General features: G+C 43.2%; 1 protein-coding gene, 1 long non-coding RNA gene and 1 pseudogene across 2 annotated transcripts in view; all 3 read right to left on the reverse strand.

Moving 5' to 3' along the window:
* LOC128094918 (uncharacterized) overlaps positions 1-2,598 on the reverse strand; it is a 13,724-nt gene extending 11,126 nt beyond the window's left edge. Inside the window, exon 1 of the long non-coding RNA XR_008213109.1 lies at positions 1-2,598. This exon is cut by the window's left edge and continues 8,740 nt beyond it. This is a non-coding gene — a long non-coding RNA (uncharacterized LOC128094918).
* Positions 2,599-8,374: 5,776 nt separating this feature from the next.
* Positions 8,375-59,743, reverse strand: Wdr11 (WD repeat domain 11). The gene is made up of 29 exons (XM_052762350.1): positions 59,549-59,743; positions 58,454-58,565; positions 56,534-56,687; positions 53,663-53,836; positions 50,164-50,350; positions 47,676-47,841; positions 46,925-47,039; positions 45,961-46,156; positions 45,586-45,689; positions 41,883-42,059; positions 40,864-40,948; positions 33,924-34,030; positions 31,098-31,173; positions 28,095-28,203; positions 26,683-26,807; positions 26,092-26,239; positions 21,606-21,712; positions 21,158-21,272; positions 20,623-20,794; positions 17,063-17,171; positions 16,110-16,172; positions 15,216-15,281; positions 14,143-14,320; positions 13,550-13,645; positions 12,887-13,052; positions 12,303-12,400; positions 11,357-11,502; positions 10,403-10,483; positions 8,375-9,262 (listed from the first exon to the last, which is right to left on the reverse strand). The coding sequence occupies exons 1-29, from the start codon at positions 59,632-59,634 to the stop codon at positions 9,106-9,108; spliced, it is 3,675 nt and encodes a 1,224-aa protein (XP_052618310.1). The 5' UTR covers positions 59,635-59,743; the 3' UTR covers positions 8,375-9,105.
* A 62,120-nt stretch (positions 59,744-121,863) lies between these two features.
* On the reverse strand, positions 121,864-123,359 carry LOC128094991 (non-POU domain-containing octamer-binding protein-like; annotated as a pseudogene).
* Positions 123,360-144,179: the final 20,820 nt, after the last annotated feature.

Consider the following 144,179-nt stretch of genomic DNA (forward strand, 5'->3'; position numbering starts at 1 on the left):
GCTCCTGTATTGGCTCCCGTAGCAGGAAGTGGTCAGGTGGGCTTTATCGGGTTTAAAGTGATGATGAGAGGTTGAGCACTGAAGCGGACTCTTCAAGAGGTGACGGAGAGCTAGCAGAGCTCAAAAGCTGCCTTGGGAATATTTGCGTGCATCGGTTACTTTCTGTTGTGGTAACACACCATGGCTGAGGAGAGGATGCATGTGCCAGAGGGAGAGGAGTCCACCATGGCAGGGGGCACAGCAGGGGCAGGAAACTGCAAGTTCCTATCTTCAGGCACGAGCAGGGAATGAACTGCAAGAGGCACAAGTCCTTCAAATCTCAAAGCCAGGGGATGGACTCGGGCACTGACTGACACGGGTGAGTCACTGGCAGCATGGCAGATGTCCTTACGGAGGCCGAGAAGGGACAAACGTGAAAACAAACTAAAAGAGGGATGAATGGGAGCAGGATTCTCTAAGGGCCTTTGTGCTCTCTGGATGATGGCCAAAGCACTAATTTACCCGAGAGTGTGACAAGTCAAGGACAAACGGTGTCAACTTACAGATAATAGGTACATAAGGAGGAAAGGATACTACAGACAACATAATAAGCAGGGAATTGGGATAATAAAAATGCCAATCAAAAGGGACTGGAAAGGAGGGTGAAACAGAATGCAGAGAACAAGTTAGATTCACGCTGAAGCACGTATGGCAGCAAAGCTTATAAAAGGTCTGAAGAGGAAAACAGGGGGACCTAGCTAGGTGCTAAGTAGAAGACACGTAACCTCCTTGAAGAAAAGGAAGGGGAAGCATAAACGATATACACACAGGGGAAATACTTTCCTCATGCTAACTAAGCAGAGCAGGAGCAACAAGTGTGGCAGTCAGTGGTGCCTAGGCCCAGGAGTCTTGTCTCTGGATCAGCTTCAGGCTCTAGTTCAGCATGGTCTGGGCATGTCCTACACTCTAGCCCATGGAGTCAAGATCAGGTGCCTAGGGGGAAGTGCCAGAGATGCCACAGGGCTTGGAGCCCATTGACTGGTTCATTACTGCTATGAGAAGATCCTCCTGTATGCTTGAAATGTGTGTTGCTCTCATTGGTTGATAATAAAGTTGTTTTAGCCTATGGCAAGACAGGATAAGGTTAGGTTGAAGAATCAAACTAAGAGAGAGGGATGGAGTCGGGACAGACACTCAAGCCACCCAAGAAGCAGGATGCTGAAGGACCGGTAAGCCACAGGCCACATGGCAATACATAGATTAATAGAAATGGGTTAATTTAAAATAAGAGCTAATTAATACAAGTCTGAGCTATTGGCCAAACATTTATAATTAATATAAGTTTCTGTGTGGTAATTTAGAAAGTGGCTACCGGGTATGTGGGAGTTGCTGGCCGGACAGAAACGTCTGTTAACACATGACTGTGGTGATGGGTCAGCAATGTGCTCCTGGTCTAGAAGCAGGGAGGGGTTGGGGGTGTGAGGAGTTCGGGGCATGGGTGCCAGCTTTCACAACACACAGAGGGAAAGGTGTACCAGGCAGCAAGAGCAGCACATGACTACTGCATACTCAGAAACACAGGTGTTTCTGGCTGACCCCATCACAGGGGGTGAGGGGATTGAGGGTGGAGGGGGGGATGTGACAGCAGCATCCAAGAGAGGAGTGGCCTGGACCTGGATTATAGAAGCCATTTATGCCCCTAAAAAGTGAACTTGTGAGGCAGGGGAGATGGCTCAGTGGTTAAGAGCACTTGCTGTTCTCCCAGGGGACCTAGGTTCGAGTCCCAGCACATACATGGCAGTTCACAACCTTCTACATACTGAGTTTGAGGCCAACCTGGGATACATGAGATCCTGCCTCAAAAACAAAACAACAAAAAACACTGAGCTTGCTGTTGGGGTTGATGCTGGCTGAGGAACTGCATTATTCCATGGAGTATAAGGCAGATAGAAGGAGCAGGTGATTTCCCTAATGCTTAGGAGAAAAGGAAGAAAGAGACATCTTTACTGAAGAAGTTCAGACAATCACAGACAGAAGGCAGCAGAATGGGGGTGGGGGGCAAAAACCAAAAACCTGTTCAATGGACCAAGAGTCCCAGAATATCTAATGTCATGTGTTTTCTTGGGGAGGGGGGCTGAATTATTTGCATGATAAAGGCACTAAGAGGGAAAGAAACTTACTGAATTTTACTTTGGCATTTCCTAAATTTATTTGGCCATGATACTTTTAAAATGTTTGCTAATACCTCACAGGATGTCGTGATCCCAAGGAACACAAACTGGGATATCCACATTGGCAAAAGGCCTTCTTGGATCCAGAAGTTTGGAAAGCTTAAGGCCAGAGACTGGATTTTTCCAGCCACTGTTATGGCTCCAGAGGTTTTGACAAACTGGCCCCTGGGGTGTGAGTCTGGAACAGTTGCTTTCCGTGATTCTCGGGCAGCAGGAGGCACCAGGACAAACGCCGGCAGAGCAGTGTGGCTGTTGTAAATGGCAGTGGGAAAGGAAGGTGGAGCATGGGGCTGAAACCTGGCTCATCCAAAGGCCCACCAGGAAGCCATTCTTTTCTTTTTAAAAAGTGTAGGTTGGAGTTCGGATACAGAGAGAGTTCCAGGCCAGTCAGCAAGGAGACCCTGCCCCAAAAAAAAAAAAAGAAAGAAAGAAAGAAAGGAAGGAAGGAAGGAAGGAAGGGAGGGAGGGAGGGAGGGAGGGAGGGAGGAAGGAAGGAAGGAAGGAAGGAAGGATGAGGCTGGGGCTCCAGCGCAGTGGTAAATGGTTTGTACCCCATGTAAGAAGCCCCGAGTTCAAACCCCAGCACCTCAGAAACAACAAAGATGGCCACTCAGTGGTTTCCTCCATTCTTTCTGCTCTCCCTCCTGTCTATCACACAAGCACAGACTGCCAAAGAGAGGGCCCAGAGGAGGAATAAGCAGGGTGGGTATGTCTACAGAGTGTCTGAAGCAAGCAGTGTCTAAGATTCTCTCCAAGCTTTGGTACAAGCCCATGCCCTCACCATAGGTTCACCGTGGGGTGAAAACCATGCATAGGACCGCCACGTTTATAGGGAGCACACAGGCAGACTATCCACCACAGGCGCTCCCTCAGCATGGCTTCTTTCCTGCAGTCTCTCTGGTGACAGTCAGCTCACTCCTCTGGACATCTCTAGGATGCTAAGCTCTGAATTTCAGCTCTCCAAGCCACCTACCTATCTCATTGCCAAAAGGGTTTCCTCCTGGATAGTCCCAGAGGCACATGGCTGTCATCTCAGCCCTTAGGATGTTGAAGCAGATGGATTGCCCTGAGTAGGGAGCCAGCCAGGGACATGCAGCAAAACGGCCTCAAAAAAGGTCCCACATGAGCTAGAAAGATGGAGTTAAGAGTGTGTACTGCTATTGCAGAGGACCAGAGTTCAATTCACAGCACCTGTATCAGGTGACTCAAAACTACTTGTGACTCCAGCTGATTCAAGGGCTCCAACATCCTCTTCTGGCCACATGCTCGCTCTCTGTCATAGCAAGGCCTCTTCTCACTCATCTCCATGTTCCCTCCTTATAAAGACACCATCCAATGGGATATGGTCCACACAGATCATAGGCCCCATCTCCTTTCCATCTTTGCTGATTACGCTCTGGCTTGTGAGGCTAAGGCTGTCTACAGAGCATATGCCTACCATGATTCCAAAGCAGACCTACCTATGGGAGCTGACCCTGGACCTGAGAATCTCTGTGACCAGGGTTTGAATGACTGGTAGCCACTGTGGCCCGACCCAAGAGGAAAAAGGCCCATGCTCCCCCTTGGCCATCCTTCACTGACTTTGTAATTGAAAACAGAGGCACCCTGCAGTAGCAGAGAAAGAACTAAGGTTCCAAAACCCTTGACCAAGGAACAGAGCTGACCCCGAGGAACAATACTGCGGTTTTTAAACCAACAGGTACCGTTTTCAGCTCTCTCTAAACATCTGGTACTCATCTAAAAGAAAAATAAGGACGAAGACAGAGTGAGGGCATGCAGTGGTTTCTCTACAGAAGAACACCCAAACCACAGTGGTACCGGTTGTTCTGCTGCATAAATAGGTCTTGGAATGCCCAAACTGCCACACAAAGGTTTGAGAAATGCTTTGCAAGCCTTTCTTTGCTGCCAGCAGCACATGCCTGACCAGCAATCCTCCATCCTGGTCCAGCTGGCTTCAGGCTGCCCCCTCTTGTCTTTTCCTCAACTGACTCCCCAAAGGAGGGCACTGATCCAGGTCCCCTAAACCTCTCCTGCTTTAGAGAATTGGAGAGAGTGGAGATGGCTGGGGTAGGTGTTGAATGTACCAGGTCTTGTATTCCCTTTTGTCCCTTACCAGTAGGGTGACCAACCACTCCTGTTTGCCAGAGAATATTTGAATTTTAGGATTGGAAGCCTGGTGTCTCAAGAAACAGCCTGAGGATTTGAGGACAGTGTGTTACCTGGCTCTCCTTACCACTCTACAGTGCTGTGTGAGTCACGTGACTCAGTCAGAGGCCGAGATTAGGGGCCAGGCAGGATGGATTCCCCTATGCTCACCCTCCTTTGCCTGCCCTGATATCCTGTCACGTCCCTGGACCTCACCTAGTCTCTACCTGCTTCGAAAGGGGACCCTGGATCTTGGGCACCTTCCTAACAGGGGGCAGGTGCAGTGCTATCCGAGGAACTGGGCCTGCAGATCAGGACTGGACAGGGTATAGATGCTCCTCTGATGCCCGCATCAGTCTCAGACGAGAGGTACTGAGGATGTTCTGTGGGACTTCCTGGGCAGATTCGAGACTGGCTAGACTCTTGGGAAAAATAAAATTTAGTTGATGTTTGGTTTTGAATATGAAGTGATCCTCATCAGCTTGTGTGTTGGGAGACTTGGTCTCTAGCTATGGCACATGTAGCAGGAGGGTTGTGGAACCTTTAGGAGGTAGAGTCTCCTTGGAGGAAGTGGGTCATTGGGGGAAGCCCTTGAAGTTTAGAACCAGGTCCTGTTTCCTCTATGCTGGGCTTCCTATGACTGCAGTGTGACTTCTTGCCTCATGCCTTTGTGCCCCGAATGGTGAGCTCAAACAAATTCCTTCCCAGAAGTTGTTTTTATCACAGAAATGACACAAGAACATATACAGTGCTTGTTTATGGAGTTCAGGAAAACAAGCTGCAGTTGGTTATGATTTTTGCTCTGTGCTCTTTGCGGGCCTCCCACCCAGCTCCCAAAATAAATACATGGAGACTTACAAATGTCTGGCCTTAGCTTGGCTTATTTCTAGCCAGCTTTTCTTAACTTAAATTATCTTGTTTACCTTTTGCCTCTGGGCTTTTAACTTTCTTTCTGTGTATCTTTTCTTTCCTTCTTATTCTATGTCTGGCTGTGTGGCTATGCAGCTGACCCCGGCATCCTCCTCTCCTCCTTTTCTCGATCCCCCCTCTTCTATCTTCTGATTTATTCTCTCTCCAACCTAGCTATTGGACATTCAGCAGACAATGGCTGAATGCCTGCGCTGTGCATTGTTCTACCTCTGTCCTTCAAGACTGTATATCAGCTGGCTGTGAAATAAACTCAGGTACTGTCCAGCATTGACCGGCAGACCTCTCGACTCTGTTCTGTCTTCTTCATTGTCTCTACAATCCACACGCCTCCACCCGGCTACCCAGCTGACTGTTGGCAGGCTCTGACAAGGGCGCAGTGACCATGAGACACAGAGGTTCCATAGGTACTCTACAATGTGTACTGGCTTCTCCTTCACAAAGCACATGCCAGGCAGGTCAAGCTTCTCACTACTATTTCAACAAACCTAGATGGGAATGTCCCTAGGATACTATGCAAGCTGCCCAATGTGATAAAGTACATGGTCCCTAGTCCCCTGGCAAAGATCAGCAACTTCAGACGAGCCAAGGACTGCCGTTCAATTACATTGGGTTGAGGAACACCCCTAAAGGGCACTGGGAAGGAGAACTCAACAGGACTCAAATTCTGTTGAGCGCTAAGTTCCTTTTCTGTGTGTGTTGAGGGGTAGTTAGGTACGCTTCTTTGAGTAACATACACTAAGTAGCATGTGTGCTGGCTAATCTTGTGCCAACTGGACTTACAAACTCGAGTTATCTGGAAGGAGGGAATCTTAATTGAGAAAATGCCCCCATAAGCTCTGGCTTTAAGACATTTTCTTAATTAGTTATTGATATGTGTGTGTGTGTGTGTGTGTGTGTGTGTGTGTGTGTGTGTGTGTGTGCGCGCGCGCGCGCGCGCGCGCACGCGCCCAGGCCATTGTGGGTGGTGCCACCTCGGGGCTGGTAGTCCCGGGTTTTATAAGGAAGCAGGCTGAACAAGCCACAGGAAACAAGCCAGTAAACAGTACCCTCCATGGCCTCTGCATCAGCTCCTGCCTCCAGGTTCTTGCCTTATTTTGAGTTCCTGTCCTGACTTACTTCAGTGATGAACACTGATGTGGAAGTATAAGCCAAATAGACCCTTTCCTCCCCAACTTGCTTTTTTGGCATGATGTTTCAGCACAGCAACAGAAATCCTAACTAAGACAGAGCACTAATAACACAGTAAGATAACTAAAATGAAGTCACAGAACTGTACCTCTGCCACGGCTGTGTGGACTTGGACTTTTTGGGCTTAGCAAGGTTTTGAAAAACCAAATGCCCACTCCGCAGCTATTCCAATCAAATGTGTTGAGTCAAATTCTGAAGTGGTGGCTCATCAAAGTTCCTTGCAGCTAGCAGATGACAGGCGGGGCGCACTGCTGATAAAGTCGTCACAGCCTAGCTCAGTTACTAGCCATTTCCAGAAAGAAGCAAGAGCACTGGCTTTGCCTTAGTGTTTGGTGGAGCACAGAGGCTGTCAGGGCTGTGAGAAGGACCCTGGTGGGTTGGACATCATGAATCATCATGGTTAGTTTCTAAATACTGGAAGCCAGATGCCCTCTGCTTTTCAATCTTGGGCAAATTAGAGACAGATGAAAGGGCAGTAATCGTCCACTAAGGTTAATGAACGGCCCTTAAACATTAACCCAACACTTCTTGAGAAACACGGTGAGACCTCCTCCCTCCACAAATGCCTGTGCAGTGCCAGTTCCCCTCGTGACCTCGTCCCGCTGATGTTACTGCAGACCCGTGAGTTCTCGTTGTTCTGCTTGCTGGTTCGGCTCTGTGGACTGTATGGGGCTCCGTCATCAAGCGCTTGAGGACTCCTCAGCCTGGGATCTCGCCACAATCGGGACACACGTGCTTCTGCTCCTCACGAAACTATTTTCGACAACAGGCATGCACACTGTTGGTTTCAAACACAACTAATCTGTGTCTCCTGGCCTTAACTACTTTGGCTTAAAAGTGATGGGAGAGTGACACAAGACTGGAATAAAGGCAGGGTCTTGAAGCAGAACGTGCCTGGAACAAAACAGATAACACTTCGAATGCTTCCAAATGCTTTAAAACACTCTTGAAATCGATCCCTTTGTTGTCATTATCCGATGCCTTTTACCTCAGAACTGTCACAAATGACAGAAAAGTCCGTCTGCGCCACACAGAGACATCTCCTGGAGCCTCTCTCGTAGAACCTGGGACTGTAAGGCCCAGATGGGATGAACTTTCTGCCACTCTTCTGAGCAGGGTAGGGGAAGAGAGTACTGCACTCACTGTGAGGGTAACGGGGACTCATGCCAATCCGTCACCAGTGAGACTTCACAAGCCAGCAATGTGGGGCCTGAATGGGAATCATAAAACTGTTCGGTCAGGGGTAGGGCAGGAATGTTTTAGGCCTTCCAAGCCTCGTGCCTTCAGTCACAAGCACCCCCATCAGTCTTCCAACCAGAACAACCGAAGTCAGCAAACACAGGGTCTAATTACACACCAGCACGAGCTGTAGTCACCAGTGGGTGTGGGAGCGGAACTGTGACAGACACTGCCCCCAGCCCCTCCCCCCCACAGCCCCTCCTTAGGCTCATCTCACTACAGACACTGCCCTCCAGCACCTCCCGCCCCCACAACCCCTCTCCAGACTCCATTGCAGCCAGCCGGTGGCTTCATTTCTTCAAATGTTGTAGCTGCAGGAAGAAAGATGGCACCTCCAGGTACACGTGAAGAGCGTTAACTAAGGTGTGTCTTTTCACCTTGCAGCCCTTGTTCAAACCCAGTCTTTTGCCGCAGTGCCACATGGAGTCTGGACAAGCCATCTTCCTCAAGTGCTGCTGATGTCTCTAACTTCAAGAATGGAAGACACAGGGTCTGGAAACCACCCCAAGTTGCTGGGAACCAGTGACTCTAACTTTGACCTCAGGTCGTATTTCCCAGTGTCCCTGAAAAAATAAAGTAGGGTGAAGGTGTTGTTCATTTGACTATTTGGGGCCAAAAGACACCATCTCAAAAAGAAAAAAAAAAAACTCAAAACAACATCATCATGGTTGGGATTTTCCTTTATTTATCACTTTACTAGTCACAGATGTTTAAATTCTGAGTAGTAATTGATGGTAATTATATCTAGAGGAAGAAAACAAAGGCAGAAAGTGTAGAAAAGAGGCTTCAGAAATGAAGCTCCTGGAATGTATCCGAGGAGTTCAAATTCAGATCATCCAAGACCACTAGCACTAAACATAAAGCTCAGATACGTTCCATGAAGACTATGAGCCCCAAGTGCAAAGTTAAGTAAGGAATCCACTGTGGTGGGCTGTCTTCAAATGCTCTGCCCTGCTGTGTCCTAAACGACTGCGCATCAACACAGGCACACACAGCATGCGTCTGAGAACCCACCAGATGCACAATCTCTTGCTATAGATTTCTTAAACATCTTTAACAAATGAGAAAGGAAAGCAATCCAGTCTCTTTGAGTTTTAAAGTTACAAATACTGAAAAGTACTCACACGGCTCTTAAAAGCACTTTCCAAAAGTATAAACACTAGACACTTTCCCACCGTGTGTCCCCACGGTTCTGAGCTCATATGGGACACAGAACTGGCCCCTAGTCTAAATGTGTCCATGCTGCTGAGACCTGCAGTCTTAAGGTGGTGCCACAACCAACAAGGGCCAGGTCTTCACATCAGTCTGGACTGACCCTGACTGTGACCGTGAGCAGTCAGGTCAGTTCCCCTCACACCTTGCTCCCAACATCGGCTTTCCTGCACAGAACATGTCACTCTTCTGTTAGATCTTCCTTGGGGGATCCAAGCTCATTCAGTAAATCTCTGCCAGCCGCTCCAGCTTTTGAAGCAAAATGCACCGCTCCCTGTTTAAAGCCAAGGCTCTTCAGGCTTCGGGCATAGTCTGCATAGATGGCAGTGATGAGCTTCTGTGAACCTCAGTTAAGGAAGTGAAGGGCAGAAGGGCGGGCTCCTCAGATTTCAAAGCAGAAGGGCAGCTCTGCCCAGGTGCTCTAGGGGACCTGGTGGCCATGAGGAGCAGCATGTCATGAATATAGACACCTCTTTATGAGGGGGAAGCGCCACAATCTAACCATGCTGCACTTTGCACCAGCTGAGTCCTGTTTCTTTCAGAAGACTCCAGCCAGCGTCCTCAGATGATCCCACTGCCCGTAGTCACTGAGGACTGGAGAATGGCGGAGGACAGGAGAGAACCTGCACACACCCCACTCCATGTGGAAGCTTCTCAGAGACTGGCAGTCAGAGCAGAACACTTGTTTAGGGAAGAGGTTCGAGACAGCTGGGCACTGGGTTTTTAGATAGCCCTGTTGCGTTGTGTTGTGTTCTGAAAAACTTGATACCAGACCAAGTTCACCAGTGACTAGGTCCAGGCTTTGCCTAACCTTAGGCTTTAGTTACTTCTTCAAAAATTTTGATTTAGTTTAGCTTTAAAAAAATGAGTACATACAGAGCAAAATAACCAACATATAGAAATGAGGTCAAATGTAGACACTCAAGAAAAAGTATAATGAGAAAAGGTAGAGTTATGTAAACATGAGGTATATTCATAAGCCCATTCTCTTCAAAGGGAGAAGTGAGTACTCCAAGTGATGGTTAGTAGAAATACAGTGTCCCTGGGTGTGGGCGGCTCACAGCAGCCTGCCTGTATGGTACATCTCAAGTGCTCTGTCTTATTCCATATCAGAGGCTCACTTGAGTACAGTGGGAGTTTTTCAATTTTTAATCTACATTTTCTAGGTAAGCATATAAAACATATTCCACAGACGGTGTTATTCGAATACTATTTTAAAGCAGCAGGAGCACATGCTTTCCTAATCACTTACTTTCCTGTCTTTAAAGTTCAAACACGTATTACAGAATGCAGGCTCTTCCCTACACAGTCCTGCGCGCCTTTCCTCTACCAGCGGGCAGCGCAGCAAGCATTCGCATTCTCTCCTCCCCTCTCCTTCTCTTCTGGGTTTGGTGACTCATGGATCTTTCTCCATACAGCTCTAAATCTTATACATATTACCTTTTCCCCTCTTAGCACAAATGTCCTTGCAAAGGATATCTGTGTCCTCACTGACTTCAAATGCACCGTACTTGAGACAGGCTTCCACAAACAAGGCAGCTCTATCGAAGTACCTCATGCTGGTCAACGGAACAAAAAGAAGTTAGTTCTCAAGATCTGTCAGGGTGGGCGGAGCCCAAGCACACATTTCTGCCTGAAGATTTGTATACATTTCCCATGGAAATGGAATGTTCTGTAAGTCATGCCAACCCCTCTCGAAGGCCTGGTTAGAAAGAAGAGCGCACACTTCTCCAAGTACAAGCTTCACAGTGGACACTGTAGAACACTGTGCTAAGTACTTTAAACCACTGTAATCTAGGACCACAAGCTTTTCTGAATTATGCACCTGCTGCCCAGATTTAGTTATCTGTCAAATCTGTCTCAATTTACTGTCTCTAGTTGTCAGTAAGTCAATCTCCTATCAGAGTGAGATGTTTCTGGGGGACACCCCACCTTGCCATACTCTACCACCTCTTCCAGCCCTTGGGGTTTCTTCTCAGCTGCTCTCTTAAGCCTGAATCCTCCCCAACTGTCTAAAGACTTCCGTATTCTTAAGCTGTGCCTTTTAGATTTGGCAAACACCTTGTTTTTTTATCCCAGGCTCTAGAACCAATACCTAATGAGCAGAAGTGCCCCCATCCCTCTTAGTTCTTCCTCACCACCGTGACTGGTCCACTCTCCTTCCGCGTCACACCCGAGGACTACTCCACCATTAGAGGTGACTCTCCCTCCATGTCACACCCGAGGACTACTCCACCATTGGAAGTGGCTCACCCTCCACGTCACACCTGAGGACTACCTCCACCATTGGAAGTGGCTCACCCTCCACGTCACACCTGAGGACTACCTCCACCATTGGAAGTGGCTCACCCTCCACGTCACACCTGAGGACTACCTCCACCATTGGAAGTGGCTCACCCAGCACAGTCTGAGTGAGGGCTCACACATCGTACCTGTGAAGTGTCTCTGCCACAGTGACAAAGCAACCCAGAGAAAGGAGGACCAGGAGGGCCTTGGACTTCTGATTGACTTGTGGAGAACAAAGGTGGTCAACCCACCGCTTCAGAACATCTGCACATTCTTCAGAATTTAACCGAACCTGAGAAAAAGGTCCACGTTAGAACAGAAACATCCTACTGCTGTGTTGGAAGGCCTTGCTGGTCAGAGGTTGCAGTCTATCATGGGGTCTATGAAGTTTTCCAAAGCTTGGCAACATGGGGACTCCCTCCCCAGGGAAACTTCCTGCTCTCTACCTGCCCTTATCTGGAGAATGTCCCTGGGCCGGAGGACTGACTTTCTCTGAAAGCTGTCTCTAAGCCTGCATGCCTGATTTATCTTTGGCACGACCGTTGGCACAGTGCCCTGGTAGAAGCCTCCCCTGCTGCACATATGATAACTAAGACATGTACTAGGAGCTCTGCTATAGGACCTTGCTGCCACTAACCCACCCTTATGATAGGAGCCTGCCACTTAATGCAAATCAGGGTTTGTCCCCAGGCTCCCCAATCCTATACATTTCCTATACTCTGGGATACAGCTGAGTTGATTCACAGAAGTCATGTTCCAGGGAAGAAGCAGAACCACAAAGCTACAGAGAAGTGAAGTGTGCTTCTGTGAAACCAATAGCCAAACTGTTCTACCGCCCAGAAGCTGCTGTTTATCACAAACTGCAGGGATCAACACTGGGGCCTGGCTGCATCAGACCCCAGCAGACAGGAGGTGGCTGTTCCACCTGACTGCTACCAATGCAAGCTGTTCTCAATAACAGCAGCAGCAGCTAATACCCATCAGAGGTAGAACAGCAAGTAACCACATGTACAGCAGCTTCTCAGGGAAAGAGCAGAGGCTCAAACGGAGCTTTTCACCTAACTGCTCAGGATACCCACTGGAAATGCCTACCTTTGCAAGCCATGCTGCCCGATTCCACTCGCCATATGTCTGCAGGTAGCGGCAGGCGTCCGCAGCCTTGTCTATCAGGCAGAGTAACTGAACGCCCTCTGGAAGACAGAAGAACAGTCCCCCCATGTGACCCTGTAGCGCTCTCTTTAACAAATCATTAAAAAGTAAAACTCTATTTGACTTTAGTCTTGTACATTTTATACGGGATGAACATTCTTAATTATTTCACAAGAGGAGTATTCAACCTGGCCCTAATGCGAAGCTGTTGAACTGAGTTTTAAAATAAACTGTTAGTACAGAGCTCTACAGTGTTACTCTCAAGGAACCAGGGTAGTGAGCATGAACACGCTCTACAGCATGCATGGGGTGGAGCACCTAGCCAGCCCAGGATTGTGGGACCTTTGCCCACTGTCACTGCAATCATTAATACGCCTCATTTTATGCTTAAAATGAGCTCTGCTTGTGTGCCTGTGGTCGTCCCACACACAGCACTGGCTTTCTGTCGCACACACAGAGATCTGTCTTCACCAGCCCAACCTGGCACTGACAGAGGCGGCCGGGGGGGGGGGGGGATGCCTCCTTACCTGCCAACTTGCCATTGGCGATCATATTGGTTGCCACCAGCTTGATGGTGCTCTGAGAAGGGCCTGAGGAGGTGACGGTGGTGACCAAGCAGGCCTTCAGCGAGTCACAGTAATAGTGCTGGTTGTCTGCACTTGTCTCCAACAGCAGCTGCACAGCTCTGTCTGTCTAGAGAGAGAAACACCCCCTCTAGTTATGGGACCGTTCTCTTCCGACAGAGCCTTCCAAAATTCACCAGGCGGAATGTCAAAGTCTGCGGCCTAAAGGCAGCATTCACGTTCAGACATACTCCCGGATGTCTTACCACCATATACAAAACCAGTCAAAGTCCTGCACTTTAGCTCTAAGGCAGGCATAAAGCCGGCCGGGGGCAGAGGTGCTGGGAGGAATGTCCACTTCAGCTGTGCACCACTAAGTGCAGCAAACCAGACCCAACAGCTGCTCTGTCTGTTTCGGAAACTAAAGCTGCAGCAGGCTAGCCACACGACTGTGCTGCCTCCCGGTGTTTGGTGGTGGTATTGTTAAAGGAAGCCTATGTGTGCAAAGAAGGACATGCATTCAAGTGGCTATATACGGACAGATGCAGAAGTGAGAGTATGCGTGCACAGCGATGCTCTGAAATGCCAACCAAGTAGCAACTCCACGAAGCATCAAAACTGACATACCTGACCCAAGAGAAGTAGCTGGTCTGTGCACTTCCTTGTGTGATCGTAAGTTGACCGTTTTACTTCCTGCAGATTAACTCTTTCTAGTTGAAATTTCTGAAGTAGGAAAGGAGGAGGAGGAAGAAAGAGAGAAAGGGACGGAGGGAGAAAGGAGAAAGAAAGAGGAAAGAAGGAAAGAAAGAGAGGAAGGAAGGAAGGAAAAAGAGGAAGGAAGGAAAGAGAGGAAGGGAGGGAGGAAAGAGAGGAAGGAAGGGAGGGAGGGAGGGAGGGAGGGAGGGAGGGAGGGAGAAAGAAAATTTAGTTTGGACTATCAAACTTTTTAAGTTAAGTAAAAATATTGAGATTTACTGAAAAATGAAGTGAGCAAATTAAAATGAACCTTCCAAGTTAAAAAATTTAAGACAAAAACCAACCTTTCGTGCATGCATTAAAAACTCAGTGTTTATAAGCTTTCAGAAAATCAGGCTTTTCATAAAACATTACATGTGGACTTTAAATTGGCTCAAAAATTTCCCAAGTTTAAGATACTGAGGGAAACTTCAAAATGAAGATGCTGTCTGTGAGTAAGGCTTTGCTCAAGAACGCAGCAGCACCTGGAAGTAGGAGTTTTCACAGAGCACGTCGTAGCAGATATCCAGTGGGTTGTTCAGCCCGTCCCGTGGAGCACTGTCCTTGGTTACCACTGTGTCCTCAGACTTGGCTTGGGACAAGCTGTGCAGGTAGTGGGCCGCCACTGTCCAGAAGTGCAGCTCTGACTCATCACCATAGAGCCTGGGAAGGAGGAAAGCGAGGCTTTCACATTAATTAATTCACACTCCAGGGCCTGACCAGGCTGGCTAGAAAGGCCTCAAGTGCCAGGAACAGTGTTCCACGTCAGAGTCCCGCAGGGAAAGCGCAAGGCAGTGGGCCCTCTAGCCTGGTTCCTGGGTTCCCAACAGCACAGGCCTGACTACACAGTTCTTCACATCCAACAGCTCTACAGGCCTGGTCTCCCAGTATCACTGCGTTTGGGTATCAGCTTCACAGTAAGAGCTTCTGGATAAAGTGTCAAAATAATCTGCCAGTTGTTCTGGACCATGGAGGGAAATGTCTTCATTGTAAGTGACTCTGCTAAACACTAGGAAAGTACAGGTGATTGCTTTTAATGGTAACTCATCAGTGTGTTTATGAATATATCTATTTTATTTATTTATTTATTTATTTATTTATTTATTTATTTATTTATTTATTTATTTAATTTTTGGGTTTTTTTTGAGACAGGGTTTCTCTGTGTAGCTTTGGTGCCTTTCCTGGGACTCACTCTGTAGTCCAGGTTGGCCTCGAACTCAGAGATCTGCCTAGCTCTGCCTCCCGAGTGCTGGGATTAAAGGGAACACCACCACCGCCTGGTTTATGAATATATTTAAATGCATAGTTTGTAGCTGACATCGTTAAAGCTGCCTATAGGTGAAAGGCTTTGCAGTACAGCCAGCCCAGATCTCATGTACGATGTCACCGGATTTCCGGTTTATTTTCCATTTCCTAAATGGATTGTAAGTCAAATCTAAAGGGAGGGGCTTAGATTTTTAAAACATGTCAGAGTTCAGTTGTAACTTTTACAAAGCCTCAATAAAAGAAGCAAGTTAACTTGAAATGATCTCTTATGCAACATGTCAGAGAGCATTACCTGGAAACAAGCAGGCACCTCTGCAAGAGGGTGAATTCGGGATCAAGCAGGAGCTTCTTTATGTCGCTGCAGGCACGAACCCAGAAGGAGGCAGGACAAACATTTCCAACCAAACAAAAAGCAAAGAGATGAATCAATAGATGTTCAGGATTTATAAGAGCAGTCCTTTGTCTTGGCTCCCAACTCACACAGAGGAAGGATGCTGTCAACCAGCCTGAGCACTACGGGGCCAGGACTCGGTTTACAGTCTTGGAACAGTTTACTGGACTGCAGGAACAAGGGTGCCACTGCCGACGTTATTCTTAAAGTCCACAGTTTCCCAATAAAACACAAACGTTAATCTCAGGAATGGTTTTGAAATTGCCATTCACCATGTACTTGTTAAAGATTATTATTACATATGGCAGGCTCTAGACTGCAAAAACATGCTCTATTTTACCAAGAACTTCATGTGGACCCCTATTTTCCTCCTCCCTTTGCAAAGTAATTCTCCATATTTATTTTTAAATGCTCATGGCTCTAAGAAACGTCGGTTTCTTAACCAGCACTGTGCACTCACAGCGCCTGGCAGAGGCTGTCTCAGAGTCGCCTGCCTGCGTTCGCCAACACAGCTCCATGAGGCCTTCATGATGGAGCCTCACCACATAGAACTCCTGGTCCTGATAGAGCACAGCAGTTTGAGAGCTCGGAGCTGGGTGGAGATGGATCCTCCGTCCCAGTAATTACTAAGTTAGTCCTTCTAGCAAACAAAACTACAAAGAGGAACAAACCAAACCTACATCAACAAACTATCTCTCGGTGGGCCAGTAACACTCAGGAAAACAACTGTTTGGGTTTAAAAAAGTCAAACTAAGTCTCTTTCCTGCGTTCTTCTATGAAATACAGAGTGCTTACCTGGATAACGCATTCAATTGTTCTTGAAGGAGAGTCTTTATTTCTTCATTTTCTGGATAATCACTGTGCAGAAAAAAGATTGAATCATTCATTGTCTCTGCATTTACTGCCATGTATTTCTTTACTGAAAGACACTGTGTTAATAGAGAAATAAACCTTCTATAACCTCTGGTTAAAAACTTGGCTAGAGGTCGAAGCAGTAACAAGTGCCTGGGACTCACCGGCCATATTTATGGCTGTCTTTGTCTTACTGAAGGGAAACAAGGAATGTTTGAATAGAGAAAACTGCAGCTGTCCAAACGAGGAGAAGACTGGTTAGCTGGCTCTAAGAACCGTCAGCTTAGATCCTTTCAATAAAGAACCTACAGCGAATGACGACTACTGTGCTTCATCCTTCTGCCCTATCGAATGACCATTTGTTTCTCTAAATAGATAGTTCTTAGGCAACAGACACTTACTGCCTTCAAAACAACAACAAAACCCTCATCTCACACCAACCTGGGCTATCTACATACGATAAGTTCAGTAAATTGTAGTAAATAATCGCTAGGTTGTTTTTATGGAGACTTTTTGCAGTGACGTAGACACTGATTTAGAAACACACTTGGCTTCTGCTTTATGAAGAATCAGGCCTGGCCCCAAACCTCTAGCATCTTTCAGCCCTCTTCACAGTCATCTTTTTCCTCTATCATGACGCACCCCTGTGTGATGATCACCCAGGCCTGAGAGCATCCTATGCACCTGCAGCTGCTCTTCTCACTGACGCCTTCTGCAAAGGCCCCATAGTGGTGGAAATAGGGAGAAGAGGAATCCCTTTACTGTCTGCCTTTTCTTGGATTGCTGTTAAGGCTTCATTCCTTCTAAGCTCTGGACTGTAAACCACAGCTCATTTTTATGGGTGTCCTACAACCCCACATAAACTGTGCACAGAAAACAAAAATGAAGTAACTTACATGTGATAAATGTCCAACGAATATCGCCCATTCCAAGGCTGGTGTAGTAAGAAGGCTTTCAAGGCAAGGGAAGCCCTTGGAACAAGGAGGTATGGGCACCACACAGGCTCTAGACAGCAAAGGAGTGCTTCTCAATAAAATGAACTTTTATACCTCAACAAAGCCTCAGCTACAGACCACTTAGAGGGCAGTCAGAAGAGACCAACGCCTATACCCGGTACAACTGGAACTCTATTCCAGAGCAGAGATTTTCTCCACTCAAGTTTGATGAGTACATTCTCTTTCTCCTTTTAATGTTTAATTATCTGGAATGGTACAAAGCTCCGTACTACTGAATAAAAGACTCAACGTAATGACTCAACACACACCGATAAAGCTTATTTTAAAAAATATTAAAAACATTTACATTTACCTGCATTGTTTGTACCACCAGATCTGTTTTTCTGAGACTATTAAACTAACGTGGTTCACCCATCCATCAGGAGTTTGCTGCTGAAGGGACTGGGTGACCTCTGGTCTCTGGCATTCCCATGAGTCCTTTATGAAGTCTTTTGCACACAGGGATAACCTCCTAAAGCCCCCAACATGCAGCAGTTGCTTATTAGGACACTACAAAACAAATAAGAGCTGGCTGTTTTCAACACATTCCAGTGGAAAGAAACAGGACCAAAGGCTCTGCTACCTAGCAACTACACACAGCATCTCCCTTCACTGGGCTCCCCCCTTTGACCCACTGCCCAGGGGCCCACAGGCTCTCACTACCCAGTCTCCTCCAGCGCCTGTGGAGCCTTTCTTCCCTGGCCTCTTGAACAGACACAAATAGTTAAAATGGCCCAAATATATGACAGCCTGTTGTACCGTCTCATATGTCACATGCATAGCTACAGGGCGCCTGAAAGATGACTAGCATGATGAAGAGGACAGAAATTTAACAAATCCAGTACCTGACTCAGTCATTATGTACCTTCTAAGTAGATCTGGAGTGACTCAAATACATAGCTACTACTTACATGAAATGTTATAAAATCTAAACAGGGTTCAAATATTTCTGCTGAAAACTTGTCCTCGGAGTTATAGCTATCCCAATTTAGTTGGCCATACAGATAAAATAACAATAAGATCTTGAAGACTTAGTGCTTAAAAAAGGTAAAAATATCATTAGCAATTATTAATAAAGATTATACCTGAAATGATAATTTTTATATATTTAAGTTAAATAAAATCATTATTAAAATCAATTATCTCTTTTTAGTTCTTAAGGTGTTATTTCTAGAAAATTTAAAGCAACTCATATGACTCATTGTGCTTCTATGAAGCAATGCTGCTTTAGCAAACATCCCATATGTCAAATAAAAATTTAATTGGCGATAAATACTGTGCACAGGCTTTTTAACTTGAGAGTCAGAAAAGGTGAGAAATGTTTCTACTACTATGTTTTCACACCTGAGATTTACTGTTGATTCTATAAAAGTACCTAAAATACTATCGATATTCAAAGGTTGCTAGTTACTCCCCAAATAGCTTGATAACTATGTTCTTTTTAAAAACCTAGAGTCTGGGAGCTAGGGATTCAATACAGTGTGTGTTTAGCAAGCCTGAGGCTCTGGAGTCAACCCTTAGAACCAGGGGAAAAACAGAAAGACAAATTTGGAGCCCAGTAAAGGCTCCTTCCTCTGTACCTTCCCGGGGAAGCTGGTGCCCAGCAGTGATGGTTCCTCATTACTATGTTAAAATTCCACCTTTCTTGTTGAGGCTATACCACTAGAGATTGAACAAGAGTAATATTTTTCTTTTTAATATTAGTAAAATTTTAAGTATGATGGTGTAAACCCTGGTTTCCAGAGAGATGTTTAAGTACAGTGTACAAGGTTACTATGATGGACTCTAATTCTGTAGTCAGCTCAGTTTAGAAGACATTAAAGTAATGATGGAGCCTCTTAGATTCAAATTTTAAATCAAAAGTAAAAAAGTTTCTAGATACTTAGATTTTATGTAACTACTTCTTAGCTTAGAACTAGCAACGCTTTTTGTTTGTTGTGTTTTTTAAACATCACCCTTGGTATTCCCTAAATTTCCCTGGTAATTCAGGTTTGACGTGTTTGCTTCTGCTTGTCTCCCTGGCGAGGGGGTCCTGCCACCTCTACAGAGCTGACAAATGACTCAAGATCAAGTGGGGGTGACAAGTGGCTTCTACTGTACCTGGTGGCAGTCTCCGCTGCAAAGGAAGAACTAGTGCCCCAGCATAGGGGGCAGAGAGAGACAAGAAGCAGTGCACAGCACACCTAAATTATAAGCACCCCAACTAACACCAAGAGCATTGTGGCAGTGACTCCGGCATGGTCGTAAAGTGAGGACACATCTATAAAGCCTCAGTCTCTCAAGTGCCAAATCATAAGTGACTCTACAAAGCACAAGCAATTCGAGTTGAGTCATTAAACAAATAAACACGACTCTAAGACACTTTCTACAAAGCAGACAGCCAGGAGTGTGCATGGAGGATGTGCCAAGAGGATCCTTGGGGCTGGGAGTTCCTGGCCTACCCCAGTTAGGATCAGAACCATTGCTGCTCTCTGAAAGTGCATTCTAAAGATGATCCCACTCCGAAAGACAAACACTGCCTTTTAAAGAGCTGGATGGACATGCTTGAAATCTTCTTATTTTTTCTTTAGGAAAAATAAGTCATACATGCAGTTTTTGTTTTGTTTAGTTTTTTACTACATATTTAATTTTTGTAAAAGAACAACCTCAAAACTACCACACAAAAAAGGAGCAAGATAGTACGATCACCTAATTTAGCTTTGGTTGATCACATAATAAGTCACAGACAGGACTGAAACATCTTAATACACAGAACCACTCACCGAATGGATCTGTACTAATACACAATGCAGGATACATAAAGCTTTGCTGTGGATGATTGATTGATAAATAAAACACTGATTGGCCAGTAGCCAGGCAGGAAGTATAGGCAGGACTAGCAGAGAGGAGAATTGAGAGAACAGGAAGGCGGAGAGGAAGAGACACCAGCCTGCCGTCCAGGGAGCATCATGTAAAGGCAGCAGGTAAAGCCACGGAACACATGGTGACATACAGATTAACAGAAATGGGTTGAGTTTAAGAGTAAGAGCTAGACAATGGTAGGCCTGAGCTAATGGCCGAGCAGTTTAAATAATATAAGCATCTGAGCCGGGCGGTGGTGGCGCATGCCTTTAATCCCAGCACTCGGGAGGCAGAGCCAGGCGGATCTCTGTGAGTTCGAGGCCAGCCTGGTCTCCAAAGCGAGTTCCAGGAAAGGCGCAAAGCTACACAGAGAAACCCTGTCTCGAAAAACCAAAAAAAAAAAAAAATATATAAGCATCTGTATGTTTAATTTATAAGTGGACTATGGGACTGCTGGGGCTTGGCGGGACCTGGAGAGAAAAACTCTAGCTACAAAGTTTATTATTGAAAAGCCATTAGATTCATGTTTTCCCAAGAGTTCTCTGAAATGAAGCAGCAGTTGCCCTCTGTCTAGCTGGCCAGTCTGTGGCAGCAATTACCCTCTCATGAGTACACCCTACCTGTTAACTCCTGCTCATCCATTCTGAAACATGTAGACTTCATTGACATCTCCAGGACTCTGATACACCCGTCATCAGATGCCAAGATCACCTTATCTGACGTGCACCAGTCCACATCCAAAATTCGAAAGGTCACATTTCTTCCACTTCTTAAACTGCTCACCATCTGAACCTGTACAAATGATTGACAGAAAGGAAAGTTCCTGACTATTCTGGATTAAACAGTCAGAGACTGTGTGGCAGAAGCCCAGAATATGTCTGCAAATGAAAAGCCTCTGGCAGCCCATCTCCCACATGCAGTCCGCACCCCACAGGTCTCCATCACAGCGATGGCACTAAAAAGTCAATCCATCAATCTGTCATGCTGCCTCACAACAGAAATACCATGAGAGCAAAATTCTCTAACAAATAATTTCTTATAAGAAGCTGGACATACTTATTGAAGATTCCGTTTTCAGAAAAAGTGGCAAACAGAACCAGTTTCCCTGCGGACAGCTTCCTTTGCTTCACCGTCAGGCTGCAGGGCTGGGCCTACCTCTTTAGTGTCCCACACTTCAGCGCCATCGTTATACATTGCTATGAGCTTCTGGTTTCCTTTGCCAGGAGCAAAACGAATCTTCCTCACCCAACTTCTGTGTGTGGGTATTCCTCTGAGGACAAAGAAATAAAAACACCAACATGATATGTGTGTGTGTCCACTATTTCTGATCAGGTGTGAGGATGGGAGAACCATTTTACATTCTTGGGAGCCACACTGGACAGGTAGGTCTGCCCACTGATACCTGTTGGAGTGAGGTCCCAGGGCTTCTGCAGGGCTGCCTTCAGATCGGGGTCTAATATTCTGATCAGAGTCTGGCTCATGATCAGTTTTCCTCCAAAGTTTATACAGTATGGGACTCAAAGTTCCAGTTTACACTCAGGTTTCTTGGTCCTATTTACAACTGTAAGTTCCCATTTGAAAAAAGAACTCCCTTGGCTCCTACCTGGATACTCTGCCTTTCAAATCCCAGAAGTTTAAATTTCCATCCATATCTCCAAGCACTAAGGTATCCCCTTTCCAAGCGATGCAGGTAATGCTGCCCATGCTACCCTAGAAGCAAGAGCAACAAAATCACCCATGAACTTCTCGACTGAGTCACCATTAGAACAGAAATATTTCCCTGTAATGATCACAACGAAACAATAAATACATTATTTATAAAGCACTTACTTTAGTATGAATGCCATCAAATCCTAGAACTTTGAACCCTGAAAGAGCCACTGCATATTAACTTCAACTGTGCGGAACAGGACATTAAAATTTGATGGACATTCAAATTGTCTATTCAAATGGACACTGGGTGTGGTTATCCAAACTACATCTATAGAGAAGGTGTGTCTTTTAGGAAGAAATACTTTAGGAAAAAAAAATTTCAGGAAGAAAAAAAATCAACCGCAGTAGAGAGCCCACTCTAATTTATCTCATTACAAAGGTTATATAAGTCCATCCCAAGGGAAACTCAGTCACCCTCTGTGTATGTAGTGGTTTGTCCCCTAGAAAAGAAGCCTCAGCACTTCACTGGCACAGTACTGTGGGAAGGGAGTGTAATGGGAGATGCGACAGAGGCACAGGTTGGATCAGAGGCCCCATGCTCTAATGCTCTGGCATCAGACTGCGCTGCCAGGCCCCAGCTTTACCTCTTCACACCGCATGGTTGGGCATGTTTATCTAACCTTTCTGTGCCTTGGGCCTACTGTTGGTGGAGTCGGGTGGGTGCTGGTAGTAATTCTATAAAGCTAAAGCCCTGAAGGCAATGTCTGCCACACCATAAATACACAGTTTGAGACAGTATTAAATAATGTTGTCACTCTCGCTTCGCATTTACAGAACAATGAAAGTATTCAGAGGGGTCTCTATGGTTAGGTCAGGAACGTGCCAGTGCTTGACAAAATGACCAACTGCCTCCTTAGATATTATATAAATCCTAGTGAAATCCCAGAAACTAAAGAAAAACAGAATTAAAACTCATTATTAAAATGAGCTTAATAACAAAAACAACTTCCATTAAGTACATGAGATTCTGTGTAACATGAAACAAAGTTCTCAGATTTTATTTCCATTTCTCAGAAATCCGAATGGAATGTGAGTTTGCCTTTAAGTTTACTTTGTCTTGAATATATTCACATTTTAAATCTTACTTTCCTTTTCACATTTAAAAATGAGAATATTAGAGGTTAAATTAGCCCACAAATCAGTGTTGCTGTATAAATTCAACTGTGCAGACATGCGGACCCCCTCCTGTGGAGCTGAGGGAGCACACAGGTGCTTCTGGAGGGCCTGCTGTGCATTCCCTGTGACTCTAAATACCCTCTGCAGAGCTCACTGTGCCCTGCTGCTGTGGTGCCCCATGCCAGGCAGATGGACAAACAGCAGACATTCACTGTACCAGTCTTTCCATTTTCAAGATAAAGGAAGCCACTGAGGAGTACACATACGTACATTAAAAATATGCCAAGTTTTCTCTCTCCTTCTACCATTTTCTGTACTTCATAGTTTGAGGGCCAATATCCAGAATGAAAATTTCAACTCAAAATAAATGTTTAGAACTTTACATTTGAAAGAATAATAAGGAAAATACTGGATCGAAATCAACAAAATCCTTTTCCTACATACTACATTATAGCCACTGGGAAAAAAAATTCAGCTTCAGAAAAAGTAATAAACCAAAACCAATTCTCACATATATAGGTAACAATCCCTTCCCTAAACATAATATGTTTTGAAATGCATACCAATTTCACTGGAGGCTGCATGCTTACTAATACAGTCATTCCTCCAAAGACGCACATTCATTTGAAATAAAAGAATTCAGCAGAATAAAGAGTTGTTATACCCAGACTTCAAGACCCCATGAAATAGAGGTGACATCTTCTAAGCTGTGTGGCATGACTACCTTGAAAAAGGCATTTATAGGACCAGAGTTGGCCAGTGCTTAGATGGTAGTCTCCAAGCCTGACAACCAGAGTTTGAGACTTGGGATCTATAAGGCAGACAGAAAAAACTGACTGCTACAAGTTGTCCTGTGACTACCACATGTACACTGCAAATAATAATGTAATACATTGAAAAACAAATACGCATGTCCAAAGTCCAAAGCTTTTCCTTTGGTTTAGTCGGAAGGACTGTTATTTTGAGTTTTTGGCCCCTTGACATTATAATCTCAGTGTGAAGCAACTGCAAAGTGAAGAGACCAAACTATCTGTAGGTAACTCTGTAAGAGACCAGATGACACCGTTCCTGGGCTTCTAAAAGAGGAGCTATGTGGAGGCTGCGGGTGCACAGTAGGGCCTCCCAACGTTTAGCAGCATTAGCTATAACTACTTTTCTTTGCACACATTTAAAATTACTTTCCTATTATAATCACCCAACACCAACTTTCCACATTCATATTACTACATCCATCTTTTCAAAAATCTTAAAAATGCGGGCTGGAGAGATGGCTCAGAGGTTAAGAACACTGGCTGTTCTTCCAGAGGTCCTGAGTTCAATTCCCAGCACCCACATGGTGGCTCATAACCATCCGTAATGAGATCTGGTGCCCTCCTCTGGCCTGCAGGGATACATGCAAACAGAACACTGTATACATAATAAATAATTAAATCTTAAAAAAAAAAAAAAAAGAGCCGGGCGGTGGTGGCGCACGCCTGTAATCCCAGCACTCGGGAGGCAGAGCCAGGCGGATCTCTGTGAGTTCGAGGCCAGCCTGAGCTACAAAGCTAGTCCAGGACAGGCTCCAAAGCTACAGAGAAACCCTGTCTCGGAAAACCAAAAAAAAAAAAAAAAAAAAAAAAAAAAAAAAGAGCCCTGATCTAGAATATCTAGGGAAATTTCTCCTTTAAAAAAAAAAAATCTTAAAAATGGGAGACAAATCAGATGTACTTAAAAACAGGTATTACTAAGTCTTAGATATGACTTATTATTCTATGTAATGGTCAAATGTATGCTATAATATGAAAAGATTCTGATGGTAACTTTGATTTTAGAATAATGTTTTTAGGGGAATGCCTTCAATTCTTTGCTTGCTAATAGGGGAGACTTGGCAGCTAGCCTCTGAAGGACTCCATCCATTCAAGGGCCTCAGTAGTTACTTCCTACAGTAAGTAGGACTGATCCAAGGACCAACAGCAGACTGCAAAAGTGACAGGTGTAACTTCTGCAAGCAGGCCATATGACCTGGGTCTCTTGACTCACTCCCTCGAGGAGAAGCCAGCTGCCCAGAGGGGAGGTGACATAGAAGTCCCAGAGAGCCCCCATGAAGAGGCACTGGGCTCTCTTCACCAGCAGCTTTAACTTTAAAAAACCATGTGACGGCGCCATCTTGGAGTGGACACCCATGATGGCTGGTTTTTATGCCAACTTTACACAGGCAGGGCCATCTGGGAAGAGGAAGCCTTACTGAGAACACAGCTCCAGCAGATTGGCCTCTGGAGCATTTTCTTGATTGATGATTGATGTGGTATGGCCCAACTCACTGTGGGCAGGGCCATCCCTGGGCAGGTGGTCCTGCGTTGTGTAAGAAAGCAGGTAGAGCAAGTCATGGCAAGCAAGCCAATAAGCAGCATTTTTCCACGGCCTCTGCTTCAGTTCCTGCCTTGATTTCCCTCAGTGACAGAGTGTGACCTGAGAGCTGTAGGATGAAATACGCCCTTTCTTCCCACAGATGTAGCCACGGTGTTCACCACAGCAACAGAGACCCTAACTGATACCATCTTTCTGCCCCATTTAACTTGAAATGACAGCAGCTAGTCAAGATCCTTCCTGAGCCACTTTAAATATGGGAGTCAGCTTTCTGCTAGGACATCTATTCTTAGATGAAAATTTTAATTAAATACACATTGTATAAAATCCCTCCTCCTGCCTCTATTTAATTATAATCTGTACTGGTTAACAGTTTATTAATTCATCTATTAAAAGCAATCTGTAAGATGTACCCGATGCCAACTTTTTCCTATAATTAATTCCATAAGGCCAAAAAGATACCTACAAATAAGTAAATATTAATGCCACTAAACTTACAATCTGTTTATAAGTATCCCAAACTAACCAAGTATTTCATGAAAAGCTATGGAACAGAAAGAGGATGGCTGCTGATGTTAGACAGAGCTGAGTTCCAAACATGGCTGTCACGACTTAGCCATGAACCTTGGAAAGTCCCTTCCTGTCATCAGCTTCATAAGCCAACAAAGATAGTTCCTGTGGACCACCATCATGGTAAGAAGGAAGAGCACATGTGATCTAGGATCATGTGACTATGTTACTTTGTAATCTCTGATTGACCAAGTTCAATCAGAGATGACTTTTCAAATAGTAACATTTATTTTATTAGGCTTTTCTCAAGATGTTTTCCTTAACTATGTCTTCACTGGGTATGGACAAACAAGATCCCTGATCACATCCCCCACAGAGATGTATTTGAGGATGACACTTACATCTGGTGGAATCCGAGCACTGTCCTTCACAGAGTTCCCTTCAACAGTGAGATGATAAACTTGGCCATCGTTGTCAGTAAACACAAAATGCTCCCGAGCAGAGATGTTCTGACTGAGTTCAGACTTACTTTCTGCCTCCTGTAACAAGCTTTAACATACAGAAAAGGATCATTTTTTTTCCCCTAGAGTGACACTCACTAATATCCACAGTATAGTTGTATTTACAGGAGGACCAAGACCATTTAAAAACCTCTGAAGTTTACTATAACAATCTAGGGTTCCCAGTACATTTTCTGGGATGGTGAGTCTATCTCCAGCCATATCAGTGATCGTTTGCAGTTTCAAGACTGGCGGGATGGAAAGGTGCTGGCCTGATCACTCATGGCTGCTGACGGGTTAGCAGCACTGTGTGTTACGACAACACTGAGCACAAGGACAACAAAACTCCCTGCAGTCATCTGGGTCTGCACTGAACGAATGCTCACAAGTGAGTCTAACTCGCTACCACAGATGCCCTGCATGGTGTCTGCCAGGTTCTCTGCCAGGGCATGGGCAGTAAAAGGTACACTGACAGGAATCAGAACATAGTACCTGATCACAGACGACTCCACGGCACCCAGCTCAGCGTCCGAGACGACAGTCTGGCGGGCCATGGCCTCCCGGGTGGCAAGCTGTTTCTTTCTCAGGCTCTTCAGGTTGTGAGATGGCGACCACTCCTGTATAGCACAGACGACAGATGTGCCAGGCTCCCTTCTATCAACGTCTGCTTAGAGCAGCTGGGCAGGGCTACTTTCTATCAGCACACAACTAGTTTTCAAGTAAGGACATCGTTTAATGGCAAACTTCTAGAAGTAGGTTTTCATGCTTTCTTTTTCACATGATGAAATGACTTCCACTACAGTCCTGTACATTCCCACCCATCCAGGATTAGACAATTGTGGTCTCCCATCAGGCCCGCTCAGGTGTAGGTGCTCACACAGTTGCTCATTTACATGTTTATTCTTATACCTCCACCTATTCTAATGAGCTTAATCCAATATCATTCGTTGTAAAAGTTTCTTTCTAAAGTTTATTTTAAAGGTGTGTGTTTTGCTTGTATATATGTCTGTGTACCACATGTGTATAGACAGCTGTGAGCTACCCCATGGGTGCTGGAAATTGAATCCCAGTATTCTGACAAAGCAGTGAGCACTCTTAAGCACAGAGCTATGTCTCCAGCCCCATTACAGAAAAGTTCTTAACATGAAGTTATTGGACACATGAATATTTCTAAGACAGTCTTCCTTCCTTCTGCTTCTGGCTCAGCTGTATGAAACGTGCTCCCCCCACCCTGCTGCTCCAGTGCTGGATTTCAGGGTGTGCTCCACGGCCAAGTCTCACATGCATGAAAATCTAATTTACAGAAACAGTGCTGTGTTAGTTAATGCCATCCTGTTTCTTACTCTTTTTTATTGTCCTCCATTAAAGTGGAATAGTTTTTGTCTGGAGGGACACAGGGTACTAGTGAGAGATCTAAGAGTTGAGAAAAGGAAGAGCTGGGGGGTTGCTTAACATACAATGTATACTTGCATGACAACTTAAAAAAAAAAAGGTGACACTGTTTCCTTAACACCGACAACTAAACAGTCCGACTATTCTCTTTGACTTGCATATGACTATACTGTGTACTTAGACCCCAAATCCCCACGGGTTTGTTTCCAAACTCTTTTGATGTTGGTCTATTTCCTCTTCTTATGTCAATAGGGCACTGGTTTTATTTCTACAGTTCTTAAAAAAGTACTAATACCAGATAGCATGGCCAACTTTATATCTTCTTATTTCAAGAAAGACAGCCATTTAAGGCCAATTTTCTTTTATAATGGTATTTATATTCCTCAAGATATCCAAATGTTAACACATTTTAACAAGAAAACACTTGGCAGGAATGATGTTAACTCAAGCTACAAAAGCAGCTACCACATAAGTCTGTACTCAGGCAAATCAGCTGTCAGGCTGTGACTTACCAATGCAGTTATAGCAGGAAAGCTTTTAGACATTTCTCTAAGAAGGGTACAAGTTCTAATATCCCATAATTCCAGGGGCTTATCTTTGAAAACGACTGCCAAATACTGCCTAAAATAAACAACAAATTTATCAAAAAGGTCCCCTTTTACAACAACAACAAAACATCATGAATTAGTTAATAAGCCAAGAAAAAAAAAACAACAACTCAGATGGCATGTCCCATGCATAAGCAATTAAACTAACATTCAGGCCCCACAACAAGTCATGTTCAAAGTTACATTAAATATGAATCACTGAGAAGCTAAGACTGTGAGCGCAAACAGAACTCTGAGGAAGTCTGGAGGCACAAAGTCCCAGGGGGCAGAGGGAAGATGAGCACCGACTGGTCCACACAAGAGGAAACATAACTGAGATCCAGACTTGGATGCAGTTTTAGTGAAAATCATCAGAAATGCAATACAGCACAGGAAACTGCCAACTCCACTGAAATAGTAAAACTACTTTGGGGGAAGGAAAAATTACCAAATGAGGGGCATTTTCAAAGAGTCTGAGGAGGAGATGAAGACAGGAGAGCTAAGTCGTGGAAATGTAAATAGGATGCTAGAGGATCTCAAACATCGTAAGTAGACAAGTACAAGAGTAAGTTCCTAGCACTCACTGTCTAGAAGAAAACCACTCAAGAGCACAAAGACGTGTCAGCGTGTACACAGAAGGATAAACATATATAAATACCAATCAAAACAAAACTGCACTGGCCGTGCCAATATCAGACTATCCAGACTTATTTCCAAATGTACAATACCCAAGAGAAGATCCTTCCTAGTGATAAAAAATAAAAATCATGGCAACACTGATCTTAAAAATGTCCTGATTACAGAGCACAGAATACCCACAAGAACTTGAGTTCTTTGAGAGAAAAGTAAGTGAACGCGTAACGAATGCAGGGACTCGGCACTGACCTCCCAGTCGTTCACAGAAGAACTGCAACAGAGATCTAGCATGAGCACAGCAGCCTTGAGTACCATGTAGGACAGAACTCACAGGATACTGGAACAGCAGCAGCTTTCCAAGGCACAGGGACATTCATTAAGACAGACAGATACTGAGCCATGTGATAAATCACATTAAATCTAAGGAGTCTGAAATAACATCAAATGTGCTCTCTGACTAAAACAGAACTAGAAAAAAAACAGAAAGATGTATCTGGGGAAAAAAAACCCCATATATATAAATATGCCGTGGGAATGTCAAGATAGTATGACGTGAAATAGAATGAAATACACCTTATCAAAAGTACAGGCCACATTAAATTGGTGTCATGTAGTAGGAAGTACTTATGTAAAGGGCCAGGGCTTAAGATCCTGGCACACGCACACGGCAATCGTATGCTCTCGCTGCTTGGGCCCAACATTTACTCACAGCCCTACTCAGTGTACCAACAACAACAACAAACAAAACAAAACAAAAGGCCTAGAGATGAGAAAGATAGATCAGAAACGTCTTTATGAGCAACCAAGACTGTCTACAGAGACTTCTAAGAAATCAACAAAACTATTCCTAGAACTAATAACTCAGCCTAGCATGCTCACAAGGTTCAAGGTAACCATCAAAAACTTAATTGTATTTCGATGTATAATAAACAATTGGAAATTGAGATTAAAACATCCATTTATAACAGCATCATAAAAGATACAAAACAATAAATAACACATACAGACTTACATATTGAATCATGTACACTACTGCATACAATACCATTTCTGGACAAAGAGCTAAACAGGTGGTGGTACATGCCACATTCATGAATTTTACAATTTGTTAAGATGTCCATTCTTCCCCATGCTGATACACAGATCAAAACCCAAAGGTGTTCTGGGTAAACCTGACAAGCTAGTTCTAAAATTCATACAGAAATCCCAAAATACATTGCTATCCCTTTTGTTTTCTAAAATGATACGACTTTGGGGTGAATTTTACATGTCATGAGATTAATAAAGCCAGCTGTCTTAGAGTTTCTATTGCTGCAACAAAACACCACGACCAAAAAGTAAGTTGGCGAGAAAAGGGTTTATTCAGCTTACACTTCTATATGACTTCATCATCAAAGGAAGTCAGACAGGAACTCAAATAGGGCAGGAACCCTGGAGGCAGGAGCTGATGCAGAGGCCATGGAGGGGTGCTGCTTACTGGCTTGCTTCCCATGGTTTGCTCAGCCTGTTTTCTTTTAGGACTTAGGATTACCAGCCCAGGGATGGCACCACCCACCATGGACTGAGCCCTTCCCCATCAATCACTAATTAAAAAAATGCCTTTCAGCTGGATCTTATGGAGAAATTTTCTCAACTGAGGTTCATCCCTCTTTTCAGATGACTCTAGGGTCGTGGTGACATAAGACAGCCAGTTTTATGAATTGACAAAATGTGCTTTTCCTGATAAAGATTGTTGTCTTGTAAGTCTTGTGCCCTTTCGAGCATGGGATTATTGTGAAAGACCTCATTTTCTCTACATACAATTTAGGTTCATTTTATTTCCACAGTCTTTTGAATTTTTGAACCAAGGAAAAATACACATAAAGTAGGATTGCTAAAAACAAAGAAAGGGAGGTGGGGATGGAAGCAGAAGAAACAGAGAATCTCAAGGCTGTCTCCACGTCTGTGGTCAAATATGCTTTTGATATGGCCGCACATAACTCTCTGTTATTACTGACAAATTCTAGGAATATTAACATGTCCCTACTCTCAAAAAAATTATCTATCTATTTATTTATTATGCATACAGTATTCTGCCTACATCCCAGAAGAGGGCACCATATCTCATTACAGATGGTTGTGAGCCACCATATGGCTGCTGGGAATTGAACTCAGGACCTCTGGAAGAACAGCCAGTGCTCTTCACCTCTGAGCCATCTCTCCAGCAGCCCCTCCCCAACTTTCTTCAAAGTTAAAAACCAACTGTGAAAGGGCACTGAGATAAAGCTGTAGATGGTGTGGGTGGACACTTACTTCAAATGAGATACTTTGATCATCTCAATGGGTGATTCATCATTGCCTCGATCACCACGAAAAGCAGTGCTCCTCCCTTTAATTGAAAAACAAAAAGGTGAAAAGCAAGCACCATGCACCACGTGAAAACAAGAAGCCCGACCACCTGATGTGGTTGGCCACGCAGCCACGCCCTCTGCCTCCTGTTCATTCACTCCTTTGCTTCAAAGCCAGTTCTACTAGCTAAATTTAAAAACATTCTTAAAACGTGAAAAGAAAACAAAAAATATTACATCCAAATATTTATTTTATCAAAAGACATTTGAATGTTATATAGTTTCTTAAATTCTGTAATTCAATTTCAGAAACTCTCCCTGTCTGAAACTTTAGGGCATCTGTGGACTGGCAGCAATCACTGTGCACTTAAAGGTACAGAAGACACACTGTGTTTTCAAATGCCCATTAGTTGGGAGGAAAAAACCTCTTGAAATGAGTATTTAAGATTTCTTATCCTATGTGCAAAGTATTAAATGAAGTATCTGAGCACATTCCTACCAAAATGTCTCTCTAAGCGAAATTTAGGAGTTATAACTATATGCTCTATTAGTTAAGTGCCAAAAAAGACATGTTTTCATAAATAAAAACATAAATTCTACCTTTCATCTGAGCAAATATGCTTTACTATCTTCTGAGTTTTATTTACATTGAATTAAAGAACCTAGGGGGTGAAAACAACTGAACACACCTCCATGCCCCGCTCCCGCAGGCAGCAAGCGCAAGCTACACTCCCAAACGGCCTTTCAAGACTCTGCTGGTCTACTAACCTCTTGAGCAGCATTTCTCAACCTGTGGGTCACGACCCTCAAATGGGTCGAATGACTCTTTTAAAGGGGCCACCTAAGACCTTTGGAAAACACAGATATTTACATCATGATTCATAACAGTAGTAAAATAACAGTTATGAATTAACAACAAAAATAATTTTATGGTTGGAGGTCACCACAACATAAGGAACTATATTAAAGGGTCCTAGCTTTAGGAGGGTTGAGAACCACTGCTCAAGAGCATCCGGCTACAAAATCCTACAACCTGAGTGCTCACACTTCCCTCTTCAGGAAATCAGTACAGATAAGAGAAATCTGCAACAACAACAGATTCTAAATTAGCCAACAGTTCTGCTGAAGAAAACAAATGGGGATTTAAAAAAAGTGAATGACAAATAATAGTTTTATTCAAACTCTGGGATATGACATTGCCTGAGAGAAAGTCAGAGCCAGTATGCTAGCAAAGCAGGAACCCAGGACTTTCAGTGCCCAGGCAGGTCACTTCCTGATACTACAGCAACACTGGAATATGGGCGTGGCTGATCCTTTAAGTTAACACCAACTGTATACAGAAAAACAACCAAACACCTGTTACACCTACACATCATTATTATTTAAAAATGTATATATGGATTTTACTACTGTTTCTTTATTTGTTTCTGTTTTGTTTTTTTGAGACAGGGTCTCACCATGTAGCTCTGGCTAGCCTGGAACTCAATGAGATCTGGCCACTATGCCCAGCTACTGTATTATTTTGAAGAAACTCATTGCTTCTTCATGAAGAAACTCATGTGCTGCTGGGCGGTGGTGGCGCACACCTTTAATCCCAGCACTGGGGGTGGGGTGGGGTGGGGCAGAGGCAGGTGGATCTCCATGAGTTCGAGGCCAGCCTGGGCTACAGAGTGAGTTCCAGGAAAGGCTCCAAAGCTACACAGAGAAACCTTGTCTCAAAAAACAAAAAACAAACAAAAAAACTCATGTGCTATTATAGTTTCAAGTTCTTCATTCCTTAAATTCATTGAGTTACACATTGTAAATAATCCTGAACAAGTTCCTTACTGGAATGCTTTCTTTTTTTTTTTTTTTTTTTTTTTTTTATCACAGTTAGTTATTTACTGAGTGTGTGGGTTTGTGAGTGTGCACAGACAGTTGTCAGGAAAACATTTGTGGGTCAGTTCTCTCCCTCTACTGTGTGGGTTACCTGCTGAGTCACCTCCCAGACTAAGAAACACTTTTTAAAATTATGAGACAGGGCTCACATGTTCTAGGCTGGCCTTGAACTCATGTAGCTGAGGATAAAGTGCCTTCTTCCTCCTGACTGCTGGGGTCACTCCTGGTTATGTGGTGCTGGAGCTAGAACTTAGGGCTCCCACCTGCTAGGCAAGCACTGTATGAATGGGGTTACATCCCTAGCCCTGCAATGCATTCTATTGCAAGGACTTCCTATTTCAAGTTTCCCTAATCCAATAATCAGTTGGTAGCTATCAACGTTCTGATCTGAGCATTTAAAAATCATCACTATCCTATAAAAAACTTGAAGGCTTCCTACAGTGGTCCAAACTCTAAGCAGAGGACTTACAGAGACGGCTTAGAAACTCATCTTTTAGAGGGCCAGTGAGAGGGCTCAGGGGCTCAGTGGGTAAAGTCACTTGCCATTGAGGTCAATCTCAGGAGCCAACATGGGCAAAAAGAACTGACTCCCACAGTTGCCCTCTGACCTCTACATGAACGCTGTCACACATCCAGCACTGTGTGCAAAAGAAGACTGGGTCCCCCCTTTTGCTGCACATCTGTGAGTTCAGGTAACGGTCTGCTACTTACCTTGTGCCACACTGATATTACGTACAGAGAAACAGTGCTGTGGCTTTTCTAGGACAATTACTCCGGAACCAGAGACTGGCCACGGGAACAGGATATAAGGACACACACCAAGGTGGGAGAAAATGCCCTGAGCATATTTTATGCAGTGTCTTCCATCAGCATGATCCACCACCCCAGTCTTTCAGTAAGCTGACACACAGACCTGTTGGGAGATCAACCAGCTGAAGCTCATTTCTCACTAAGCCCATGTTGTTCGGGGTTGACGCAGCAAAAGAAAGGAAACTGGTCAAGCTTGTCCATTCAATACCCCTAGAAAGCAAACAAATTTTAGTCTTGTACCTTTTCTTCATTTGAAATGTTTATTTGAAAAATAAGGTTTTCCTAAGATCTTATTTTATTAATAATGTAATTAAAATGTTATTCTTAGCCTTTTAGGCTATGTTACTACAAACTCTAACATATGTGAAATTTGTTCAAATTAAAATTTTATCTCCAAGTGTAATGACCAGATAGTTATCAAAGTCCCTATCATCATTAAAATGGATGCTAATATCAGCTGGGGAGAAAGACTTCAGAGCCGTTTTCAGAACTTAAGTGTTTAAAACAGCAGCACAGAGCACTCAGAGAAGTCCTTAAAGTGACGACTAGGGACGTTATCAAAACCCCCAGCTGTCAACAAGAGCAAAACTTGATGGAGCAAAGACTGTCTTCAGCTTTGAGATGGAGAAGGAGACAGAAGCCCCAAGTGTTCCATCACGCAGAGAAAGCATGGGCTCAGCAAGGGCCATCCCGCCAGGACAGCGGCGGGCTGACAGGCAATGGTGACACACTGTCTTCCATGTAGAAAGGCTGGCAAGACAAAAGTCTAAAACTGGGTCCCATTTACAGTTGCTCATCAGTATTCATAGGACGGCCATTTACTTGCAATGTGAACGTGATGTCTATGGCTGGTTTCAGCACAATGGCAAACTTGAGCCATCTGTGAAAGGCTTCAGGATCTAAACTCTTAAGCCTCCCAACTTTATTACCGATCCTTTGCGAAAAATGTTTATTGACCTCCGATCTACAGCAACCTGAGTGCAATCACTAGATTTGCGTGATAGGTTATTTTTTTTCTGTTTTGCTTTTTCCCCAAGCAGTACAATTATTCCTATGTTGATGTAAGCTCCCATTTTCAGCTTTTAAGACCATCAGACATTTGCCTCATCCAAGTTTACCACTCTATCCTCAGAACCTTACCTGCTGTCATTTATTTTCTTTTTGAGACAGTCTTGCTCTGTACCTTGAACTGACCTCAAGTACACTATGTAGCCCATGGTGATACTCCTGCCTCAGCTTCCCAGCTGTGAGATTACTGGGGTAAGACGCCCCAGTCAACTCTGTATCTGCTATGTTAACTCTAAGCATTTTCCTCACTGGTTCCTGTGTACCATGTATTTGTCTTTTGGTAGAAGGACAGCATAATCCACAGAGAGCTAAAAACAGCAGCTGAAGCAGGAGCAATAGCTGTGCTGACTGGGATGACAATCATTTCACAATAAAGCCGTACTGACACACTCAGACTAATGGCTGCTTGAAATGAGTACAGTCTGGAACCTGCACTCCGAGCACAACCGCTCCCCTTCCTTCTTGAGACACTGGAACAGACTGACTCTAGCACTTGCTCGCTTGGATCTCTGTATCTGTCTCACTAGTTGCACAGAAACACTACTGAAGACACACAGAAGGATTGGCCACTACACACTCATGGTTGACACAGTTATTCAGGAACTAACTAAAGCCGTGTTTTCTTCATCAGGCCTGTTTTAAAGAAATATGCCCACAGTGATTATCCTCTAACTGGGCTAATCACTAGAAAAGTCCTTGTGTCTCTTCTCTTTTCTTCCCCCTTGCAGGGAAGTCTTACATTTTTCTAGAGTAAAAGGAAGGAATCACACATTTGATCTACTCTCTATAAGCCTGGTAGTGTTCAAGCAGATGTTCACCTAGATTCCCTGCTGCTGGCAATATCAATTCACTAGTTCGTTATTACACTTGGTATAGTGGTTTCAGGAGCTCTGGGCACTGGCAACCTGCCCTCCCACTTCTCATACATTGCTTTTAAAATGAATCCATTAAGTATCCAATACATGCCAGTGGCTATGTGGGACACTGAATGAGACAGACAGACCTGCTGCCCATCTGGAGCTTATATCCTAGAAGAAAAGGGACAGTATCCAAGCGTATTTTGTAATACCTACTACAAAATGATGCAGAGCTCAGCAGAAGCTGTGTGAGCCACACAGTCTCACCTCAGGGACCAAGCAAGTCTCCCAAGAGGACCGTGGAACTGTGCCATTTGATCTAAGGCCGACCAACCAAGGCAACAGTGTAAGAGACAATAAGCTAGTCGTGTGTTGCTGGGGATTGAACCCAGGACCTCACATGTGCTAGGTAAGCACCCTCCCACTGACCTGCACTCCCAGCACCCTGGACTGTCTTTGAAGGGAGGCACCATGCATCTCGCCTAGCACACCTGTGAAGCAGTGTGACACAGATTCACGGACGTGTTTCCCTGTTCATGAGCAGTCCCAGCCCAGGAGCTGCAGCAGAACCTGCAGGGGCGTTCATTTGTAATCTGGCAGTGTGACCATGTTGCCTTTGAACAGAATGCAACAGCTGTTTACACCTTCTTAAGTAACATAAAATCAAGCTGGATTTCCAAGTGGATTAGATAAGGAAGGGCTTATCTGTCAGAAGAAAAGAATAAAAACTCCTGTCAGAACAGCTGAGCTTCACACCGCCACTGGGATTAGAACACTGTTGTCCAGGCTTAACCATATACTGTGTAGCTGAAGGGCTAAGAACAGCAGCTCATCCTGATCCAGGAGTTCTCTAATCTTTTTTGGTAGGATCCCTAGCCCCTGAACAACTGTAATCTTAGGATTAATCATCAGACTGTCATGGGTTCACAAGCTGAGCATGCTGGGCATCTATATAAGGGGTAAAACACACAGAAGCTCCTTCACAAAGGTTGAGAGCACACAGTTTTGAAGACCCTAATCCTAAAATTCTCCTGTAGATCTCTAGGTAAACAAGAGAGACCATTCACTTTCCACAATAATTCAATGTAATCAAAGCACTACTAGGTTAATCTGTGCTATACAAACTACTGCTCCTAAACTCTTCAGGTACCAGACTATGTTTTAAACTCACACCACCGGACAAAGATACAAACTAATGCTCTAACAGAGTCAGCCACTCCACTTTGTAACTTCTGTATTTACTACTGGGTTAGAAGCACCAAAGTCGCCAACTATAGTTTTACAGAAAATGTTCAACAGCTTGTAAAACATTGAAATTCCATGTTTCCTACTCCAACCTTGCACCCTCCCACAACTATCTGTCATTATTCAGTCCCTGGCCATGTATCTACGTAAGATTCAAGTATAAGTAAAACAACTATCTAAAAGTTAGCCTTAATTTGCATGTGAAAAATCAAGAATACATTGGGTTTATTGCTAATTGGTTCAGATTTTTTTCTGGCACATCTGTGAAATTTTCATAATGGCTTTAGTTGTAATACTAAACTGAATTAATTGAAGCAGAAAGACAGCAGGATTTTAGCATCCTTTTGAGTAACATCTCTGAATATAAAGTGAATTACCTTCAAAATGTTAACAAAGCGAGAAATTCATGTGAAAAGCGGGGCATCTGCATATGATCATTCCCAGCACTCCTCTGTGTAGGCAACACATCCCCTAGAGTACTCACTGTCCAGACAACAGTTTCAGGATGACTCAGCCGTAAGTAATACCACAGTATGTGCAAGTACGTGGCAATACACATCCTGACTGATCCAGGTCAGAACTTAACTCTGCAATAAACCAGTTATTGAGGTTGAGAATTCAGAAACTAATGCCAACATGCTCGATCTTCTGGAAGTTCAGGTCAACTTCTCAGCCTGATTCTTGGCTCAGTCAACATCTCCTTTTATTGCCATCACTGAGTCTCAATCCATGGATGTTCTTAGCAGGAGACCAGCACACAGACTGTCCATAGCACACACAGCACAGGCTTTGATACCTGAAAGGCCAGGACTGAATCCCACCCCACCCCACCGTTTCCCCGGACTCTGTATTACTGTTTCTTTGTCTGTCAGCTGGAAAGGTGACAGTACCTACTCTTTAGAGTTGTGGTGGGTTTAGCACTGCAGAGTTCTGGTTGGCTGGTGTCAGCCATAAAAGAAACAAAAGATAAGGGTAACAGGAAATGTAGACAGGAAAGGAAGAGAAAGAGAAGACATGAAGAGCAGTGGCGGCAGGGACCACTGGAAGAAGTGTCAGAATGGTCAGCTGCAGACCCTGAGGCCAAAGAGGAACAGTGCTGCTGTACCCCAAGTTCAGTGTCTTGAAGATATTACTAATCTATGAAAATGCATTTGCAGAGACACTGGAGGGACCCAAAGTACGATGGTAAAAGCCACCTCCTGGGCTGCACCAGAGGCAGTGCTCTTGAAAGAGATTTCTATTTTAACCACAAGCTGTGATACTCAAAAGGTTAACCTTGCTCCATCTGGAAAACAGATTTACACTGAAATATGTTCATTAGATTCACTAATGCTTTCAATGTACACACGAGACTAAATTACAAATGTACGAAATACAGAACCTGTCTTATATTTTCATTAAAGGATCATTAACACACTGGGCTGTAGTGGGTAGCCATTCCAGCTTTGATCTGGAAGTTCCAACCCCCATTGAGACTTCGGCAACTGTCACGCCTACAAGGCGGGGCCAAGGGAGGCGCCGGGGGACCCGAGATCTGGATTGGCGGGCGCTCTCTGTTGCGGGACCCTGGACTGGAGAGGTGGACTGAGCAGAGCTCCAGAGAACACCGCTGGACTGTGATACACCTTCCCCAGACTCCGCGACCTACCTATTCCTTAATTTGTAAGTTACGCCATTAAATAAATCTCCTTTTAACTACGTGGAGTGGCCTTAATAATTTCACCAATATCTGGCGCCCAACGTGGGGCAAGTTCCAAAGGCCTGGGTGGCTCCCGCCCTCAGCCTTCTCCCCGGCTGGCGGGTACCTAACCCGCCTGCAGAGTTCCATAGAACCAGGGAACGCCTACACGGTTCCATTCCCGAAAAAGGGAGCAGCTAGTCCGGTCTCAGCTCCCTAGCTTAGCCCCCAGACCAGCGAAAAACCGCTGTGAGTGAGGCGATCCCCCTCCTCCCCGAGTGCGGGCCCCCGCTCCCGCCATCCCGGCTCCCCGCCATCCCGGCTCCCGCCATCCGGCTCCCCGCCATCCGGCTCCCACCATCCAGGCTCCCGCCATCTGGCTCCCCGACATCCCGGCTCCTGCCTCCAGCTGCCGCCCGCCAAGGTTGCCAGCAGGCCCTGCTTTGGAGCTGTACCGAGACTTATAGATTTATAGTCACCTATGCTTGTCATCTCTGTAGTTACGTTAGTTAGGTTATCCAGATTTACAGATACATAGGTCAGATGGACAGGTAATCTTCAAACACTTCATAGACCTAGAGAATATGGCATTTAAATAACTTAGAATTCTGTTGATGTGAGACACAATTGCTCCTGGCTGCACCAATTTGATCCCGAGAGAATGTTGGGCTTCTAAGACATTTCCATTTGGAAGTTTGTCTTCTTGGCACAAAATGGCCTACTGGGCAAAGAACTGCCCTTGCCTCGACGGCTGACAGTACTAATGCAATGCTATCCTTTCTGGACAAGTGGGACACAAGGAAAGCGACCACTGTACTCTGCCAAGACAGGGTAAGATGGTCTTTCAGAATTCCTGCTTCTGAAAATGGTCTGTCAGATACTTTAGGCCTGTAGCCAATTTGAATGCACCAACAATGCTGAGAAACATTAGGTGACTGTCCAGGCTGCCAGCTGTCTCCGTCTACTCTCGCAAGATTCCCGAAAGTTGTTTGCATCCATGTACCATTTCTCAGGTACCATTATATTCCTTCTCAGGTCTTTGATGGGATTGAAGACTAGCAGTTATAGTTACAACTTAGTAGATAGAACATATTAAGTATTAGATTCAGGTTCTTTAGGATAGGACACCTTTTGGAAGGATCTTTGTAACATGCCATTTACCTATGCTCTATACTTCTCTGGACTTTAGTATGTGTTTCTTGCTTGATATTGTTTGCATTGGTTGTACTTCCATCTTATCTAGGTCATTATCCCTCATTATTCCTGGACAATATTTGATAACCATTCCTTTGTATATAGTCTTGTATTAGGTTAGAACCTTCTTATTTAGATAAAAAGGGGGAGATGTAGTGGGTAGCCATTCCAGCTTTGATCTGGAAGTTCCAACCCCCATTGAGACTTCGGCAACTGTCACGCCTACAAGGCGGGGCCAAGGGAGGCGCCGGGGACCCGAGATCTGGATCGGCGGGCGCTCTCTGTTGCGGGACCCTGGACTGGAGAGGTGGACTGAGCAGAGCTCCAGAGAACACCGCTGGACTGTGATACACCTTCCCCAGACTCCGCGACCTACCTATTCCTTAATTTGTAAGTTACGCCATTAAATAAATCTCCTTTTAACTACGTGGAGTGGCCTTAATAATTTCACCAATACTGGGCATTTTACATGTGCATGTATACATGTATTTCATAGTATAGCACTTATGGGGAAAAAAAACCAGTTCTGCATTCAGCAAAATAAAGCTGTGGGGTATGTCTGAAGCACACCCTAGGGCAGCTGCAGGCTGCTCTCTGCTCCCAATGCAATCTTCTCTCAGAAGCCTCTGCACACACTACACTCACACACAGACTGCACTTCAAAATCAAAAAATGCTTCTCAGTTTGTATCTTTCCTGGTGATAGGCAAACTAACAACTAAAAATGACTTTATTCAAATTAGCCACAAGCAGGCTTGACAGATCTTAATCAAACTGAGAAATAAAATATAAACCTGCAACATAGTGCTTTCCAGTGAGAAAAGAATCTGGAATTAGGAGAAACCCACAAGCACAATGTCCTGAACAAATGAACCATTAGCTAGATACGCATTGTCATTCAAACTGCTGCACACCCCAGAGCAGAATGGTCAATGCAGAAAAGCCCACGAGACTCACTGGAGAGAGTGTTTCTGACGTGTGATTGTACAAAGCCATACTCACTTGACTTCACACGAGTGGACACTCAACTCCTTGTGCAGCAGACCGCTGGTGAGGTGGTACACCAGGACAGCACCATTGCTTGTACCTACCAAAATGACAGAAGAGACACGTGCTGATTCAGTCGGAGGGCCAATTCCAAACAAAGTCCTTCATTAAATTTATCTTCTATGAAAGGATCCAAATGATATACTTAAAAGACACACTGAAGGGGGAACAGGGGTTGGTATGTAAAAGAAAAGAAAAAAAAGTGAACAGGAAGAAAAATCTGTTTCCTTCCTTATCAAAATGGGGTCTAATCATATATTCTGAAATCTTACCTAACTTCGGGGACATATTTCTTTTGAAAGATTTTAAAATATAAATCAATATATATGATAATTTAAACTTTTCTACACGTGAAAGTTGATGTTTTTGAGACTCGATGTTTACTATAAAAGCAGCTAACCTGAGCTCATTAACCAGAGTGTTCTAATATGGTTTGTCTCCTTTTAAACAGGTCATGACAAGACAATATATTATGATGGTTAAATGTGATTTCTGAAGTGAATGAAACTTTTACTCAGGCCTTGGGTGAGCTGCTTACCCAACACTAAACCTACATTCCTACCTCTTTAAGCTAGGAAAAGCAGAAAATCTAACTGTTAGAGATTAGATGGGAAAATGTATAAAGCATGGTGCACAGCCGTCAGTCACTGGTGTTAACGTGGTTAGTCAGCATCTCTGCTACCACTGCACTGAACAACAGTTATAGCCATTGCTATTCCTAAAGCATTTTGTCTGCCCCAGATAGTCCCTGACACTTCAGAAATGTGCACATGAGCTCAGCGCAATCAAAATTAAGACAGGCAATGGAACAGAAAGAAATAAGAAAAATATTTCAAGGGAATTATTTGAACAATTTTCCCTAACCCATTTCTTCTTTTAAAACATCCCCAAAGAGAATAAAGGCCTTTCTAGAAATTTGGAAACCTAAGTATCTTATAAAATGAGTTTAAGAAAAGAAGCGGTCAAATACTCACCAACAGCAAGGAGTGGCTGATACATCTTTATGTTTTTCGTGGTCAGTGGTGGGCACATCCGGATGGCAAACTGAGGAGAAGGGAGTCCTGAGAGCAGTCCTGTCAGCAGGAATCTGAGGTGCACTTCCTGCAGAATGGAGCCTTTGGGGTGCTCTTCCCCAGCAATTGCACTTTGCCCTGACATGTAATGAAAAGCATAAATGATTAATTATACATATGCTGACCTTAAAAATCTACATATGCTCACCAGGTCTAGAAACAAAGGTATGGGGTATCTCTCCAGGCAGCAGTTCTCAAACTGTGGGTCACAACCCTTTCACAGGGGTCACCTAAGACCACTGAAATACAGATAATTACATTATGATTTTAACAGCAGCAAAACTGCATTTATGAAGTAGCAACAAAAATAATTTTATAGTCTGGGGTCACCACAACACGAGGGACTGCATTAAAGGGTTGCAGCATTAGGAAGATGGAGAACCACTGCCCTAAGGGCTGTAACTAGCAAGTTCTCTAGAGCTGCCCATGGGTCTTAAATCACACCACTAACAACTTAAGGATTTACTTTAATACATTCAAAAATAGATTACTCCAGGGTCTTGCTACCCAGAATTCAGGGACCTGTGTCTTCTGAGAAATATTGCTTCAGACAGAGCTCCTGGGAAACCGGCACTGAGAAGAGGCCTCAGGAAGAGAGTGGGAAACCTGGCTTAGAACACTGTCTATGGAATGAGATGCTGCAATACATCCCCACCTTACTATCTTTCTTCTTTGCAGGGATACTTTTCAGATAGAGAGACTTTGTAAGACACATTAAACTAGTAAGCACAAAAAATATTCAAAGAATTTGTGATTTCTAATAAGAAGCTGTAATGTATCATCATAGCTACAAAAATGTATAGTTTATCATGAAATACCTTATATTTAAGTATGTAAAATAAATAAACATATTAATAAAGAATATATGCAATATACAAAGTAACAAAATAGACAGATAGTTATCCTTTTTTTTTTTTTTTTTTTTTTTTTGAGACTGTAGCCTGACTGACTTGAATTTGCTATGTAGCCTGGGATGACCTTGAACTGATCCTTTTGCCCCCACCTCTGGGACATTACAAGCTTGACCGTTCTGGGATTACAGGCTTGACAGTTGAGTATTAAGTTGCATTATTTGCATATGCATTGTGTGTACAAATTAAACAATGACTTCAATTAAAAATTATCCTAAAAAGGCCGGGCGGTGGTGGCGCACGCCTTTAATCCCAGCACTCGGGAGGCAGAGCCAGGCGGATCTCTGTGAGTTCAAGGCCAGCCTGGGCTACCAAGTGAGTCCCAGGAAAGGCGCAAAACTACACAGAGAAACCCTGTCTCGAAAAACCAAAAAAAAAAAAAAAAAAAAAAAAAAAAATTATCCTAAGAAAATATAAGTACCATAATTACAATAAAATCAAGACTGTTTGCTAAAAATGCACAAACTTCCTTCCTGTAAACCACTACTGAACACTGGATTTGCCAAAAGTACACAATAAGGAAAACACATGTACATTATGAGATTAAATTACTAAGAGTGGGTGAGTATAATCCTTTGAAGCTATAAACTTATTTTAGTAATGCCATTCTGAAGTCTACAGAAGTCATAGAAAAAAATCATAATTTAATTCAGTTAAAACAACCCCTTGGGATTGGCCATACAATTGATACCAACCACTGGGATATTGGGAAAAAGGAGATTTGACAGGTATACCATGAAAACAGACTCCTGGGAACTGTCACATGTTTCACGAATTTTCCCTAAGAGGCAGTTCACACAGTAGGGCAGCTTAGGCCTCAATGAGCAGCAGCTTTTACTCAATAAACATAAGCCACTCTCCATACCTCACAGAACTGCAATCCATTACGGCCAAGCACACAGTGAGTTTCAAATTATAAGTTTAATTAAAAGTTTTAATTAAAATGCTTGCAAGTGACAAAGCTTCATTTATTTAACACTTCTACTCCATTGTCGAGAACTGCTTGACAGTCTCTATCTTTTGTTTGAAACACTGTCATTTGCATCACGTAGACACCTAAACAACATAAAAATTCACCTGAGTATGGGCTTCATGGTGCTGACTATTTTTGTTCATTTGCATTCACAATTCTTTTTACTTTAATATTTTATGCTAAAAATAGACAAATTCAATTAACTCAGAAAATTGTTACTGATCAAATAATTCTGCAAAACTTGTCAGTGTGTCCAAACTTCCTCATAAGGATTTGTCTGGAAGGACAGACAGAATTAAAAGGTGGTGTAATTTAACTAAGGACTCTACAACTGGATGAATCAGGACACAATGAAGGTCTTCAAGGTCAGGGTCCATGGAACACATGGAACCATGGAACACACAGGACTGGAGACTACTTCAGTGCTTTCTCCGGAACCAGGTAGATAAGATTTACACGAAGTGTTTTCCATCTACTGCTGTGTGGTTAAGGGTATGTGTGTAAACCTCTCTGGGACTCATTCTCTACATAAACGGAGGCATGTTAACTATGCTGCAGGCTGAAAGATGCACTGTGCATTTGGCACAGCACTAAGCGTAGTACTAAGCACACAGAATGTACCAGTTGATTACTATGAGCAACAAGGTAATGTTCTTTATAGCATGTTACTGACATTTAAACAGGGTCGGGGATTTAGCTCAGTGGTAGAGCACTTGACTAGCAAGCGCAAGGCCCTGGGTTCGATCCTCAGCTCAAAAAAAAAAAACAAAAAAAAACAAAAAAAGACATTTAAACAAAACAACTCACTAGATAATATCCATTCTCCTTATATTATGCAAAAATTCAATGCAGAAAATCCTTTATAAACCATGTTGATAATTTAAAAAGAATTAGATGTCAACATTGTGTGGCATATTATAAAGTCTTACAATTCCAAGTTTTATAACATTTGACACTGTTAAGTCCCCATTATTTCTTCCATATCCTAGCCACAAGATCCTGCAATGACTGGTTATTTTATTTGTAAGTATCTGCTAAAAGTAAGAATCTCCAAAGGAGAAAATGCCCACCAAAAAGTTTTCTTTTTTCTAATATTGCTCAGCTAATTTATTCCTTCAGTGAATCTTCATTGCCCATCTACAAAGCACAGTCCTGGGGATACTGAACTGAATCACTGAACTATTCCTGCAGAGTCAAGACCTACTAGAAGAAAGAAAGAAACACACAGTGAACAACACTGTGGGTCATTATTAGGGACTATAAAGAAAAAGCACCTAAACGAGCCAGATCAAGAAACAGCACTTGGCTTGAATTCAGAATTACAAGGAGCAGCAAAAGAAGAGAAAGGCAAGCAATTAATAACGAGCTGGGTCAGGGAGCACGCAGGCCCTGAGGAGGGAGGGACCGCAAAGCAGGGGCTCTCCACCCAGAATCTAGGCCTCTGTGAGCCTCTCTTTCAATCTCTTTCATTTAGATCAGACTCTCTCAAGGATGCAATTTTCTAATTCCAACAACTGCAGAGCCTAGCCAAGTCACTTCAGATATCTTCATGCTGAAATACTTTAGACTCCACTGGTTTACCTAGGGAAAAAAAACTCCTCATTTTAGTTTTCCTGAATATTAACTTTGACTTTATAATAACTACCAGTCAGTTACTCCATTAATTTCGCACTTCAAAAGAATATCCTGTGTGTGAGTTAGAGGAATAAAACAAGCTTACCGATCATATTATCCAGGGAAAGGTCTGGGAGTTTGTTCTGTAGCACTCCTACAGGAATCCCACAGAAAGACACCGGTGAGTATAAAGGTGACACACCGGAAATGCTGCAAAGACACAGTGAGCAGACGGTCACACATATTCAGAGCCGGTATTCCACATCAGCTACTCAAACAGCAATCCCAGGCCACGGCAGTGTTCTTTCACGGTGGCAGTTATTAATCTAGGTGAAGCAACTGTCAGAACATAATCCCCTAGTGCATGTGTCCTTTAAAATGGCTTTATAAAAACAGCTCTTTTTATAGGATTCTATTAATTTCAAAGCAGAAACAGAAAACAACAATCAAAGCCCAAGCCAGAGCCTCTGCATTCACTCACCTGTTCCGTGCATTTCGACTGCACACGGCAGACTTCAGTTCCCAAATCATGACCCTGCCGTCGCTCACAATGAGGGCAGCTGCGTTCTCATTGACAGGACAGCACACCATACTGAAGGGGCGGACAGTTTTCGTCACCCTGATCGCATCACACTGGCTTCTCAGGTCATAGGTAAGTTCCTGAACAGGGTCTGGGTCTTAAGGGAAAATTGTCTCTTTCAGACGCCAGTGAGGAAGCACGGCAAAAAATACCACCGGTGTCAGTGTAAATAACCTCAACTGAGAGGACGGCATTCCGTCACTTGTGCACACTGCCCAAACCAGCGCCATGTTTCACTATTCCGATTTCTTCAGATCATAAAGATAATTCACACGAGAACTACCCAAGTGCAAGCCTAAAATAACAACTATGACCACAACACATTGTGTTTAAAAATTTTAAGGAATGCTTTGAGAAGCATCAGTGAATGCTGCACTGTAGACTACACTTTGGAGTAGTCTCTACAGTCTGGAAACACCCACACTTCGTAAAATTTCTTCCATCTCTGTAGAGTACATATTTCACAAAAACATTACCTCTATTCCCCAAAAGATCTGAGGACTGGATGCCCTGGAGACTAACTAACCTTCCTCATTTTACAATGAAAGCTATCTTAGAGCAAAAGTCAGAGGGTGCCAGGCTAAAGGGGACACAGCAGAGGACATACTCACAGAGGTCACATCTATCTGGTCCTTGCATATATCAAGAAGGAAAGACAAAGTGCTGTCTCTCTCTCTGCTACATGAAGGAGGCACTGTGGTAACGTCAAGGGATCAGCTGGGCGTTTGCACTACTCTGTCACACACGTAATTACATCTTAACACTTTCTCAAGACAAGGATGTCATCAACACTATTCCATGTGATGCTGTATGAGACCATTTTGAAGAAAAATACCATTCACATCACTGTGAGACGGGCATTCACCTGGTTCATCATTTAAAGTAGTAAAGATGCTATTATAAGATCTCCGGACTCGTAAGGTTATGCAGCCATTTTCATGGAGGCAAAACAGGCCGTCTCGCTGAGAGCAGGGTATTACCTTTAAAAGAGATGGGTTGGTTTTTAAAACCCAACAGAGTATTAAATATGTATCAGGAAACTGAACTCATATTTAAAGAACATGGACAAAATAGGACACACACACACACACACACACACACACACACAAATATACTCTCCAAGATTTAATGAAATAAACATTTTAAAAATTCATTTGAAAACCTAAAATTAACTTGTCCTCAACATCTATATAATTTTTATATATATATATTTGTGTGTGTGTGTGTGTGTGTGTGTGTGTGTGTGTGTGTGTGTGTGTGTGTGTATTTTCGATACAGTCTTGCTAGGTAACCTTGGCTGGCCTGGAACTCACTATGGAGCCCATACTAGCCTTGAATTCAGGGTGACCCTCCTGTCTCAGCCTCCTGAGACATGAGATTACAAGCACACACCACCATGCTTGGCTCTTACCTAGTTTAATAAATATTCCAGCACAAATTAGAGAAATTTTTAGGTAAGTCCAGCCAATTAGAAATGCAGGAAATAAGGAGTACTGAGTAAAACCACTGCTACCTCAATAGAAGAGAGAAGGGGACAGACAGCTTTTGCAAGGTCACGGGCTTGCTAACTAACACTCACACTGACTGTGGGGCGTGCAATCGATACATGTAGATACCTGCAGAAAGGGAACTCCGGTCCTTTCTATTGCAATCACGCCCACCGTTTGATTCACTTCAAGGTCAAGGATTAAAATCTCCCGAGGGTAGAGCAGCAGCATGTGGTTCCTCTTGGAAGGCAGATAGGCCAACTGCAGGCAGTCATTGAGAGCTACAAATTCAGCACTGAGAAAAGCATAGAAGATGAACCGCCATCAACGTCAGCATCAAGACCCCATCACATAAAAACTGTCAAGAATGAACAACTATTTCCTGAAATGACCAAAATGGATTGATTAGCAGCTGAAACTCAGAACTCTGCTAACTGCCAGAATTGAAATTATAGCAAAAACACCGTAAGGGCTGGGTAGACCCCAGTGTTTTTAAATCTTTGCAGTGTATAAAGCACACAGTAGAGAATTCTGGTTATGATGAGATGGTGGCGTACCGGCACTCACAAGACAGTTTTATTTTTCCTTTACAATTAGAAGTACTAGACTGCTGAATACAGACTTACGATTAAAGCATAAAACATTCAGGGTGACAAGGACCACCAACCCGGAAGTACTGTGACCCAGGAGTACTGTGCCATCCATGTGGTCTGGGGCAGGCACCTCCTCTACTCTGTCCCCATACTTTAATGCCATCCTAAACAGTTTATTCTCTTTCATTTTCTTCCAGGCAGGTAGAATATGAAACTTATTTAAAAAAATGGTACTAAGAAGTCTTAAGACTCAGACTACTTTTAGTATCTTTTATTAAACATTCAATATTCTGACATAATTACATCAAAAGCTTTGGAAGTTTACAACAGAGTTAATCTGGGTGACTAAAAAGAGAGGAATCTGTATTGCATTAACCTCCTGGCTGCCAACCCCAGGTGCGTGGGCCTGAGTGACACTGGGCTCCAGTTTTCTTCTGCTGTACAATGAGAAAGGCACAGATGCCCAGGACTGCAGTAGAGTGCATGGGTCGGTAAAGGCACAGATGCCCAGGACTGGAGTAGAATGCATGGGTCGGTAAAGGCACAGATGCCCAGGACTGGAGTAGAATGCATGGGTCGGTAAAGGCACAGATGCCCAGGACTGCAGTAGAGTGCATGGGTTGGTGGATGTGAACTCATGCAGCCCAGTTCACCGAAGGGACAATGAAGCACCCTCCAGTGCTCAAGATCACATGACGGAAAACAAAGCAAGCACGAGAAAACTATTTAGTCTGCCAAATGATTACATTATTAGCTTGTGACAAGGAATCCGCAAAAATGTAAAGTTCTACTAAGGCACTTAAAAAGTAATCTTAAGCCATCTCAGCATAGGATGTGAGATAAACTAACCAGTAAATTTAACCAGACTATGGTTTAATATGCAAAAACAATATTTATCCAAAATTAAAATGTATTTATAGCATAATCTTTCAGCAGATATAATTCAATTAATTATTTGTGGTCTAAGCAGGATAATCTTGGCATATTAAAGATAATTTCGAAACAAATACCAGGAAAACTTTCAAAGCTATAAAAAAATATAAAATTGGCCTTTAATCCCAGCACTCAGGAGGCAGAGGCAGGAGGATCTCTGTGAGTTCAAGGCCAACCTGGGCTACAGAGGAGTTCCAGGAAAGGCTCCAAAGCTACACAGAGAAACCTTGTCTCAAAAAAAAAAAAAAAAAAATTGTAGTTCTAGTAAAAAAACAATAATCTAGCCGGGCGGTGGTGGCGCACGCCTTTAATCCTAGCACTCGGGAGGCAGAGCCAGGTGGATCTCTGTGAGTTCGAGGCCAGCCTGGTCTCCAAAGCGAGTTCCAGGAAAGGCGCAAAGCTACACAGAGAAACCCTGTCTCGAAAAACCAAAAAAAAAAAAAAAAAACAACAACAATAATCTATTTATAATGCACATAAATCCTTATAATTTTACTCAGGTGCAATTTCTTACACAGTCCCAGCTCACACTTTCTGAATGCACACAACACGTCTGACACTACCCTAAGTGCTGGACAGATACACTGTGTCTGTCCACCTCTGTAACAAGCTTCTGAGCACTCTAAAGCCCTGATGCACAGGCTGGGAGAGGGAAATGTGAATAAGGTTAAGGATGCACTCAGTCAGGGCTTCTTCAGCCCAGCTCTCAGCCACGCTGGGCAACGCCTTCACTTGCATACAGACGTCCACCTCTTCTTGACGGGGAGAGAGCCCAGCACGTAAGTGAGGAAGTGTATCAATGTGAAAACCCAGCTCCCCCCACTCTTCACGTGCTTAGTGACCACAACTTTAAAATTATCTCATAGTTTCACAAGTAAAATTAGGAAGTGATACATTTTAATCTGAAAAATCAGTGAGGAAGTCTGAAGAGGGGAGCGGACAAAGAGTGCCTTCTCCACTGCTAAATTCAAGATTAGGAGAGGGAAGGTGAGGTGAAACAGCAAGTTTATCCTGATGCAGCGCCAAAGCCAACGCTCTCCGAAGTGAGGAGGGAGAGCTGCAGGCTCTAGTCAGTCCTCCCCTTGACTCACCTAGGTTTCTCCTGAGTGATTAAAATCTTCACTTTATGAAGAGCCTTCTTGGCTCCTGTGGCTGTGGCCAGCTTGTTATGAGCTGGGCTGGAGTGCGGGCTGGAGATGTACACTTTCTTCCCAGGGCCTGAGGGAGGCTTGGATGGAGAGAAGTCCGAGATGAAAACAATGCCCTCGCTGGTGAGTACTACATGGGGAGAAGCAGAACTCTGATTAAGGGTTAATCCAGGTTAGCCCACAGCTTCACTCGAACCCATGAAAGCAAGGTAAGAATACTTACTGTATGAGCTGGCAACGCTATATTCTGAACAGTAGAATGCTATCCCACAGAAACAGGCAGCCCACTACAATACTCCAGAAGCCTCCAATCTGAGCTTCTCAATTACATTTTATATTAAAAAGATATTACAAGATTATTGGCATAGAGAACAAATATTGGTTCTTTCAGAAAAAAAAAATCTATGCATAGACTATCATTGCCATTATATCCTATAATTTCAAAATCCAAGCATTTCTTAGAATATACAAGCCACAGGAAGACTACCACATGTAAGAAACCTTGTGTTACCTTTGGCCAGGCTCAAATATTTGATTTGATGACACTAAATTTTTATGACTATTCTAAGTCTAATAATTATCTTTTTCTTTCTCAAATATCAGCCTGAACCTTAGGATAAAAGTGTTCTTTGTATCTGTATGTCTACATGTAATACATACATACACACATACACACACACACACACACACACACACACACACACATGCATGTACACATGCATGCAAAGACTTAGAAAAGTCCTCGACCTCACACCCTGGCTAATAATGGATAGGCAGAGAAGAACACCTTGCTAGGTCCTGACATCAGGGAAGCTGCTGCAGGCACAGGGATCCAGGCAATGCTATGGCAAGTATATGGCACATTAATACAATTTAAATACAAAGCGGCAGCTGCTGTGGGATGTTCTGTCTGGCAAATGTGTTGCTCTGATTGGTTGGTAAATAAAACACTGATTGGCCATTGGCTAGGCAGAAAGTGTAGGCAGGACAAGGAGGAGAATAAAGCTGGGAAGTGGAAGGCTGAGTCAGAGAGACACTGCCAGCCGCCATCAGGATAAGGAAGATGTAAAGTACCGGTAAGCCACAAGCCACGTGGCAAGGTATAGATTAATAGAAATGGATTAATTTAAGCTGTAAGAACAGTTAGCAAGAAGCCTGCCACGGCCATACAGTTTGTAACCAATATAAGTCTCTGTGTTTACTTGAACGGGTTTGAGCGGCTTGGGACTGGCAGGTGAGAGAGATTTGTCCTGACTGTGGGCCAGGCAGGAAAACTCTAGCAACAGGCAGCAGACCCTTGAGAAGCAGAGGAAGGCCGGATGCAAGTGACGAACACCTGAATCCAGCAGTCAAGAGACCAAGGCACAGGGACCATGGCTTGAGGCCATCTGGAGACCTTTTCTCAAAATACTCACACACACACACACACACACACACACACACACACACACACACACACTCTCTCTCTCTCTCTCTCTCTCTCTCTCTCTCTCTCTCTCTCTCTCTCTCTCTCTCTCACACAGTGCCTCTACAAGCCAAATCAGAGACAGTGTTAACACAAGAAACTCAGCCTAATCCTTGCCACCTTTCAGGTTCCAGAATCCATCCTCCAAGGTCTCACTGGCTTCCTTCTTTCACACCACTGTCCCCCACTGACTATAATAAGCCAGCCCCTGACTGTGTTCCTACAGCACTGAATGTCATCAAGCCAGTGAGCGAGTGTGTGTGTACAAGTACATACACAGACAGGCCTGAACACAGTGTCCTGACGTTATTTTTATAGCCAAGTTTCCCCCTTAACTTCGCTCTCTCTTTTAACAGACACACTCACACACACTGCCTCTCTCAATACATTCCAATAGATAAAATCAGAATTTCCAAAATCAGAGTTTCCAATCATTGAAATCCAGGGGAAATACTATAGACCACAGTCAATTCCTTTGCTTCCTTCAAGCCTCTGATCATTACTAAAATAACCAAGGCAACATCTCTTAGTATACTAGAACGTATGAACTCACTCCTTTAATAGTTTACAGCTTTTCTCTTACTAGAACTCCACGAAGTCAGGAAACTCCATCTTGGTTCCCAGAACAGTAATACTAGGTAAAGAACTACACAAATATCTAAAACAAGTCTTATTTTTAGATAATTTGATCCACAAAACACAAAATGTTGGCCAAAAAAAAAAAAACAACAACCACTTTTACAAGAAAAATTCTCTTGGGTTTGTCTTTTACACAAAACAGCATTAATTAGAATCATGTTTTTAAAGCAAAAACTCTGGCGACAGATTAAACGAAATTCCCAATTCAAGTTCTTTAAACCAAGGCTACTTAAGTCTGATCTGGTACCACAGTAACTCTCTGTCCCAAGATAGTCCAATACTGAAGCATGAATTCACCATGTGTACTGAAGGGACACCAGCCCACTTGAGCGTGGGGCTGGCAGGCCTTGCCCTTCTCCCCCACTCCCTCTGCCTTGATAAAAAACATTGGATTACACTCCTAAAGCTAGCCACCAAGGTCTGTTTCCTTATTCGGCCACTTCCTCCTCCCAAGGCTGACTACCAAAGCCCAGCAATCAGAAGTCCCCCTTTGGCTCACCAAATGAACATGCCCAGTTAAAATTAAACACCTCGCCGGGCGGTGGTGGCGCACGCCTTTAATCCCAGCACTCGGGAGGCAGAGCCAGGCGGATCTCTGTGAGTTCGAGGCCAGCCTGGGCTACCAAGTGAGTCCCAGGAAAGGCGCAAAGCTGCACAGAGAAACCCTGTCTCGAAAAACCAAAAAAAAAAAAAAAAAAAAAATTAAACACCTCATCCAAACACGGGGTTCCCCCTTTACCTTTATAAACCACCATTTGCCGACAGGTCACGTCTGTCTCCCTCTGTCCAAAGGCAGTCCTTTGTCCCTGTGGGACAAATACCCCTCCCCCCTTTCCCTTGTCTCTTTCTTTCTCATCCCCTGTCTCCTCATCCCCAATCTCCTTTCCCACCGCATCCTAGCCCATTCTAACACAGACCTCCCCACTTCTTCCTCTTAAAAATGACACCTGCAAGGTCATTTGCTGCTGTTTTCCGCCTGAGTCGGGAAGCACCCACTTTAACTTTTCTTCCTCGTTTAATAAAGGATCTGTCTGTGAAAACAGGTGTTTGGGTGTGGTCTGTGCCTAATCTGGGGTCCAGGAAGAAGCCCCTACTGTGCGGGAGTTCCCCTTCATGTGTGGCTTGCCTGCATAAATTTCTAACAATAAACGTACCTGCAAATAGTGTGGGGTTAGAATTCAGTATGTACATTAGGAACTGCTATATGAAGATGTGTTTCTCCACAGTGTTCACTTTAAAGTTAGTGAGGACATATCATGAGTGAATTTTGTGTATACCACACTAACTTTATTTTTAGTACTTCCTACAACTAATTTTCTACAAGTAATTATTACTTACAAGTTAAATGTGAGGGGTCAAAAGGGTCAAAAGAGAAAGAAAGGATGTTGTCTGCATAGCTCTTCTTCCACAGTTTGGTACCAGTGTCTGCATTCCAGAGCACAATGTAATTTGGTGGGTGGATGGCAAGCAGTAAGTCTCGGGAGGCATCTTGATTCCACAGCCACTGCACATCTGTAAAGACCAGAAAGATGAGGGCAGAAGCACAGCATGTCTGGCCACCTTGTCCTTGACACTTTCCCAGTGTATAACCCTTAGAATCCAATACCCGTCTCCCAAATGTAACATATATGCATCGTCAGGCTGATTTTATATGAAAATGAATTGTTTGGATCACGTCTCAATTAACCTGAGATATTACTTTTAAGAAAATGTGCAATAATCATGACTTGAAACTATACACTCAGGATCTGAGATTTTCGTAGCATGGTCAAGATGCCACACTTCACAAGTGCCTTTGTGGAATTACTTGATAACAGTGAAGCTTTCTATGAGTCTCCAAAACAATAAATACCTTAGAACAAGAATGTTGCTTAGTACTTAGTACATAGTGAGTACACAATAAATATTTTAAAAATCATTACTTAAAAATTACTACATACCCAAAAGATGCCCTAACCTACCACAAGAATACTTGCTCAACTATGTTCACAGCGGCTTTATTCATAATAGTCAGAAATCAGAAACAACCTAGATGTTCCTCAACTGAAAAATGGGTAAAGAAAATGTGGCATATTTATACAATTGAATATTATTCCGCTGTTAGAAAAAAAAATGACATCATGAAATTTGTAGGCAAATGGATAAAACTAGAAAAAATCATTCTGAGAAAGGCAACCCAGACCCAGAAAGACAAAATGACATGTACTCATTCATAAGTAGATATTTACTGTTAAGTAAAAGAAAATCACATTACAATCCACAGGCCAAGAGAAGTTAGATAAAAAGAAGAGGTCTGGGGGGAATGATGGGTCTCCCCAGGAGAGGGAAACAGATTTTGTAGGTGGACTGGGGATGGATGGGGATGGGAACGGGAGGAGGGATCAGGTGAGGGAGAGACAACTGGAATAGGGGGGCATTTAAGGGGTGATATGGAAACCTAGTGCAGTGGAAACTTCCTGGAACCTATAAGGGTGACCTTATAGAGGACTCCTAGTAATGGAAGATACAGAGCCTGACTTGGCTGTCTTCTGTAATCAAGCTAGGTTCCCACTGGTGGGACTGGGACATGAACCCAGTCACAAAAACCTATGACCCACAACCTGTCCTGCCTGCAAGATGTGCTGGGGCAACAGTAGCTCAGAGTATATGGGAGTGACCAACCAAAGATTGATCTAACTTGAGGCCCAAGTCACGAGGGGAACCCATGCCTGACACTGCTTGGATGGCCAAAATCTGGAAGCTGGATGGCTCAGAGACCTAGGGTAGAACCAAACACAACTAACAACAACAACAAAAGTCAATGAAATGATTCAATGGTGTTCTGCTATACTCACAGATTGGTGCCTAGCCCAATCCTCATCAGAGTCATCAGAGAGGCTTCCTCCAGCAGCTGATGGGAACAGATACAGAAACCCACAGCCAAACACTAGGCAGAGCTCAGGGAACCCTGAAGAAGATGGGGGAGGAAGGATTGTAGGAGTCTGCGGAGTCAGGACACCAGAACACAGCCCACAGAATCATCTAAGCAGGAATCATAGGGGCTTGTTGAGACTGAAGTGGCAATCAGGGAGCCTGTATGGGTCTGACCTAGACCCTTTGCATACAAGCTGCGGTTGCTTAGCATGGGGCTTCTGTGGGACCTAAAACTGGAAGTGGGGGTATCTCTGACACTTTTGCCTGCTCATGGGATCCTTTTTCTCCTACTGGGTTGTCTCATCTAGTCTTGATATGAGGGTTTGTGTCTAGTCTTTATTGTAACTTGTTATGCCATGTTTGGATGATAACCTAGGGAGGGGAGGTTGGGAGGAGGGGAGGCTGCAGACAGGATGTATTGTAGGAAAGAAGAATAAAGAAAAAGACAGGAAAAAATTATGCAGAGCTGGGGAGATGGCTCAGTAGTTGAAGTGCTTGCCCTGCATGCTTACGAACCTGAGTTCAGATCACCAGAGTCCATGTAAAAAGCTGGGCACAGCTGCACATACCCCTAATAGCAGCACAGCTGTGGCTAGTTGATGGCAGAGACAGGATGATTCCTGGAAGCTCACTGGCCAGCAAGCATAGCTTGTGTGATAAAGTTCGGGGCCAACCCAAGACTCTATCTCAAACGAAAGGGAGAGGACACCTGATGACTGACACCTGGGACTGTCCTCTGTCCTCCACTGCAGACATACACCTGCACATACACATGCACCCAGATCCACCTACTTACATCCCCTCATATCCCTCATGTGTGAGTATGTGTGTTTCAGTCAAGCAGGAAACATTCTCAAAGACTTGTCTAAAGAACACTGTAATAGCTTTAGAAGAATAACATTAAAAGAAAAAAACCAAGCAACTCTGAGTATGAGAATCAAAGTCTGTTCATCTCTGTTGCTTTATTGTCAGTACTGACAGCTTTTCACTGCAGTCATTCAGACAAGTGTACGTGACAGTTTGTACTTCGGTATCTCAAGAGTCTCATCAACACAGCTGAGGCCGACACTGAAACTAACATGTTTTACTACAGTATGAATCAGTTAAAATTTAAGGAACTAGTGCCCAAAAGTGTACTGATAGGGGAAAGAATGCTAAATTCCTATCAGTAAACAGGCTAAAACACCCCCAAGAGTTAGCCTGGAAATAACAAACTCAAATAAACGGAGAGAGCTAAAGACAAGAGATTTCCGAGCATGAGCGCATTAACAAACTCTGCAGAGCTGGTCTCCTCACCTTGGATGGGCTTGGCATGCTCTTGGATCTCACACTGAGCCACGCCTGCTGCCACGTCCCACACGATGATCTTGCCATTGATATCAGCGGAAGCCAGGCGCAGGCAGTATGGTGAGCCAATGTTGTGGTGGTAGTTCTCCCGGGCCCACTTCACCTAGTTTAAAGAGAAGCTGGGTCAAGCACACTTGCACCAGATGACATCAGATAGAACACTAACCATTCGGATGATAAAAAACAGTTTGGTATGACTAAGTAGGAAACTAGTATTAATTTTGAAATTAAGACATTTTTATATTTCTTCTTAAATGGTGGATTTAATTTAAAAAAATCACAATGCCTTTGAAATGTGAAAAATGATGCATTACCTAAATATTTTGTTAACATCAAGGTAGGAAAACAAAACAAAATTTCTCAAATGCCTTGTTAAAATTCCAAGCTATCTCGGAGCTTAGTTTTCCTAAAATATAATTTTGGCAAAACATCTAAAGTCATGAATAGCTAAGAAAAATGTTTTTCTATATTCTATTATCCTAATTAGAAAAAAAAAAAAACAACTTAGAGATACAAAAACTTTTGGAGGCCTGCCTGTAATCTCAGAGCTAGGGAGGAAGAGGCCGGTCATTTCTCTCTGGGGCAAGCTGGCTAGCTAGACTTTTCAAATTGATGACCTTTGGATTCATCAGACCAGCAAAAGCTGAGAGAATGAACCAAAATATTCACTTAAAGAATATACAGTAATTTCTTCAGGCAAAAGAAATAGACTATCAAATCAAACCTTGAATCTACACACAAATAAAGCTCCAGAAAAGACAAAAGGGAAAAGCAAAGAGAAAGGGGTGACAATACTTCTATTCCTCAAAAACTCAACCCAAAAACCTCTCTACAGTACTGAATACTTAATGATGAAAGACTGCGTGCCTTCCCCTAAGCTCAGAAAGGAGACAAAAGTATCACTTAGCATCCTGATTCACTGAAGTTAGAGGTCCTGGCCAATGCAACATGGAAAGAAAAAAACTAAGCAAGTACAGGCTATCAAATTAAACTGTTATCCTTAGCAGACAACGTGATTATATCTACGTATAAAAATACAGCCCAAAATTACTAGCTCTAAGAGGTGAGTTGAGCAAGATCATAGGACATAAGTGAATATACAAAAATCAATTGGTATTTTTTCCTCAACCTCATAACATATACAAAAATTAACTTAAAATCGTATAAAGAGCTAAAAATAAAACTGTAAATTGTCTTGACGTTGGAGAAAGTCATGGTTTCTTGACTATAGCACAAGTAAATGCACAAGTAAAAGACAGAATAAATTATACAGAAATTAAAACCATTTGTTCTTGAAAAGGCACCATCAAAAGAAGTGAAAAGCAGATCAAATAATGAGAGAAAATATCAACAGATCATGTGTCTGGTAAGGGACTCATACTTAAAATATATCCCTAAAGTTCACAATTTAGTAATAAAAAGACAACACACTCCAAAATGGGCAAAGAATCTGAGTCGATATTTTTACAAAGACACACAAATAGCCAACAAGTCTATGAAAAGGTGCTCATGATTATCCACCAGGAAAACGCTAATCAAAACCACAGTGAAACTCACTCACACACACACACAAGGATGATTGATGTTTATATTCTCAGCACACAGCAGTCAGTGTGTTCAAAACTAATGGATGAGTGAGTGATATGGTGATTGACAGAACTGGTATTTTCACTCACCTCTTCAAAATGCCCTAGCGCTGGCACTTAACAATGCATTCTGGATTAAGTCATGTCTACGTAAATGCTGGACAAACCCTACATAATTGTACTTAAAGGCTGTTTGACATTTATACCTACAACTTAATGAGAACCTGATGATGTATTAAGCCTGAGACGGACTGTTATGGGATTGACGTGCGTTTTAACTTACCTTAACGATATCAGCTTTATGTTTTTCTAGAACTTGCAGAGTTTGGGCAGTATTGGAATCGATGACTACCACAAGCGAATGACATCCATAAGCAATTAAACCTTGCCAGCCCCTGGCAAAACAGCAGGATTAAAATGTAAATATAAAACAAAGCAACTCAACTTTCCTCTTGTCTATCGGAAATGAATCTAGTTCATATGTACCATCATTAATAGTATTAAAGTCAAAAGGTTTGTGATAGCGTTCCATTTATATAAGGCCCTAGCGAAGCTTACAAATAATTTATTGACTGATTTTCACTTAAATTAACGGTTCTAAAAGATATGTACACAGAGTTTTGATGTGTAAGCCAATCTGTGCTGTTTTTGTATGCACATGCTTTGTCTTATTCAGCTTCCAATAATGTTTATTTTTATAACAAAATAGAATCCACAATGTGCATAGAGTGACTAGTCTTAGTCCTTCTAACCAGATAAAAAATTAATTCAGCTTCCAATAATGTTTATTTTTATAACATAGAATCCACAATGTGCCTAGTATAAATGACTAGTCTTAGACCTTCCAACCAGACAAAAAAAATTAATACAAGAAGTTTCAGCCTCCGTAGCAACATTCCCAGCACCACAGCTATGAAATTTTGTTTCTCAGAACTTCAGTGTGGAGAGGGCCGTGCTTCACAGGAACCCATAAAGATAAAGGTGGAACAGGTGCACAGGACAGAGTCTGGGGCATTGTTGAATGGATGTAATTGAAAAAGAGGAGTATGAGCGGGTAAGAAAAAGTCAGGACCAGGAAGAGATAAGGAGACAGGGAGAGAAGCCCTCCCGAGTCCAGATTGGAAAAAGGGAAATGAGATCAACACAGGACTAAGAAGCGGAGAAAACAACACAGGAATGAAACTGTGTTTGCACCGAGGAACTGCCCACTCGGGGCATTTGCGACTTAGATGACAACAGAAACGTTTCAGCTAGAAGAAACTCAGGGAGCTGTGGGAGGCCAGCAGCGGTCTAGGCTGGGGAGACCGGAAGCCCCGTGTTCTCCCCCGTCCCCTCGCGAACTGCGGCCGAGGCCGGCGGCCGGAAGCACTGCCCTCACCAGTCTACCGCTGCCTTGTTGTGCGCGTTGAGCGCCCCGGTGAGGGTGCGCGCCGACACCTTGAAGTTCACGGTGTAGGGTAACATCGCGGCGGCACTGCGGCCCTCCCCACCGGCAGGCAGGAAGCGACACGCGCCGCTCTTCCGTTCCAAACTCCGGGTTGCCACGTCTGCGCCGCTGGCGGGTTCCGTGGGATCCTGGGTTCCTCCTTCCAAGAGTCCGACGTCTCTCTAGGATTTCGGTCTTCTAGGTTCCTCCCTCTCCAGAGTTCCGACACTCCAGTGAGTCCCACGCATTGTGCCTGTTAAAGCTAAGCATGGAAGAAGAGTTCTGCTATCAGTCGCACCTATTTCTTTTTGGGAGACAGATTGCTGAAAATCGTGGAAACAAAACAATAAAAGTCCCACTTTGCCTTTCCGCCTTTGATTTGTTGATTTAGAGCAACTACCATTGCCAGGCGCTGTTTGTAGTAGACATTAGGGATGTGCTCATGAGGACGCAGTGTCTTTGCTCTCATGAAGTGTATGGAGAATAACTGGATGGATCTGTACAGCTCTCGCTTCAAAGGGAGTAAGTTTTTTTCTGGAGACAAATATGCATGACCATGTGCTGCGGAACACAAATACCCTCTTCCAAGGTGGTAACAATTTCGTGAAGTGTGTTAAAGTTACGAAACAAAAAAGTCATTAATCAAGGTATTTTTTTCAAATACATGGGTGGAAAAATCAGATTAGGGCAAGGCAGGAAAATCTGTTACAGGCTTCAGATGCTACCTAGGACATATTGGTAATGTCATTGTGCCTACCTTATCATTCTTGGGAAACTACTTCCTCAGTTACCAATCTTAGTTGGTAAAGCCAGTGAGATCTTTGGCTCTTAAACATCTCCTTGCAATTGGTCACTGCTTCTGCCTCTGCTTTCCCTTGCTGGTGTTCTTTTGTTCTTTTCTGCTAATACTTTCAGGGTTCCCAGAGAATCCTCTAACTGCAGATCTAAATTTGTCTCAATCTCTTATCAAAAAACCACAAATTTCTTGAACTTCTGGAATGTGAATTATTAATTGGCTCCCCAAATACATTCCCTTTCATAGAAACAGAACAACAATGTATATCTGAGCATAAAGCCAGTCCATTAAGTGAGCTTATCTTTTAGTTTCATTTATAACTAGAACAAACCATGACACAAAATTAGGCCGTGGAAATCTATGCAAAAGTCTATCTAGTAAATGCTGAAAAGCTAATTTCTGTGCCGATGCTATGCCATTTCAGTATTCATACCCACACCACTGTTGTCTTCAGACGTATCGGCATCATCAATGAGACCAATACATTTTTACATGACTATATTACAGAGGAACAAACACACTCCAGTAGACTAAGAACTCTTCTCAGAAAGGAACCAAACCCCGATCTCCTGTTTCCTTTCTTTCTAGTGTGTAGAACCCAAATGGTCCTCAATAAGTAATGGATACCCATTAGGTGATAGATCAAACAGGCACAAGGTAACAATCAGGAAGCTCACAGAGGAGCTCACAGAGGAGGTGGACAACAAGTACTCAGACCTCCCATCCTCATGGTAGAAAAAAAGCTCTTGGAGGAAGATATATTAATTAACTTCAGTTTCTGAGTCACTTTGAGGATATGGATGATGAATATTCACAGCAAGGACTAGCTGGAGTTTGGACTGCACTGTTTCACTGTGTATGCTCATGGGTTTTTATGGCCTTCCTTGAATCATTTTTCTTGGGCCTTTGTGGAAGACAGAATATCGAACACACTGCACAGTCAATCTCTTTAATAGGGCAGAACTATGATCCCAGTCAATGACAACGGCATGATATGATGAGCTCCTAAGCCTGGTGATGTAGACTTGGGGCATCCAGGCACTGCTAAATCATCCGTGTCTGTAGAGTAGGAATTTTTTTCTCTTTTGTTTTATAGTTGGTTGAAAATATTATGTAGATTTCTAGGATCTACTGTGGTTATATAGGAAGCACAAGGAATTGGCAAAGAAGGGAATAATGTATACCTAAATAAATTATTTAAGTCAGAATTCAAAGATCACAGACAATATTTAAAAGGTTTGAACATGGGACCAGAGAGATGGTCCACTGGGTGAGGATGCTCACCATCAAACATGACGGTGCAAGTTCCATCCCCAAATAAACTCTTGGCCTGGATTTTGTCATACACAAGAGTCCTGTGATAAAAGTCTTGTGATGTGAGCATATTACATGATCAATAAAGGGTTGTCATCATAATTGTGAGTGCTCAGTAGTAAAGTATTAACCTCACCATCTTCATCTTCTATACCTTCGTCTGTGTTCAAGCTTTTACATTTTATTTAGTGTGTGTGTTTTCATGCTATGGTGCTTGTGTGGAGGGCAGAGGACAAATTTCGAAAGTTGATTGTCTCTTTCCACCCTGTAGGTCCTGGGGATGGAACTTGGGTCATCAGGTTTGGTGGCAAGCACCCTCACCCAAGTAAGCTCTTTCTTCTGTAAGTTGCCTTGATCATGGTGTTTTATCACAGGAATAGAAAATGCACTGATCCAGCCTCCTTTTCTTCCTCTCTTATTGTGGCAGAGGAAAAGCATTAAATTACATCATGTATTTACAAAGCCTTAACATAACTCTTAGCTTCCTACAATGCCTTATTTATTTACTGATAGACATAAAACAAGGCCTGTGTTTTCAGGGGCAGCACTGGTCCCTCTAAGGTATCCTTTAAGTTTGAAGAAAGACCTTTCTTTATGAGGGTGTGGCATGCAAGAGAAAAATTGATAAAAATTTGAGTAAAAATGGAGTTGAATTTGCTTGGACACAAACACCACTGCAGCCAGATTTAAAATGAGGGTTTCCAGGTCCTTACAGTGAACACAGGCAGTGTTTAGGAAATCATTGACCTACAAGGGACAATAATATTCTTTTTCTCCATCTCCCTCTCCTTCTCCCTCTCTCATGTTCCTCTTTGTCCTCCTCCCCCTGGCTGACCCAAAACTCACTCTGTAGCTCCAGGTTGGCCTCTAACTTATGTCAGTCTGTCTGCCACAGCCTCCTTCTAAATTAGAGTAAGCGATAACCACTATACCCAGTTGCTAATGGCCTTTTCTACAGGTCAGGCGGTCCTCACACAGGGAACTTGAACTGCTAGAGAGGCCCCACCTAATCCCTGCTGGAGCCCTGGGTAGTCAGTCACTTTGGCAGTAACATCCTGCTGACTCCAGCAGGAGCTGCTCAGAGCTTTCTTATGCCGGCTGCAATGATAACTCTGAGAGGTGAGAGAGGGTCAGGGATCACCAGTGTAAAATTCAGCCTGGTGTGGACTCTGTCTCCTCCTAGCCCTCACTCAGCTGCACTTCTTGTCTGTAGAGAACTTTCTCCTGGTGCTTGACTCCTCCGACTCTAGGATCAAAATGCACCCAGTCATTTCTTGTACTCATTAGGTGGGTCCCCTTCATCTGTTGGTGCTTTAAACTGGTCGATCCCTAATTGTTTAAAGCAAAATCACTTGGATTCTAAGACAACTTGTCTTGTAAGGGGTGCAGATCACCGAGATCATTGTCTAAATGAAGGCCTTAGGAGGGCCCAGTGGCTCCCCCAAGTCACATATCCAGCCCAAACAGAGACAAGCCAACCAAAACGCCAAAGTCAGAACCCTGGCCAGGATAGAGAGCTGCTGCATGTGAGGTTTAGCAGTCGGGGGAGATTTTTTTTTGTCAGGCTGGTGTGTGGATGGACCAGGAGGGCACACTGTGTAGCTGACATGGCCAGTGGTACATGGAGGACTCAACTGTCAACTCTAATCTTGCTTTCCTCATCTCTGTCCCCACACTCGTCCATATTTTTCTATAATAAACACTTACTTATTTTAAATTTGGAAAAAATAACTTTAAAAAAGCTAGTTGTGGGCTGGAGACCTATGAGTGAGTGGTTAAGAGCACTGGTTGCTCTTCCAGAGGACCTGGGTTCACTTCTCAGCACCCACATAGCAGCTCACAAATGATACTCACCAATCTGTCTTTTGACTACATTCAATATTAACCTCTTTTCACATCTCTACACATCACAGTACCCAGTACCCAGAGTAAGACTGACTTGTCAACAAAGTCCATCTTTGACCAGTTCATTAGGAACAGACTGGAGGGAGAGGTTTTCTGACCAGTGTGGGACTGGAGCCGGGACTTTGGCTGCCCGGACCTATACAGACAACTCTTTGAAATATAAGGAATATATAACAGCTCAGGGGTGTGTGTGTGTGTGTGTGTGTGTGTGTTTGTGTGTGTGTGTGTGTGTGTGTGTGTGTGTGTGTGTGTGTGTGTGCTCCTGGGGATTGAACCCAGGGTACTCCATACATGTGAGTCAAATGCTGTACTTGATCTAACACACATCTCTAGGAATTTTTTTGTTGTCTGTTTGGATCAGAGACTCACTCGGTAGCACAGGCTGCTCTGGAATTCACTATTCTCCTACCTCTACGTTTCAAGTGATATCATTATAACTACCACACTTAATCTTTAAAGGTTGTTTTAAAACGGAAAAATATGTCCATAATTTTCACTTGCCAAATTATTTATATAATAGTTACTTATATTTTCCAAGTTATTATTCATCTAAAGATATAATATACATAGTTTTATAATATTGTTTATCTTTTTCTACAACATTCATTCATAGTCATTTATCATAAGTCATCATTGGAATTATTTAATAATTTTTAAAGATTTATTTTATTTTGTGTGTATGTGTGCATGCAATGGCCTTAGGGGCCAGAAGACAGCATCAGATCCCCTGGAACTAGTTATGACTTACCATTTGGATACTGAGAAGTGAACCCAGGTCCTCTGGAAGAGAGGCCAGTCTTCTTAACCACTGACTCATAGCTCTCCAGCCCACACCTAGCTTTTTTTTACAGTTAAATTTTTCTAAATTTTAAAATAAGTAAATGTTTATTATAGAAAAATATAGAAGTCTTAGAATGCATAAACACAGTTGTTTTTAAAGTGTCTGCATGTCTTTAGAAATACACATGCAGTACTTTTATGAAATCAAGGTGCAATTTAACATTTTTTTACTCTTTCAGTTTAGTAATTCGATGTAATCATTTCTAATCTTACTTAATTATTCACCTCTATCTTCTGGATTACAGGGATAAAATGTTTTTCATGGGAAGACACAGGGCTTTCCCTGATGCAAGGCCAGGCTAGCACTCCATTCAACAGTGTGATGATAACCTGCCAGCAGGACAGGGCCAAGTACAGGAAATAAAGGAGGCCTGGGCAGTTCCCAGCCCAGAGCAGAGCCAGATAGTAGGCCCTGGAGGCGTTAGTCATCTTCTTTCTAACTCTGTTCTCACATGGGGGCTCCCTACAGAATCTACCCCCAACATCCTGGAGCCTTTAGGGGGCTGACACTCCAGCCTCACCCTGTCTTCCCTAGTCCCTCGCTACTACCACTTAGCTGGACATCTGGGTGGCTCACTGATTGGCCACCAGACTCATGAGTCTGGCTCACAACACAGAGACAGGGGACTGCCAAGTACCCCAATTACTGAGGACTTGGACTTGGCTCGAGCTGTTTAAAGACGCTCTTTGGAGGTGAAGTGAATTGCCCAGGAGTTTCCAGTCAAATGAATCAATGGAATAATACCTGAATGTGCCACAAGCCAAGTTCCTCATGTCGGTCTCTGTAATTCAGAGGGTTTCAATAGAAATTAGAGAATGAAAACAGTGGCAGATTTTCCACATTTGTAGAAGAATGTGGGAGTTATGAAAACTAATTCCCCATAGGAATCAGGCTTACCTCTCCCTTACGGTTTTTTAAAGTAGAACTACCAAAGTTCTTGCATCATGGTAGGAAAGGGCACCAGCAAAACTTGCTGATTTGAGTAAGAATACTATCTATTGAGAAGCAATGTGATAAGTAGAAATTTTCACTTGTTATTGTATGTTTATATATACATTATACATAACACATTTTATGTACTATACATATATGTTACATATTTTATGTGTGTGTGAGTAAAAAGTCACAAATATGAACCACAAATACAAAACATATGAGTAAAAACATCACAAGTGTGAATCACAAATACAAAAACATACCTTCATATAAAGTGTCTTACTTTCTCGTATAACTTGTCATGCTGGTAAGATGTCAGTAATTTTTTGAAGTGTTCCTGTTTCAAGCCCTGCCATTCCTAGCTTCCTGCTGTCTGGCAACTCTGGAGCAGAGGATATGGGTCACTGCAGAAAGTCCCAGGAGAATAGGCCAAAAGAGAAGACATTCATGTTGTCTGTGACTGAGGAATTCATTATTGCTCTGCTCTGTAGAGCCCTTCTGAGCAGTCTTTATGTGGTAACCTGTTCGCATCAGAGGGTATTGGGATTGCAGAATTTGATTTGGGCTCATTAATCCACAGCAGGGGATAGTAAGTGCCTTACATGAACTTGGGTGTCTGTTAGTGGTGATAATTAGGCAGCATCAATTTTTAAGCTGTGAGGGGATTGCCTCTCCCTGAGCAGTACCTATTCTTCTGTAACAGCGTGCCAGGAGCAGTGGACGTTTCTTTTATCTCTGAAAATCACAGGGACTCCCCAGGATCTGCTCAGGGTTGTCTCCTGAACATCTTCATTTCCACATGATTCTACCCAAGAGTAGACCTAACCCATTTTCCTTTGTCTATTCAATTCAGAGCAGTGGGTAGGACACTAGGTTACTAAGACTAGTCCAACATGGACATTCCTTTTACTACCACCAGAGTGGAAGTTCCAAGAACAGAGGCAATGTTGTGTGGGCTGCTATAATACATCCAGAAGTCATTGAACATGACACTGGCAAAATCGGGATGAGCCAGAAAACCAAAGCCAAGTCCAGAAAACAGAGCCCATCTTGTGAGGGAAAACCTCTGCCCAATGAGGAGAAGGCCAGGCAAATACCATGACAGGCTCCTAATAATTCAGTTAAGAACTAGGCCTCAGTTCCTGCCTCTTGAAACTGGACAGGCAGTTTCTGAGGAAGCCATGAACAAAGGACAATCAATCTTCAATGCCCTGACAGCAGGGATGAGGGAGATAGCACGTACCAAGACTGGGCCACTGGGCTAGCCCCCATAGCCAGTAGCTCAAGGTAATAACCAAATAAGGACAGAGCCTGGGACTTTTCCAAACTTGCCCCAAAATGCTGTGGATATCGCTCTATATAAATAAAGCACTGACTGGCCAGTGACCAGGCAGGAAGTATAGGCGGGACAAGGAGAGAGGAGAATTGAGGAAGGAGGAAGGAAAGGGAGACCCAGCTGGAGCCACTGCCAAGACAAGGAAGATTTAAAGTGCCGGTAAGCCACGAGCCACGTGGCAAAGTAAAGATTAATAGAAATGGGCTGAATATAAGAGTGAGAGCTAGACAATGATAGGCCTGAGCTAATGGCCAAGCAGTTTAAATAATGTAAGAGTCTGTGTGTTTATTTTATAAATGGGCTCCGGGACTGACAGGACTTGGCGGTGGGAGCTGGAGAAAAATTCTCCAGCTACACCAGTTAGGTATAGCCCTAACCAACCCCTGCTAGCTCTAACCAATCAGGAATGTACTGATATGATTGCCAGTGGCATAAGCCAGTCATATTTCAGTTGCCCTAACTGTCCCTGAAACTCCCCTTAGCCATGCTTAAAAAGAGCCTGCAAGCTTTCTTGGGGTCGCCATTTTGCCTTTGTGTCAGATGTGTGACCCCAGCATGCTCATACCTTTACTCTTGAGGTAATAAATGTTCTTACTGATTGCACACATGAATGGTGGTCTTTTGTGGGACTTTTCTAGGACCCTAACACCCACCATGATGGGAAGAGTCTAGTTGAGCTATTGCCAGGTTTTTATAACCCATTGGAACTTTAGGTTTAGTTGCTGTGTTACCAAATTGGATAACAAGGTATGAGATTGCCAAGGTCATCTTTAAGAGGGATAGTCTATGTCATACAGCTCCTGTATACCTCTGTTTCACGATAAGGCCTGGAATGACTCAGAAAGGAGGTTTACTGAAATCATCTGTGAGGAAATTGACCTCCTCCTCAGCCCCCATCATAAAGAGCATTTATCACAGTTTGGTATCTCTTGATGAAAAATCTCAGAACTCTGAGTCTGAGTCCAGCCACATAGGTGCCTAGATGCCTTTCTCCTGATTCTCCTCTGACATTATCTGAGGATTCATCAACAGTCGACCATTTTCTTCCACATTCTAGCGAGAAATGGCTTTCAACAGACCGTGGGAGCCTCAAGTGAAACCAGATTAGAACTTCTATTAACCATCCCTTACTGTCTGCTAACTAACTAACTAACTAACTCCCTATCTGTCTGCTAAATTCTTCTCAGTCTCTCAGAACTTATCTGAAGAAGACTTCTCCTGGGAGACCTTCCTTGATGCCTGTTAGACTTAGGATTTTCCTAAAGGATGCTGAGCTGGGGTTGAGAATTCCAACTATTTGTCAGCAATATTGAGAAAGGGAAGCAGGATTAGACAGAAGTGGGGATTGAATGAACCTGTAGACCTAGGATATTAGTTAATTTTTTCATTGCTGTGGGAAAATACCAGGAAAAAGTAACTGAAGGAAGAGTTTGTTTGGGTTCGCAGTTTGAGGGGATGCAGTGTATCAAGGTGGGGAAGACTCACTGAGGAATGCTCAAAACAGCTGCCCACACTGCTTCCATAATCCAGGAGCAGAGAGAGATACCCTGGTGCTCAGCCCACCTTCTTCTTTTTATACTGTTTGAGACTCAAGCCTTTAGAATGGTAATCCTGATATTCAGGGAGGGTCTTCTCAGCTCAATTAAACCTTTCGAGAAACATCTTCACTGATACACCCAGAGATTTGTCTCCTAGGTGATGATCAAAGCTAGGGGTTGCTATGGAGATCCAGGTAACCAGGAATCAAGCCAACTAAAAAGCCACAAAACAACTAAGAAGAGATCAAGCCAGCCCCTGGTCTCTTGGCATTATTCACATATATGCCTGTGTATTATTTATTTGTGTGTGTGTGTGTGTGTGTGTGTGTGTATCATGGAGGAGTAAAGATGATTTGGGGACAGCTTTTGTGATCCAGTCATTAAGGCTAAGTGCTTTACATCTGTCATCTCATTGAATTTCCATGATCTATAGTGAAGGGCAAATCACCTAAAGCCTCAGGAGAAGCTGTGGACAGGAGAGTTGCCTTGACTGACAACACCTGTGGAAGCTTCCGGTCAGGAAATCCACATTCCAATCCTACTCCACAGTCCCCACTCTGAGGAGAAACTGCGGCCCTTCAATCGTTCTGATTAAAGAGCCATTCTGCTTCTGGAGACGCCTGTCTGCTCTCTTTTATCCCCACGTTGCCTCCATCAGTCTAACCCAATCTAACCCAGAGAGAAAAATAATGTATGTATTCTCTTCACAGAGTCACTAATTTCTCTTAGGTCACCTGACAGTAAAGCTGACAGCCCTGATAAAAATAGCCTGTCTTCCAATTTCCCATCCCCCAAAGCAGCCACATTTTATAATCCTGATCTGAAACTCTTCATACAAAGAAAAACCATCCAGAATATTTATGTTTGTTTGCTTTCTCTTACTATGATGAAGACTGTGACCAAAAGCAACTTGGGGAGGAAAGGGTTTATTTGGTTTATGTGTCCATTTCATAGTTATCACTATGAAAGGAAGTCGAGGCAGGAACTCAATTAAGTGGGAAAGGAACCTGGTGGCAGGCACTGAAGCAGAGGCTGTAGAGAAGTGTGCTTCCTGGCCTGCTCCTCATGGCTTGCTCAGCCTGCTTTCTTACACAACCCAGGATCCTGCCCATGGGGGCTGGCACCACCACAGTGGGCTGGTCCCTCCCACATCAGTCATTGATCAAGAAAGTTCCCACTACAGGCAATCTGGTGAAGGCAATTTCTTTATCAACATTTCCTCTACCCAGATGAGTCTAGCTTGCGACAGGTTGACAGAAAGGTAAGCAGCACAGTGCTTTTGAGGACTGGATTGTGCAGATGGACTTGTGCTCCAAGGGTGAAATCCAATCTGCGTGTTTTCAGCTTTCCTCCATGTGTACAGAGGCATTTTCAGAGTTTATCACAGCTCTCTGTCTGCAGATACAGACAGTATGGCCATGTGACCTAAAGTGACTTGGAGCACCCAGGACACAAACAAGAAAAAGGGCTCTGGGATCCTAGGACTTTAGACAGCTTCTGTGTCTTGGAGACAGTGAGTCCCTAGGGAAGGCACATGTGCAGACTGAACATCCTTATATGGCTCTTATATGGATCATCGCTTCAGCATAGTTCTGGACTCTGTGTTTAGAACCATGAATGGCTGGAGTTTATGTTTAGGAGATAGTCAGTCTGGCTGGGAAAATAGCTTTATCCTAGCAATGTTAAGAGAAAGTAATGCCACTTATTATTATTTCTTCAAATTCTTGTGTAAGATCTTGCAGGAGACTTCAGAGTCACTTTATGCAGAAAAACAAGAGCTGGCTTGATAACAGGCATTCAAAAATTACTGACTTAGAACCCTTTAAAGGAAGGTTCATTCTGATGAGGAAGTAAGTAACTAAAGTCTTAACCGAGGCTAATTATGGAACTCTAGGAAGATATGCTGCTGCCCATAGTGCTATTTGACACCACACAACACTTTCTACGTCCTGAGTGGTTCCAATAATAACTTATTTCAGCATCAACAACCTGAAAAGACAAGTCCTTCTCCCTTTACAGATGAGAAAACTAAGACACAGAAGCTACTCAAGGTCACACGGCTAGTTGTACAACCTCAGTCATCTTTTGGCCTCATGAATGTCCTTGTCTACTTTTGGTAAGAACACTGCTGTGGGATGTCTTTCTGTATGCTGTGAATATGTGTTGCTCTGACTGGTTGATAAATAAAGCTGCATTGGCCTATGGCAGGGCAGGATGGAGACAGGCAGGAAATCCAGGAGAGAGACAAGAAAAAGGAAGGCAGAGGCAGAGGAGGCACCATCCCGCCATCCAGGGAGCAGCATATAATGGCACACAGGTAAAGCCACAGAACACATGGAGACATATAGATTAATAGAAATGGTCTGAGTTTAGTTATAAGAGCTAGCTAGCAAGAAAATTGAGCCATAGGCCATGGCCATGCAATTTGTAATTGATATAAGCCTCTGTGTGTTTACCTGGGTCTGAGCAGCTACAGGACCAGGCAGAACACAGGAAAACTTCCAGCTACAGAACGCCCCTTGTATCTCAGGGGAACTGCTTATCCCTTATCCCAGGTATCTGATTGTCACTATTTTCTTGAGGCTTCAAACCTCCTACCTCTCACTTACAGATTTCCATGAGCGAATGTGTGACTCAGACCTAGGCTATTCAGTCATGGTTTATGCAGACTGTCAACAAGACAGGATCTAGAATCACTTTGGAGACACTTCTCTGGGTATACCTATGAGGAATTTTCTATATTTTGTAGACTGAATGGGAAGACCCACCCTAAATGTGGGTGGCACTAATCCATGGGCTGGGTTCATACACTGAACTGTGAACTGAATGCTGGCATTCATTGCTCTGTTTCCTGACTGTGGACACAGTATGATGACCTGCTTCACACCCCTGTCACCAGAACTTCCAGCCATGATGTGCTGACCCTGGCTACAATGGCTAGTTGGCATGGCCACAGACAGTCAAGCTAAAGTTTCACACAAAAGGTTTAAAAGGACTTCTTTTGGGCTTTTCTCAAAGCTGGATGCATGTAAGCCTGGTAGGAAAGGCTGCCTGAAGGTGGCCACCTCAGAGGAGAGGAGAGCTACAGACAGACACAGGTTTGGCCTGATGATATCATTGAAGCCTTTACTCAGCCACTTCCAAACACTACCCTGGCTTGTTACATTTGAAAAATAAATCCAGTGAGTTTATTTTGTATGTTTTTGCAAGCCTGTAAAATAATCCACACTAGCTAAGTTTTGAAGTTCTATCACCCTAAAAGAAACCCTGGACTCACTAGCATCTTTATTTCCTTTTTCACTAGCCCTTGACAAACACTTAGCTGCTTTGATCCCTGCTGTAGTGGACATGGGCTCACACAGTGGGTGACTCCAGTGGTTGGCTTCTTTTATTTAGCATGTTTGTGAAGTTTATCTTTAACCCTAACCCTTTTTGTGTCCAAACTGCAGTGCACGGAATGGCAGCACCACATTTTGCTTTTCTGTCTATCCTTTTATTTTATAAAGGTCTACTTCATTTATCAGTATAAACAGGTACACACGCGTGTGCATGTGCCATGGAGTTCATGGAGGTCAGAGGACAACTTTTTGGAATCTGTTCTCTTCTGTCACTGTGGGCCCCAGTGATTGAACTCAGATCCTCAAATTTACATGGCAGGTAAGTCTAGCTGGCCCTTCATTTATTGATGAAGGTTTTGAAGATTGACTTGTCAGATTCTTTTCCAAAACTGATTACACCCTGACACCTTCCACCCACTAGTGCATGAGAATTGCAGTTTTTCTTTCACATTCTCAATTCTTCCTGTCCTCTTTTTCATTATAATCCTATTGGGGATATGAAATAATATTACATTGTAATTGGTTTGCAAATTTTCCTCCCACTCTGTGACATCTTTTCACTTACTTGATAATGCCCCTTAGTCTTGTTGGAACTCAACTCAGCTGTTTTTGTTTAGTTTCTTATATGCTAAACCAACTTTGAATTTTCAGGATAAATTGAACTTAGTCATGGTACATAATTCTATTACTTGTTGCTGGATTCAATTTGCTAAATGTCTGTTGTTAAGGAGCTCATACCCACCAGGTGGTGGTGGCGCATACCTTTAATGCCAGCACTCAGGAGGTAGAGGCCTGTAGATCTCTCTGTGAGTTCGGGGCCAACCTGGTCTACAGAGTGAGTTCCAGGACAGCCAGGACTGCGTCACAGAGAAACCCTGTCTTGAAAAACCAAAACCAAAAAAAAACCCAAAAACAAAAAAAAGAGTTCACATTAAAATGCATGAACTATATTGGTTAGTAGTTTTCTCTTTTTATAATTTTATAATTTAATAGGAGGGGAAATACTAGTTCCTGAAGATGAATTGAGAACTGTTTCAACCTTTTTTGTTTTTGAAACATTTGGGAAAGCTTGCCTTTGATTATTTTTTCTTTACATTTATTTATTTATTTATTATTTATCTATTTATCTATTTATTTATTTATTTATTTATTCTTTGTGTCTTTTACATCATGCCTCCTGATGCCACTCATCTTCCTCCCCCCTCAAAAAAAAATAAAGCAAGATAAAATTTAAGAGAAAAAAGGGAAAAAAAGAAGAAGGGGCAAATCTCATCATGGAGGCTGCAGTGTGACACAGTGAGTCACGCAGTAAACCCTTTATCCATACATTTTTACGTGCAGGCATTCATCACAAAGAATTATTGCTCTGGTTCGAGGCTCCTGATCTCTGCTGCACTATCAACGCTGGGCCCTCATTGGGACTCTTCCTGGACATCCCGTTGCTGCCCTGTGTCGTGGAGATCCTGCAGCCCTGGGTCCACAGGACTGACTCCCTCCTCCTCCTCCTGTACTCCAGTAGATCACAGATGGGGTGGATATAGGGGTGGGCCAACACATAACCCTGGTTCCGGGACTGGGTAGTTGCAGGGTTGCTCAGTCTGCCAGTTCTCTGACTTCGCCAGCGGGGTGAGTCCTCCTGCATGGCCCTGGCTAGTTCTCCGGCTTTCACACCCGCAGGGTCAGTTCTTCTACACCTCCATCTTCAGGGCCTGCTCTACTGTGTTACCCAGGCAAGGCATAGGGGGACACTCTCCTGAGTGCTGCAGCTGATGAGGGGCAGGGTCAGCTCTCCTGCTCTTATGACCCTTTTGAGCTCACGGCCAGTTCTCCTACCCGCCTCAGGTGTTGATGGGTGCAGGGGAGGGGTTTTTATTCTTTAAATGTTTAGTAGAATCACCACTGTGGTTGTTGAACTTTGAGTTTCCTTCTGGGTAGGTTTTGTATGTAAGCAATCTGTGCTTGTTCTTGATCTCTTTAGATTTTCTATTTCCTCTTGAGTCAGTGTTGCTTGTTTGTGGTGTAGGAATTTGTCCATTTCATCCAGGTTATCTAATTTGTTGGTGTAAGGATTATGTTCTTATTATGTCACCAGCCTGCGATGGCGTCCCAGCCTAAAAAGCGGGTGTGCCCTTCCACGGCTCTCTCTCCCTCCTTCCGTATTCTCTCTCTCTCTCTCTCTCTCTCTCTCTCTCTCTCTCTCTCTCTCTCTCTCTCTCTCTCTCTCTCCCCCTCCCTCCCTCCCTCCCCCCCTCCCTCCCCCTCCCTCCCTCCCTGCCCCCCTCCCTCCCTCCCCCCCCTCTCTCCCAATAAAGGTAGCCATGGCTCATGATTCTTCCGCCACCGCAATATCCAGCGCTCTCTTCTGTCGGCATGGCCGCTGCCCAACAGTTGGCATGAGACTATTCATAGCATCCATTTCCACCCTTTTATTTTTATAAGTAATAATGTCTCTTTCATTCCTAATATTAGTGATTGGAGCCTTTTCTCTTCCTCTTTCTCCTCATCTTCTTTCCCCTCCTCTTCCTCTCCCTCCCCCTCCCTCCCTCCTTCCCTTCTTCCCTTTCATCTAGCTGAAGGTTTGCCGGTTGTATTAATCTGTTTAGCTAGTGACTTTAACGCCCAACTCTCATCCCCTGTCTTGGGCAGCTACAAAGTTAAGTACCTGCCCAGAATTGTTTTCAACCAAACACCCTGGGCAAAAAAGGACTTTTACACTAGGAAAATACTAAATCCAGATTGCCCAAAGAGAGGTCTTTCAGATAGCCAGCACACAGTTGGATAATGACAAGAACGTAAATAAGAGGGCTACATCCCTGCTGTGATCTGCGTGCATGCGCACCCCCAAATTCACGGGTTGGGAACTTGATCCCTAATTCAGTGGTGTTAGGAGGTGTTTAGGTCGTGAGAGCCGCACCACACGAGTGGACCAAGGCTGCCAGGAGAAGGACTTGTGGAAGTGGCTCCCTCGCTCCTGTCCATCGGCCTTATTCCATGAAAGGACACCGTTATAAACCACTTACCACCCACTGACATCTTCATCTTGTTCTTTCAGCTTACAGAAGAATGAGAAATGCATCCCTAGTCTTTATAAATTGTCCAGACTCAGCCATTCTGTTACAGCAGCATAAACTGACCAAGACAATGCCCACCCTGCTCTCTTGGGTGGTTGCCCATCTGGGACTGGAATACACTCTGTTGTTTTTCAAGAGTGCTGAGGGATTAGATAATGGGGATGTGATTAGGACAAGTTGAACGCCATGAAGCCCACTGTCCTTCAAGAATTCAACTGTATTTCTTCAGTAAACAGTCTAGGTTGCTGCAAGGCTTCATTTCATCCCCAGGAGGCTGGAGAGGCTTCAGTTTTGCTTCTCACCGCTGTTACCAAGAGCAGACAGAAGCCTGACTTTATCTATATGATTTTTTGTTTATGTTTTGTTTTTTAGCTAACACCCCCTTTTGTATACTTAAAAAATTCCTGAAATTGAATGAATCATGATTGATAGTTTGATATAATTTAATTGGCAACATTTTAGTGACATAAAATTATGGCGCATGTTAGCTTAAATGTTATTTGAGTTCACAAATTCACTTTTGCATCATTTATCTTGAGATAAATTTTCTTCCCTTTTAAATGAGTAAATGTCATGTATCTGTCAAGAGATAGAGACAGCCAGTGTAGGATCTGAACTGAGAGACACTGGGACTCTGAGTCAGACTAATGACCAGCAAACATCACCAGGGACTGTCATTATCCCTCCTTCCCCTTACATGAGGCAATACATCAACACTAGGCTTGACCCAAGCTGTCTGGATTCCAACCCCTGCTCTTTCCCTCATCAACAGGATCTTCTACTAATCATAAAATCTAGTTACCTGCAGAATTGAGATTATAATAACAATTTTAATCCAGTAGAGATTAAGTAAGATGGTCTTTCTAAAAAACATGGCACATTTAGCTGAGACTATTCAAATTGTCACACATGCATTACCAAGTAGCATTTCATTTCAGTAAGAAGATAATGATTTCAATTCCTTTGAATCCTTTTCCAATGATTCTCAGAGGAAGTCTCCATTTCACATAAGCAGCTCCTCTGAGTCTATCAATGTCCTTGATGGAGAGAGCAGGGATGGAACTTGTTTACTGAGACAGCAGAACACAGCTTGGGACCAGAGGCTGACCCTAAAGTGAATGAAGAGTCTCAGTGGGTAGTGACAGCAGATATCTCACCTCACACAACACAACATGATGAAAGGAGATGCCATTTACAATTACTTCATGGTGACAGGCATCACCTGGACACATGCTCCCCCCCACCACCACCACTTTGAGTCCCATGATCCAGAAGAGCAGAAGTAACCAAATGCTGCAGTAAGTGTCTTGGCAATGTGTCATATCCCTCCAGCCTAAAGGTACCCTGACTTCATGAGCTGGCCACCAGAGGCGATCCCAAAGGCTCCTGCTAGCTAGCTTGCTCTGCCTTCCATGCAGGTGACTCTAGCACTGCCACCTGTTGGTGTCAGCTCATCTGGAGGCTTTTGCTCTGCAGACAGCTTTGCTGTTGCATTTGGAAACTCACCACTTGAACTTGGCAACTCAGGGCCCCTCTGCCATTATTGTTGCTAGCAGTCTGGGAGGTAGGCTATATGTCCCAATCATTTTTTCCCTCAAGTATAAATTGAAGTACAAGGAGACTGGGACTTCTGGGTAGCAAAGAAGGTGGATAGGTATGGCACCTGGCTTTTTTTGTGTGCCAATTACAAAGATTCTTTCAGTCATGGTCATTTGACAGGTGGGCAGGCTACTCCACCAAGATATACCTAGATTTCAAGAACATGAATGATATGTTTACTACAACTGTTTCTAACTAGCATAAGTTTGCAGCAAGATGATCATCGAGAATGCATTTGTAGCCCCCTTTTTCTTCCATTCATATCTAAATGTAAATGAGTAGAAAGTCTTATTGTAAAGATGTCCTTGGATACACTCGCCTTCAATTAGAAAGAGATTTATTCACAGATTTTAATTAGTAGTAGTAATTGCCTGTGACCCAGCTTCCAATCCAGCATGTCCCACTAGGGCATGGAACCCCATGTCTGGAAAAGGAGTTGCCCTTCACAGTGCTCTGTCTCTGAAGAAATAAAAAAACAAATATCAAGCAATAAATAAAACCACTATCTGGTCTTATGTTTTGTTTTTTAATTTCTCTTTGGAATTCAAATCAAATCCTCTAGTTAAGCCCATGAGCTTTGGGAAGATAACAGAAGCTAATTGGGTCAGTAGTGGTAGGTGGTCTGGAAGTCTGGCTACGTGTGGACTGCTCGTGGAGCAAAGGCATGAACATCAAAGAGACCACAAGAAAACTGATGTCTTTAGAAAGGAATTGGCTTCCTCTTGATTTAGAGGTCATGACACCGATAAAGTACACCGTTACGTTGTGAAGTTGAAGTAGGGCATTATCACCTATCCCATTCCTCTAATTCTTCAATTAAAATTCGAATGAATGTGCCATGGGTCCCTCTACCCTTCAGAGACATGGTGGCAGCTGTGGGCATGGAGCAGCAACTTCTGACAAGCAGAGTAGGATGGATGATCCCTTCTCCTCTGACAGCTTGTCACGGGGTTTTCTCCTCTAGTGAATCGCATTTTTCCTTGCAATGGTCCTAAATTCTTTGTCTCACTGACAGAAACACATTCCCTTCTCTTTACACATGGCAGATCTGACTGACAGGGTAACAGGCTATACTCCTGTCTGATAGGGATCCTGGGCTGGGAGTGAAGAAAGCCAGAACTTGCCTGGTATGAGCTGCAAACCATAGAGTTGAAGAGGCTTTTGGAGTGAAAGTGGAGAAGGTCCTCATCCCCACTGTGACCAGCTATTGCCGCCATAGAGAATGACTTTAGGAAGCTTTTGCCAACAAGTTCCAGAGGATCCCTCGGTTATTTGCCTGATCTTGATATAATTCCCCTCAAATTAATTACTGACCCAGGTAATAGAGAAATCAACATAAACTCCCAGAAGCCTTGGGAGTTTCCTTGATTTGTAAGTTGGCCCTCAGGCAGCCTCTCTCACCTCCCAATCTTGTTTTTTTTTTTCATTCCACTTTCCCTCCCCTCCCAACCTACCCTTTCCACACCATCCACGATTCATATTCATGTACTTGTGGAATCCCCTCAATTCTGGACTTCAGTTTGGGCAGTTTGAGAGGAAGTGTCTCTTTCCACAGCATCTGCTTGTCAGGTGAAGTCAGAAAGCCGGGAGAGGACTCATCATGCCCAGAGGTCCCTTCTGGTCTCTCTGGAGAGAAGCATTATTTCTACTAATTCTCCCATAATCCCCAAACAACCCATATAGAGTATCCAGAAATTGGCGTTTAAAGTGTGCTAAAAACACGGGCTTTACAGTTTGGATGCATGTCTCCATGCAGGACGGATGGCGGCAAAAATGGGGGAGCTGAATTTGGAGCAGGAGCCCAGTCTTGGAAGAGGGGCCTCCTGGTAGGAGAAGGTCCTCATCCCCACCGTGACCAGCTATTGCCGCCATAGAGAACGGCTTTAGGAAGCTTTTGCCAACAAGTTCCAGAGGATCCCTCGGTTATTTGCCTGATCTTGATATAATTCCCCTCAAATTAATTACTGACCCAGCTAATAGAGAAATCAACCTAAACTCCCAGAAGCTATGGTTGTGCTAGGTAAAATAAAATAAAAAGTATGAAGAGAAATGATTTCAGAAAGAAAGCAGCGAGTTTTGAGTAATCATAGCAACTTCTATGATTAGATAAACAATTTGTGTCATAAGGCCAGTGCTGTGCCGCTGCTCAGCTGAAAAAAGTTGGCTAAAGAAGCTTACTTTCCTACTCACAGTCAGGTGATGATTACCCAAGCAATGATTCCATACAGAGCAGGAGACATGGGCAGTCCAAGTACTTTAGAAGAGGTTTCCCCTCAATCACCAGAAATGTATGTCCTTGTCCATACTGCTGTCAGCCTAGCCTTAAAGCACAGTTCCCTGTAGTGGGTAGCCATTCCAGCTTTGATATGGAGGTTCCAACCCCCAATGAGGCTTCGGCAACTGTCACGCCTACAAGGCGGGGCCAAGGGAGGCACCTGGAGACCCGAGAGCTGGATGGGCAAGGCGCTCTAGGTTCGGGACCCTTGACAGTGGAGGTGGATTGAGCAGAGCTCCAGAGAACACTGCTGGACTGCAATACATCTTCCCCAGACCCCATGACCTACCTATCCCTTTCTTGTAAGTTACCCACTAAATAAATCTTCCTACGTGGAGTGGCCTTAATAATTTCACCAATAATTCCCTTTAAATCATCATCAGTCTTGGTCCACAGCAGTGAAGATTCCTGTTTTACGGATGGAGAAACAGAGGCACCCAGCATCTTACAGAAGTGGGATTTGGAAACTAGAGGGAAACAGAGCCATCTCTAACTCAGCTTCAGAGCTGCAGGCTCTCCAGCCCCATCTGTCCATTGGTATGTACAAGGATGTCTCCTTTGACATCTGCAGGTCTAAGATTCACCCCTCAGCTAATGGCCTGGGCCCCTGGGGTGTTCATTCTGACCATCCATTCCTTTTTGATGAGTGATTATCAGTGAACATTTGGCTTTGTGTTCTTTGCTTTTGAAACTACAACAGCATGCTTTTCTCTCTAATTAGCAATCGTCACCTGCTGTTAGGAGTCGACCCAGAGGATCTGGCTGGCATTCTGTCTCCATGCCATGTTCTGTGAAGCAGAAATACCTTCTTCCCACTAAAAGTGCTCTAAATGACATTGCCATCCTTCCCTTCTTCATCACGGCATCTCTTCCATGCAACAAGTCGCAGAGAGAACTCTGAGGAGGCTCAGGAGCCAAGATCTTCCTGGTGAGAAAAATCACTTGGGGCTTGGAGGCCCTCGGCTACTTTGGTTTTGCTGAATGAGTCAGTCATTCCAGCCTGGACTTTTCTGTCTAATTATCTATCTTCTAGTATTTATCTATTACTTATCTATTATCTATCAATCATCTATCTATCTGTCATACTACCTTTTTTCTGTTGAGATAAAAGTAACATTATAAAATTCACCTCTTAAATTGTAGAATTACATGTATTTTATATTCTCAGAGTTAGGAATCATTGCTTCTGAATTCCAGAACATGTTCATGGCCCTGAAATCCTGACTACAAACATAAAGAAATAAACCTAAAAGAACTACAAGACATGTGATGTATATTTTACCTGCTCAAACATATAACAAAAATCATCTTTGGCTGACTTGTGTACAGTGCAGTCTATATTTATAAGGATACAGATATGTATGTTACCTTTAAAAGTTTGTGTGTTTTCAGAACAAGGGGACCAAATACCAATGAAAACAGATGGCCCAGGTAAGCCAACATTTCAAAATGCCTCTGTTGCAGTCTCCTCAAAAATCTGCATCCAAAACAGCTTCAAGGCTGCTGGCTGAGGTGCTACAGCCTCACAGAATACTCTAGCCAAGACTTAACAATTATCCTGATTTCCTCATGGTTCCCTCAAAGATTACCAGTGCCTCCAGACAACAGGAAGCAGTCTAGAGAAAACAACATCCACATTCCCAAAATATTGGTTATAAATATTTATTATCATTAGGCAAAATTTATAAAGAATATCTATTTTAGGGTCCAGAGAGTTGGCTCAGTTAGTTACAAATTGTTATTGGTCATAGAAAAAAAGATGAATAAAAGAGTTAAATTCAAAGATCTCTTTCTAAAGGAAAAAAGGGCGATGTGGTATAAAAATGATGAGATAAAAGGGTAGATTATTGAGTCTACTTTAATCAAAAAAACAACCATTAATCTCAAAATGTTTTATGTTGGTATGGATTTTAGTTTGTTGATACAAACTTAATGTTATTTCTGTTATACTATATGTATGTTTCTATTCTTGTTTGGATTATTGTGCTTATGCAACTCATTTAATGTATAATTAAAAATACAGATTAATTAGATATGTTTTCAAGGTCATAAAAAGATATATTTAGATAGATGGTCTTCAAACACTTCAAAGACCTACAGAACATGGTATTTAATGTTTAATAACCTAAGGCTTTTTGTGACAGTGAGATACGTCTGCTCTTGGCAGCACCAATCTACTTCAAAGAAAATGATGGGTATTGAAGAAACTCCATGTGGATTTTGATTTCTTTATGGCAAAAGCTAGCCATGTGGGCAAAAAAAATGGCCCTTACCTCAACTGCTGACGGTTACTATGCAAACTGTACCAGCAGGACACAAGAAAGGCAACTGATGAACTTTGCCAAGACAAGGTAGGACTGTCCTTCAGAATTCCCTGCTTCACAGGAAAGTCTGGCAAATATACTAGGCCTGTACACCAGAGGTAGATGCTCCAGTGTTGCAGAGGAACTTTGGGTGACTGTACAGGCAGCCTGATGTCCCTGTCATTAGGTAATATTTCATCCTTCTGGGGTCTTTGATTGAGTTGAAGACTAGATAGTTACAGTTTTCCTTAGTTATGACAGAAGGTAAACTAGGTACAAAACTTTAGAGTCATAAGATAAATAATAAAACATTTTCTCTAATTTTGTTAAATACAAATGGACTAGATATTATAACTGTAATTCTTTCTTAATAAATGTTTTTGTTATATAATTTTACTATGATAAAGTTAAAACCTTCCTTTTTAATTAGACAAAGGGAGAAAGGCTATGGAATAATCCTTCTGTACATTGTGTGAAGATATGTCACTATGACTGGTTTAATAAACAAGCTGACTGGCCAATAACTGAACAGGATAAAGTTGGGTGGGAAAGCTAAACTGAGAATCATGGGAAAAGAAGGGCAGAGGCAGGGGAGACGCCATCCAGCCGCTGAGAAAGTAGGGCATGTAGAAAATGAGGTAACAATCCACGAGACATGTAGCAAAGCACAGATAAGAAATATGGGTTAATTTAAATGTAAGAGGTAGTAATAAGCCTGAGCTATCAGCTGAGCATTTATATTTTATATTAAGTCTGAGTCAGTTATTTGGGAAGTGGCTGCCAGTTATTTGGGAGTAGGTGGTCAGGACAGAAAAACTCTGCTTACATAGGAACTTTCAAAAGTTCCCCAAACTCATGGCTGGGAAGACATAGGCCCTAGCAAGGTATCAACAGATATTGCTAAACAAACATGATATGCCTGTCAAGTTGCCTTCTTAATATTTGTGCCCCATGCAACTCACACACACTGAAAGCCACACTAAACTTTATATAGGCATCACTGAAAGGTGTCAAAAGAGATCTAAACTTCTGCTGGTCACAGACATTATGAAGACACCTTACTTAGATCATTTCAGAGCTAGCCTAACAATATAAAGTGCTAACTACTCTTCACAGAAGTTGACACACTGGTCCCAAAGCCATGTGTAAGAGAGAAGGGTAGAGAAATATGTAAAGACAGACATGAAATAAGTTTCCCAAAGGGGGAATGTTGGGATGGCAGATACAATTTGCCTTCTTTTTATTTAAAGATTTATTTTTAGTTTGTGTGTGTGTGTGTGTGTGTGTGTGTGTGTGTGTGTGTGTGTGTGTGTGTGTGTGTAACATGTATACAGGTACCTGTGGAGACCAGAAGAGCACATCAGATCTACTGGAGCTGGTGTTATAGGCAGTGGTGGACCACCCTACATGGGTGCTGGGAATTGAACCTGAGTCCTCTGCAAGAGCAGTGAGTGCTCTTAACCACGGAGCCATCTCTCCATCCCCTAAAGTTTCCTTCTTCATACCAAAGCCCATAGCACACTTGAAGAAAGCAGTACAGCTTCAGCTGTAGGCTTTCGCAAAGGCCAATGAAATGAGTCAGGCAGCTCGAACCTCAGTCTGTGTGCAAGCTTGGTACTTAGCAGAGGATGTTTTAAATTAGAAGGGAGATACTAGACCCAACAAGTGATACCAGTACAGTAGTGACTCTTCACTTTGGAGGAAGGAGCATTATAGCCCATCACTGCTGCCATCCTATAGGATATTAATATTAGCCTTCCATCATGCTAAAGCTAATTTGCATAGTACAAAAGATTTAAGTGTCAAACAGAAGACTCAAACTATTAGAAGGCGACTGGTATATGTCTTTATAAAAATGGTATAGACAGACCTGTACAGATTTCTTTTAGCAATTAAAAATCATGGGTCACAGATAAAAATGATAAAGTTCTTTAATCAAAGTTTGCACTCCTGTGCAAAGAGGAGGCAAAAGTGTGAAAACATAAAAGAGCTTTTGAGATCTGTATAACTTACACAAGTATCAATAGTCAAAATTTATAAAGAATGCCTATTTTAGGGTCCAGAGAGTTGGCTCAGTGGTTAAGAGCACTTGTTGCTCTTCCAGGGGACCCGTGTTCAGTTCCCAGCACCTACCTGGCAGATCATAACTGTCTCCAGTTCCAGGGGATCTGACACCCTCTTCTGAATGTCAAGGGCACCAGGACTGCACATGGTGCACAAATGTACACCCAGGCAAAACATTCACATACGTAAAACAAAGTAAATAAAGCTTGTACACTGGAGTCCCTGCCTGGTGCACACAAAACACTAGGTTTGAGCCCCAGCACTGCATAGAGTAGGTGTTGGTAGTGCAAACCTCTAATTCCAGAATTCAGGAATTCAGAGGCAAGGTCAAGACCCTCAGTTGCATAGTGAGTTGGAGGCCAGCTTGGATGGTAGCAAAGAGACTTGTAAAAATATTCTCAAACTGCCACACACATGAGTTTGAGGTGATTGACAAAGCACTGGCAAGGACGCATAGGAATGAGGACTCTGCCGTTGCTGGAGAGGCTAATGGGCTCAAGGGGCCACTTATTTCAGAGAGCAGTGTGGCTCCTCTCAGTCCGTTCACTTTTTAGTGGAGACCTACACCCACCTGTGCTCAGTGCTCCATTGTTCCATGGCAGGTTAGTGGAAACCACACACAAGAGGAGGAATGAATAACCCAAGGTCATGGAATTTCACGGAAGCCTCGACTAGATCTATGTAGTGCTAAGAAGTGTAATTTTGAGATGAACAGTATTATATTATTTATATAAAATGCAAAGCACATAAAACCAATAGCATACCTGCTACTGTCGGGACAGAAACCACATACTCATGGTTACACACCCATCAGCCTCAGAACAGCTGACACTCTCTGCAGGAGACCGTGAAGGGAAGAAACCAGAGGTCGGCAGAGTGTAGCATTTTCAAGGCTTTCTTTCTCAGGATGTTGTGAGGAGGCCAAATACATACAGCAATATATTGTATCCTCATTTAGGGGGAAGGTATTATTTTTTTGTCCCTCTGTTATATACTGTAAATATTCCATTAAAGATAAATGTGGATAGTTTTTGCCTTGGGTACCAACAGTATGTTCTCCCCAAGGATATCCATGCCTGATTCCCAAATCCTATCAACCTTTAACTGCAAAAGGAATCTTGCAGATGAGATGAAGGATTGTGAAATGAAAGTATCACCCAGGATTAACTGAGTATGTAAAGTCTCCCCTGGGACCCAGAGTAAGCGCGGCATTGTGTGGCCTCGACTTTAGTCCATATAATCTCCTACCAGACTCTGACCTCCAGACGTTAAAAGAGTGAAACTGTGCTGTTTCAGACTCAGAGTATTTTCCATAGCAGCAACCAAAAACTAATACAAAACCTCGTCCTCGCTTCCGTTTCTGAGATGAGAAGGTCTGGAGCTGCCAGGTATTCTAGGATCTGTTTGAGCTGCTACTGTAAAATGCCACAAGCTGGGTCATTTATAACAATAAAAAATTTATCTTCAACAGATCTAGAAGCTGAAAGTCCCAGGTCACGGTGCCGGCCTTCAGTGTCTAGTGGGAGTCTTCTTGTCTCATCCTCATGTAGCAGAAGGGGTGAACTTATGTGGGCATCAGAAGGCAGAAGGACAGATGCCTTCTGTCTGTTACCAAAGGGCTCTTTCAAAAGGGTACTAATACCATCCCTGGGGGTGGAGCCCCAGTGCCTTCCTTGTCTCTGAAAGGTACCACCTTTTGGCAAAGGTGGATTCAGGAGGACAGCATTTCTATTACTACCTATCATAAGGGAAATGTCCCAGGCTTAGGAGCTACACTAAGAGGGTTCATGTAACCAACAGTTATTTACAGAGTACATATTCTGCATATTTAGGAAAGTGATTTTAAACAGAGATAAAAGAATTCTTGCTCTCACAAGGAGTAAGTAGATGGAGGGAGGAAAAAGGAAAGACCAGATAAAATTAGAAAGTTATGTAGAATTAAACAGACTGGTTGCAGGGTCTTGGACGTGTGGGAAAATGTGTCAGCACAAGAAGTGAAGCCAGTTTTCAAATGGGTGCCCTGCAGGTAAGCTGATGCCTCATCAGGTAAGCTGATGCCTGAGCAGGGTAAAGAGAGTCTGGCCATGTGATTGTGCAAGGAAATAACATACTGACAGAGGGAATAGCCCCACCTCCCACCCCCGCAGAGACCTAGGCCCAAGAATGCTCAGTGCATTTGTGGGAAGACCAAGAGGCCAATGGGGCTGGCATGGGGGCAGTCAGTGGAGTTACAGTGGAGAGAGGGAAGAAGTGGGGTGAAGGTATCTCTCATGATCACAGCTGCATTTGATATAAATGGAACCCTAAAAGGATAGTGCGAGTCTAAGGCTACTTTTCTACTTAGTTACAAAAGAGCAGCCATGAATGCTAGAGCCTGTCACTATAACTCTGCACATGCCATAAAGATGGCCCAGCACATGGGCCTGCTGAGTGAACCTGCTTCTGAGAAGGGATGCAGGAGGTTGGGGCTGGGGTAAGGTTGTCAGTCAACCTGGGGCTCATCTAGAGGCCTGGGGCAATGCTCCAGGAATGCTGAAAACAATGGGGCCCCTTGTCTTCCACTTACTGGTGCTAAGGTCCCTCTGTGGAATTTACTTTCTTGGTATCAGCACTGCCAGCGTCCAGGCAGGCTATAGCCAGCAACACACCATTTTGTATTCTCTGAGTATCTATCCGTAATAGCCAGGCAGATCAGAGAGGTCGTGATCATATGGAGTTGAGAAAGAATAACAGACCTTCTTGAGCCTCAGTTTCCCTTCCTGTAAAAGAAGTATTCTGATTTGAGAGTTTTGCAGTAAGTGGAAGAGTGAATGGTGTTGGTGATCCTTGCTACACAGCACCTGCTCTGTGGACAGTGAGAACAAGGGTTACTTGCATCCCTCTTCTTTTTCCTACTGAGTTGTGATGCTGGGTGGGAAGATGTGCTGTGGACAGAATTATCAAGAATACCATCAAAATGTGACTGGAGAAGTGCCCAGATGGAGTGTGGGAACCTAAGAAGAGGAAGGGCATCCCTCCTGCTGGGGACCAGGGAGGCTCCTGGGGTGGGCAGCTGCTGAGCTGACCAGGATCTTGATGAGGGAAATGGGGGGTGGGGGTGCAGTTTCTGCAGAAAAGGAAAAACAAGGGCAGCGACTGGTGGGGGGTGGGGGGAGAGTTCATATCCCATGACCCGGCACTAGTGCAGGGAAGGGATTTTGTAGAGAAGTAATTGAAAAGACAAGGTGGTGGGGGGCTGGAAATGACTTGGAAGGTCCGGACATTTGCTGTCTGTGGAGTTCTGCTGGTTTGGGGTTTGAGTGTACCACGGGAAAGGAATGATGCAGACATGAGAACGAGGCTGCAGAGGGGTGCAGCTAGACAATCAAATCATATAATCTAAGTTATTCTTGGGGGAATTTCGCTTGCCTTAAAAACTTCATTTGTCCTTCTGAGCCGGGAAGACAGTCCAGCCCATATAGTGCTCACTGGACAAACCTGAGGACCTGAGCTTGCTCCCCATGACCCACGTTAAAAATGTCAAGTGTATGCTGGGAAACTCACTTCTGGAGAGGCAGACACAGGTTCCTGGAGCTTGGAGTCCAGTCAGCTTCACTGAAGTGATGAGTTCCAGGCAAAAGTGAGATGGAGAACGACTGAGAAAGATACCCCAGCTTGGCCTCTGCCTTACACAGACACAGGCAGGCAGACAGACAGACAGACAGACACACACACACACACACACACACACACACACACACACACACACTGTACAAGCACACACACAGGCCCTAGCACATGCACACTCACACACAGGCACACACATGCACACACACAGTTTGTCCTATCCCCATGCCTCTAGTAATTCAATACAGGCTTTGTTTTAGTAAAATATGTTCATGTCCTTTTCAACTATGACCAAGTTCATACAACAGAACCTGCAGAGAAGAATGCTCTCCCATGATTCCGGATGTAACTACTTCTTTTCTTCTGGTTGGTTTTACGTAATTGAAAGATGGCTTCATATGCGTTTCCTTCTCCTCATATCTATTTCTGTTTGTTCTGATCTCACTTGGAACTTATCGAGCAAGCTGCTCTTTTCATCTCTTAGCTGTGCAGCATTGGTAATTGAGACAGCTCCAGATGCAGTGCCCTCATCCAATTCCCAGATTTTATCAAGAGCATCTAATTCATGTAATTGTGTTTGATTAGAAAAGAATGTCTAAGTCTTGGATGGAATTGACTCGAGCATAAGTATTTTAGGTCTTGTTATTAAGCATTTAAACATTATTGGGCAATTTCCTATGGACATTTGAGGTGTCTATTTTCTCTTACAATAATAGATGTGCTAGTAAAAGCTTCTTCCAGATAGCACATTATATTTAATAAGGGGCTAATGTGTTTACTAGATAACATTACCTTAATGTCCCAAATATTTTTCTCATTTCCATTGTAAAGCATGAGACTCAAATGACCTGCCCAAAGCCATAATCTTGTTAATTGCAGATGTCACCACTGCTTGAGAATCCACTTGTCGTAAGGCTGAAAAGCAAGGTCATGCTACTACTGAGACCACATATTATCCCAGAATTTCCAGAGTCCCAGAAGTACACTCTTATTGTTCAAGAATGTCTGCCCAAAATAAGCAAAGCTAGGAAAGTTTCAATGATAATGATAACCTCAGCATTGTCTTTAAGTAATGAACTATTATAATTCATTTCAAAGTTTCAATATTACTGCACACAGACACCAAGATCAAGCTATTATTGTGAAGTATTTTCTGCATTGTGAAATCAATACTTACTTTCTTATTACTATTTGCCTTTTGTTGGTAGTGTTATAAATTGGAATTTCTCAGCCTTGGCACTACTGATACATAAAAACATTGTAGAGCTATTTATCTTATTGTATGTGCATGAGTGTTTTGACTGTATGTATGCCTGTGCACCATGTGTGTTCTTGGTGCATTAGAGTTCAGAAGAGCGTGTTGGGTTCCCTGGAACTGGAGTTACCAATTGTCATGAACCACCATGCAGGTCCTGAGCACTGAACCTCAGTCCTCTACAAGAACATGTGCTGTTAAACACTGAACCATCTCTTCAGCCCCAGCAGTGGCATTTTGAACCCAATCATTATTTTGTGGGGAGTGATATGATAGTTAATCCGGATTATCAACTTGATATTTAATTGGGATTATCAACTTGATATTTAAGATAACCATGAAAAACACCCTTGGACTGATCTGATAGGAATTTTCTAGATTAGGTTAATTGATGCTGAAAGACCCACTTATGGTGATATTTTATTTGTGCTGAAATGTGATTTTATTTGTATGTTAATAAATAAAGTTACCTGGGGGTCAGAGCTAATAGCAAGCCATAGTAGAAGTCTGGCAGTGGTAGCACACGCCCTTAATCCGGATCATATGATAGGCAGATCTCTGTGTGTTCAAGGACACCACCAGCATGGAGACACATGCCTTTAATCTCAATACCAACCATAGACGACCTGGAGGTCTGTATAGACAGGCAGTGATGAGGGGGTCATATGGTTGGGTTTACAACCAATGAGAAGGCAGAGCAGAAAGTCAATAAAAAGACAGATACACAGGAAGTAGGTCTCTTTCTCAGGGGAAGGACTGCAGCGGCAACAGGTGATAAGAAGGCGGTTTTAGTCTCAGCTCTTAGCTACTGCTCTGACTTCTTGGGCTTTTAACTCTGCATTTGGCTCTGTGTTTCTTATTTATTAGACCGTTACATCTACACCCACTCTCAACGTGGAGAGCACCACTCCATAGACTGGGGTCCTGGACTGCATAGAAAGGAAAGGGAGCTAAACACCAGCATTCATCTCTCTCTGCTTCTTGATTGCAGCATATGACCAGCCCTCATCAGCATGCCTTCCCCACCTGGCACCGTGTCTTTCCCAGATTGACAAGATGATTTCCTCAACCTGTAAGCCAGGATAAACCCTTTCTCCCTCAAAATACCTTTTGTTAGGTTTATAATGGCAATGGGGATGGTAACAAATAAAAATAGTCTTGAGCACTGCATGGTGCTTAGGAGCAACCCTAGGCTCTAGGTTCCCTCATCCCAGCTGAGACCATCAGTCTAGGTACTGCCCAATATCCCTGAGGAGCAAAGTCACTCTCCATTGAGAATGACTGCTGTTGATGATAGAGGCAGTGAAGGTATTTTATTATCCTGAATGATTGAATCCTATAAACAAGCATTATTTATTACTTAGGAACACATTTACCTATTGATCATCCCACCATCAATCGAAATGAATTGAGAAAGCATCCAGAAAAAAAAAAAGGGACCAACTCTGTCTAACAGAACTCCTGGGACCAGGTAATTAAAGACATTTTTAGCTGGCTGTCTTTCCAAAATCAATACAAACTATGGTTTCATCCTCGGAACCACAAAGTACATTTTCTTCTAACAATGCTTTGTCTTGGGATTGAGAAAGCAAATCAGGGTCGGTAACCCTTTCTGCATAATAAATGTGTTTGTCACACATCAGTTTGATTATTTGGCAAATGTGATGACCATTCCACTGTTTTTTCTTTGTGTAATTGTAAAGAAAGCTTTGAGTAGAGGAAAAAGAGAACAGCATTAATGAGAACACAAGGATACATGCACTCTTGAAGAAGCCTGCCTACCTGAAGCAGGTATTTATAAATTCTGCATTCATATACAAGGGTCAGAAGGAGGGCTGTTAAAGGTATATGCTCTGGTGCCCACTGTCCAGTTCACACCCTAGTTCTACCCAGCATCCACCCAGAGCTCTGTGAGTTTTCCTGACTGCCTCAGTTTCTTCATCTGTCCATGTTGCTGCAAGTGTTAGGTAAGCTGCTACAGGTAATGCACTCAGAGGAGCATCTGCATACAATCTCTATTAAGGGCTAATTGTGATTAGGAAGTTCATGAGACTTAACACTTAGACCCATCTGCTGATGTGGGCAGGGAGGAGGAGTGTGTGAGGTCTCTCTGGCCTGGGTTTGGGGCTGAGTTCCACCACAGAGGACAGTGTGATGTCTGTACCTTGGTTTTTCAGCATAAGTCGATTGTAAAGACTAGGTCAGAAAAAGCACAAGGCTTTTATAAAAGATGAGTTAATAAAAAAAGTCCATTTCCTGAGATGGTATTGTGTTCCCTGAAATATTGTGCACCCTAATAAACTTATCTGACATCAGAGACAGAACAGCCACAATATTAAACATAGAGGATAGGCAGTGGTAGCACATGCCTTTAATCCTAGCATTCCAGAGGCAGAAATCCATGTGTTCAAGGATACAGCCAAGCATGGTGACTCACGCCTTTAATCCCAGAAAGGGAGTCTTTAATAACAGGAAGTGAGACAGAAAGAGAACGATACATAAGGCGTGAAGACCAGAAACTAGAAGCATTTGACTGGTTAAGCATTTGGCTGGTTAAGCTTTCAGGCTTTCTAGCAGCAGTTCAGCTGAGATCCATTTGGATGAGGACTCAGAAGCTTCCAGTCTGAGGAAACAGGATCAGCTGAGAAGTTGGCCAGGTGAGGTTAGCTGTGGCTTGTTCTGTTTCTTTGATCTTCCAGAGTTCACTCCAATAACTGACCTCAGGTTTGATTTTTATTAATAAGACCTTCTAAGATTCCTGCTACAATTTCCTGTCCCTGGGATGTTCTAATCTTAGCTGATGATGCGATCCATACAAATCCCTTCATGTCTGAGATCTACAGTCATCTTCCTGCCTGCCCATTCAACAGAATTTGGTTGACCTCCATGAAGCTGGCCTTGACTAGGTCCTGGAAAATTTAAATCTCTCATTTGAAGTGATGGAAAATATCGACTATATGCAAATGTAGATACACTGGAACCCACTACTGGGTTGCAATAATTATTGACTCTTGCAAAACAACACTTTTCATCTTTCGGTTTGGGAGATCTCTTGGAGATCTTTTGAGCCACTGTGTGGGTGCTGGGAACAGAACTCTGGTCCTCTGCAAGTGTCCCTAACCACTGAACCATCTCTCCACCCTGACTCCTCCATCCCACCTCCCCCTTTTTACATAATCCACCCAGTCAAATCTGTGCTTCCTCAGTTAGGGGTGGGAGCTCATGAGCCCCTCTGCACCCAGAGTCTTTTAACATTTAGTAGAATAGAACATGAATTTTATTTACTCTTGCTTCCCAGACTTTTACCCCTACTTTCAAAACAGAAGGTCGCAGAGGCCATAGCCTCATAATAGCTACGAGCACTTACTGATTTATTGACGTGAACTTAGGAAATGATTTCTTGTGTGGCGTTGCCACAGGGTGAGCTATTTGAGGGAAAGGTCACCAGAAACATAGGGTTTTGCTTTCTTTCAGTGAATAGTGGTTCTGCCCTTACTGGGGAAGCCAGGGATGCTCTGGGGATACTCAGAGGTCCTGCTCAAACCTTAAAGCATCTGCAATAGGGTTTGGTGTATAGTGAGTGTACCCAGAATGCAATGGCCAAATAATGAAGAACCTGGAATGCTAGATACGTACTGACTCAGCAAGCACCCTTCAGCACACTGCAAAAAAATCTAATTCTAGTGTGGGTGTCTTTGGGCTTTGTTGATCAATCATCTCTCCTTTACCCTCTCTGGCACCCATCTCCCCAGAAAACAATGAGGCAATATGAGATAGGAGTCAAATGACATTTCAATTTTCTTTTAGTAGAGCGCATTAAAAAAAACAACAGTATAGTGGTGGCAATTGGCAAAAGTAGAGGCTGGAACCAATTAGTGGGATGACATGAAGTAAGACGGAAAGAAATGGAGATTTAATTGAAGAAAGCTGTAATATAAAATCAAGCTGTCAGGCTTTAACATTGTAATTAATTCTAGGGGGAGAGAGGCTCATCAAATCCTTCCTGCAGCTTTCCCTAGAGAGTGTTTGCACAACTGCCCACCTTGTGTGAGCTTCCCCTGTTCCTGGAACTCTCTGGATGCTTCTCATCTGTGACAAGTTGTTCTCCAGATGGGGGCTTTGGGACTCCATGGCCGAGGAGCAGTAGCTCTGCCCTTGAGAGACTTTCTTAAGCTTTCTGTTTGAACGCTGGCACACACATTAATTCTGCCTCATGAAGTGTGACAGTAGACACCGGCAGCAGGAGGCTAGTGTTCTAGGTCTAGCTGGAGTTAGAAATAATAGGCCCATCAGGTATGACGAAAAGAGAAACTGCCCGACAGGGAGCTGATGACAGCCAGTATATAGGAAAGAGCAGAGGCTAGCCCACCTGCTTATGAGATACCTGACCCTCCATAGAATCTACCTGAACAGTGAAGGAGGCAAAGAAAGAGAGGAGAGAAGGGGGAGAAGAAGAAGAAGAAGAAGAAGAAGGAGGAGGAGGAGGAGGAGGAGGAGGAGGAGGAGAGAGAGAGAGAGAGAGAGAGAGAGAGAGAGAGAGAGAGAGAGAGAGAGAGAGGGAGTAAAGATTCATCAAAATCAAAAAACTGTTTTCACAGGACCCCAAATCTCACAACCCAGACTTGCCAGAGACTGAAATCATGTCATTAAAATCTCAGGCAGACTCTGAGAAGGCACCTATGTATTCCATGGTGAATTGTTTGATTTTTACCAGCAAGAGAGATAGAGGCAAATGGGAGGATTAGGTAGAAGTCTTTGATCAGGCCCTTTGCTTGCCCAACTCGTGACAGACTTCAATACATACTGAGTTGCATGAGGTAATGTCATAATAAAAATATAGTTCTGCAGGCTTTGTTCTCCTTGCATAGACAGATAAGGAAGAAACTCAATTGTGGGCCCCTTTCTCATGATTATTATCTGCAAAAATCTCATTATGGTGAAGAATTTCGGGCCATAAATTCCTGATGACAAGAGGAAAATAAATAGTATTTTAAGGGCACGATGGAGCTGGAGTATGTACAAAGAACAATGTCTCTTTGTACATTAAATGGGTCCCATGGTTGTGTACAATTCCAATTGAAGGCAAGCGGGCAAATCAGTTTTCTTTTTGGAAACTTTATCCTCATCTCTCATGGATCCAAGTCCTACTTTAGGTGTTTAGCAGCTGGAGACATATGCACCAGGACTTCTTGTAGGACACTGATGTTGGCTGCTCCAGAGGTGGTCAAAGACACAGTGTTATTATTTGTGATACTGCCCTGTGGTACAGCTGGTCCTCTGGGGTTCTGGTGTGTCCTCGGGTTCTCCATTTCAGGTCTGGGTTAGTTTCTGACTCGTGACCTTGTAGGCTTCAGATGCTAAAACAATGGTGTGGTGGTTTGAATGGGAATGACCCCCATAGGCTCCTTCATTTAAATACTTGGTCCGCAGTTAGTGAAACTGTTTGGGAAGGGTTAGGAGGTGTGGCCTTGTTGAAGGAGGTGTGTCTCTGGGAGTGGGTTTTGAGGTTTTAAAAGCCCATGCCACGCCTTCTCTCACTGTCTCTCTGCTTGCAACCTTGCAGATCAGATATGAGCTCTCAGCTACTGCTCCAGCACCATGACTGTCTGTCTGCTGCAGTGCTTCCCAGCATGGCATTCATGGATTAACCCTCTGAAACTGTAAGTAAACCCCCAGTTAAATTCTTTTTATATACGTTATAAGTTGACTTAGTCATGGTGTTCTGCCACAGCAACAGTAACCCTAATTAAGATAAATGGCTTCATTCTGATCGTTTAACCAAATCCTTCTACTGAAGAAGGTCAAGGTGCTGTGATAGATCCCATATTCTATATGATTCATATTGGTCCAGTTTCTCTAACCACCTCTCAAGCAAGAAACAGCTATAGACATGGCTCAGCAGGTAAGTGTGCTTGCTCCTCATGAAGAGGACCAGAATTCAGTTCCCAGCACCGCCTGTGCCAGGAAGCTCAAAACTGCCTGTAACTCCAGCTCCAGGGAATCCAAAGCCCTCTCCTGGCCACTGTGGTCACTGGCACACATGGGTGTACACACACACACACACACACACACACACACACACACACACACTCACATCTTTAAATCAAATCAAGTCTTGCTGAGAGATTATTAGTGTTGTCATCTTATTCAAAGAGCTATTTGCTGTCCTTGTTAAATTTTCTATTATTTACATATTTTCTATTTCTTCAGGAAATTTCTGTAGTTAATTTTTTTCTTCCATCTTTATATTTTCAGTTTCATTCATTCATTAATTCATTCACTCATACTTTCCTAGTTTGACTCTTTCCTTTCTGTTACTTTTGAAGGCCACATATGCTTTGCATTGTAACATATTCTGATGGACTGACCCTTCAGTCACTATAAAATCTATGTCTCTATTAATTATTCTTGCCTTGACATTTATTTATTTATTTTGATTTATTAAGAGGACCTCACCATACCTTTATTGTGCTCATACTATGTATGATCTATCTTTTCTCATTCCTTTTTATATCTAGCCTATCTGGGTGTGGTGATATCTTATTTGTGCTTTAAGAAATTAATCTTGCCTGGAGATCAGAGTGTGGAGTTAGCCATTAGTTAACCTTAGAGGCCAGGCAGTGGTGGTACACACCTTTAATCTCAGCACTTGGGAGGAGGAAACAGGAAGTGATATGGGTGGGTGGAGAGAAGAAGCGATAAGGCAGGGTGGAGACAGGAGCTCCACCCTTTCAGTCTGAGGATTCCTAGAGGTAAGAAGTCTCTCAAGTGGCTGCTGTGCTTCTCAGATCTTTCAGCTTTCACCTGATTATCTGACTCCGGGTTTTTATTATTAAGACCAATTAGGGTTCTTGCTACATCTGGGTCTTTTGAAAACCTTCATACGTGTGCACATCTGCATGCACATTCACATATGTGAATGCTACACACATCTACCACGCACTTGTGGAGGTCAGAAGGTGACCTTGTGTATCAGTCTTTCCTCCCACCTTGTTCCATGGAGGGTCGCTTGTGCACTGCTGTCTGTGTCAAGATAGCTGGCCCACGACCTTCCAGGGATCCTCCTGTCTTCACCTCTCAGCCCACAACAGGAGTGACTTGTCTGGATTTAAGTAGATCCTGGGAATTCAAACTCAGGTCTTTCTGCCTGCACCGTAAGTCATTTTATCCACTGAGCCATCTTCCCAGCCCTTGAGGCACATCTTTTTATACTACTCTCCTCTCTCTCTCTCTCTCTCTCTCTCTCTCTCTCTCTCTCTCTCTCTCTCTCTCTCTCTCTCAACCAAATCATTAAAAGAAAACCCATAAAAATTACTAGGTGCTTTGTGACAGAAAAAAAAAAGAGTTTCTAAATGGAATCATGTCTGGGTAACCATAAGCCAAATATTAGTTTTCATGGCTTTAGGCAGATGATTGATTAAAAACATAATTTCCTCATAATGTGTCAGTTGTTTAGCTCACAAAGATCCTCCAGCAGCTGCTTCTTAAATGAGAGAAATATGAGAGACATCAGAGCAGTTGGGGATGCTGGTGTTTCATCTCACACTAATAACATCATTTGAATGAAATGAGATTATAAGTGTTTACTGCGAACGATGAACGCACACCATCATCCTGCAGCATCTCTGAGGACCTGCCCCTGTTGCTTGATGCTGAGGCATTTATTGTGTGAATTGAGGTAAAAGGAAAGAGAAAGGAGAACAAAACAATTACTCCCCATCAGCAAAAGGTGTCTTGAAGTTAAACAATCTTTGCAGTTAAATGGCCTCACGTACCCACTCTTTCCCAATCCATCACTGATTTGTATATTCCGATCTTTCAACTTGCTAAACTGTTCAAACTTTTTAGAGTCAGAAAAAAATGTGAAAATCAAATGACAGTATTGTGTCATTGTTGATGATAATGATAGTGACGATGATGATGATGATGATGGTGATAATCTACATTTACTTTAATTTGTGCTTCTGCTTTGAGTACTACTTTGAGGTCAGGTGAGATTAAAGAGACACATGACAACTAAATGTGGTGCAATTCTAGACTGGACTACAAGGAAGAGAGGAGTTTCATAGGTTGTTGTAGGGACAACGGAAGAACTCGGAGGACACAGTATGGCCAGATTCCAACACTGAGTTGCAGTTACAGTTCCTGATTTTTAGCACTGCGTGGTTGAGTCAGAGAACATCTGGTTTTAGGACACAAGCTCATCAGTATTTAGCATAAATAGACATGGTGTCTATAATTTGTTCTCAATATTTTGGGAAAACTTCTTATCTTTCCTCTACTCCATAGATAGTTGAATCTGGGCAAAATATATTAGAGTTCCATGTGCTGTTATGAAATTTCAATTTAGAATTATACCAAAGCAAAATGTCACCCCAAACCCCATAATAATTTAACCTCCTCACTTATTCCCAATATCTATTAGACACTGAGTGCTTGCTTGATTTTCTTTGACTTATTTGAATTGAGACTTGGTTGAGTAACGTCTCTTAACTTATGTCTCTTCCCTGGTGACACAGACACAAATCCTATCAGGAAGCTGTCAGAAAGAATGATGAAATCCTGTATATAAATAACTTCTTTCGGCGCTGGACACACGTCATCCTGTCGCAGGCTGGAACCCTGGCGTTTGAATGGATTACAGGTCCAACAGTTCCTGCTTTGCTCTTGTATGCCCATTGCATTCCATTGCCCACTGCAAAGAAACCTTGCTGTAATGGTGATCAATAATGTGGTGGTATGAGCTCCTGGAAGAGAGACTTGTATCTTCTCAAAGAAAGGTCAGAAAGTATGGAAATCAGCCAATCCACCAAATGAAGAGCAGATAAGTTATGGTCTGTCCACACCATAGGATATTTTCTAGCTATGACAAGGAGTGAAGTTCTGATAGATGCCAGAACATGTGTGACTCTTGGAAACACCCTGTTAAGAAGTCAGACACGAAAGGACATATATTTTTTTTTTTAATTTAGCCATGAAGGAGTTAAATACTCCCACTCTCACAACTGAGTTTGGGTTTCAGTTCTCTGAGGAGGAAAAACAGGTGTCTCTCCCACGAAGGGCCTTTTATCCACAATACCCTTGCATTCAGGGATGAGAGAAAACAAGCACAAAGCCTAAGTCAGGTCAGCCTCACTATGTCTCAAGGACAAGTCCAGCAGCCCCCTTTTGAGTCATGTCTGAACTTGCCCAAGCTTGTGCAAGTATGTCCAAAAATAATAAGACTAAACCTCAGCCAATTAAAAGTATCCTAATGTAACTGCTGCTTGCTTAACCAATTTTACATGAGATGACCTAACTGTCCCTGAAACTCCCCTTAGCTGTGCTTAAAAGGAGCTTGCATGCTCCTCTCGGGGGCTTCATCATTTTGTACAGGTGAACAACCCCGCATATGCTCGTGTTAATAAATGCTCTTTGCTTTTACATACTATTTGAGTCTGGGGTCTTCCTTCAGCATTTCCTAAGACCCTACAGCTGACAATATTCAGAATAGATAGCTTCCTAGGGAGAAAATAGATTACTGTTTGTCAAGGTCTGGAGGTAACAGGAAATGGGAAGTGACTACTGTGTTTGGGATGGCTTTTAGAGACCATGAAAATGTTCTAGAAAAAGAAATTTAATGGTTGCACCATATTACCAATATGCTTAGCCCACTGAATTATATGTTTTAGAAATCATTGGGCTGGAGATGTAGTTTATTTGGTAGGGTGTTTTCCAAGCATCCACCAAGCTCTGGGATCAGTCTCAGCATCATATAAGCTGGAAGTGATGGTGCATGTCTGTAAACTCAGCACTAGGGAGGTGGAGGCAGGAGGGCCCCAAGTTCAAGGTTGTCTTTGACTTCCTAGTGAGTGGGAGGCCAGCTGTGGCTACATAAGACCCTGTCTCTAAATTTAAAAATAAACCAACATAAATTCAGTTAAAAGGTATAATTGTGAGTTGTGTGAAACATGACTTTTAACTCAACAAATAATCTAACAATAAGAATCAAGCTAGAGTAGCCAGCTGAGAGCGGTTCAGGCTCCAGCAGAGGGCCCTCCTCACATGTGCCACTGAGAGGCTATCACAGCTCTCCCTGTTGGTGGGGGTGTGGCTCTTCCGGGCACACTGCTATTTCATAGAATAAAAACATTGGCCAAGATTGTGGCTGGCTGTCAGGAGGGGAGATGGATGCAGATTTCCTACTCAGCCCCTGACGTGGGACTGCCTCTGTATCAGTTGAGAAGTGGTTAGCTAGGCTAACTAGGAGAGATGATGCAACCCCTGCCAAGTGGAAGACAGAGACTGCCACTTTGAAGTCCAGAATTCTGTGGGATGGATATGAGCCATATCATGCTCTGAAAAAAATGGAGGACTTGGTCAAAAAACACAGTTCAGTGTATGCTGGAAGTCTCTTCTCCTACAGATTCAAAAGGCCCCAAGTGAAAACTATCTTATCCTACCTCCAGAACAGGCCAGAACATCTGGCCTTCATCTTTGCCTGTCTATATCTCTCTTCCTACAATCTCACACTGGACACTTCCTCTTCTCTCCCAAATATACAAGGGAGCATCAGATAAACTTCTAACAGTCTCCAGTGCCTACCGGGAGACATACATCACATCTAATATCACTAACCAACTTTCTGTAAGAGACTAATATGCCCACAGAAGTTAATTACATTATATAGATTATTTTATGAAATGCCACTTTAAAATACATGATAGTTGAAAAAGTTTAGATAATTGGGGGAAAAAAGAAGAAAATTTCCCTGATGGAAAAAGTGGGATGTAATGGGGAAGAACAGGAAAGAAGTATTTGCTATGCGTGATCGTGGCCAAGAGACACAGTAATTTTACATTTTGACAGGTTGTTGATGCTGTTGCATCATAAAACATCTCCAAAAGCAAAATGCTCATGCCAGCACAGCTTCGTGATAAGGGATGCTGCAGAAAGCGAAATGTTCCACCAGTAAAGGGAGCTCAAGGAAGATAGAAAGGGCAGCCCAGGTGGATGCCAGGCTTATTTACATTAATCACTAGCTTATTCTGGGTCTGATGGTAGTGGCCGGGTATTTGGGTAGTGGGACAGGACCACAGGCTTGTCTTGGCACTGTGTCCTTTGTAGGGATGAGGGAAAGCTATATAGCAGGTGTACGGGACTGCTAATCACTTGATTGATTGATTTCAGGCTAGGTTAAAGCATTTGGTCCATTAACAGCAGCATCTAATATTTCTATCTTCTCTGAGTTAAGATCAATAAGAATATTAATAGCCAGCAGTGAGTGCAAAGTAAATAAGCCCAAGTGTGATGAGTTGGGGTTGTATTAGATTGAATTTTCTTTCTTTAATTATAAATACTTACAAGATGCATAATTCATTTCTTTGGGAAGGAAGAAGGAAGAGAGGAGAGAAAGGAAATAATAGAAATGAAAAGTGAAGCAAACTCCTGGGACTGGCCTGCCTTGCAGCCTGAAGAATGATTCTCAAACAAAGAGGAGTTGGATGGTGATACTCCACGGTGTCAGGAGTGGGGGTGCACATGACACCTCATCTTGTCTCTGCTCTCTGGAGCATCTTCAGTTCGTCTCAGCAGCTCCAGTGAGATGCAGCTATTAGTCCTGCGGGTGCATAAAGTTAAATGTAGGTCCATCCTCTAAGGGCTGAATATGGGTATGAGACACAGGTGTGGTACCCAGGGTCAAACATGATCACTGATGGATGCCACCACTCCCCGGAAGAGGAGTCTTGAGTGTAGGAACTGAGCTATTTCTAACCCCTCGCTCAAAGGCTGGGATAACCCAAGAAGCCCATGAAACTTTATTGAATGAATAACATGTGAATGAATGAATGAGTGAACAAATAAATGAATGAACTATTCAAATTTCTGTTTTTGTTTGCAAAACATTCTACTTTTGACTTTAGCCATCATTTTATCACGTGTGTGTGTGTGTATGTGTGTGTGTGTGTGTGTGTGTGTGTGTGTGTGTGTGTGTGCGTACATGTGCCAGAGAAAGACATTGTTTCTTGTTTCTCTTGCTCTCTCCTTTAGTCTCTTGAGATAGGATTTCTAACTGAACCTGTAGCTCACAGTAGATTTTGTTTTTGTTTTTATTTTGTTTGTTTGTTTGAACCTAGGTTGGTGGCTAGCAAGCCTAAGTGATCCTCCTGTCTTGACCCTGTATCAGCACTGGGCTTACAAGCATGGAACCACACTAGGTCCATTACATGCATCCTGGGGATCTGACTGCAGGTCCTCATGTTGGCACAGAAAGTGCTCTTCCCCACTGAGTTATCACCCCGGCCCTCATTTTACCTTGTTGTTGTTGTTCCTCCTTTGAATAATTTTGTGCCAATCCAAGGTAGAACCCCATCACACACTGAATTCCAACACAGACTGAAATCCTGGGCAACAATACAAAGACACTCTTTGAAAAGAAACAGCCCTAAGCCAACAAAACTCTATCTGTCATGATACAGAGGGATTCTATGTGGATAGGGATGGTATTTAGATGTTATCTTAGTCACTTTTCTATTGCCATGGCAAAACACCATGGTCAAGGCAACTTACAGAAGAAAGAGTTTATTGGGGGCTTATAATTTCAGAGGGTGAGTTCATAACCATCATAGCAGGGTGGATGGCAGCAGGCAGGTATGGCACTGAAGCAGTAGCTGAGAATTTATATCCTTATCCTATAAGTAGGAGGCAGAGAGAGATAATTGGGAAGGAATGATGAGGGCCTTTGAAACCTCAAAGCCCACCCCCAGTGGCACACCTCCTCCAACAAGGCCACACCTCCTAATCCTTCCCAAACAGTTCCACCAACTGGGGACCAAACATTCAAACATATGGGCCTATGCAGCCATTTTCACTCAAACCACTATGGAGGTCTACAATGTAATATTTCAAAAATTGTTTATTCTCAAGTTTCTGGCTACACTATGACTATTCTAGTTAGGTTTCTATTGCCGTGATAAACACACCATGACCCAGACACTTCCATGTCATACTTTATCATTGAGGGTAGTCAGGATAGGAACTCAAGGCAGGAACTGAAGCAGAGAGCATGGAAAATGATGCTTACTGGCTTATTCTTCATGGATTTCTTAGCCTGCTTTCTTATAGAAGTCAGGAGCACCTGCCTAGGGGTGGCACCACCCACAATGGGCCTTCCCATGTCATTTATTAGCCAAGAAAATAACCCTCAGTCTTGCTAACAGGCCAATCTGATAGAGGCATTTTTTTCTTCTACCCAGATAACTCTAGCTTATTTCAAGTTGATTAAAAAAAAAAAAACCAACCAGCACACTGACTGTGGAGATTCCACCAGCCATAGAAATTGCCTGCTATGGTGGATGGAGTTTGTTCTCTAGAGCATAAAACACCACCAGCCTCCAACTGAGTTTTGAGCTCCTGCCCTGATGAGCTTATGTAGGTTACAACCTACCAGTCGGTGCATGGGGGCATTTCTAAGGCCTAAGAAGGGCAAAGCACGCTGAATTGGATTAACAGAAGCCTATGGTGTTATCAGCTAGAGGATTGGCTGGGGATGAAGGCAGCCTTGACAGCCAGAAGCCCAGGGACAGGTCAGCTTCAGCCTTCTTTAACAGTGTGACTCAGATGGAGGGAGATGGTTTCTCCATCCCTTGTTTGTTAATGACACCTAGTGAATAGTGAGAATCCACACAGTTAAGTCTATACACAAGCAAGACCTCCACCTGAGCTTTACCTGATGCCATAGAACATTGGCTATGTGCAGAAATCCTTTGCACACTCTGTACAATGAGCAGTGTCAGCTCATTACGTCCTCAGGACCCGTAGACTTGGCCTGTCATCACTGTCACAATATAAGGAAGACACTGAAGCTTGATGTGCTGGGAATCATAGATAGGGTGAGGAGAACCCTGGCAAGGTCATGGTGCTTCTTGTCACTGCACTGGCTCCGTTGACTCTGTAGCTGTGGCCTTGGGCCTCATCCTGACACTTCTTGGATATTCATTACGTCTGTTAAATGGGGCGTCATTGAGTAAAAACACCTACTTCATTAGGCTGTGGTGAAGATGAAAATTAATAGCATCTAGTGGTGCTTGGCCTATGGTATCTGTGATAAATGGCATCATTATAATTAGACTTAAGGTTGGAAATTAGAGATGTTTGAGTCCAATTTGTATGAAATTTAATTTCCTTTGTATAAAGCAGGTTTGATTAATTAGAAATAGAAATATGCTTATAGTGACTTTCCTTTAAAAATAATTTTATGAGGTGGACATCACAGGGCTATTTTCTGTGACACATAATTACCAGGACAGCTTTGGGTCCCAATAACCATTAATCCAATGTGTCAATATGTGCATTTCACAGACGTGTAATGTTAATGCCAAACTTGGTATTAATTCATGGTGGGGTAGGGGCCTGCTGTTACACATGGAAAAAAAGATAATCAAATGAACTGTCTTGCCCATGGGAGGAAATTCCACTAACTTGATCACCTTGTACTCAGGCCAGTTCAGTCTGGAGCATTTCTTGCACACACCCCTAGCTGTGGAAACACGTTTATATATGTTCATATGTGTGGGGTATATGTGTCTGTGTGTGTGTAGGTGCCCATGCATGTATGTCTACATGTCTCTTTCCCAGTGTTAGGATTACAAGTGTATATTACTATGTCTCGCTCTTAAAAAAAAATTGCGGGTTCTAGGGATCGAACTCAGATCCCCATGCTTACATGAAAACCACTTTTCCTACTAAGCTGTCTCCCAATCATCCTGCTCACAGTTTTGTATAAGCTATTCATTCCATATCACAGGGCAGGATCCTGAATCTCCCTGAGCATCTATCTCCTGTTAGAAGCCCCAAGGAGGTCAGTGGTAGGACTAGGGTCCCAGCTCCCCTCACTGGTCATAATCTGTACAGTCGACTAGAGTTTAGGACATTTTAATCTTTAAAAGACTGCAAAATCTTAACATTTAAGCCATTTCTTGGCTCAAAGTCTTGGAAAACTGAAAACCATACACTTTCTCTGGTAATGCAAATACAAACAATCCCTTATCATTTAGAATCACAGTAAGAATGTTAATCATTGGATGAAGTTGGGAGGGTAGGGAGGTAGAGGTGGAAGGATTAGGGGTGAATGTGATTTAATTACATTGTATAAAACTCTTGAATTAATAAAGATATTAAAAAAGAATGTTCATCATGAAGTGGGGAGGGGGAAGGAGAAGGCTATGTGGGATGAATTTGCTCAAAATACCTAACTAATATACTGGGAAGAAATTGTCTTTATGAAACCCATCACTATGCACAATGAATATACCAATAAAAATTTAACTAAAAAATCCATCATATCTTACCACACAGAGACCAGGCATATTCTCCTACTGTGAATATTCATTTGCTATCACTTTGAATATGCTTGCTCATATTTCCCGAAATTTGCTGAATTATTGATGTAAATTATGAACTATGATCCATCAATTGCTAAAACTCCAGTATGTGTCATTAAAAAATAGGGACGTGTTCTAATATAACCACACTGCTATGCTCACACTCTCACTATGAATGGATGCCTCCTAATTGCACATCTATACTCCACCTTCTCCAGACCCATTCAGGAAATGTCCTATTGAAATTCTGACCCACAGAGGAAAGTAGCTGCACATGTATGAAAAGTGACACTTGAGGCCTTGTCCCCAGACAGAGAGAGTCAGAAGCTAGAGACCACAGTGCAGGTTCATTACTAAAACAGGATAAATCCAAACCTCACCACCATGTCTGATATATCAATGTCTGAGAGGTGTTTGGGGTCGTTTGGAAGTCACAGTCAAGCAAATGTAAAACTTCAGCCCAGATGGCAGGTTTTCTACTGGGCTTGCTATCTGTTTGTAGCTGGTGTCGACATATCTAACTGTTCCTGTTGTTCAAGGTCCCAGGGAAGTGTCAACCAGCAAGGTGGACAACCTGTTCCTGGCTCTGACTACGCAAGGGAAGAAGTTCGAGGGCTCCCAGCTTTGTGAGTGGTGAAAGCAGGGGGCACAGTTGCTGGGCACACCCACTCTCAGGGGTGTGCCACATATCCTGGTTTTCCTGACACTTTCTGGTTTGAAACCAGGAAGAATTGGTTACCATGTTCCCCCAGGCTTCTGATGGTCTGCCAAGATGGAGCCTTCCCCCTCTGAGCTGACACATCCACCACACAGCACTACTCCCTACAGGGCCCCTGCAGAGTCATTCGGTGGGAGGGGAGGGGGGAGAAAAGAAGGAAACAGGAGCTGAGGGGTTGCTGCCTCATAGAACCAAATGGTTCATGCTCCTCTCCAAATGACCATCGTGGCATGGAGGAATGGCTTTCTGTTTTGCAGCTTGTCTCCTCTGTCTTAGGACCACTTCAGCCGATTTAAAAACAGTTCCATCACTTCATTCTCCAAGAGCATCTGATTCAGTCTGAAAGAAGGTTCTTTGTGCCCCTGCTTTTGTAAAAGAACTTCCAAAGCCAGGCACGCTGTTGGGTACCTATCATCCTAGCTTTTCCTTCTAGGTGGGCACATAGTTGGGCGCAACTTTTTATGCTCAAATTTCCTCTTTCCAGGAAGATATCTATCAGACTGGATGTGACCTACCCTACCAACTTTCTTTGAACTCAATCCCTTCGGACTGTATGTCTTTGTTACTTTTCTCCTCACGGAGACCATGCCAGCAGAAACAACTGAACAGTGGAAAGGTTCATTTGGGTTCACGGCTTCAGAGAGATTCAGCTCACCATGGTAGGACAGACACAGCATTCCAAGCAACTCAGTCACTGCCTGGAGGACCTTGGGGTTGTGGCTAGTCCATACTGCAGGGAAGCAGAGCCTATGGGCAGAGCCAGCAAATGGAACAACTTTTCCCCAAGGCCACCTCTGGTGATCTACGGTAGCCAGGCAGGCTCCAAATGCTAGAGGTTCCACAGCTTTAACAGAGCAAGCTGGGGACCAAGTTTTCTGAGCATGAGCCTGGGGGCACATTTCAGATTCAAAGCATAGTACCAGCCACCCAGATACTCTTACACCTGCAGGTACCGAGGCATGAAGGCTGTAACGCATGAAGTAGAGGGGTACAAGGCACCCATACCAGCAGAGCTGAGCATTCCAAGTTGAGTGCTACAGAACAGAGGGAGACTCTCATGACTTTAACGTCTGCATAGCGAGGAAACACAGTGTCAGTGAATCAAGTGTAGGCAACACTGGCTTCCTGGGGCAAGTCTGTCTGAAGCTCCTCAGAAGCATCAACAAGTCTACAGGCCCAGGGTCATCTGATCTCACAATCCAAGTCTGGCCAGACTCAGTTGTGCTTGGATGGGAGAAGTATATCAGTGTACGAACATCTATCTCTTCAGAAGTGCTCCTGGGGGAGATCTTTCCATTTTCTGACATCTTCTTCAATTTCTTTCTTCAGGGACTTAAAGTTCTTGTTATACAGGTCCTTCGCTTGTTTAGTTAGAGTTACACCAAGGTATTTTATATCATTTCTGGCTATTGTAAAGGGTGATGTATCTCTGATTTCTTTCTCATCCCATTTGTCATTTGTATATAGGAGGGCTACTGCTTTTTTTTTTTTTTTTTTTGTTAATCTTGTATCATGCTACTGTGAACCAATAGCTGAGGAGCCTCCATGGAACTGGACCAGGCCCTCAGGATAAGTGAGACAGTTGATTAGCTTGAACTGTTTAGGAGGCCCCCAGGCAGTGGAACCGGGACCTGTCCTTGGTGCATGAACAGGCTTTTTGGAACCTATTGCCTGTGCTGAGACACTCTGCTCAGCCTTGGTGTAGGGAGGAGGGGACTGGACCTGCCTCAACTGAATCTACCAAGCAGGGCTGACTCCCCAGGGGAGACCTTGCCCTGGAGGAGGTGGGAATGGAGGGTGGATTGGGGGGAAGGCTGGGAGGACAGGGGAATCTGTGGCTGATATGTAAAATTTAATTAATTCTTTTTTTTTAAAGATTTATTTATTTATTATGTATACAGTGTTCTGTCTGCATACACACCTGCAGGTCAGAAGAGGGCGCCAGATCTCATTATGGATGGTTGTGAGCCACCATGTGGTTGCTGGGAATTGAACTCATGACCTCTGGAAGAACAGCCAGTGCTCTTAACCTCTGAGCCATCTCTCCAGCCCCAAAATTTAATTAATTCTAAAATAAAAATATTGAAAAAAGAAGTGCTCTTGTGAGCTAGCTTAGCGAGTCTTTAAATAACAATCATTTGTTGAACACAACCCCTGATAGGCACAGCCACTATGTGTTACTAATGTATATACTAGAAAATGAATTAATAGTCAATCTCTCATAAAGAAAAAATATGGTTTCTGCATAATTACTAGTGATTTTGAGACAGTCACCACCCCACATTAACAAATGAAGTATTCACATTTTTTAGTCTTAAATTAAATAAAATGAAATCATGTTGATGAGATTCAGCCAACAGAAAAGACAAAACAAGATAGTTTTCTTTCCTTTTAGTGTTTTGGGTGAGTGAGTATATTTTAACACAGTTTCTTAGCTTTTAGTTTGCTGACAGCCTAGGAAAATTCATACTAAATTATAGCCTAGTGGTACTTAGACGCAAAAGGGTAGAAGTTGCTAGGCAAATTGTTGAGTGACTGAAGTTTGATTTTATAAGCCTTTTGAAAGTGGTTTTGTTTTGTTCTTCAGTAAATCTTTGGGTCTTCAAAATGTTTGATTTATAGGGCTCTCTGCTTTGAAGAAAAATTCATTTACAAAATTTGGGTCTGGGAAGATGGCTCAGCTGGTAAAATGCTCTCTGTGCAAGCAGTGCGAGCATGTGGAGCTGAGTACAGATCTCTTGTGTACTCCCGTGCAGTGCCGCATGTGATGGCATGTGCCAGTCATCCCAATGCTGGGGGCAGAGACAGGAGGATGCATGAAGTTTGTTGGATAGCCAGACTCACTAAATTCAAAATCAGCACACTCCGGGGTTAGGTTTAACGAGAGACCCTGCCTTGAAAATTAAAAGGAAGATCAATTGAAGTAGATGCCCAACTCTGGGCTATACACACACACACACACACACACACACACACACACACACACACACACACACACACATTTCAGGGGAGGGAGGAAAGGAGGGAGTAGGAGGGTGTTTAATAGTAGTTCATGAGCCAGGAAGATGGGTCAGTGGGCAAAGGAGCTTGCCATGGATCCCTGGGACCCACACAGTGGAGGAGAGAATTAACTCCCTTAATTCATTCTCTCTCACCACCCTTGAGACATGGTGTGCACATGGCACATGTGCACACACACTAGAGAGTCAAACTTGATTAGAGGTTGATTTTGAAGTCTCTCATGTCCTTTGACTAGTTTGGGAAGCCAACTCCAATAAAGGCTCAAACAGAACATAGCGGCTCTTTGGGTATCTTGCCTTACTCATGAAAAGTCTTCACCATTGGTTTTTGTTTATTTGTTTCATTGATTGAAATGAATCATCCAGTTTTTCTTTCTGGAAAAATCTCTGGCTTGGATTTTAAGTATCCCATAAACTGACATCTTATCCTGTAGTTTGTGGTTGGCTATATGAGAGGATTGGAATCAAATATAGACTTAATTTACATGACTCTACTGACTTTGAACAAAATTCCCTGTAGGGGTTGGATGGGCATACAGAATTCTGTGTTCTGAAGAGTGATGTTCCTTCCCCTCATTTGGGTTATGCCAATCATTTTATGCTGAGTACCAATGAATACAGACTCTGGCAATACCTATAATGGTGTATGGAGCTTCAAAAATAAATGTCCTAATTTAACCAAATTTCAGGTTACTTTGTACTGTGGGAGCAGAGAGAGCAGAGATGGCAGTGGTGTGGAGCCTGACCATACTCGTCAATACTTCGATGTAATGTGGCCTCTAGAGCCTTCAGGGAGCCTGGCTTCTGCGAATTTGCTGACTTTCGATAGGTCTGTAATTACTTTCAAGCCACCAAACAAATCAGAGAGTTGCATCAAGGTAACCTGGGGTGGTGGGGGGGAGTGGAGATGGAGAGAGGAAAGGTCAGGCTTACCAAGGACAGCTGCAAGGTCACAGCATTAGAACCATGTCTGAAATTCAGGAGCTGGAATCTAACAGATCTTTTGAGTCCTGGCTCTGTCATCCTCTTGGAAGGATTAAGCTTGTCCAAATCCTCACAGGTAGTAAGTAAACACTGCATGGGATAGGAGGATTAAATGACACCAAGCATGAACACAGTGCTTGGTCCTTTCCATAAAGGTGCTAGTCACCATGGTTACCGCCCTGATGTTTTCTTCACCAGCACAGCTCTCAGCTAGGATTCAAGATTAGTCATTAGGTGTATATCAGTGGAATCCATTGATTAGGGATCCACCTGAATTTCTCTTGCCAAATGTCTGCTCTATTCTGTGCTGTGCAGATACTCTTAAGCACAAAGAATTGGAGAAGCTGCCATTTGTGAAGGGTCTGCAAGCCATTACAAGCTTTTCAGGAACCTGTGACAGACAGCACTCATAAACATAGCATCCTGCTCAGAAACCTGGGTTTGAAGAATTTTCCACTCTCAATTTTCCCATGGGTAAAGCCTTTCAAGGAATCATCTGAGGCTGAATTGGAATTTGGGTCCATTGTAGATGGATCAGCTCTAGATTCTGGGCCTTTATTCTGGGTCTCCTGGTGAGACAAAGCCATCTTCCTATCTTCCTTCCACAGCACATGGTAAACCAGAAGTATATTCCTTTTCTTCTGCATGGATGTCAAGGCCGGATCACAGGAGTGTGGAGAGGAAGGGGGCACACTGGAGATGAAGGTTCCTTTGCACGGCAGCTCTGCAGTTTCTTATAGCTCAGCACTTCATGAAGCCCATGCCTGTGTCTCAGGGGACCCCGTGGGGTACCATCCATCAGGATAAAGCAAATTGCTGCTTACTTCTGCCTGTGAGGCTCCCTGTGGCTTCTTCTATTACTCCGCAGCCCTTGAGAATAGTAATCACCAGCAGATGCCCATAGCATCTCTCTCTGCTACTGTCTCTCAGAATATACATGATTGGATAACTCAACCTCCTTTCATAGAGGTCGCCACTAGGATTGGAGGGGCTGCCACTCACTGATCAGATCATAACTCCAGAGGGACAAGGGGCAGCACTTTGCCACGGGAACTCAGGTAGAGCATCCTGGACAGTATCTCAGTATTAGCAACCTACCGATGCTGGCCACTCTTTCTTGTATTGCTCTTAAACCTTATGAGAGCTCCTTAAGGGATCCAATGTCAGGGTCCTCATGGATCTTGGCAGAGCTCATAGGGGCAGTCCTAAGGGGCAGAAGAAAAGGCCAACTTTTCACTGTGTTTGGCAACCTGTTTGTATGTATGGATGCCTCACCAGGATGAAGAGCAGAAGCACGAACACCCAGAGCAAGGCTAGGAAGCTGGGAGAGAGACCTTGTCAGGGGGTTGTTTTCAGCTGCAAGGAACAGAGTCCCGAAAGGCAGACTCCAAGAAGTTTAAGCAACCAGGGCTATATTTCTCAATAAATAAAAATTCAAAAGCGGCCGGGCGGTGGTGGCGCACGCCTTTAATCCCAGCACTCGGGAGGCAGAGCCAGGCGGATCTCTGTGAGTTCGAGGCCAGCCTGGGCTACCAAGTGAGTCCCAGGAAAGGCGCAAAGCTACACAGAGAAACCCTGTCTCGAAAAACCAAAAAAAAAAAAAAAAAAAAAAAATTCAAAAGCAACAGATTTTTACAGTTGATTTAGCAACTTGATCTGGGTTATCTATGCCTACAAGAATGAGCTCTGTGTTCGGGGAAGAAACAAGATAACAGTTTAAATAGCTGGTGGTAGACTATAAATGCTTTTATCCCTTGGTGAAGTTGGAGCATCAGGATCTCAGATCTATTAATTATTTGCTTCAGCAAATATTTAATCACAGCATGAAGAGACTTAATCCCCTCTTCCTCATTCAATAGGTTAAAAAAAAAGCCCAAGATGAAGACTACTACTATCCTGGCTGCCAAGAAAGTTATTAAAGGAAATATACACACATGCACACGTGCGAAAGACATTTTCAAGATTTTATGAACTATGAGGTTCAGAGGATGGCTCAGTGGTTAAGAGCATGTACTGCTCTTGCAAAGGAACTGAGTTTGGTTGCCTGCACCCACACTGGCTCACAACTGCCTCTAAGTCCAGCTCCAAAAGGATCCAAGGACTCTGGCCACCACAGGCACCTGCTCTCTGTCTCTCTCTGTCTCTCTGTCTCTCTGTCTCTCTGTCTCTCTGTCTCTCTGTCTCTCTGTCTCTCTGTCTCTCTCTCTCTCTCTCTCTCACACACACACACACACACACACACACACACACACACACACACACACACAAACGTGTGTACAAGTGCAAGCAGTAAAAAGCAAATCTTTTTAAAGATTTTATGAATTATACCACAGAATTAAGGACAACCAAAGTTATCCAGGGAAGGCCAAAGGAGCCTGCCACAAGTACATTTCACAAATGAAGGAAATCCAAAGGAATGACTATGCAGGACCAGAGCCAGCAAGCGGCTGTGTCTGACCCCAGATATTGTATTTCTGTCACTATATTACTCAACAAAAATCCAATATTCTAAAGATTAATATCCATTTTGTCTATCTTTTCCTTTCCACTACATAGAAGAGGCTCTATTTTATGTAAATTATATTTCTAAATTAGACCAAACAACATCTATCATCCTAAACTCATTCTATTTCATTTATATGTGCCATGAAATTGGATATTTAAGGATATTCAAGATGCAAAGGCACTGTATTTGTTGATTTTCTGTTCTGTGGTAAATGACCAAAGGCAGCTTAAGGAAGCAAAGGTTTATTTTGGTGTAAAGTTCTGGAGGGTAGAGTCTGTCGTGACAAGGAAGGCCAGGCAACAGGCAGGGGCAGGCTTTGCTGTAGCAGGAAATTGGCTGGTTGTGGTTTCTTTTTTTCATTCTACCTTCCTCCCTCCATCCCTTCCTCCCTCCCTCCCTCCCTCCCTCCCTCTCTCTCTCTCTCTGTCTTTCTTTCTTTCTTTCTCTTTCTTTCTTTCTTTCTTTCTTTCTTTCTTTCTTTCTTTCTTTCTTTCTTTCTTTCTTTCTTTCTATTTATTTATTCCACTCCCTTCTCTCCTCCTAGTCCCTCCCTGCAAGCCCCCTCTGTTCCCATCCCCCATACACTCCTCCTACGTTTCTGTTTAGGAAAGGGCAGGTATGGCATGGAGATCAACAAAACATAGCATATCAAGTTGCAGTAAGACTAAGCACCTCCCCATGTATTAAGACTGGGCAAGGTGACCCAGCATGAGGAGTAGGGTCCCAAAAGCCAGTGAAAGAGTAGGAGACAGCCTCTGCCCCCACTGTTAGGAGTCCCACAAGAGGGGCAAGCTATAGAAATGTAACACATATGCAGAGTGTCTAGGTCAGTTCCATGCAGGCTCCCTGGTTGATTCAGCTTCTGTGAGCCCCTGTGACCCCAGGTTAGTTGATTCTGTGGGTTTTCTTGTGGTGTCCTTTACCCATCTGACTCCTACAGTCCTTTCTCCTCCTCTTCTGCAGGCTTTCCTGAGCTCTGCCTAGTGTTTGGCTGTGGGTCTCTGCATCTGTTTCCATCAGTTGCTGGATGAAGCCTCCCTGATGACAATTGGGCTAGTCACCAATCTGGTCACAGGAGATGGCCAGTTCAGGCTACTTATCCTAGAACTCTTAGCTGGAGTCATCCTTGTAGATTCCTGGGAGATTCCCTTGCACTAGCTTTTTATCTGTCCCTGAAATGCTCCCTGTCCCGTTTCCAGTAGTCTCTTTCGGTACTCTTCCTCTCTGTCCCCTGCACCATAACATGATCGCTCATGTTCTCATCCCAACCCTCAATTCACTCATGAAGTCTCTTCTATTCCCCCTTCCCAGGGAGATCTAGGTATCCCCCCCCCCCCGAACCCTCCTTGTTACCTAGTCTCTCTGGGTCTGTGGATTGTAGCATAGTTATCCTTTATTTTAAAGGTAGTATCCACTTATGAGTGAGTACACACCATGTGTGTATTTCTGGGTCTGGCTTACCTTATTCAGGATGTTTTTTTCTAGTTCCATCCATTTGCCTGCAAATTTCAAGATGTCATTGTTTTTTACAACTGAGTAATACTCCATTGTGTAAATGTCCCACATTTTCTTTACCCATTCCTTAGCTGAGGGACATCTAGGTTGTTTCTAGGTTCTGGCTATTATGAATAAAGCTGCTATGAATATAGTTTTGCAAGTGTCCTTGTGGATGATTGAGCAACCTTTGGGTATATGCCCAAGCTGGGTCTTGTGATAGATTGATTCCCAGTTTTCTGAGAAACTGACATATTGATTTCCAAAGTGGCTGTACAAGTTTGCATTCCCACCAGCAATGGAGGAGTGTTCCTCTTGCTCCACTTCCTCTCCAGTATGAGCTGTCACTAGTGTTTTTGATCTTAGCCATTCTGGCAGGTGTAAAATGGAATCTTAGAGTCGTTTTGATTTGCATTTCCCCAATGACTGAGGATGTTGAACAGTTCTTTAAGTGTTTCATGGCCATTTGAGTTTCCTTTGTTGAGAATTCTCTATTTAGATCTGTACCTCATTGTTAATTGTATTATTTGGTTTATTGATGTCTAGTTTCTTGAGTTCTTTATACATTTTCAAAATCAGCCCTCTATCAGCTGAGGGATTGGTGAAGATCTTTTCCTGTTCTGTAGGCTGCCTTTTGTCCTATTGATCATGTCCTTTGCCTTATAGAAACTTTTCAGTTTCATGAGGTCCCATTTATTAAGTGTTGATCTTAGTGTCTGCACCATTGGTGTCCTGTTCAGTAGGTTGTCTCCTGTACCAATGCATTCAAGGCTATTTCCCACTTTCTCCTCTATCAGGGTCAGTGTATCTGATTTATTTTGAGGTCTTTTATCCACTTGGACTTGAGTTTCATGCAAGGTGATAGATATGGATAAATTTGCATTCTTCTACATACCAATATCTAGTTATGCTAGCATCATTTGTTGAAGATGCTTTCTTTTTTCCATTGTGTTATTTTGGCTTCTTTGTCAAAAATCAGGTGTCTGTAGCTGTGTGGATTTACATCTGGGTCTTCAATTCAATTGCATTGTTTTTATGCCAATACCCTAAGGTTTTTTATTACCATAGCTCTGTAGTAGAGCTTGAAATCAGGGATGGTGATACCTCTGGAAGTTCTTTTATTGTACAGAATTGTTTAGCTATCCTGGGTTTTGTTTTGTTTTGTTTTGTTTTTCCATATGTGCCGGTGGATGTCCATGAGGAGCAGCAGGTGGCAACTGAAGTTTGGGAAGTTGACCCACCAGGAAGCAAAGCTCTGATGGGTGAATCTGAGCCTTGGACCCAGAATGTCTCTTGCTACTGCTGTGTCTTTACATGTTTGCCACTGACATTTTTTCTCTGGTATCTGGCATGATGTGAATGGGTGTGGGGAGATCTCCACTGCCTTTAATGCAGTGTGATTATCTCATGGAAAAACCCTATTCTACTGGACATTTTAACCTGTGGATTATTATAAAGATGATTTCCTCATGTGCTGTACTGTTTAATAAATAAAGCAGGGGCTTTGGAGAATAAAAATCACTGCTTCAGTTAAACAGTACAGGATTATGATAGAGGTTAGCTTAGTGGGAAAACTAATATAGGTAAAAGCGAGCTATGGTGTTGCCCCTGCCCCTGATAAAGCCTGGGCTGCAGAGGATAGAAAATAGGAACAAGGAAATGTCACACAGCTAATTTCTCTTGAGCAACATAGACTGTGGCTTAGGTTAATGATTAAGTAAAACAGTTGTGTCCCAGAAATTAAATTAGCTCAAATTCTTCTAATGTTAATGTTGAGAGATGTGTTCACAAGTTTCAGTGTTCATCATAGCTAAAACAAAGATTTAAATATGATTTAAAGTTAGGTTAAGATGTTTTTGTTAATGGCTTTGAGGTAGAAAGTCTTAGAAAACAATGTAAAGTTTAGAAGGACATACTTTTACTAGTTGAGCGAGAGACTCATTGAGGTCAGGGAGCAGGAACAATGGTAGCCTGGGTATTGCTGGCTGATGGACCTTTCTTGCTAGGATAGGTTGGTGATCAAGGGTGATGATTAATTCCTTGTACCCATTTTTACCCCCAGCTTCATGATATAAAAAAAGCTGTTGATGAGTGGGTATGCACCCTGAGGATTTAAAATAGAACTGACTGGTTGTTTTTCATATATAAAATTTAGATTTGTGATTCCTGTAAGATTTTTTTTTATAAGATTACATTTTGAGATAAATAATAAAATAATCAATCCTTTCTTTGTAATGGCAAAATGCAGCCTGCCAGCAAAAGAACTGGCTGAGAAAAATACCTTGCTTGCTTACACTCTGTTAATCTATAACAAGTTGCTTGGGTATGAAAGTATGTGGGTTCTTGGGGCAACTTGTTTTTCACCTGTAATAGGCAAAATGTTTAATCATGGAAGGGATATGGAAAACACACTTTTTGTTTTTTTACTTGTAGTCATTGTAATCATTCACTTGAAACACAGACTGTAACCACATTGTATTTTTATACTGCTTGAGAGACTTTGCTGAGATATATAAGCTGTAAGGGAAAAAATAAAATTAGTTAGAAGGAAGACATGAAGAGAGACAGAAGTGAAACATCAGGGTACAAAACAAAACAGAAGAGAAGCAGAGCAGAACAAGCAACAGTAAGAACGATAAAATGAAGAACTAAGCTTTGGCCCTCAGCAAAGTCCTCGCGTGTCTGCTTGTCTGTCTAGTAGCTCGCCTGCTCTGCATCTCCTCTTCAGTGTCTCTGGCCTGCTGAAGGCTTGCCATTCACCAGCACCCTAGCTGAGATCCTGACATGTTGGAGATGTATGTGGGTTTTTTCCCTTTTCACTGGCCCCAGAGAATTAAGTTTGACTCCCTCAGATAGAAAAGTCAAGTTGAGCAGTAGTATGCCAACTCTACTGGCTTCCCCTCAAACCCTGAGCTGCTTGCTAAAGGCTGGTCCTCACAGCAGCAGTACATATGAAGTTGAGCATTGTTCTTTCAAGGTCTGTAAAGAATTGTGTTGGGATTTTAATGGGATTGCATTGAATCTGTAGATTGCTTTTGGTAAGATGGCCATTTTTACTATGTTAATGCTACTGATCCATGAGCATGGGAGATCCTTCCGTCTTCTGATACCTTTTCCATTTTTTTTCTTCAAAGACTTGAGCTCTTGTCATACAGGTCTTTGACTTGCTTGGTTAGAGTTACACCAAGATATTTTATATTATTTGAGGCTATTGTGAAGGGTGTTGATTCCCTGTTTTCTTTCTCAGCCTGTTTATCATTTGTATATAGGAAGGTTACTGGGTTTTTTTTAGTTACTCTTGTATCCAGCCACTTGACTAAAGATGTTTATCAGCTGTAGGAGTTCCCTGGTAGGTTTTTTTTTTTGGTTGCTTATGTATACTATCATATCATCTGCAAATAATGATACTTTGACTTCTTCCTTTCCAATTTGTATCCTCTTGATTTCCTTTAGTTGTCTTATTGCTCTAGCTAGAGCTTCACATACTATATTGAATGTCTCATTCCTGATTTTAGTGGAATTGCTTTGAATTTCTCTCCATTTAATTTGATGTTAGCAATTGGCTTGCTCTATATTGCTTTTATTATGTTTAGGTATGTCCCTTGTATCCCTGATCTCTCCACAACTTTATCATGAAAGGGTGTTGGATTTTGTCAAAGACTTTTTTCAGCATCTATTGAGATAGACTGATCATATTTTCATCTTCACAAGAAGCAGGGAGACAGGAAAGAAAATAGATGAGGCTTTAAGACCTCAAAACCAACCCCCAGTGACATACTTCCTCCAGCAAGAATCTTCACTTCCTATAGGTTCCATAGCTTCCACAATAACATCACCAATTGGTGATCAAGTGTTCAAACACATGAACCTACGGGGGGCAATTTCTCTTTCAAACTGCAATTGGCATTGTAGTGCATAGGAGTGATATTACCAGTTACACAATAGTGGGATGGATGGTCTAGCTCCAACATCTGTCAGCATCTTGGAACAAACAGCACTGGCTCACACGTCCAATGAATGGCAGTGACACTGGTGTGGCAGGAGGTGGGCGGCCCAGTGAACACTCACACATCTGAAAGGTGCCAATTTCACTGGCAAACTGGGCATAAATGTGCTGGGTAATAACACACATCCTCTCACAGTCAAAGTTGCAGTTATATGGCTCTTCCATTAATCAAAATTTTCAAGGACGCAGACCCTCCATCTGTCATTCTCTTATTTATTATTTCCCAGGCAAGATGCATATAGTTGTTCAATGTGTGGTTTCCCGTGGTTAATCATCTGTATTGAGATAAAAGCTCTCCTGAATGGGTAAGCGTTTTCTTGTAAGTGAAAATTCCATGTATGTGAATACTAAGGTTGTTTGAAGGGAAGCTCTTCCTCAACACCTATTTCAATTTCCTTCTTTGAAAATGCAGAGACTGAGATATTGAAAAGTGAAATAATTAGCAAGTGGGTGCACACAAAGCTAGTACATTGTCCCAAGTGTTATCTTAAGTATTTTAAAGATATTATTACACTAGGTATGGTGACACACACCTATAAGGCCAGCATTTGAAAGTCTGAAGCAATGAAGCCAGGGTAACTAATAAGTTCTAGGCCATCTTGAGTTACATAGGTAAATACTTTCTTAAAAAGAAAATATTATAATATTGCTGTATAAAATGTCAATGTGACTCCCTGTTTCCATGGCATGGAGCCACCCTCCATACCATCCCACCACGAGCACCATATCCCTTAAACTATGAGTCCAAATAAATTGTTTTTACCATTAAAAACTAACCTAAACTATAAAGATACATTCACTCAAAAATTTTTTACTTCTTTTACTTTTAAAAATTTATTTTCTTTTTAATTTGTATATATGTATGTCTACAGAAAGCTTTCTGTATTTGTGAGTGCAGCTGCCTGTGGATTCTGGAAGAGGGCATTGGGCCTCCTAGAGCAGAAGTTACAGGCAGTTATGAGCCATCCTATGAGGATGTTGGGAATCAAACCTGACTCCTCTGTAAGAGCAGTATGAACTCTTAACCACTGCTCTTAAGGAATTATTTTGCTCATATAATCCCTCCTCTCTCTCTCTCTCTCTCTCTCTCTCTCTCTCTCTCTCTCTCTCTCTCTCTCTCTCGCCGATTGGACTCCTGGAGCTCCACCTGGGGCCTGACCGTGGATCTCTGCATCTGCTTCCCTCAGTCATTGGATGAGAGTTCCAGCACAACAGTTAGAGTGTTCGGTGATCCGATCACCAGAATAGGTCAGTTCGGGCCTTCTTTCTCTCGATTGGAAAAAGCACAGGGACAAATAGTCAAACTAGTGGAAACACATGAACTATGAACCAACCCATGGAACTGGATCAGGCCTTCTAGTAAGTGAGACAGTCGATTAGCTTGAACTATTTAGGAGGCCCCCAGGCAGTAGGACTGGAACCTGTCCTTAGTGCATGAGCTGGCTGTTTGGAGCCTGGGGCCTATGCTGGGACACTTTGCTCAGTCTAGGTGAAGGGAGGAGGGGACTGGACCTGCCTCGACTGAATCTACCATGCTGAGCTGAATCTCCTGGGGAGTCCTTGCCTTGCAGGAGGTGGGAATGGGGGAGTGGGTTGGGGGGAGGGTAGAGGGGACGGGAGGAGGGAGGACAGGGGAATCTGTGGCTGATATGTAAAATTAAATTAATTATAAAATAAAAAAAGAAATTATTTTGGAATGTGTTCTCTTAATTATTTTTCTCTATATTTTTACTTTCAAATCTTCTAGGATTTCAGTTCCTAGATATATTCTTACTTATATGCTATACTTATTGAATAAAAAGTTATCTTTAAAAGGTAGTTTGAAGTACTCTATATGAAATGATTATGGCTGAATAGTGTTGGATAGCAAAGGTTTCTGTGAATCTGGTGTAGACTGTCATTTGGAAAGGCTTTCCAAGTTTCTATCAACCACATTTCCATATCAGCATGTCATCAGAACTTACTATAACCTACGTTCAAACCAAAGCACTTGTTTGGTTAAATCACTGTTTGATTAAAACCAAAGATTGCCCATTGCATGTATGTGTCCACACTGCAGCACCCAACCCAGCTGGATGTTTTCAGTCAGTGTGCAAACCCAGTTCAGGGGGCAAAGCCACAGGTGGTGTGGGTCATAACCAGAACCCGTGCTGTTCTTCAGACCAACACCCACATTCACTGCAGCATCCCCTCACAGACGCTCCAAGTCATGATTTGTGTGTGAAACACCCTGCCACACCCAGTGCTTAGAGCTCCCTCACTCCCTTACACCTAAAGTATCACCACCTCATTCCTACAGTCCTGGCCCAGTCACCTCGGGGTCTTGTCCTCTACCATGGCCTGCTGTCCAGCTTTGCCTTTCTTTCCCCGTGAGGCCATCTAGGAAGGCATTCAATCTGACGTCTTTTCTCAATAGGCCTTGAGTCATTTCACCCTTTGAGGGGGAGAAGTTTGTATCAGTCAGCTTTTTACTGCAGGGATAAAATATCCGAGAGTAACGGCTCACAGAAGGGGTTGATTCTGATTCCCAGTTTCAGAGACTTCAGTCCATGGCCAGCCGGGTCCATTTGTGACATGCCACAGAGGTTGATCACTTCATGATGGTTCATACACTTAGAAAACAAGAAAAGAGAACTTCAGCTACAAGGACAAGACACCTTCAAAGGGGTGCCCTCAGAGATTTCATCCATCCAAGTCCCATCTGCAAATATTTCTATGACCTCCAAACAATATCGCCAAAGTACAAACCATCAATGGATTCTCCCATTGATTCAGTCAGAGTTTTCATGACACGATCATCTCTCAATGACTGGACTCCAAACTGAGGACCAGTCCTTCAACATATGAACCTTTAGGGCAATGGTTCACACCTTCCTAATGCTGCCACCCTTTAATACAGTTCCTCATGTTGTGGTGACCCCCAACCATAAAATTATTTCATTGCTACTTTATAACTATACTTTTGGTACTGTTATGAATCATAATATAAATATCTGATATGCAGGATATCTGATATGCAACCTCTGTGAAAGGGTCACTCAAGCCCCAAAGGGGTTGTGACCCATAGGTGGAGAACGACTGTTTTAGGGGGAGCCTTCCTATCTAAGGGTGAAGAAGAGAAGCGGTATAGTTGGCCAGTGTGAAATTGTTGTCTGTCGGCAGAGGAGACAGCCTGGAGATGCTCACACACTGAAAAATGGTGTGTCCCTCTCTACAGAGGAAGTCTGTGCCCACATGCCATGCATGAACTGTACAGCATCCCTCAGTGCTTGTGGTGCCCAAGAATTGTCAGTCTGCTATCACCAGCCCAGTGGGTCCCCTCCTGAACAGGCTGCCTTTCCCAATGTTATCACAAGTGAGAGGCAATGGGGGGAAAACCCACCTGGATGGAACAGAGGTACCCTTCGATATAAGGTGCCCTGTGCAGCCCACCGAGATAATAGCAGTATCAAGACACTCTGATTGAGGATGACCCCCATCAGCAGTGAAGCCAGGCTGTCTCCACAGGGTGCGGGCTGTCATCTGATTGCTCAGCTCCTGTAGCTGCGTGAATGAGCTTGGAAAAATCTTCATTAGCTGGTGCATTAAGATAATGGGGAAATAATGACACACATAGGACAATTACTTTCATTATTATGTAGGAATTAAATCAGAATATTTTCCCCACCCACTCTGCACTGCTCAAAGAAGGCTCTTACAGGTTTATTTCTCTCTCTCCCCCCCCCCCCCACCCCCCCACCACCATGGGGAAAGTTAAAGTAAATGCTTGAACTTGAGTTCATTATCTCCCAATTCCCGGCACTTTGTATACCTGGGAAATACCTTTTCTGGTGATATTTTATTTGTGCTTTGAAAAATAAAGCTTGCCTAGAGATCAGGGGAAAAAGGCCAGCCATTTTAAGTAAACAAAGTCAGGCAGCACACGCCCTTAATCTGATCACTTGGCAGGCAGGGTCTCTGTGTGTTCAAGGCCACACTAGGGAACAGAGCCAAGCGTGATGACACACGCCTTTAATCCCAGTACCAACCATAGAGACCTGGAGGTCTGTACAGACAGACAGTGACAAGGAAATGAGGTAGCTGGGCTAAGAGCCAATGAGAGGGCAGAAAAGCAAGACATATAAAGGCACGGGTAGACAGGAAGTAGCTCGCATTTGGAAGCTGCAGAGTTGGTGAGGTAAGGCTGGCTGGTGGCTTTTCCTATTTCCCTGATCTGTAAGGCTTTCACCCCTATATTTGGCTCTGTGTTTTTTATTTAATAAGACCATTTAGGAAGTTGTCTACAACATTTATTTACCTTTGTCCCTCTTTCCCTTTCTCTAACACTCAGGGAGCCTTTGGCAAAATTAATTAAAAAACAAAAAGGTGGAGAAATGGGGGAGGATGGCAGAAATCACTCTAGAGTTACAGCTGGCTGGTTTAGTTGGAAGAGGGTCCATCTGTCCTCTGAAAGCTCCAAAAATCCACAGGGACTGTGGCTTCCTTCATCTCAGTGCCTGCCATACTTTGTGGGTAGAGACGGAGTGATGCTCAGAAGCGAGGACACAGCCTATGCTTCTGGGGCACACAAAGAGGCACGGGTTATGGTAGTGGTGGAGACTGGGGAGGAGGAGGATCCGGGATGGCCCAGGTGGAGGCTGTGCAGGAGTTTGGGAAACCATCATGAGTTTGCATACTCCTTTGGACTTGGAGTGGGTACAGGTCAACAAACGACTTCCTGTAAGACCACATGCATCATGCTGTGCTTTGAATATGGCTAATATACAAATGACTGGTTGCATAAAGTTTTACTACATCAAAATGTTGAGCTGAAAGTTCAGTAGGATGGGAGGACTGGATTACTCGTTTAAAAGTCATATTGGTGGTGATGGCTTAGTTTTCTTTCACTGACTGAGTCACGAATATTTTATTTATTTATTTTAATTAATTAATTAATTAATTAATTATTTTTGTTTTGTTTTTTCGAGACAGGGTTTCTCTGTATAGTTTTCGTGCTTGTCCTGGATCTTGCTCCGTAGACCAGGCTGGCCTTGAACTCACAGAGACCCATCTAGCTCTGCCTCCCAAGGGCTGGGATTAAAGGCAGAATATTTTATTTTTTAACTTTGTGGTTTTTTTTTTAAAGGCTTCAAATGTATTTTAATAAGGTGATGCTGCATTACTGCTCCATTTCTCAGAAAAATTTCAAATTGAAGGTATCAGGAACAAATCAAACATAGTACACCAATAAAAAATGCACAACGTAACTACCTAAGATAGGCAAGGCTAAGAGCTACTGTCAGACCTTCAACACACAGCAACCCTGTTCCCAAGATTGTACTAGGCCTGTCAAGAAAAGCTGTGAACAGCAATATCATAGACACAAAAGGTCATTCATTCTTGAGCGGTCCTTACCCAAGAAAAAGATGGAGACAAGTTAACACAAGACTTTCTTTTTTTAAAGATATATACTAAAATGAAAACCTCTAAGAGGAAATGTCTTCCTTAGGACATGAAGCGGTTATATATGAGATATTACAGAACCGTATGTATGCTGTAACCTCTGTGGACATTTGTCTGAATTCTCACCTGGGAGTGAATGGAGGAATTGGGCTAGGTCATTGGAGGATGTTTAGGTTTTGTGCTATATATGGCAGTGTCTCTGGGGCTGAGGAAAATAAAGATGAAACATGATGGACGAAGAAAGAAGAAAACAGGAATGGTCAAGATTAATGGAGCTCTCTGAATTCATTTTGCTATGGTTCTCCAGTCCCTCAACAATCAACACACTTCAGGAATGCACCAGACCGCCTTGATAAAGCAATATACCACAGACTTTGATTTGTTAACTACCACCCCTCCCTTGCCTTCTGCCTCTAAGCATACTCCCTAGAGTAGTACAGGCAGGGAAGACCTATCTATTGGGAAAACCCCTAACGCTTTTCCAGGGTAGAATTCTTGCTAGTCCAAAAAGGGCCTTTCTTTTAAGGGTTGCGGGGAAACTAGACCCTGCAACTTTATTTAGTATCGGCGGCGTTTATGTGGAACAAATTCAGCTCCAGGAGCTGAGCGGTTGAATGCAGGAGGAGTTCCACCAATTGCTCCAATTCCTTCCATTGTAGCAGCTTGGCCGAAACGTTCAGTTGTTGTTGGGGTCAGTCCCAAGGTTCCGTCTGGCATCATAGTGGCAGGTCCTGGAGGAGCTGGGGTACCAGTTGGCACAGGAGCAGGGGGCATGCACCTCTGTTGTTTCTGCCCATAGCAGCTCCCATAGCCATTTGGCCCATCCGTATCTCTTGTTCTCTCGCATCAGGGAAGGTTCCCTTGAATCCTTCTTGCTGTCGCCCCACCATTTCTTCTTGTTGCCGCTGCATTTCTTCCTCACGGCGCCTGCGCTCCTCTTCCTGCCTGAGCTCTCGCTGCTTTCATTTCTGAACCTCTTGGTTTTGCAGCTCCTCCATTCTCTGAAGCTCTTCTTGATGCCTCATCAAATCCTGCCTCAGTAGCATAACCTGGTGCTCATGGCGTGCTGCCTCCATCTCCATCTCCAGCTTTTCACGAGCCTCCTTGGTGATGCCATCTCAATGAGTGCCTTCCAGGGCATGGCATACTCATACTCAAAGGATCCAGGCTGTGCAAATCTGGGTGGCTGTTCTCGTTCCTTGTGAAATTGCTGGTTTTTTTAGAACCAGTTTCTCTGGAAGTCCCTCCTCCTCATTTAACTGGTCCATAGGCTCCACAGTTACAGGCCGAGGAAAGGTGGTAAGCAAAAAGGAACCTTCACTGCATCTATCCAGAGTTTTCCGAGCAGCTGGCTTCCCCGAGAACTCAACAATGCCTTTCCCTGAGGGCCTTCCTCGGTCATCCACAATAACCACAGCCCTCTCCACCTGGCCAAACACGGAAAGGCTTCTTCCAGCAGTTCGTTGGACACATACTGACGAAGGTTGTGGACTGTAAGGGATGTACTGTGACAGGCAAAGCAGACATGTAGCTGCTTTCCACCAAGTGGCATATTATCCAACTCCACTTTGGCAATTTTTGCTAGGGTTCGTGTTTCCAAGCGAATAAAGCCAAAGCCTTTATCCTTATGAATGAAAACTTTGCCTGCTTTCCCATACTTCTCAAAAAGTTTCCTCATTTCCTCCTCGGTGATATCAGGCGGAAGATTGCCCACAAAGAGACAGCTTCGCTGAGTGAAGGTCTTCTCTCCTGGTTTCCTAAAGTTCTTCAGGTCAATAGTTAAACCTTCATTCTGGCTGCTGCTCTGCTGTCCATTTGCAGGTATTGGTAGGGGTGGCTGCTGCTGTTGCTGTTGCTGTTGCTGCTGCTGCTGGTGCGGCTGGTGGTGATGTTGATGATGCTTCCTTGGAGTATGGTTCTGCTTCTCCAAGTTAAAGGTTTTATTGCTCTGCATGTTTGCACCCTTGACTTTGGTTTGAGCACAGCAAAGAGTCTGTCTCCCAGTCCTCTCTAACCTCGACTTCCAATGCCCACAGTTCTTTGCTCAGAGTAACGGCGACGCTGCATGGCCTCCACCGTCCCCTTAACTTTGTTTTATATTTTGAGACAGGGTTCAAGGCTGGCCTTTAAGTCACTATAATCCCTGAGGATGACCTTGAACTTCTGATCCATTTCTAGAATTTCTACCTCTAGAATTCAGGGATTACAGACACGCACCACCATGCCCATTTAGACAATGCAAAGTAGGGGCTTTCTGTATACTAGGCAAGCACTCTACTGACCTAGTCACATCCTCAACCCCTAAGCTGTGATTTTTGATAATAGCTTGGCTCTCTGTTAGCTGTCTAGAGGGCCCATTGTGGGTAAGCAACATCCCCTAAAAGATATATTTATGTCCTAATCCAAGACCTTCTTTGGAAGATGAAGACCTTGTTTGGAAATAGGGTTTTTGTAGATGTGTTCAATAAAGATGTTTATGTCTGGATTAGTGTAGAGAGGTGTTTTCTATCTGGATATGTATTTGCTTTCTGAATGAAGTCCCCAGGCCTCCTTGGTTTAGGGAAGACATTGCTTTGGGAAATCACTCTTGTATTCTCACTTGCTTCAGGTATTAAATCTTTCTCTACTGTTTTGTGTCTGGTTAGGCTTATTGTAGCTTTGGACTCACCAAAATGCAAGCTCATTGTGAGGCAGGATAGAAAGACATGGAAATTATGTGAAGGGACAAGACCCTCTCACCCAGAAGACTGTTGAAGCCACTCAGGAGCTGAGAAGCAAGACTTTCAGTACATTTAGCATTATGCTGCCATTGTGGATTATTCCTTTTGTATATGGATATTTTATGATAAAATATGAATGACCCTAACTCAAGTAAGATCTGAATGTATATGACCTTGGGTAGGGCTTCATTCCTTTCTCCAGACGTTTCCAGGGAATCTCAACAAATTGTTAACCTTTACAGTAAAGGCATCTTACCTGACTGTACTCATCAGTTGGCACAAGCAGAGGCCCCTCTGAGCCTCAGAGGAAAGTGAGGCCACTTTGTCCTGTTCTTGACATCTGAAATCTGAGAGTAGCTGTTGATATTCCTGAGGCTGAGGGGCTGGGGAAAAGAGGGGCTTCTCTGTCTCTTTACCTGCAATCAGGCTACTCTGCAAGGCAAGGCTACTTTCCCCAGGGCTGTGCTCCACCAGGCACTGTTCCCAGGGGCTCCAGCCCTCTGCAAATGCAGGATTCAGAAATTCCTAACCATCTGATCCCTCTCTCCTGCGGAAGATGGGGAGAACTGTGGCTGGTCCTGAGGATGGGAATGTCAAGATCAGATTTGCACTTTGAAAAGACAGTTTAGGAAGCATTGTGCATCCGCCTTTGAGGAAATTGCTAGGTCAGAGACAACTGTATTTCCAACAAGCTAGTTTCCCCGGTCCCTGCCAAGGGCTAAACTTCCTCTCTCCACACAGCACACACAGCAAATGCTGAGACAGAATCTTCCACATGGCAAAGGCACAAACCAAATGTTATTGCTGAATTAGACAACTTTTGGAGCAATGAGGCCACAGTTGGCCACAGAATTTCTTCTCCCGACCAGGCCCCTTTCATTGGTGTTGCCATGTTCTACTTCTGCTCCCACCTAGATCCCTCTGCCCATCTTTATTTCCACTAAGACCACACAGTGAGGAAGGAAGAGATCAATGGTGTGCGAACTGAATTATTTTCTAACACTTTCTCTCTTTAATGAGGACAGAGTGGAAAGGGGTAGCATGAAGTGGAAAGAATTCAGTACAGGGAGTCCAAGCATCTGGAGTTTTCCTGTTTTGTCTCCATCCTCTCCCCTGCAAAGGAAGACCAGCCAGCCTCCCACCATCTGCAGTAGAGAAACCATGCTGCTCTACGTTCTCTGCAGTCCCGCTGGGGTTAAAGCATGACACTCTGGGCTCTCACTATGGTGCTTTCTGAATTAATTTGCGTTGGTTATTTAAGTAAGTCCCAGCTGCTTTGGAAGATGCTGACCTTTCTCCAGAAGTTTTAATGAATGGCCAAGGTGCTGGCTCATCCGAAGGCTGCTTCCCTGGGAAGCTTCCAAAAAGCATAACCACACATAAAGAGCTGGGAATCCCCAGGGCCTCCTGAAGTGGGCATTCCATCATTGTGAGGAGCCCCAGAAAGCTGAGAGTTGCCTCATAGGGTTTCAACAAAGGTAAAGACAGTCCGATCTGGTCCAGCAGGGAGCCCTGGGCTAGGGCAGAGGATTTGCCTTCTTTTGAAACACAGCTTTACTTAGCTTCCTATTTGGAAATGTATCAAAAACTCATATGATGGTGTATGTAGCACTGGAAACAAGCAAGAAATAGGCATCTCTTTTCACAAAACTCCTTTTTAACATATGTCATGAAATAGCAAGTTGGATACAAAAAGACTGAATTGATAAACCCCTTTTAATTGTACACTGTCTGTATAAGATACATAAATAGCTACTATTTATTGAAGACTTACCAATTGCCAGGATTTAATTAAAGGCTTTACATATATTGTCTAATTTTATCTTCCCAACATATTGTAAGGAAAGTATTATTTTAAGACCCAATTGTATAGATGAGAAAAACAGCATCAAAGAAAATGTAAGTGAATTCCCCAGATCCCAGAGTCAATAGGAGTCACAACCAAACTATGAATGCAATTACTGTAACTCTAAGCAAAATATTGACAGTCATTATTTCTTTTTGTTTGTTTGTTTGAGACAGGGTTTCTCTGTATAGCTTTGGTGCCTGTCCTGGATCTCGCTCTGTAGACCAGGCTGGCCTCAAACTCACAGAGTTCTGTGAGTTCTGGCTCTGCCTCCTGAGTGCTGGGATTAAAGGTGTGTGCCACCACCGCCTGGCATGATTATTTCTTAAAATGGGTCATTTTCTTCATCTCAGAGGATCTGTAATAAAAACATTATATGGATGATTTGCATATATAACACATGTGAAGAATGTTTTATTGGAAAGCAGTCAGTTAATGATAATTAGAAAAAACTCAATCTGAATAAAGGTATGCATGGTTTTATTTCCACCTACTGCATTCTCTGATGCATTTCAAAGGCCACTGTGCAGGGCCCTTTGTCTGCCCAGAATCTTTGAAAATACTCCCGGGCCTAATTGTTTAATTGCTTAATGATTCCAATTCCCTTGGAGATTCTCCACCAGGATTAATAATGTCTTTCAAGAAAGTCAAGTCATCAGTCACATGGAATTACCCAGGTACAGCTGCAAGTCAACTGTGATAGCCTCAAACTTCATAACTGGCTGGGGTTGGTTGGTTGGTTTTATTTTTTTTTCTGACTCTGGGGCAAATGATGATTTTACAAGTCTCAGTCTGTCAGCATAAAAGAAAACTGTTGTAAACCTTTGCTCTCTGATTCACATTTCATGGGAGGTGTTGGGGAATATGTAACTTCCTACTGCTGAGCAGACACTTTTACAAAAGGGCACACTGGCCGTGGGAAAACGAGCTTCTGTGTGTAACACCATTCATCTTAGTGGTCCAATTAATCTCCCAGTGGCAGAGCATTAGAGTTGGAGGAGGGAGCAAGGTTGACCCCATGCCTGCAGTGCAGCCTCTGACTGTGAAGCAGTGCACACACGAGTCCTTCAGAGCAGAGAGAAGAAGCTAAAGAGGTGGCCCAACAACCAAGAGTATTGCTCTTCTTCCAATGGACCTGAGTTCGATTCCCAACACCCACAGCAGGTAGCTTACAGCCACCTATAACTCCAGCTCCAAGGAATCCAACAGCCCCTTCTGGCCTCTACAGACACCCAAGCACATGTGGCATATACTCATATTTGCACACATGCATTCATATGTATGCATATAAGTTAAAATAAATCTTTCAAAACAAAAATTCAGAGGAAAACAGCCACTGAATGTACTAGTGCTGTGACTTCAAAGAGCATTACCATCTTGAGAGTGTCTACGGAATCTTCCAGATCTCCAGGGCCATCAACTCATCTCGATCCTGCTTTGTTTGTGCTTATGACTTAACCTGTGGGTCACAGCATCAGCCTGGGCAGGCTACAGTCAAAGATGGGGAGTTCTTATTACACAGTCCATAGCTTTGGCTCATTTATCTTCAGAGTTGGTTGTCAGAAATAAGGAACTCTTGCCTTTCCTTAACTATGATGTTGGACATGAAAGCATATGGCTGTTGGTGTCTCTGCTCTCTGGCACAGCATTTAGCTCCTGAGTGTGATGCAAAGCTATGCTCACCACTGAGAAGATGCCCAATAACCACAGATACACCCATACATCCCCCTAACCTATTATACAGTGTTATTGTTTCCTCAGAATTGGACATCCTCACCTGGAGAAAGCAGGGAGGCTCACAAGGTACACAAGACTCACAAGAAACTAACAAAGTTCACAAGGTCTTTCGCTGAGGTCACTTAAGCGGTAACATTTTGTGGGGGAACAAAGAGTCTTCAGTGGTGCGGCTGCCTGCAAGTTGCAGCTCTCTTGCATTTCACTCATTCTGGATGGGCTTTTCAGGGACATAGCTTCTGGAATCACCCATGCTCCTCTATGCACCCATAGGAAATATACTGGTTCAGCGAGCTGGACTTAGATTTATCTGGAACCATTTATCTGATCTGTGTTACTTTCTTTATCTAGAAATCACCTTCCCAAGAAAAGTCATGTAACAATGAGGTCCAACTCAGAGCCACAGTGCACCAACTGTGTACCACATGTTGCACCAACTGTACTACTAGCAAGCTCCCTCCCACAACTCTGGTACTGAACCCAGCCTCTCACCCTGTGAGGCAGATCCCTTTTTACTCCATTGGCTTGTTGGGGAATAGAGGCTCTGAGAAGCAAATCCACACGTCTATTTAGAGTTGCAAAAGCTACTGTAGAAGACAGAGCTGAGACTTGTCATCATGTCCACCCAACTACAGAGCCCTGTGGGTCAAATCTCTGTGCTCTGTTGTTTCTACACAGTACAGCTTCTAATGAGGAAGATATTCGGGTAGGACACTCTACACAGTATCTGGGGAGGGGTGGGAAGGAGTCCTGGGCAGAGGCCCAGCAGGCGTATGTGTAAACTACTGTCCTCTCCCCACTCCTACAACCTCAGCGCAGTGCTGGGAGAAGACACCTCCACACCACCACAGAAAACACGGACTCGGGTCACAGACAGGAACGCTACAGAAACAGTAGTAGTTAGAATCTAAAGACCCCTCCCCCGGCCTCCAAGGCCCCAGTTCCTACAGTATGACATTAAGAGGTAACACAGACCCTATTGTTGCTGGTGGATTGCATTGTATGAGAAGAACTTAAGGAAAACACATTTTTAAAATAACAATAGCCTCACCTGCTCTTGACTCTACTACCAAAGCTGGAAATGAATCTTCTCTTCACTCCCAAGGGAAATCCCACCTCTGTCTTCTGAGATAACTAGATATGCAGGGACAGAGGCTCCAGTGAAGACAGCCATGCCTCTGCTTACAAGACAGACAGGAACGTGAAAGGCCTCTGGAGAACTGTTTTTCCACAACGATAAGACATGGGTAATGTACTAGTAAATAAAAGGGAGCAGGTGGCAGGATGGAATGACTTCATATTTACAAAATATTGCTTTTTATATAGTTATTTTGAAAAGTGTGGTATAACATTCACCTGGGTATCAACAGAAGAGGTAACTTATATTTTTTTTAGCTTAAAATTTTGAGTTAACACATATTCCTAGAGATATTAAAAATTTAAAGAATTTTCAGCTTAACCACTAAGAGGGCCCTCATACTTCCCTTGCTTCTTGTACATGGGCATATAACGCAGTTCAGCTCAAAACTACACTCCACATTCTTCAGGACACCTGCCTCTGATGCTGATGTTGATGTTGGTGACAAGAGGACACTTCCTTTAATATCAAACTGCCTGCAGTTTTTATTTGCCATGGAGCAGTAAAAGTGTGCATGGGCACCCCTCACCTTACTCATTTTCACCAAGCACCAAGTACAGCACAAGGGATTAGAATCATTTCCATCCTCATATCAATCACACAGACTGATCTGAACAGAGTCTCCAAATGAGACACTGTTTTGTTGAATGCATTTACTCCAAATGCCCTAAAGTATCATAAATTATTTGTAGTACCCTACTCTTTCTCATAGTTTTATGGTTTCTCCAACTACATTTTTTTTTTGGTTTAAGGGCTTAGATCAATATATCATGCACATACAGTTACTACACATGATATACACAATAGCATACACACACACACACACACACACACACACACACACACACACACATACACACACACACACTAAGACTGGGCAACAGCTAGCTCTCCTATGACTTGACCATTATCAATTTTCTCAGGGGCCCTGAAAGATGCTGTCACACCCAGACAACAGGAAGTAATTTTAAGAACACAACACCCACATTTCCAAGAGGTGGGATGGGTGGTTCTTGGTAATTTGACGGGCTACGGATGCTTATCATTGTTTAGGAGGGTTGGTTGCAGGCTGTTATTGGTCATGGTCAGGGAAGAAACTAAGCAAAGGAGGTTAGATTCAGCGATCTCTTTCTGAAAAAAAAAGGGGGGGGAGATATAGGAATGATAGGATAAAAGGGTAGATTATTCAATCTACCTTTAAACTAAAAAGCAACTACTAGTCTCAAATATTTTACATTGCTATGGGTTTTTGTATAGTGATACAAATTTAAGGTTATTTTTGTTATAACATACTTTATATATGTTTATACTCTTGTTTAAGGTATTGTACCTATGCAGCTCATTTAAAAATGTAATGTAAAGTTCTCATCCTTGGAAGTTATTATTACAAACTAGGATAATTAAGAAATTCTGGTTAATAGTCATCTATGACAATCAAATTTGTAGTCATGATAGGTATGTTTTCAAGGTCAAACAGAGGTATTTTTTAGATAGTTAGGTGGTCTTTAAACACTTTAGAGATCTACAGAATATGACATTTAAGATATTTTAATAACATAAGGCTTTTCATGACAGTGAGACACATCTGCTCCTGGCAGCACCAATTTACTTCAGAGAAGATAATGGGCATCAAAGAAGCTCCATATAGAGTTTGCTTTCAATGTGGCAAAGTTAGCCACTGGGAAAGAAACTGCCCTTACCTCAATTCTGACAGTATGCTGTCCAAATTGGACAAGCAGGACACAAAAGAAAGTGACTGCTGAATTTTGCCAAGATAAGGTAGGACAGTCCCTTAAAATTTCTGCTTCACAGAAAAGTGTGTCAGATATTCTAGGTCTATAGGCTAAAGATGGATGCCCCAATGTTGCCAAGGAAACTTGTGTGACTGTTCAGGAAGCCAGCTGTCTCTGTCATTTCTATAGTTTTGGAAGTTGCTTGCTCTGCACTTCCTGTATACTCAGGTAATATTTTATCCTTCTCGGGTCTCTGATGGGGGTTGAAGACTAAATATACCATCTCCTTTGTTACCAAATTCAGAAAAGAAGCTTACAAAAGAGATATAAAGTTTATAAAGGTTGAGAGATAAAACCTTAAGTTGTTTATCTAAGAAAATGTTTTAAGATCTAAAAAGATATTTTTAGGTTGGTAATACAAGTTATGATAGAAAGTGGTTTACGTATAAAACTTTGGACTCACCAAGATTGGATAGATAATAGAGTATTTTCTCTGAATTTGCCAAATACAAATAGACTGGACATTATGAATGTGACTCTTACCTGATAATTGTTCTTATTGTATATAGTTTCACTGTGTTATAGTTAAAACCTTTTGTTTTATTTAGACAAAAAGGGGGAAATGTTGTGGGATATTTGATTGCACTGTGACACCCCAAGACTGTGTTAATAATGTTAACTGTGAATCAGAAGGCAGAGCCAGTGACTAGCTGACTGGAATAGCCATAGAGAAGCCAGGAATACAGATAGATAAGATGCACAGGAAGGAGTAGGGAGGGACTTGGAGATTTCCCAATCTCTTCAATCTAGGAAGTGTGGAGAGAAAGTCAACTGGTCGCTTCTCCGTCGCTTCTTCGTCGCTTCTTTGATCTATCAGGTTTTCATCCTGTTATTTGGCTCCTGAGTCTTTACTGGTAATAGAACAACTTAGATAAACACATCTTTTCATCACATACACTCTCCCATGACCCATTTCCTCATCTTTAAACATCAATAATCATTCCCTAATTACCTTACAATTGTGATTGGTATCAGATAAAATAAAAAGAAAGTCCTCTAGCATAATGTCTGGCATATAACTATTAGGTAATGTCAAATTTTTGTAATGAGTAAATAATACTTTATAATCAACCAAAATAAAAAACAAACTTTAAATTTAAACCTTATCCCCCAGATATCAATACACCTCCTTTTCTGGATGTTACTGTCTATGAAATTCATCATAACTTAGAGCATGAAGAGCAGAGACATTTTCTAATAGCTGTTTTTCAAGACAGCTCAAATTACCAGAAGAGTGTTTTATTTTTAAATAAGTGCTTCGATCCATGATAATAATCTGTAGAAATTGACTCATCATTTAACTAATTGCTCATCAGTCTGTCCTACATGCTTGTTTGGAGAGGTATGTGTCGCTTGTCTGGGTTCCCAAACAGTAGACATTCTTGGGTGTAAGTGTCAGAAGCCCATGCAAACAGCTACAGGCTCGGTCCTGGAGGTTCCCGCAGGATCCTGAGGCAGCAGACCTCAACGAAGCTGGAGTCCGGGCGTTGAGGAAGGAAGGATGAAGTCAGAGAGCCTCTGCAGCCCACGTTTTGGACTCCTTCATTACTGACAATATTTTTCTTTGTCATTTTTGTCTCTCACCAGTTAGAGAGATGGGGCAGAAGGTTGGCTTGGGTCACAGCTGTCTAGTCACCTACAGCCGGGGAAGCAAGGTCACATTATTGACATGTGGCTCTCAGGGCCCATGCTTCTGTATTATGGTGTGTGTGTGTGTGTGTGTGTGTGTGTGTGTGTGTGTGTGTGTGTGTACCTGTGTGTGGCAGGTGCAATGGTGGACAGGGTCAATTATTGTGCATCTTTCACTGGACTGACATCTTCAAAGGTCTTCTCCATACTCACTCTGAATCCAAAGGAACCATTTTTCTTACATCTTACTGGATCGTGTCTTCTCTCTGGATCTCAGTATCCTAACTAGAAATGTTTCAGTGATACTGAAGTACCCTTGAGCTTTAAAAGTACACAAAAATACTTCATCCAGCACTGGGGGAGCTGGCCTCAAAAGATCATTCAGTGTCAAGGACAGGTGACAGGTCCCACTTAGAAGTGTTGACTATAATAGAATTTTCAAGAACAAATCACTTTCTAAATATGCCATTCTCATAGAATAATGCACTCTCTAAGTTGGCTTAATAGGGTTTTTCCTCTTTGGAAAGTACATTTTCCTACTTTGTCCAGTTTCATGGTGTCTATAAATAGAGTGCCCTTTATGCCTCTACTACAATGCTTTGCGACAATCCACTTTCCTCAATGAACTAATCACCTGCTGGGGCAAGGAACTTAGCCCCTGGCTGGCATGACGTCTGTGGGTTAACCTTGATTTGGTTTTACTGCCAATGGTGGCTTGGGTAAGAAATGACAATGGTCAAGACTGCTATTTTCTGTTCTGCAAGCTGGGGTCAGGGTTTGGCAGAGGCCTAATATGTGGGGATGTCCTTTGGATGTGGTAAAGCTCCACATAAATGTTAAGTGTATTCTTCATCTTGATTCTGCCAACTGGACTCTCCCAGGGGTGCCCAGTTATACCATCCTTGTTTCTAATCACCCGGAGCTCTGCGATCTCTAGGCTGAGTGGCAGGATAACAAAATCTGAAATTATTTTGTTTGAACTACTTCTTTCTTTTCAGAAGCTGTGAAATCTTCAGCAGAAATAAATATCCTGTGACCTTTATACTAACCTTTCAAGAATAATTAAGATAATCCCATAGACCAAGTTATCTATGAAACATCCCCCAGGAGATTCATTTTTCTACTGAACTATTAGGTAGAGATGAGAGCCACTGCCCCAACAACCTCAGTCACTCAAGACTCAAAATCGGTACTGTACCATCAGGGTTACTTATAGTTTTGGTGCCAATATCAATATTAGCTAGTTATCCGGGTCCTTAAAATTTAAGAGTTACAGGGGTAGGGGATAGGGTCTCTACAAATGACCTCATCATTCAGAAGAGGTAAACTATTTTTTCTGATATAAAATTAGTTTTATATCCATAAAAGATGCTTTCCACTCTGAAAGACAATTTTTTCTTCCTTCCTCCCATTTTCCTAATTTCTCTTCCTTTCTCAGTCTCTCCTCTCTCCTGTCCTCTCCTCTCCTCCCCCTCCTCTCTTTTCCTCCTCCCTCCCTTTACCCTGCCCCTCCACTTCCCCTCGCCTCTCCTCTTCTCCTCTTCTGTCCTTTCTTCTCTCACTCCTCTTCCTCTTTCTTCCTCCCCTTCCTCTTTCCCCCCTTCACCTCCAGTGCTTAAGATGAAGCCCAGTGCCTCTTGTATTCCAGGCCAGTGCTCTATCACCAAGCTCACCCCAAAGCTGTTATTCAGGCCCCTTGACCAACAAAGGAAATGGACACTGATGGACATATGATTGAGGTCCATTCATTAACCGTTTTCTCAACTAAGACCACATTATCTCAAAGCAAGTCTCAGTGGCCACACAGATCTGTGTGATAAGCACAGTGGCTAGCTTCTGAAAGCCAAAGGCAGGGTCATCAAAAGTATGGACAGTGGTGGAGGAAAAGGATTACAAAAGCAATTTGTTTGGTGAGAATGTGGCCATGGACGGACTGCTCTGCTTTCAAGAGGCCTACATGACAGGTTCTCTTGATTGTCAACTGGGCTGGACTGAGAAGCTCCTTCATAATTAATAAAGTATGCATGTGTGCATGCGTGTGTGTGTGTGTGTGTGTGTGTGTGTGTGGTTTCCACAAATAATTGAAAGGCAGATGATTCATTACGAAGGATGTTATAATGTTCACTCTCCACTCCCAGACCCTTCCAGCTCTCCGGGTACCTGCCCATCCCTCTGCAATGGCTTCTGTGAATAGCTGGTTTGCATTGGGATTCAGTTCATTGCTCCTCCTCTAATTAGCCAAGAGTATCTCATTATCAGCCCATGCCTGGTCAATTATCTGATTTCCTGCAGTATCTATCAGTCAACAAGGCAGTGCCTCTGATTTAATTTGCATGCTCATGGCTCTGAGGCTCACATGGTCCTTTTTTCAGAGATGTATTAAGGAGATTATTTATTGCCCTCTCGGCAGATAGTTCCTTCCTTGTTGTCAGCTTCTCCTTGCAGCTGGGTAAACCTGCTTGGGTATCTCCTGCAGACCTAGGATCTTCTCTTAGAAAGGTATTTTCTGCCTGAGCTGGTATAGGGCATTATCCGCCTCCAAACGCTGACGTCAGAAATCACACCGGGGAAAGCATCCCACAGCCAGGCCAGGGAAAGGCCATCTCCTCCATGTTTTCTGTTTGACCAAATTTAGTAACTGATGTTTGGAAGGACCATTCTTCAAAAATAAAAATCTGTCTTTGAAAAAGTGTGAGCCAGCCAAATGTTTTGAAACCATGACATAATTTTGTAGGGCCAGCAACTGGATGGGGTTGAGCCTTAAAGCACAGACTTGTAAAAGTATGTCTTTTTGTGTATTCATTTAGCTTCCATTGAGTACTTATGATATGCAAGGTGTGTTGAGGCTTTGGGAGTGAGGGAGATGGTGAGGAAAAGACAATTAGCAGGTCAATGTCACCGTTTATTTACCTAGACAAAAGGGCAGTATTGGAACTCCACAAAATGATCTTTGGTTCTGATCATGCATTGTGAAAAGGGTCAAAACGAGGCTACACTCTCTCCTGGAAAAATTCTCTAGACAGGTTTAGCACTACATTTCTCAGAATGTGTTTCTTGATTGTTTTATTCTCTTACAACCAGAAAATCGTAACAGGTGTTGACTCAGACCCTCTGTAGAATACATTACTTGAATCTTTTGTTTCTCATAGAAGAATACAGAGCAAATCAGCCGAGTCCAAGAAAGAAACCACACTATTATTTCAGGCATCTGTCTTCTGTTTATTCTCTTGTGAGGACTGTACTTCTGTATATACAACTTTAGAAGGAAAAAAAATCTATCTGATAGCAATCAAATTGCCCTTCTGCCTGTCCAAAGAAGGTGAGTGACATTTTGACTAGCACAGTATGATACTCTTTCATCCTTTAAAGGGAAAAGGCTAAATTCTAAAAGCATGACAAAATGCCTCATTCCTGTGTGTGAAATAATCTCCAAATACCAGCTGAAGCTCCGTTTTCAGACAACGGGGATTATGTTGGGGTCCAGCTGTGAGCACTGAAGACAGGGGTTGCCCTAAAAGTATCATTTGTGGTGAGATTAGATACATTTCCCTTGAAAAGTCTGCCCTCTCCCTTAAACTTGAAAGGCACTTACACTCAGTAATCCAATGCTCTGTCACCAGAAAAATTGCTCTGGAGACACTTCTGCAGAAGTAGACCAGCGTAGAGGGACAAGAATGACCCCACAAGCACTATGCGGACTTTGTGAATGAGCAGGGGGCAGCAGCAGAGCAACTGAGCTGTCCCAGTTACATAATGAAACACTACAGCAGTCAGAAGAGGAAGTGCAAGTATACACAGCTGCATGAATGAGTCCCACAGATATGATGTAGAATGAAAGATGTGTGTCATGAAGAGCATACGATAGGTCTTCATTCACACCAAACACAGCAAGCGTGGTAAGTCATATTGTTCAGCGATATAGAGGGAGGCAAAGTAACTATGGAGGCCAAGGAAGTGGTCACTATGGAAATCAATATGTGGCACCTTGTCAGGAAAAGGTGCAGATGTTTGGGAGGGGGCCACAATGCTATTTGAGGGAGTGGCAGTCGAACTTGGCCCAAGTGGTGATTACATAGGTCTTTTGTTTGTGCCTACAGAGCTGTGCTTTTTGATATACTTTTCTGTGTCTGTTCTATGTCAGAGAAAATCTAATGCCCCTTTCTACAAGCTATCTTTCAGTGCTTTTGACCTAAGTCTGTCAGGGTGACCCATCTCTGTCCCTCAGATGTCTGGTGACTCCCCCCCAACCAGCATTCAAGTTCTGCTATTGGATTTACCCATGTCTCAGAAGGTAGAAGAACAATTACCCTGAATGCCCTCCCTGCCATCCATAGAGCATGCTCTTTTTCCAGGGCCAGCTCCTGCCAGCTGTACTTCACAATGTGCATCTTTCTAGGATCGTCTGTAAGCACAGAGTGTAGCCCCCTGACGTGCCCGGTACTGCTGACAAGGACCATGCTGACATGGGGTGGATACGATGGCAGCATTCACATGAAACCTTGTCCCCCATTTCAAAATAATGGAGCACAGAGAGACTGAGTGGGGGGAGGCCTGAGATATGATTGAGAGGAAGGAGAGGCTGGGGCGGAAGCTGCTGGCCTGAAGATGCCCTTTATCGGACAAAACATTATCTCCAGCTGTCTGGTCCCTACATCACCAGACACTCCAAGGCAGTAGGAATGTGTCAGAATGTGCATATTGGTGGGGTTGATTCAACCGAGTCTGTTTAATAAGTGCAACTGATTAATTTCTGGTGTTCCATACTTACCCCTATAGGTGAAAAGGTTGAAAAACACCTACAGCTGCCACTTTACTAAGCCAGCAAAATTTCTAACTGGATTCTAAATAGTTATCCTTAAACGCACAGGTAAGTGTAGTACTCACCCCTCATCAAAGAAGCTTCTTGTTACAACAGAGGAAGACCGTTATGGAAAACCACATCTTGTCAGAAAACTTATAAAACTGATAGTGGGGTGTCCAGCCCCAAAAGCTACATCTATAATACAACTCCTACACCTAAGGCTCAGGGAACGATATGGAAGCAGGGCAGAAAGACTGTATGATCCAGAAGACCAGGAAATCTGATATGAGATTGAGTTTTATTGGAATGCCCGGGAAGCTTCACTCATGCTACCCATGACTGCCTAAACAAGACCTGAACATGGCACCACACGGCACCATGAAGCTACTCTTATCCTGGGAGAGTTTTGGTAGAAGGCATGTCTTTATGTGTGTGGCTCAAATGGACTTGAAAATACAGAACCTCACAGTTTGTAAGGGTCACTCACTTGGTCATGACACCAGGAGGTACATTCTTCATGGCTTTTCTGTGTAGGCATGATCCAGGCATAAGAAGCAGGGACCTTGTGTTTTCAGAAGCAGGTTCACTCTCTAGAAGAAAGGATAGAGCTAAATGGAACTGAGCATGCCCAATCATCCTTCTAATTTCAATAATTAAATCTCTCTCTGTCTCCTTCAGGAAGGACAAAAAGTTTAAGAGTCCAGGAGTGTCATAAAGGAAACAACACCCCTTTCTTGGGACTCCGGAGTACGGGATAGCCTCATCCTATTGGGCAACTATCTTGTTGTCAATTTTTTTTCCACACTCATTATCATGACTCTGCCTTCTATAGACAGACTCTCCAATTATTTGCTGGATTTCATCTCCTTTGATTCCTGGATTCACATTGCAGGCTGAGTGATCTTTATACAAACTAATACACATTTTTTCCACTTTTGCCCCATGATTAAGTTCAGAATCATTTGCTTAAAATAAAACTTGTAATCTTATTTATATTTTTCAGCCTTTCAAGACCCTTCATTGACCACTTTGCCCACCTCTATACTTCATCTGAACTAATCCAAATTATTCGCATTTCCTTAAACAAACTGTGGCTTTGGATGCTTCCTTTCACTCCCATGCCCCTGCCTTAAATGTTTGGGTGTCTCATATTTGACTTCAAAACAGGGCCAGTTGCATTGCTGTCACCCAGAACCCTCCTCCTGAATTAAATACCTTTTTATGCTTCCAAAGCACCTGTAGGTATCTTCCTCCTAATTCACATTCCACTGTCTTCCATGTTTTGCTTGCTACTCTCCCATGGCTGAATAAATCAGGGCATTGACACTTGTTTCTTGCTGGACCAGTGCTGATCCTTAAGTCTGACAGAATGGATGTATGGGGAATTCATGCTAAATAAGAGAATGATCAGATAATCTCTACAAGACATCTGTGTTTCGGTATTTTATAATTTAATGAACATATGGCATCATATTAAATGAATATTAAAACTGGTATAAAAAATAACAATTGACATGTGTCCATCCTTTGTAGTTCCCAGAGAATTGTCATATACTCCCTGGTCTGATCCTTCAGGGCAATCATAATCTTAACTCTGAAAATTAATCATTCCGACCCTGTTAGTCACAGTGCTTTCATTTCCCCATGAGAGTTACTTCATCAGTGATGGCGGCTCACAGGCAGGCAGTGCCAGGGGTCTTCGTGGGTACTGGGGTATCTACACTGGATGCAACATGGCAACAGCAGGGGGTCCCTGACCAAGAGTGGCCTTTTTCCTTTCTTAAAAACATTACACCCTTTCCTATCCGATCCCAGATAATGACCTTGCCTCAAATCCTATCAGTTTTCAGCCGCGTCTTCTTCAGGTTGGAGCTGTCACAGCCACCCCTCCTGTGATTGGTTTGCCTTGACTGTTCCATACCCCATTTTCTCCTTGCTGTCGAGTCTTCTCATAATGACCTTGCAGACAGTAGGTGACACTGAATAGGAGAACCAGATGTGACTACTGAGAAGTCCGGTTTGTGTGTGTCCTTCTCTTTCTTTACTCCTAGGACCATTCCTGTCTCTGTCCTCTCATTATACATGTTTCCTAATGTCATGCTGAGTGTCACATTCTCCTTTATGCATCTAATTTCTTCCAGCAAAACACAAAGCACAAAATGCCCCTAGCAGCACATTTTTTCTCAAAAAGATCTCTTATTTAAATGCATTGCAGGAGGCCTCTCTTATCCATGGGTTTGCCTTCTATAGTTTCATTTACCCATGGTCAACTGCAATCTGTGAATATTAAATGGAAAATTACAGGTATCTCTGGGTGGTTTCATAAGTTCTGACTTACGTACCATTCTGAGTAGTGAGACAAACTCTCAAGGCATGCTGTTCTCTCTCAACTAAGACAGGAATCAATCCTTGTCCAGTGTATCCATTCTGTATACCGTACCTGCCTGTCAGTCACTTGCACAAGCTTTGCTGTACTTGGGTTCAAGTAACCTTCATATTACTTAAAACCACCCTGAAGAATAAGAGCAGTGATACAATATAATAATAATTCTTCAAATGGTACCTTCTTATTGGTTATTGATGTTTATTTATTACTGTGCCTAAATTATAAATTAAACTTGATATGATTCTATAAATTTAAATATTTTAACACAGCAACTTTTCTAACCCATAGTATGCATAACTTTCCCATATACTACCTCAGTTATGTTCTTTAACAAACTTTGGTTGATCTTACTATCATCCTTTCAAATAAAAACAAAACTCAAGCTCTGATGGAGTAATGACTTTGCTGAAAAACACCATGCAATATGGGTTCAAGTAACTCTAAAACAGAAATAATGGAGGCACCAACTATTGATCAGATGCCACCTATGGGCCAGGTATTGGTCTCTTATAAGCAAAACAGTGCATAATATTGATGAGAGATACGCCACATTAAAATACTGAGTTTGATAGGCTAAGAATTATATATAAAGTATATTTGGTAAAAAGGTTGTGTAGATTCTATTCTAGAGGGAGAGACACAAAACACAGGTAAAGGAATTAGCAGGATTTGAAGAGAACAGCACATGAAGGAGGGTACACAGGGGGTACAGGCAATGCTAACTGGAGTGGCCAGGGTGGCTGTCACCGAGGAGGTGACACAGGAGGGCCACCCAGGATATCTGAAACATGTTCTAGACAGACGCTACAGCTGGTGTGAGGGTCCTGAGTGAGGAGAGAATCACAGGAAATGAAGACACATAGGTAAGATGAGGTGACAGGCACATGGGGATGTGACCCAGGCCTTCTGATTCCTTTTACAATAGAGTCCAGAGGAATCCAGGACTGTTCAGCAAACAGTCACCCTTATGGTTCAATATGAAAAGGAAACCCACCTACCTATCCACAGGGGAAAGCCCTGGTGCCATTTTGGATTGAATTGTGTCTGCATTCTACTGTGTTAAAGGGAGCTATGCTCTGGATCTATGCTTCCTTAGATTTATTTTCTTAAGTTTGTATGTATGTGCACGTGCCTGCATGAGTTTATGTGTGCCATATGCATACAGGAGCCTGCAGAGGCCAGAATGGGGTACCAGATCCCCCTGGAGCTGGAGTGACAGGCAGTTGTGAGCCAGCGTGTGAGTGCTGGGAACTGAACCCAGGTGCTCTACGCAAGGTCAGCAAGTGCTCTTAATGGCTTCAGCCCTGGGTTTCTGGGGGATTTTAAATGAGCATGGCCCAGAGTCATCATGTATTTTCCCCAATAGTGAAAAATCAGTTTAAATTTTAAAATAAAAATGGGAAATATCTTTAACTTTTAACACTAGTCATTATAATAGTGTTATTGGACGTTTGACACACACTCTCCTCCCCACATCCCACCATGTGTGTTGAGTGTGTGTGTGTGTGTGTGTGTGTGTGTGTGTGCCTTCTTTCTCTAGCTGAACTGGTCTGACATTTCAGAATGATGGCAGGAGAGTGTGGTGGTTTGGGACAAATCAGGGGGAGGTTCCTAGCCCAAGAGGGAGTATAGAAATTAAGGAGACAGGTTGATACTGAAGCTCAGGGTCAAACCACTCCTTTCTGTCCTAAAAGATGTCATCTGATCCTCCTCAACTGTGCACGGTGAGTGGGAAGAGCGGGTATCATAACGGAACGCAAGTAGTGGAAGGCATATCATTAAGTGATGGGGCGATGCGTTGAATACGGTCACAGCAAGCACCAAGAGGCCAAAATTGGTTCTTGAGAGAAAAACTTTAAAGATAAGAATGATTTTGAGGGGCTGGAAAGATGGCTCAGAGGTTAAGAGCACTGGCTGCTCTTCCAGAGGTCTTGAGTTCAATTTCCAGCAACCACATGGTGACTCACAGCCATCTATAATGAGATCTGGTTCCCTCTTCTGGGGTATAGGGATATATGCAGACAGAACATTGCATACATAATAAATAAATAAATCTTTTAAAAAAAAAAAGAATGGTTTTGATCCTCCAAAGGCTGTAGTCCACACATGCTGCATCATGCACCTCTGGTTTCATGAGGAGGATTGGCTAGGAAAATAATGCTCTTTGGGGAGGCAATGGTGGCAAAAAGCTGAGCCACCCTAGACCAGAAGTCCCTGGTTGATGGGTCCGGTTGATCCAGTTCTCCATCTTCTGTGCAGAGCTCATGCCTGTCTCCCATTCTTCCCAAGCAGCACTGCTGGAAACTCACAGGATAATGAGTTCGCAGAGTCAGGCCCCGAGTTTCACGTCTCTCTTTGTTTCTGATCGCAAGAACCAGTGACCCATGAGCCAGTAGGAGAAGCACTTACTGTACTCCTGATGGATTGCAGCTTTCTGGGAGTTGTTTCCAGGCCTCCCCCACACCCTCTACTTCACCTTCTATTAGTTCCTCAGCTTTTATTTTTCTCCCAAACCTTGTTTTGATTGTTCTTAAAACTGGTCATAAAAGCGACCCGAAACAAAGATTTATTCCTCTGTTTGGGAGAGAGGTCCCCAGAGCTCTGTGAAGTTTAGATTTTTCAGCTCAGTCTTCCACAATGCCATACTAACAGTGACTGTGGAAAGCACCAGACTTTTCAAAGTAAGGGTTGTGGAGAAAGCACTGAGAGGCAGAGAAGTAGCAAACAAACTGATTATCCAAAACGTCATGGCTGGCATACCCCAGGCGCCTGTCCTTTATTGGGAGGGAATATATAGACAGAACTGGTTATAATATATTATATTTGGTTCAAAGTCACAAACCTGCTCTACCCAATAGAGTGCTCATGAGTACCCAATAGAGTGCTCACGAGTATGGCTTCCAATTTTCATGCTGGTGAGCAATGCCAATGACCTATTTCTTGCCTTTCCTAATGTTTTCTCTCCGCTCACGTAATAAATTGCATTTATCTAAGCACTTTATCATTTCTCGGGCTCCAGCTCATCTCTGTTTGGAAGATGGCAGCGAGTTCCCCAGGGCTGGTGTTTTTAAAGCTAGCATTAATTACAGTAATTCCCCCTCACTTCTCTAGGCGCTTGCAGTAAGAAGGGACAGGCGGTTGTTCTTTTCCTTATGAAGAGCCTAAGGAAGTTTGTTAATTAACTGCAAAATTAGCCAAGGTGGGGTTTGACTTTGGGTTGTTCTAGAATGACCCAAGGCAAAAATACTGCGACTACTGAATGAAAGTGGGCAAGATGAAACAAAGCACTCCTAAATACTCAGAATGAGGACATTCTAGTCCGTGTCCAGATCCAAAGAAACTGAGGGAAGTTCTCGAACCCCTCCTCTTCAGCTCCATCCTAGCTGCAGAAACCCAGGCGTCAGAGAAGATGCTACATTCCAAGGAGCTTCAGCACGTTCCTGGCTCGGGATAAGCCACGGGTGGGCTGTTTGGAGAGGAGCTTGTCTTGTAGTTGCTCTCAGGTCAGTATCAGTGATGTGCTGGGTCCTCTGCCAAGCACTGCCTGCAAGAGCCGAGCTGAAGGCGTTCACAGTGCCTGTGGGGTACTCTCTCTCTCTCTCTCTCTCTCTCTCTCTCTGTGTCTGTGTGTCTGTAAGTGTACCTGTTTAGTGTGCGTGGGTACATATGGGGTTGACGTTTAGAGGCCAAAGTTCAACACCGAGTGTCATTCCTCAAGAAACCCCTGCCTTTTTTTTTTTTTTTTAAAGTCATAGTCTCTCACTGGCCCAGTGAGCCCCACAGATCTGCCTGTCTTCACCTCCCCAGCACTGGGATTATCATCATGCATCATCTCATCTGTCTTTTTCCCCGTGGGTTCTGGAGGTCAGACTTGGGTCCTCGTGCTGGCATGGAGAACACTTTAATGCTTGAGCTAGCTCCCCAGTCCCGTAGTCAGGGGTAGATCTTTTCTTAGGCTCACCTCACAGATGTGGACACTGAGGCTTAGGGAAGTCAGGACTGCATCACAGGCGGCTGAGGTGGACCAGTTCTTCCCCACAGAACTAGCAAAGAGCAGGCTGCAGGCGGTGATGGGGTATCAAAGGGCAGGGCTTAGGGGTTAAACATGGCGGCATGCTCTTTCCTTCACTGGCCTTGTACGTACGTAAGCTTTCTTCCCTTTGTCTCAAGTCCTCACAATGGCCGAAGTTTCAGCCCAGGCAGGACTCCCATGTACTGTGGAATGACCTCTGTTTTCAGACCCTCCCCCATTCCCTCTTTAAACCCTCTGACAGCACACCCCTCCCTCCTCCTCTTCCTCTCACAGGTCAGTGACTCTTCTCACCAAGGAAACAGGTGACTGGTTGCGACCAACCTGTCTTCAAGTCAAAGTGGTTGCTGTAAGAATGACGCTGAAATGTGACAAGACTTCTGGGACATTGCCTTCAGGAGTCACTGTCCACCTATCAATGGTCGTCTAGAATACAGACCACAGCTCAAAATTCCCTTGCTACGCCGTCACTGTGTTTAACTGAGACCCATATTTATGAATCCAGGACGGGCCACCATTGTACCCAACACACAGATGTCCTGCCTCTGTCTTCTCTTGGCATGACACCAAAGCTTTCTTTCTACAGCTGAATTTTTCTTCCATCATTCCACTGCATATACCATCACTGATTTCTGTCTCTGTCCGTTTCTCTGTCTCAGTGTGTGTGTGTGTGTGTGTGTGTGTGTGTGTGTGTGTGTGTGTGTGTGTGTATGTGTGTGCACATGCTGTAGAAAAAAAACAAGAACAGGTTAGAGTGGGACCGAATTAGGAAGCCCCTGTCTCCCTCCCCAGCACAA

The sequence above is a fragment of the Peromyscus californicus genome, unplaced genomic scaffold (genome assembly GCF_007827085.1).
Source record: "Peromyscus californicus insignis strain IS unplaced genomic scaffold, ASM782708v3 Scaffold_4__1_contigs__length_199733344, whole genome shotgun sequence".
Classification (NCBI taxonomy): Eukaryota; Metazoa; Chordata; class Mammalia; order Rodentia; family Cricetidae; genus Peromyscus; species Peromyscus californicus.

Excerpts from the sequence above, each read along its gene's own strand:
- Wdr11 (XM_052762350.1), bottom strand. The coding sequence starts at position 59,634 with ATGTTACCCTACACCGTGAACTTCAAGGTGTCGGCGCGCACCCTCACC. Across the intron at positions 20,795-21,157 it reads AAGTGTGGGACACTAAAGAG|GTTCAGATGGTGAGCAGTTT; the intron begins GTAGGCCCAGCC and ends TCATTTGTACAG. Across the intron at positions 10,484-11,356 it reads GTGGCAGAGACACTTCACAG|CATGAGGTACTTCGATAGAG; the intron begins GTACGATGTGTG and ends TCCGTTGACCAG.